The sequence below is a fragment of the Sitophilus oryzae genome, unplaced genomic scaffold (assembly GCF_002938485.1).
Source record: "Sitophilus oryzae breed Bouriz unplaced genomic scaffold, Soryzae_2.0 scaffold_1430_pilon_pilon, whole genome shotgun sequence".
Classification (NCBI taxonomy): Eukaryota; Metazoa; Arthropoda; class Insecta; order Coleoptera; family Curculionidae; genus Sitophilus; species Sitophilus oryzae.
In genome coordinates, this window is record NW_022146094.1 from 1 (window position 1) to 144,179 (window position 144,179).

General features: G+C 31.7%; 4 protein-coding genes and 1 long non-coding RNA gene across 6 annotated transcripts in view; 4 read left to right on the plus strand and 1 right to left on the minus strand.

The window, feature by feature from the left end:
• Positions 1-924: 924 nt before the first annotated feature.
• LOC115876242 (sodium/potassium/calcium exchanger 4-like) lies at positions 925-11,870 on the plus strand. The gene is made up of 10 exons (XM_030891948.1): positions 925-1,210; positions 3,985-4,173; positions 5,214-5,307; positions 5,366-5,597; positions 7,546-7,716; positions 7,965-8,199; positions 8,294-8,467; positions 9,011-9,214; positions 9,293-9,394; positions 10,482-11,870. The coding sequence occupies exons 2-10, from the start codon at positions 4,110-4,112 to the stop codon at positions 10,796-10,798; spliced, it is 1,593 nt and encodes a 530-aa protein (XP_030747808.1). The 5' UTR covers positions 925-1,210; positions 3,985-4,109; the 3' UTR covers positions 10,799-11,870.
• Positions 11,871-13,826: 1,956 nt separating this feature from the next.
• LOC115876243 lies at positions 13,827-16,015 on the minus strand. Its single transcript, XR_004049120.1, has 2 exons — positions 15,799-16,015; positions 13,827-14,185 (listed from the first exon to the last, which is right to left on the minus strand). It is a non-coding gene; the product is annotated as an uncharacterized LOC115876243 (long non-coding RNA).
• A 3,527-nt stretch (positions 16,016-19,542) lies between these two features.
• Positions 19,543-114,820, plus strand: LOC115876245 (calcitonin gene-related peptide type 1 receptor-like). The gene is made up of 10 exons (XM_030891949.1): positions 19,543-19,883; positions 72,380-72,452; positions 73,193-73,401; positions 75,074-75,165; positions 76,643-76,769; positions 82,823-83,043; positions 92,060-92,136; positions 93,461-93,675; positions 111,239-111,484; positions 114,714-114,820. The coding sequence occupies exons 2-9, from the start codon at positions 72,386-72,388 to the stop codon at positions 111,476-111,478; spliced, it is 1,248 nt and encodes a 415-aa protein (XP_030747809.1). The 5' UTR covers positions 19,543-19,883; positions 72,380-72,385; the 3' UTR covers positions 111,479-111,484; positions 114,714-114,820.
• Positions 114,821-123,945: 9,125 nt separating this feature from the next.
• On the plus strand, positions 123,946-138,422 carry LOC115876314. Its single transcript, XM_030892050.1, has 11 exons — positions 123,946-124,140; positions 124,456-124,531; positions 128,624-128,712; positions 128,918-129,017; positions 131,572-131,689; positions 132,508-132,604; positions 133,937-134,012; positions 135,305-135,396; positions 136,739-136,841; positions 137,375-137,439; positions 138,267-138,422. Exons 1-11 carry the CDS (start codon positions 124,087-124,089, stop codon positions 138,282-138,284), a joined length of 888 nt encoding a protein of 295 aa, XP_030747910.1. The 5' UTR covers positions 123,946-124,086; the 3' UTR covers positions 138,285-138,422.
• Positions 138,423-138,880: 458 nt separating this feature from the next.
• Positions 138,881-144,179, plus strand: part of LOC115876246 (probable multidrug resistance-associated protein lethal(2)03659) — a 35,673-nt gene continuing 30,374 nt past the window's right edge. The window contains exon 1 of one of the 2 annotated variants that reach the window (XM_030891950.1): positions 138,881-138,985. The gene's annotated coding sequence lies outside the window, so the exon portion shown is untranslated. Of the gene's footprint in view, positions 138,986-142,722; positions 143,096-144,179 lie in introns of those variants that run through there. The other variant, XM_030891951.1, reaches the window with a different exon arrangement.

Below are 144,179 nucleotides of genomic sequence, written 5' to 3' on the forward strand. Positions count from 1 at the left end.
AGAGTAAACATTTTTCGTTGAATTGACGCGAACAGAGGATCAAGCACCCTCTGAAAAATCAAGCGATAGCAAGCTTAGTCTATTCCTTATTAATATTCAGTCCTTAAGACATAAAACAGATGAATTATATCTTTTTTATTACCATAACTGAGCACTGGTTAAATTTTGATGAGCCTCTGCTTGTTAAAAATTGGACCACTAAAAGTCTACGCATATCTTCTAAAAACATGCGTTCATTATCTCACTTATAAAAATTCTCAGACAGTAAATTACGTAAAACTATACAGAAAAATTTATCATGAGACTATGAGGGCCGCTAAGGACCTTTATTATAAAGGAGAATAGTCATGCTGCTAAAAAAAACATGGTCTATTGTGAATGAATTGAGAAACAAAGCTTCTTCATCTAGCAATATCTCTACCTCACCTGAGAACCTTAACGATTACTTTGTAAATGTGGCGAAAAACTTAGCTAATACCATATGTCCTTAAACTTACACAGTTTCTTTTTTTCGCCAGTAGTTTTAAAAGAGCTTCGCAGTACAATTAATACCATCAAAAATAAATCCTCATCTGGGATCGACGGGCTAACTTTAAAAATGTTTTCGAATCTGCCAGAAAGCACTCTGAATCACCTAACTACTTTAATAAACCTGTCATTCCAAAATGTCTTAAGACGGCAATAATCATTCCTCTGCATAAAGGAGGAAACAAAGATGAAGCTTCTAACTATCGCCCAATTGCACTCCTTCCAACGCTATCTAAGATCATAGAAAGGTTGGTTAAAAGAATATAATGGTGATAAAGTTAGATCATCCTGTAGAAATAGTTTTTTTCGCTACTTACTTTCCGAGATACACTATCACTGTATCGGAAACAATGTCAGATCGTTCATTGTTCATTATTTCGTATAAATAAGAGAAAACTTTTTATTACTACAGTATCGGACTCGTCAGTCGATTACCTCATAAATAAAATATGGAATTCGATTTAGAGAAATCCACCGGTTTTAGTTTAGTAATAATATTTGTTGAGATACACCGGGCAGAACGCGGGCAATCTGATATTGTGACAAGACTTATCTAGAGAACGTGCGTTTGTCTAGATTTAGATATTTTGACTTTGATTGTTTTGGATTTGTTCGGTTTAAAGCTGTTGTTATTTATTTGCTAAAGTTTTGTGTACTTTTAATTTTTTTTTCTTCAAAAAGGGTAAGTTTATTTTTTTGATTTTTTATTTTCTGTTATAAAAATAATGTCTATTTTGCAACGTAATTTACATAAAAAAATATAATACACTAAATTATAACACGATGCAAAAAAGGAACTGAAAAAAATTGATAATTGATCAAAATTCAGTCCCTTCTCAATACAGTAAGTTAGAAATCATAGAATTTGAACGAGAAAAGCAGTTATATGTTACTATAATTAAATAACATAAACAAATGTAAAGAGAGATGAAAAAGAATGAAGAATGTCTATGCTTGCTCAGATAACAATAGTTTCTTTAATTTTAGTTTAAAAATTGACGAACTCAAAGACTTCAGATTGCATTCCAAATTATTATACAGGGTGTTCAAGAAGAAGTAAGTGCGCGTATGAGTTTTTTTTCGCGAAATTCTAAATTTTTTGAAAGTTTTTTTAGTTTTTATTTAAAAAACATAATTTTTTGATAATATGGCAACATAGGTGTTAAATTAAATTTACAAGAAAGAAAATCCAAAAAAAAGATCCAGTGATTCTCAACATTTTAGCAAAAAATATTTTTTTTGGAAATTTTCAAAGTAAAATAATTCCGTTATTTTGGACTTATTTATTTGAAAAACGATAAAGAGAAAATATGTTTCTTTTATCGAGATCTACCACCCCATAAAATACTTGCACTTATTTCTGGGACACTCAGTATAATTTAAATATATTTTAGGTGAAGTTTCTCTTAAATATTGCAGATTTATTATGCCTGTTAAATTTATGATATTTGTGTTGATTCAATTAAACATTAAGCCTTGTCTACACCTAACGTTTTACCTGTCAGTCTTATCTACTATTCAGTCAAAACGTATCGAGTAAACCTTCTGTGTAGATGAAAAAAAATGGACGTTTACTTGAAATTGAATTAGGACAAAAGATCGTCTACAGTACGTCCCCGGATTGTCTTTACAAGAGGAAAAACTTTTTTATTATTGACATTTTGAGAAAAACTAGGATTAAAACAGTTTTAATCATCTGCTGATGATGCTAACATAGTTAGCGAAACGCGAATTAGTGTTTTATTTAACTATTTTTGCTTCAAGCCATCTCCGACTCCTCCTTTTTTATCATAACGATGGGTTATCAACGATCAACTATTAACTCTTTATTCTTTCTATCGATTGAATTGATTTTTTATTGTTATATTTATTAAAAAATATTCACAAGATAATTTTTTGCTCTACGAAACCGTAATGAGTTTGAAACGGTTTATCTTTTTATTCACTAGTGCGAAACAACTACTTTATTATTTATAAATTAAAAAAATCCGTCAATACCGTTTAATATTCTGATTATGTTAAATTAATAAAACAATTAATTGATTAATTGAAATAATCGAACGCTGCTTTTGTAACTATTTTTGAAGCTTGGTTCCAAGATTCACAATAATCTCACTGTTTTTACCATTAAACTCATAAAACCAGTTATAAAATAATCAAGAAACAGAACAAAATAATGCAGAAAAACAAACCTAATTTGAAAAAGGATAAATTGATTTTAGAAAAGCCAGGAAATCTCTTAGAAAGACAGTAATACCAGCCATAAAATTTTGAAAATTTCCTCATTTGTAGAAAATTTTATGCTAATTTTAGATTCAGAACATATACACCTTTAAAGGTTTAGATATCTTGATTTTATAAGAAAATTAATTTTGTTGGTCCTTGTTTTGAGTTATTTTTGATGATGGTTAAAACGTCTCCTATATTCATTACTGTTCTCGTAAGATTACAATAGACTATATTTTCTTATTCTACGCCTTTTAATTAGTAAATAACAGCAGTTCTAACGAAAAACTAAATCGATGACGAAGAAAATCGCCAATTTTCACAATATAGAGCTAAACCGATGATATTTTGTTTAAATATTAATTGAGAGAATGTTCTTATTCTAACAGTCATTTTTATAAGGCTAACTTGCACATAAAATTTTCATTATTCCACAGTCGTTGAATAAGACTGAGATACTGGTCATTAATATTCAGAAAATGTGTGGAAATTTGTACATATATTGACCTAAAATATTAAAGTAGGATAATAATATTTACTGAAGCGAAAAACAGACATGGAGAAAGAGAAATAATGTTGAAAACATCAGTAAAATATAGTAAAATATATATTTTTTAATTTAAAACATTTATATACATGAAATGCTATTTCTAAGCTTACTGTGACGTTTGTTTTTATTTTGGAAATTTGGAAAACACATTATTTTGTTTAAACGTGTATACATTTATTAACATAATTGGGAAATTTTATAAATAATTATAAATGATAATTCTTGTTTTCGAGTATATGAAGAATACCGTATTAAAATTTACAGAATTATTTATTGATTTTGTAAAATTTAAAAAATTTTACCTAGAAAAATTGGCGTCACAGTAGTCTTGGAATGATAATTGAACATTTAAGTTGGAAAAAAGCCTTAAAGTCAAGGTATACAAACTAGAATATGATTGATTTGTTGACATTTTTAGATATGAATAAACGATTTGTCAATTCATTTGTCATTTTTAGACAATCACACTCTATTTTGTAAATACCAGACTTGATATTATTTTTATTTAAACAATTTGATTCATTATAACTATTTAACTGTAATCCTTACCTATTTGTTATAAAATATCTAGAATACTAATTGTCCACTTTAAAATTTATAGAATTTTTGCTAATTGCCAAAGATTATCTTTAAACAAGAGTAATTTTTCATTTATCTTATCTATTTTTCTCTTTTTACAGATTAGAAATGATGATCTCGATACTTATACATGGACGATGACAGCACTACAACAGTACACATCAGAAGAATAGTAGTGTGAACACTCCGAATTTTACAGGAAAAAGTGTAGAAGCTCCCTCTCAAAATGAGGGGTGTATTAGTGTGTACTGTGGTGTTATTTAGTGTCTTATTATCAACCTCTTCCGGACGTAAGTGTTACATAAGACTTTTAGTTTTTTGGAAAGATTTTGCTCATAAGAATGGTATAAGAAATACATTCACCACTTTATAAAACTGGACTATTTCAAATAGAGATTTTTTTATTCATCGTCAAAAACAAAAATAACTTATATGTATGATTTACTAACTTATTATTAATTTAGTTATTTTTTAAATTTATTTTCTATGAAAATGAGATGTAAGTAACAAAGGCGAAATAAGATACAAGGCCCTGGTCGGTCTTGTTCTTGATCTACCATGATTATTTCTCAAAAATTTATTTTTTCTGCAACATCAATCAAAACAGCTTCTCACTTATCACCGTTTGTTTATTGTTAATTAACATTTTTCACGGTATTGAAAAGTCAAATAAATAAGCATTGTTGTTCATATATCGATTCTTATTAAATGTTTACAATGTTTTCTATGTTTACACGGGGGAAATTCTGATTGTATCTCATAAGGTGACAAAGATAATAGCATAAACATAATTAAGAAAACAATCAACTCGAGAAAATAAATCTCAAGAAATGCCATTACTGGATTTAGAGATTTTCAATATTTACTTTATCGTCTACAGGGTGTGTTTTATTACATTTAGCACTACTATTAAGTTTATGAAGCAATAAAATTTTATAACTTTTGATTTTTGACTATATAACTTTTATATTTTTTATTATATCCAGATTTTTATTACATTATAGTGATATTATTTTAAAGAGATTGTTGTTTAGTTTTAAGGAATGATAAATATTGATCTCTAATTGAAAAATTTCAATACATAATTTGAGATCGCCAATTAAATCTTTGACATAAAAATAATCAACTTACAATAGTTATTAATAATTTATTAAGTGCCAGTGTACTTACATAAATAATTATGAGAAAATAATAGATATAGTGTTTCTTTTTGCGATAGATAAGATCAGATTTACGAGTTTTCGAGTGGATATGTCTGCAATCTCAGAGAAATAAGTAAATGTAGAGACGCACTAATGTGTAAAGTAATGTTTTCTGTTCAAATTTTTAGGAGTTCTGGACAAAACAGACAACGATGAAACGAATAGTTCCTTAAACGAACCACTCTCTGTCTATCTAACATCACCACATCATAGACACAGAACGTAAGTATCTATATTTGGTGGTACTCACATTTTATAATCTATTGTATTCGGATTCTAGGTTTATTCCCTTTGCCATGCCCCTGTCAGATGACAATACGACAGATAATAACACTTGTGCCGATGATGAAGACGAGTTTCCGCCATTTTTTACCATAGAACAACAGCGCCACGGAGCTGTTGCTGTTTGTGTTCTCGTTGCTATTTACTGTTTCACTTTGCTGGCTGTGGTGTGTGACAAATACTTTCTGCCCTCTATCGAGAGACTTTGTGAAGTCCTAAACATATCCGCCGTAAGTTTTTTATAATTATTTGAACACGATCAGTTTTGTTAATCAGCTGTTAGTGGCTTTTTACTTCTAAAACAACGGGTTTAGCCGGATTAATATGGGAAATCTCGCGGCTTTTTTGACTCGCACTCAGGGGATCGATTTGGTGGCGAATCAAAATAATTCATCTAAATTTTTAGCTATTTAACTCAAATCGTTTTCGATATTTTCAAACAAAACTGTTTTTCAATTTTATTTTATTTTTATAGTAAAACTAGCGTGTACCAGCGACTTCGTTCGCGTCGAATTAATCTGAGTTTGTGAACATTTGTCGACGATCCGGAATATTTGCACAAAATGGCTCCAATATACCTTTTCCTGGTTCCCATCGAAGCTACCTGCTTTGCTTTTTCTCTTCTAAACGAGGACAACAGAGAATTTATTTTAGCTTTCACAATGTCCACTGTAGTTTCCATTTTTTCTGCTATGTCACACCATGCATCAGGTTTTTTAAATTTGTTGTGGTATAAATTATGGGTTGATTTCCATATTTCGGGTTTTAATCTATATAAATCTATCAATTTCAAGCACTTTTCATTATCCCACTCCATTTTTAATTTTTATCGACACAAAATGACACGTTCAAATTCAAATGGTCCCTGTTTTAAGAAAAAGGTTCGTTTAAACCTGTTTCCACAAAACGCGCACAAACAGAAAATCCCTTTGATGTTCCGACATCGGCCGGAACATCGCCAATCGGTTTGTGACAACCAAACTTTCTAAATAACATCTCGACCTGACAAATAAATGTCTTTGCAAATATTGCTGATCATTCGCGAACATTTGCAAACATTATGCGCGCTTGGTGGAAACGCACCTTTATACTTCGTTACACTCAGGAATTTTTTAGAATTTGTTAAAGTGGTGGAAATATGAAAAAAATTAAAAACTAATCTTTTTTCTAAAATCTTCTGTTTTAACTTAACTTATATTTTTGTATAGTTTAAAAAAGTGAGTAGAAAATATTTTTCATTAAAAATACATCCTTGTCAGAAATAAAGATAAAGATTATTATAAAAAAACGAGTCCGAGAAGATTTTAGAAAAAAAATGAGTTTTCAATTTTTTTCATATTGTTCCACCACTTCAAAAAATTCTAAAAAAATTCCTGAGTGTAAAGAAGTATAAAAGACATTTTCTGGCGATTTTTAGTGAGTGACATATTTTACAAAGTGTAAAAAAATTAAGATTTTAATTTTCTTTCCTCCGCTAAAAATCGGCTTTTCGTTTAAGAATCGTGTTCATGTTATTTTTTCATGTCTTGGACTTCTAAGAATTAAAAAAATCATCATTAATTAATTTTGAATTTTACTATAAAAATGAAATTGAAAAAACAGTTTTTTTTTGAAAATCTTGAAAACCGTTTGAGTTAAAGAGCTAAAAATTTAGGTGAATTATTTTGATTCGACACCAAATCGATCCCCTGAGTGTGAGTCAAAAAAAGCCGCGGGGGCAGATTTCCTATATTAATCCGGCTATATACCCTTTGCCCAACCAACAAAAAAGGCAAAAGTCTGTGAATTTCATCAACTTAGTTATGTACTACAAAAATTAGCACTTATTTTTCGGTAGACAGGCCCTGATAACTAATACTAATAGAAGATAAGTATTACATAACTAATTAATAAAAATTACGTTACAAAATAGAATTTATTTAAGGAATTTTTATTTGGGGAAGCTTAAAAAGCGATTAATTTTTATCTTTAATAGTAGCCAGAAGTACTTTACTTAAAAATATTTTATTGTAGCTATAACTCGACGAAATTGATCCTATTTTAATTTTTTAAGTTTAATTTACTCCATGAATAATGGACATACACTATTTGAACCTGAACCTGAACCTTTATTGTTACCTTAAATTAAATTACCTTTTCATAGATAAATAAAATGTATCTATTTCTGTTTTATTTTAGGATGTTGGAGCTGCAACTTTTATGTCTGTGGCCACTTCATGTCCAGAACTCTTCACCAACATCATAGCCACGTTTGTGACCGGTTCAGAACTAGGTATAGGCACTATCGTCGGATCTTCTATGTTCAATTCTCTTGGAGTTGCTTCTATTGGATCTCTAGCAGCAGCAAAAGTAACTAAAACATTAACAAAGATTTTGTATGATTTTACTTTTTTGCCATTTTAAGGCACTACTGGTTTTTTATTTTGGGCATTATCATCCACGATAATGCTCACCGGGCATTATCATGTACGATAATGCCCATGCGGGCATTATCATTATACGATAATGCCTCTTCGGGCATTATCGTATAAGAAGTAAAAAACGAAGTATTTTATTACTTTCTAAAACGATACTAATTTATTTTTGTTTTTTTTCAGCCAATTAAACTTGATTGGTGGCCTGTGACCAGAGATGTTTGCATATACATGGTTGCCATATCGGTACTGGTCGCGATTGTATGGGACAACGTGATATACTGGTACGAAGGCCTAACTCTGTTCATCATATACTTTTTGTATTTCTTCGTTATGTTCCAAAATCCGAAAATATCCAGATTCGTTAGAAGAACCGTGGACAAGTTCAGGAATAGAAATAAAGTTGCACCAATGAAAAGTAAGTTTTATAAACAGGCAGTCTAGAATATTAAAAATTTTATATTTTTCTTGACATTTTCCGGTATACTAATAAAAATACGAATAATTTACAGATGAAGCAGCTAAAGATGATCTCGAAAAAGAAAAGGAATACAACAGGGATTCTGTCAGAGTGTCTGTACGATCAGCATTCGGATCATACTCAGAAAACGTCAGAAAGTCTGGCTATGAGAACTCAGAAGAATATAGGAGAGCACAGTTAGCCGAAAAGGAATATCAGGAAAAAGGTAATTAATTAATTTGACGCAATTACGCAAGACAGCAAGAGTTTTGCATGCTTGGTTTTGTTTTTGCGGAAGTCTTGACTGGCAGGTCTTGGTCTTGGTCTTGCATATTAAACGCTATTATTATTATTATTGTTTCGCTCATTACTAAATATAATTGACACCTATGGTAATCGCAAAACTATTTCCGATTAGTGATGGGAATACCGGTTCCACATGAGTCGCGTTACAATAGCGACCGGTCCAGAAAAATACCGCCACAAAATATCGCGATTTTGTAATCAGCTTTAATCTAAATAAAATATCTGTTACAATCATTTGCTCTATAAAGTCAAATGAAGAGCTGTTCGGTATCCTAAATTATACAACAAATTTAAACATGGCCAAAATTTCATTTAGTCAGGTTTCTAGACTTTAGTGTCGATGTCGATATGATTGATGACGTGCATCGGAAAATGTTTTGCGATTACTATATGTGTGTTTTTAAATTCTCGTAAATTGTGCCAAAGAAGTGCATATATTAAAAAAGATATTTTCTATTTCTAGAGAACAAAAGTCCGTTTAAAGTACCAGAAGGAGGTTTTTGGGTGAAATTTTTCTTCTTCTACCTGTGGCCCATCAAGATGGCCTTGCGCTGTACCATGCCCAATCCCAAGACCCAACCAAAATTGTTTCCCATCACTTTCATCATGTGTATCGTATGGATCGGTACGAATTCTTATATGGTGTCGTGGATGATTAGTATCATTGGTAAGAAATTTTTCTAAATACTAGTGTATTAAAAATAAAATACATATAAAATTATTTTTTTGTTTTTTATTTTTTTAGGTACTGTCTTGAATATTCCTTCCACTGTACAGGGTATGACATTTGTAGCTTTTGGTGGATCTTTGCCCGAATCTCTTTCAATAGCAATCATGTCAAGAAGAGGTAAATTTTCTTGATATTTTAATACCGTATGATCGAAAAAACGGCGTCAAAAAAAATTAAAATTTTATGATAACTTTTTTTTGAGACACCCCGTGGCATATCCTAAAAATATATTTAGGATATGCCTCTGTATAAACCATGCAAAATCTGTATAAAACTTTTTCCATATACCGGGTGCGTCTCAAAAGTGTCTCACCCCTATAACTTATATATTTTTTCAGATAAAAAAAAGGAGATTTGGTATGTTAGCATATGACATAAATTAGGATTGATTGACGTATTCAATTGTTTTCGGTCACTTCCTGTTTCACCGGAAATGACCGTATTTTTTACTTTATTCGATAGAAAATGACACTCTGAATAGAATTACATTTCATAATATGTCAACTTTTGACATTTTTGCTTAAACAAAAATCCTATTTTAAATTTCAATCTAGAGTACCATGGCTGTGTTAAAAAGACTAATTTTTAATCAAGGAGCTTTGAAAAAATAGATTTGATCGACTAATGTTTTTAGTGTCTTGTCCCGGCCGGTTAAAAGATGCCCAAATCGTATTTTTAATCATTTCTCAATTTTTTCAAATGGAACGAGGGTGGCTCATTAGCATATTTGGAAAAAGCATTTTTTTACAAATAATTTGGTACCACACACTTGGTATTTCGAGTCAAATTGTCATTATGAACTGCATGTTACAATATCAAATAAACCATATGCGAAAATGTCAAAGTTGACATATAAAAATACCGAAGTAAAAAAATACCGAGAGTGCCATTTACAAATCAAAAGTTGTAATCATTTCTGGTGAAACAGGAAGTGTCCGAAAACAATTGAATACATCAATCAATCCTAATTTATGTCATATACTAACATACCAAATCTCGTTTTTTTTTATCTGAAAAAATAAAAAAGTTATATGGGTGGGCCACTTTTGGGACGCACCCGGTATATTGTTGGACTTCTTCGTACTAATGGGCCATCCTGTATGTGAAATAGGAAAATAAACACATTTTCTAATAAAGTTTTTAAAGAAAACCGCTCTCAAAATACGTATTTTTCCGATGATTATATTTTTTTCTTAATTTTCAGGTGAGGGTAAAATGGGTGTCTCAAACTCCTTGGGTGCCAACACCATGAACATCCTCTTCTCCCTAGGAATGCCGTGGTTCTTCAAAACCATCTCCATGGGTGCCAACAACGATGCCTTCATAACCATTCATTCCGGTTCAATAGTCTACACAATCACTGCCCTCATTATTGTAGCTATATTCCTCTATTTTACGTTACTGTTAAACAAATTCACGCTGTCCCGGAGGACAGGCTGTATATTAGTACCTACCTACGTAGTTTGTATAGTACTGGCATGTCTGTCAGAGATGGTATTCTTTCCTAGTAGTAGTTGTTAGCTGTTTTTATATTGAAATTTCTTAGTTCTTACAGAACAAATTTTGTATATATTGTATATAAAAAAATGGACTTAATATTTAAGAGAATGCCAAAAAAGACTGTTTTTTGGACAGTATATAGTGCCATACAGTTAAAAATGTGTTTCTGAAGTATCGTATAATCGAAAAAAAAACGGTGTCAAAGTAGGCTGGAGAATGACAATCGATGATAATTATAAAAATCATTTTACTCAATATAAGAATAAATTACAACCTTCTTAAAATAATAAAGAAGAGTATGGGTCAAGTAAATAACGTCTAGGTCTTGACTTCGCCAAAATTATCATAGATTGTTATTTTCTAGCCCTCTCTGACGTCTTTTTTTTCGATCGTGTGATATGTAGAGAATATATGTATTAAGATAAGCACTTACATTAAGAAAATTTGATAAGCAGATGTTATTATACAATATTTTATACAAACTATTTATTTAAACAAATATTAGTCAGACATATCAAAATACACTGCCAAAATACGCTACAAACTCATAAAATCAGCATTATATATGATCAAATCAAACTAGATGGAGTGTGATGTTTATACAATATGATGGAAAAAAACGGCGTCAGCGGTGGGTATGAAATGAAGATCGCTGTCATTTTATACGCCAACTGGACGCCCTTTTTTTTTCGAGCATATGCTAGAAGTTGGTTTAGCTGATGGTAGTTAAAAAAAATGTAAAAATATCTGTTCTGTGATATATATATATGCAATTTATTGAACAATTTTCTTAAAGTAGTGACATATATAATTTTTTGGTACCATTATCTATATACCAAAGTCTATTATTATATTTTTTTTCTAATTTTACATGTGTTTGATATCTTTGTATATAATGTGGAGTTGTATATAAGGTCAAAAATTAATTTAAAAAAATCATTTATTTTTATACGTAAATATGTTAATTTTTATTTTTATAAAATGGTTGCTGTTACAACCAATCGTGATGATATTATATATGTGTATATAAGGCAATAATTTTATTTGTTAAATATGTAACACTATGTGACAAATAAATATTAGTAGAATTTTATTTTTTATCTTTTTTATTATACAGGGTTTGAGGGTTTAACTTCTATAGGGTGGCTCAAAAAAGTGTGAGTGGATCAGGATGATTTTTTTAAAATAGTACACCCTGTATATTTTTGCATTTTTGGCTTCCTTTCATATCACATACAGGGTGTTCACAATTCTACGCCAAACTTTCTATAAAAAATATATCCAGGGTTCTTAATTTACTTGATAAAAAGCAATGAAATGACGATGTGTGTCAAGGACTGTATATATTCTAAAGGACTGTTCGATCGCGTCAAATCTACGTCATGCTACGTCACGCGCTGACCAGCGCTCCACAGTGCGGCGGATGGTTATTCTAGCGGGACAAAATTGGGACTTAAAATCTAAGAACGTAGCAAATGGTCTAATATATAGCAACTATATGGTTAAATTTATTGATTTATTAACAACTTAATTTGTTAATAAATAAATACAAGATAATAAAACTATGATATTATTCGTAGATGATACACAAAAACCGTATTGCAAACTATTGCCAAATACATAAAATTATGATATCAAAAAACTCTTTAGCAGTTTTTTTTAATTAATTTGTAATCTTGTGCCACCCTCTATAATTTATTTTAAAACAATATATTTTATTTTGAAAATAATAAATAAGATCGATATTTTAATTTTAATTTTAACACTCGGTAATTGTAAATTCATATATAGTAAGTATCTAAGACAATTTTTTAAACTCAGTGCCTTTTGATGGAGTTGTTTTGTTTTTATACTATCCGATTGAAATGAATCTTTTTGGGCATTCACCTGTTAAGCTTGAACTCCCTGTGACTGTGACTACCTGTGTTGGTAACTATTGGTAACTCAAAAGATCTACATCATTCAATATATCGATATTTGAAAAAAAATTAAAGTTTGATATCTGCAGAACAAAGGCACGAAGGATTTTAACAAATAATATACGTACAGTAGAAAAGTACATACGTTTGGCATTCTTCAATATAATTTGGCTTTCTAATAAAATAAGCACTTGTAAATATTTTGTTTTCGTATGATCTCTGTCTTGCTGAGCAGAAAACGACCAAATTTGGTTGATAAAAATGTATCGAAATACAAAGAATATTCATTCATTTTTGTATCAATTGGAATGTCTACTATTTATTCTTATCAGTACACATTTTTTGGCTTATTTCTAACCAAACGCTTTTGTCCCGCTAAATTTATCTTCCAACGCACTGTGCGCTCGTCCGTCAAATGCAAAAATAACTGTCACTGTCTAAAACATAGACTTAGAATAAAATATAGACTGAGCATCTCATTCATAAATAGCTGGAAGATGCGGACAGACAACGTCTTGTTATTGTTGTGTTATTGTTTTTGGCTCTAACGAGTGCGACACGAGCGATAGATAGGCTGTCTCCGTCGTAACGGTCGTTTCCTGACGGCTCTGCCGCCCAACGCAACACTGTCTTTTGTTTCTTCAGTGCACCTGCACTCTCCGTATCATAGGCGGGTATTTTTTTAATTTTAATGAAGCTATAATTCAATTAAAAATATATCGTATTTAAACTTTTTATATTATTAAGATTTAGGATAAAGAAAATAGTTTAATATAAAGCAAAAGTTAGGACTTAGAAAAAAAATACGTCTTAGAGTCTAAAAACGATAAAAATAATAAAGTACGTGTTATAGAAGAAATTTTAATAATCGAAATTATTTAATTTTTGAAATTGATGATAAATTATTAATTTAATAAAATATTAATTTTAGTCAAACATTTACAACTCTAATATTAATCAAAACAGGATCTATTCTATAGATATAATAGAACAGAAAGAGAAAAAACTTTATAATTGTTTAATTTTTTTTTCCGGTAAAAGTGATGTCTTATTATGTAAATTAGAAAAAACAGGAATCTGTTCCATTAAAGCAAGCTTTTAGGAAGTGAATAAAATGAAAACTACATTTATTTAACTCGTTACTGTCTTTATTATAGAGTAAGTATAATAATGGTAATGGTGACTATACTTTATTCAATGGAAATATGCACCAAATTCAAACAAATATAAAAGGCATGAGTATAAACAGTATTACTACAGTAATATTGAACATTGGTTCAAAAATATTACATTAATATAATACAATATTACTGTAGGTATTACTGTCAACGTGCAAGCTTGTTTGAAGCTTGATGTATTTGTATGCGCTTGGTACATCTTGGCGTTGGAAAATGTATAGAAAATTATTAAGAAAAACTAGTACGTAATGGGGGATATCTTGATATACAGAGTGGTCGGAATTGTATTCAGGAAACTTTGGCAGCATAATCTGCAAATAAAATCAGTAAAAAAAATAGTATAAATTTATGTCCTAAAATGCTTCGTTTCAGAGATACAGAGTGTAGAAATTTCATTTTTATTTCGCTTTTTTCCAAATAATTTATGAAGAATGTATTGATTAATTCGTTTCCAAATATCTTGAGAACTATACTTGTGGCGAGTGTCAACAAGAGACCTTATTAAGTAAAAAACGTTGGAAATGTAAATTTTTCTCAGTAGTTTTATATAGATACAGACAAAAAGTATTACTCTTCAAATAACTTAAAAAATATGTAGGTGGCGCCCCCTATTAGTAAAAGTCAAATTGACATCTAAATCTAATTTTTCATGTCAAAAAACTCCCAAACGCCAATTTTCGTCCAAATATTGACGTCACTTCAGAAATTATTTGGAAAAAAATCGAAATAAAAATGAAACTTCTACACCCTGTATCTCCGAAACGAAGCATTTTAAAAACTTACAAGTTCATTTTTTTAGAAAGCCAATGCAACATTTCTGAGTTTCAAATAAAGATAAAAAACAGTAAAACATATAATAATAATATGTAAATTATTTTCTTGGATACATACATATATGGCAAATAATAACAGATTGTTTTATTAAAGATTTACGTTTTGGTTAATTCTAAAACTATCTTCAGATTATATGTGATATTACTTAAGTGATATTACATTATAAAAGAAAAAATGAAAATTATACCTTATAATCGAAAAAAAACGGCGTCAGCGATGGCTATGAAATGAAGATCGCTGTCATTTTATATGTAAAATTATATGGAGTATGTATCGATGGTTTTTTCCAAGCCAACTGGACGCCGTTTTTTTCGATCATACGGTATTACAAATTAATAATAGATTAACAGTCGAGAAAAAAAAAGAAAAAACTCTAGGTAAGTACTGGATAAATTTTAAAATGGCATATTTATTTTATCTTTGTTTAATATAAAAAAAACGAAATATCTACCTGGTTTACATAACCCTGTATAATTTGTGAAATAATAATGGACAAAAATGCAAGCGGTAAGAAAAATATTTACAAAAAATATGTACTTGTTTACATTTCTGGACCATTGTTCGTCATTTTTGTTATCATAATGGTGACCCTATCATAAAAACGTAGTTATTTCTATACCTGATGTGAAACTATAGGGAAAAAGTAATGTTTGTAAAATATTTTAGTCTTGAAAAAAAATAAGGAATGTTTGGTATTTTAAAATGTTTGGTAGCTTGTAATTTTTTCGACTTTCTCGATTGTTTATAGTTTATAATAAGCCTTAAAAATTGTTGTTTCATAATGGAATATCATTCTGGAATTCCTGTATGTTATTTTAGATTCTAAGGATGGTTTTAGAATAAAAAGAAACACATTTTTCATAAAAAAAAGCATTAAATTAACCAATGCCCAAGAAAATAATGTGTCTACTTCTTATGTACTTAATAATGTATCTACTCGTTATATTAATAACGAGGTTAGTAAGAACCTTTACGTAAATGATAAATATAAAAAATACAGATTTTCCAGGGTTTATAATTTACTAAATTATTATCTAAATAAGCGCCTTTCTACAACGCCACTGACGCCAAAATAGTAAATTTGACTTACCTGTGGAATGTTGTTCCAGGACTTAAATAGTCCAATTTCTTACAAATTTGGCACTGACGAACCATGTTTTATAGTTTTTAAATAAAAAGTAATCAAAATAAACACTAAACCGACACTACACACTAAGAAAATCGAATCCAAAAAAATACAAAATCAAAACATCCAATAAAAACAATAAAATAGCCATGGAGAAACTGTGACAAAGGTTTTACGACACGTGCTTTACCTCTACTATGGCTCTACTACGAGAGAATAAAGAATGAACAGGCGACCCGGCGATTGATGGGTGTTGCCAAATTGTAAAGAATTTGTCATTTTTAAATAGTCTCCGACTTATAATTTAGTAGTATAGGGACTATTTAATACATCTTTCTACTATTAAACACTACTTTATTAAAATACAGTTTTAATATCTCAATATATGTGTATAACAACAAAAAAAATATTAATAATATTTTAGACGTGACAACATAGGCTGGAGGCGAAAGACTCAGACGGCCGAGGTCAGCTGCACCCAGGAGTAAACATGTTTACAAAAATTAATATTGGACCGCGCTTAAATGTAAATAGTGTAGTCTATATTTTATTCTAAGTCTATGGTCTAAAATCTTTAGCGCCAACTTCAACTCGGTCAGTAGATGACGTAAAAAAACTGACAGTGCAGGAAGATAGGAATCGAACTATCCTTATCTCTTATAGTATCCTTGGATGTGTGTAACGCTTTTTTTGTCTCCCGGTATAGTAAACTGTATAATAAGTGATTGTAAAATGTATCTATCCTTGAGAAGTGATTTATAATTTTACTTTTTTTGATATTTTACACTATATATTTTAACGCTTAATGTATATGTCCAAATGTTAGTTTGTTTTGGATCTCTTTACAAGAAAAATGTTGTGAGCTCATAACATACTTAAAATACACAAGGCTAGATTTGTTTTCATATTTAAAGGAGTTTTAGGAATATAAACTTTTCTGGATAATATTTCGCCACTTCAAAGCTATTATCACCTCACCTTAACAGAGTCATGTTCAAAAACAGAAATAGACCAAAGGGTATCTTTTAAATTATTTTTTTGTTGATAAATCCCATTAAATCTTGGTGCGATTCGAACCTCCTGAGTCTCAACATTTCTAAAACTAAAGCTTTATCGTATAAAAACTCGTTGCAGCCTTTTGTACTTAACAACACCACCATTGACGTCGTAAAATCTGTAAAATTCTTAAGGCTTGTTGTGGACAATTTTCTGAAATGGGACATATCGAAGCTTTGTCGAAAAAATTGAGCTCTGCCTGTTTTGCATTAAGGTCTGTTTCTAAGGAGCTTAACTTGTCAGTGGCTAGAACTGTTTATTATGCACTTTTTGAGTCGCACCTCAGGTATGCCCTTCCATTCTGGGGTACGTGTTGTGCGACTCAATTTGACCGCATTATCAAGCTCCAGAAGAGAGCTGTTCGATATTCACTGGGACTAAACAGCAGAACTCATTGCCGGGACTTTTAAAGAATTAAAAATATTGACTCTTCCTTCCTTATTTATATTTGAATCCGTTTGCCTAATACGTAAACATGTATCAGCTTCTCAAGAAAGGCCATCTCACACTTATCCACTCAGGAATGCGGAGCAAGATCTTTATCTACCTACCCCTCGCTCAGAGTTAGTTAAAGTTCAATATTATACAACTCAAAAAAATGCACAATCACCTGCCATTTGAAATCAAATCCATAACATCATTTTTTTCATTTCGCAAAGCATTGAACTCTTATTTACTAGACAAGACTTTCTACGCCGTAAATGAATTATATTTTGAAAATCGAATTTGATCTTGTAAACACTGGTCTAATGTTTGCTATTGCTATATTTACTAATGACATCAAAATGAATTTATTTAGAGGTCATTGATATTTGACAATAAACTAGTTAAATATTTTTGAATATTATTTTTTTTTGTTGTTTGACATTGTAAACATTTATAAATGTTTATTTTAACAATAAGACCGACAATATTATTTGTATAATGTTTTGTATTATCTTTTGTTTGTTTGTTTGTGTACCTTGTTTTTTTACTTTGTTTGTTAGTTTACCTTTGTCTACAAATTGAAAAATTTGTTGACAATAAAGGCATTTATTTATTTATAACTATTACCTAATTATAACATTTTCATAATTATTATCTGCAGAATATTTCCTTAGGGTATTTACTTTAGGGTCAGTTAGTAATTTAAAAAAAAACTAAGTCAAATCATCTACAGTATCTACTTATAATTTTTTTACAAGACTGGGTCATCTTATAGTGGAATAATTTTTCGAAATAAAATTCCATAACAAATCAATTTCGAAAAGCGGTGTTATTGATCGTGAATCCAAAAGCTCATTTATTTTTTTAAGAACGCTTCTGACTTTTTAATGAATGTTATTGATCACTTTGGAGCTTGTTTATAATGGTTCTTTGATGTTTGTATTAAAAAATAGGTATAGCATATTTCTGATTAGAAGTGGAAGTGGAAGTGTGTTATATTTTATACGGATTTTTGGTCAAGCTTTGTAGTTTTAATCCAAGAAAATGTTTTTAATAAAATTAAGTTGGAGCCTTTGGTGTTTCAATAGTAAAATAACACTATAATGTAGAATGTTTGGGAGGGTAGTTAGTCACCGCGACCTTACCGCTTTCTTGAGTTATACCGAGCTATAACTCATCATACAGTCTCAGGGCTTTAGCAAAAGCCAGTATCTAAGACGGTTCCACAGAGGTCAGCTCTTCATCCTTGACATCAGCCGTACCAAAGTTCATGGCACGAACGGTCGTCGTCTCGTCGCACTCAGTGATAAGGTGTTCTGTATTAACAAACATATATAACAAAAAAGTTCTAAAAATAATTTTGTTAAACCATTTTAAAAAGTTTGTTAAGCGTTTCTTTATAAACAAGTGTTTTAAACGTGTTTAAGACACCATTACTTGTTTTAAACATTTGATTGAAACTGTTTAAAACTGTATTTTAAACATGTTTGGTTGAAGCTTTGTTCAATAAAAATAAACTCTTTCTTTCAACTATGTAATAAATAAAACAACTTTAAGTCAAAAGGAATAAAAAACAAAGTAATCACTTCAACCTAATATTGTCTAGAAAATATCCAACATTATAAAAGAAAACAGTACCTAGAACTGAACAGAACAAGTGAAAAACATGGTACTTAAATTACTTATACCTATTTTTCTGTGTTCCAACTCAGAGGAGTACCATTAAGTTCTCTAACAATCGAAATACGTTTTACTACCATATTGTTATCCAACATAGTTCTTAATTTTGAATGCCATCTACACTATCTAGTTTAAAACTACATAAACTACATAAATAATCCCAATTTTGGTGTTAATTTTGTTAAAAAAACACGCCTGCGGCGCGTGTCGTGAACTTCATCCGCGTGAATAACAGCCACCATTATATGCTCATTGAATAATATACTAATAAAATCATAAAAAATTAAATATAATAATATATTGATAATGCAATTATTTTGAAATTTTCACTGATAGAGACTTAGAAGACTTTACTTAGGTGCTTTATTACATGTCTCAGGTGTTTTACTTAAAGCACTGATATATTTGACAGATATCGTTGCTTTTTTAGTGAGAAAAATGAATTTTTCGTATGTGAAAAGACGCGCAAGTATCCAAATGATGCTCAAATCCGCGCTGTCGAAAATTTCGCTCAGTTTTCTCGGAAAACGCCGGTCGACGGTCACGCTGAAAGCGCTTTCCCGCCACACGACGCTTTCCACGCATTTCCCAGCGCGGTTCGTTCGCAAACTCGCCGTTTTTCCAATGAAAACAGCAGAGAAAAGCGCGTATACTCCAAAAAATTGGTTAATTTGAATCAAAATAGTTCTAGTGACCGAAAAAATTGACTTAATAAAGTAAAATCTTTGCATTTTCTGTCATATTAAAGATAAAAAAAACTCACAGTAAATATTTGAACAAACTTAAGTGTCGAATGTAGTAACTGTTTTTTGTTCTGTTGTGGGCAGTTTGAGAGAAAAATTGTTATTTGATTACTTTTTACAACTTTTTGGTATAAAGTTTTGCAGGTATGATTTTTTTGACTATACAGGGTGAATCTTAAATAAGTGCACATATTTTTAGGGCTGGTATATCTTGATAAAAGCCACATATTTTCTCTTTACCGTTTTTCAAATAGGTAAAAAATAACTGAGTTATTTTCTTTCAAAATTAAAAACAAATCTAAATTTTTAGAACCACCGGAATTTTACAAGATATTATGTTTTTTTAACTAAAAATTTAAAAAAAAAATTTTTTCGAAAAGTACTATATTCTCAACAGTTTTTTTTCGCTAAAAAATCTTAGATCCTGGGATCGAAATGGGCATGTGATCGAAATATACCTAGTACCCAAAAAATAAGTGCAGTGGGACACCCTATATAAATTATTACTGCCATGTACTTAATAAATAATAAAAATAAAATGACCACAATTATTTTGAAAATCTGGCATTTTAAGAGTAGCAATTCTCTGACAAATTATTAATTATAACTTTATTGTAAAATTATATTACTGAATGATTTAGGACATAATTTTTTGTCTCTAGGTATTGTAAAAATTTGGTATTTAACCATTTTGCGAGATTAAATACCTTTAATCGACTAAGTATATACACTAAATTAAATTCTTGGCATATTATTACTTAGAGGAGTTGTCAACCAACTCCGTGGGCAAAATAATTTTAGGATTTCTTTGTTACGTAGGTTGGTATTTCGGAAACTACAATAGATATACGTATTTGGTTAAATGAGACAAAAGTTGCGTTATTTGAAGCTTGACAAACGCCTGTGTAGAAAACCCCGGTATCTTGATTAGTTTCCGAAGCTTTGCGTGTTAACAAATGATGTTTAAATCATAAATTCAGTTTAGTAGTAAACTTCTATGTTTTTCTTTTCAAATTTGCTAATTGATAAAAAATTGTCCTTTTTTCTCTCTACAATTTCCTGTCTCACAATGTACCGTTTGTGTCCAGGAAGGGTTCATAGTTTCATAGATGTCGATTTTCGAAAGAAATCGGTCCATTTATTTTATTTCGTATATTTTTCATTTTATTGATTTTATGGAAAGCACTGTTCATTAAAATGTTGTATCCTATGTTATAGGGCTTGTTTCTCTCTACAATTTCCTGTCTCACAATGTACCGTTTGTGTACAGGAAGGGTTCATATTTGCATAGATGTCGATTTTCGAAAGAAATCAGAACATGTATATTATTTCGTATATTTTTCATTTTATTGATTTTATGGAAAGCACTGTTCATTAAAATGTTATATCCTATGTTATAGGGCTTGTTTCTCTCTACAATTTCCTGTCTCACAATGTACCGTTTGTGTCCAGGAAGGGTTCATAGTTTCATAGATGTCGATTTTCGAAAGAAATCAGAACATGTATATTATTTCGTATATTTTTCATTTTATTGATTTTATGGAAAGCACTGTTCATTAAAATGTTGCATCCTATGTTATAGGGCTTGTTTCTCTCTACAATTTCCTGTCTCACAATGTACCGTTTGTGTCCAGGAAGGGTTCATAGTTTCATAGATGTCGATTTTCGAAAGAAATCAGAACATGTATATTATTTCGTATATTTTTCATTTTATTGATTTTATGGAAAGCACTGTTCATTAAAATGTTGCATCCTATGTTATAGGGCTTGTTTCTCTCTACAATTTCCTGTCTCACAATGTACCGTTTGTGTCCAGGAAGGGTTCATAGTTTCATAGATGTCGATTTTCGAAAGAAATCATAAAACTTTTTTTAGTAAAATAAATAGATTGGTATGGGACGTCATCTGCATTTCTTCTGTCATCGTCTGTCGAAATACCTGAAAAAAAAAGCAGAGTATACCTTAACTGAGTCATGCTCAAAAACAGAAATAGACCAAATGGTATCTTTTAAACTCATTTTTTTTTGAGAAAAACAATATTAATTATAATTAATTATAAAACAGCCGCCATACTATCCCCGAAACGTTTTAGGAAATATTTCTGGAAATATTTCGTAAAACATTTCGCAAAACATTCCTGGAAATAGGACTATAAATATAAGCCCCTGTTATAAAAATTTGTTCCCACGTTTCCTGAAAAAAAAACTGACAAAAAGCTAGCTTGTATATGGGGACTTTGTTATTTTATTTCACATTATCTTCTAATCAAACTAACTACATACATACATCAAATTTTATTACCTATTACCTACTCGTTTACATCCCTAAAATAGGAAGGATCTACTGCCTATTAAATTGCTACAACAATTAAATGTTGAGTTATTGGTATTCTGTACTCACCAAAATACTATTAATTGACTGACATCAATGATGAATCACAATAAGGCAAAACCATTTTTTGACAACCGTAAAATTCTTAATTTATATTTTTTTATTGTGCCCAAAACATCTTTTTCTGTGTGATTGTTTTATAAAACAGTCAAATTAATCTGTTGACTAAGTAATTTCAGTGCAAATATATTCTAAACAATAATTGAACAAAAATTTATAATATGCATGGTCGAAATTTATTGAGAAATTCATACATTTAATGTACAGAGTTGTAATTAAAATATTATTGTTATTTAGATTTGAACTTAATTGAAAATGTATAAATAATTATTTTTAATGTGAATAATTGTTTATAGATTTAATTTATGAATAAATTGCAGGTATTTTTGTCAAGTTTTATCTTATTTTTTATCCGATTTTCATGATTTATTCTAATTGTTTTTCATCTCGTCATCATTGTCATAGATTTTGTTTCTTGAATTGTGCTCTTATTTCATGCCTTGAAGGAGCTGAAATTACTTTAAATGATACAATGATTTTCAAAGAATATACAGAACTAGCTTATCTTCACTTTAGATCTTTTAAATATTCATTAAGGAGACTATTTTTGAAAAATAGTTTAAAAATAGATAATAGCAAGAAATAATATGCTGCAGCGTAGTGTATGATATTTTATGGTAAAATATGCTAATAGTTTTGTCAATGAAGTATCCAGAAAGAAAACTTATTTTTGTATAAAATGAAGTATTTATTTTTAGCTCCCACTTTAAAAAAAAATTATATAGCAGACTGATTATTATTTTTTCTAATTTTCTAAAAACTGAAACTTATAATAATTAAAATAATATAATTAGACAAAACGAAGAAACTCTTTTTTATATTTTATAATTATTTAGTTATTTTTAGCTTGTTAGCGTTTTTAATATTTCTCTCTCTAAATTAGTAGAATATATAATTAATTTTTTTTTATTTTATGACGTTAGATGAGTTTTTATCCTAATTTAAAAGCTATTAGATTCTAACGTAAGTAATCGATTTCAAACTAAAAGGAGAACTGGAAAGTTCGTTTAAAACTTTGAAGTTCTTTAAAATTCGAAAAAAAAACTAAGTAAAAAGGTACTTAAATGTCTATAATGATCTTGTAACTACTGCATTTTTTTAGATTGGATATCATTAAAAAAAATTTCTTAAATTTTTTGATAGGTTGATTATTTTTTGTCTTCTCCGTTTAATAATAATTAAATGTTTTAATTGTTGCTTCATATTTTTTATTCTATATTTTAACGAGTGCTTTTTATTAACTCGGAAACAATAAGATAGCTTTTAACATTTTTTATCAGAGATAGAGTTTTTAAAAGTTCAAACACAGGGAAAGGTAAAGACATTTTTATCATCAAGTGAACCACTTGATATAAAGTACACTTTTAAAGCAATTGTTAAAGAATTTTATATGATGGAAAGTAAATATACTTAAAGTGGTTATGAAAGTTGTCTGGTTATTTTCAGCTTATTCAACCATTTCCAATTATGGTGTACCTCCCTCATATTTAAAGAAAAAAAGTAAAGATTTCAGTTAACGTCTCCTTTTCGCTGCCACGGCTAATCTGGACGAGGTCTACTTTGTTTAGGCGGAATCCGAACCGCGGTCCTCGGCCATATCATGGTCAATGACCTACCGAGTTGGCAAATGACTAAATCAACTCTTACTCACGAGATATCCGATCTCATCCGGCCTCGAACCGGCGTGAAGGAGCAGTGTTTGTCAATAGATTTTACACTTTTGCCTTTATTGGACTTGTCGGCGCTGGCACGATACAGAGTTTCGAACTGGTCACCCGTCCATCTACTAGTATCGCCTTACGTCGCTTAACTTCGGTGTTCTAATGGGAACCGGTGGACGGTCTTTCTTGGTTATTCCCGGCATACGTGCGACCCGCAGTTTTCTTTGACAGTTTCTGTAAGAGAATAAGAAAATAACAGAATAATTACTGAAATATCGAAAAAATTAACGAAAAAAATTATGTCAAAACATTTTTTTTAAATAAATTTGGTTTCGAACTCATCTATTTTCCGAAATTGACAGCTAAGTAGCTGTCAGTAGCTTAGTAGCTTGACAGATTACATCTTAATAGATATTAAAGTATGTAGAAAATACTTGAATCAAAATGTAAACAAAAATATAGAGAAGAAATGACTTTCAAATCGATCGGTCTTAATCATTCCAGAGGTTCGGTCAATCAGTCGTCCATACAAAAGATTGGCAATGAAAAACTCTCAATTCAGTTCACTGTCAGTCAGTACGAAATCAGAGAGCTTGTTTTTTTCAATAAAATTGTATGAAATTAAATTTTCAGATGGTCGTTATTTGAATAAATAGTAACAACATGTTTATAAACAATACAATCGTAAAAACTGTAAATGTAGCAGTTCCAAATCCAATGGCACCTCGCCAAAGATCGAAAACTCTTAAAATTATGAGTTTTACTGACGAATTTGATAAATTTCGAGACGTCAAAATGCATTAGTTAGCTTTACAGTCATCGAAACCAACATAAATATTCTCTATGTTCGATTTTCTAATGTTTATTGATTCTAGGACCCAGATTGTGACCATACCGTGTTGCTTCCTGAACTGAAAATATACAGGGTGTCGAAATATTCCAAAATCAGTTAATTGAACACAATTTACTTCTACAAGGTGGCCCGAACTGTATTCCGGAAATTTCGGCAGCATATTCTACAGATAAAAATAAGTAAAAAAGTTCGTATAAATGTATGTCCTAAAATGCTTAGTTTTGGAGATACAGGGTGTAGAAATGTCATTTTTATTTCGATTTCTTCCAAATAATTTCTGAAGTAACAAGAATATTTGGATGAAAATTGGTATCTGGGAGTTTTTTGACATTCCGTGACTTTTTACGTAAAAAAAGTTTTTGGTAAAAATTGGAGCAGCAATATTAAATAGAAAGCAGTAAGTATTTTTAAAATATTTAAATACTTTACTCGGAAACGCATAGTTCTCCCGCGCTCATAGTCACGGCTAATTTTTGTGTTTAGAGGATGTTTGGTCATTACAACTTGTCTGACTGATTAAATATAACTTTATAATAGCTGTCTCAATAACATATATGTAAAAATCAGACATGTAAAAATAAGTAAAGTTCATTTATTTCTTTTAGTTACCTTTCTCACCTGGCCAAGGTGTCACAGGGCGAACCCCACAAACACGCCGGTATTCAAAGCACACGAGAGCATTACTGAGAGCCTAAGGTTTCATGCTTGTGAAAAAAAGTTATGCCTGATCGCTCTGGGATTTTACTCTATTTATAAATTGACCGTTGTTGTATTTCATTAAAATGGAGGAAATATTAAAAAAAACGAAGAAGCACGACAAGCGTTCCTTCCACCTAAAAGTGAATCAATTTACCAAAATGAATATAAAAAATGGGGAGGAAGGAAGTGTGCCGCGTAATGGAAGTTCATAAACCAAGTCAAAACCTCAGAAAAACAGACGGCCAAGCTACAATTAATACTAATGAATAAATGGAAGGAATACTACGAAGAACTCTTAACGGCAAATAGGCAGGAATACGCCACAATATCACCCACAGAGATAAATATTTCCGGAGAAGTTATTAACATCGACATACCGCAAACGAAAAAGGCAGTGGCAGCACTGAAAGATAACAGAGCCCCGGGACCGGAGAATATTCCAGGAGAATTGGTAAAATGCGAACAGAAAAACTATTTAAAGCCTTAACCTGGTGTATAAATAGATTCTTGAACGGCGCCCCAATACCAAAAGAGTGGAAAATCGCCTATATATTCTCAATCCACAAAAAGGGAAATAAACAAGTGTGCTCCAACTATAGAGGTATATCAGTAACAAGTACCCTAAGTCGATTATACGGACGGATCCTTAGAGATTTAATAGAACAGGAATACCAACAACAAGAAGAGGAGGAACAATCTGGTTTTCGGACTGGGAAAACCTGTACCGATAATATTTTCTGTCTGAAACAACTAATAGAGAAAAAAAGTAGTATTGATCAGGAGGCACACCTCATGTTTATTGACCTTCACAAAGCATATGATACCGTTCCAGTTAACAGACTATTCAAGGTACTACAGGACACCAACATTAACTACACCTTAATTAGAGCTCTGAAAAACTTGTACGAAGAATCGACATCACAAATTAAAATAGGCAACACATTTTCTGGAAGATTATTTGTCAATAAAGGTCTACGACAAGGATGCTGTGTTTCTCCCACATTATTTAAAATATATGTAGCAAAGGCCTTGAGGCAATGGAAGAGAAAATGTAATGGAATGGGCATTAATCTGGGAGATACCTGTCTATATACCCTGCAGTTCGCAGATGATCAAGTTCTTATGGCCAACGATAAAGATGATTTGGAGTACATGACAAGGAAACTACAAGAGGAATATCAACGATGGGGTTTGGAAATAAATACAGGAAAAACTAAATATCTACCTATTGGTGCAGAACTATCTAGCGTACATCTAGAACATGAAGAGATAGAAGCCTGCAATGACTACACCTATCTAGGAGTGATATTTGATACAACAGCTAAAGATGACAAAGAAATTAAAAAACGAATATCACAAGCTAGAAGAACAATTGGCTGTCTGAATGGAGTATTTTGGAGTAATGAAATAGGGAAGAAACGGAAGATCAATATATACGAGACCCTGGTAAAGAGCAGTCTACTTTATGGTGCAGAGACTTGGCGAATAACGGAAGCCAACCGAAAAAAACTGGAAGCGGTAGAAATGGATGCCTATAGAAGAACCTTTGGAATTTCCCGAAGAGATAGAGTCCGAAACGAAGAAATCCAACAGAGGATAGGAATAGAGGGATCTTTGACAACCGACATCGAACGCCAACAACTTATGTGGTACGGACATGTCCAGAGGATGGATGACACACGACTTCCAAAACAAAGTATGCAATGGATATCCCAATATCGAAGAAAACGTGGAAGACCTAAGAATACTTGGAAGGGGGGTGTCACAAGAGCAATGAGTGCGCCAGAAATCGAAGCGAGGGACAATGGAACGATCGGAAGACGTGGAAAAAAATCTAGGCATCGGACAACGTCGTCAAAATATTGTAGCAGGGGATATCGATAAAACTGTTCTCTATGTGACATTAACGATGTAAATAAAAAATTAGAGTAGTTAGATGAGTGTCCATTTTCATTTTATATTATTACTCAAAATCTCTTTTCTTTTCTTTTTCACGGTTGTTACCTATAAAAGGTAGAAGAATGATGGCATCTTAAACCCTGTTAATTACCGTTCCCAAAGGCGTTATGACCCTATTTATGTTTAGCGTAATCAAGAAATAAATAAAATTTTATGCTGTCCGTTTTTCGATCTGGTCTTTATGTATATTTTACTCTTATAATATAAAATTTTGATAGGTGTAATATTTATTTATGTCAGTTAAACGTAAAAATTCACGAATATGTTTTTTATATATCTACATGCTTCTTCAAGGTTGTAATAGATGTGTGTGTGTGTGGATTTTACCCAAGTATAACTAATATTAATAACGTCGACATCATGCTATTGCATTTGCAAAATCTAATATCATCCTAATTTTCTTCCGTATGGATAGATATGCTTCGGGCTGTGTTTGCTATTTTGGGAACTCAATTCCAGCTCACCTGATAACAGGGGGGATCAAGCTTCTGGGGAGTTTGGAGAATACATTTTAGATGACAAATAGTCGTTCTCGATTGAGATACAAACATGATTACATTAGAGAAAAAATAATCAGAATACTTCCGTAGACATTTCTGAAAAAAAAAATAATTTTCCAGATTTCCTTATTACATTCAGATGCAAAAAAAACACATACCGCTTTTTTAAATAAAATAACTTAAAAGATTTTTTCAGTTTTATACAGTTTTTTTCACAATATTTTGAAGTAATCACTTGTCACTCAAATTTTAAATATATGTGTATTAATTTCCTGCTATGCGTTCCAATTGTATCAACTTATTTCTTTGTAAAATAAAATAAACTACTTTGAAATTAAAATGACAGACACATCTATCACTGTCAAGGATCTTGTCGTTGGACAGACTATATTTTAGTTATGTTTAGTTCGATTTTTATGAATTTTTTAGCAAATTGTATACAGGGTGTCATTGAAAAATGCTCTGCCATAAATTTTGACCCTAAATTAAATGGTGATACTGAAAAATTATTTAGAAAAACGGAAAGGGTAGTTTTTGCAAGGGTAGGGGGGTGTTTTGTGAATAACTTTTTTGAGGTTACTTTTTTTGCAACGTGGGTTCATTTTTTGAAAACTACATACTTATTCCTACAAAAAAGGTACTCTTGTTGCACATCACCCAGAGTGGTGGTTTTCGAGAAAATTGAAGGCAGAGAGTTTGCTGTGATAGGTTGCTAACTCAACATAAACTTATGAAAGTTATGACGGTTCAAAAGTAACCAAGTAGTTAGAGTATAATTAATTGGAAAATCAAAATTTCATGATTTTTAAAATATCTTATTATTATTTTTAGGAGTACTATCACCCCCTGATTTTTTTACACCATTTCAATGACACCCTGTATACAACAATCAATTACACCCTGTATCAATTTTAATTCGTAAACTCTTATAAACTTTAGTATTTCGCATATTATACAGGGTTAAACGAGGGGTTGCTTTTTTACCTTAACTTTAAAACACCCTGTGCAATAATTTCGTGTGTAAATTTTCCTAAAATATAATTTTACGGTCAGAACCGTTTCTCCTGAGCATTTTGTTTTTTGGATCATGTCAATACATGCCTTGGTTAATTTTTAAGAGCGAAATGAACTTGCCACCCACTAGGACTGTATCGTTAGTCTTTATTTTTAGTCAGAGTTAGTTAGTCAGAGCGTTTCTGCTCTTTCTAGCTAAAATATAAGACAGTACAAATTTCACATCCCATTTGCGACATTTTCTGCTCCACAAGTTGATGTAATTAGATTTTCAAATTGACATTTCGTTTCTGAGATGCATAATCAACTTTAGTTTTTAAACAACTGTCAATATGTTTTATTTTGGACCATTCTCTATAATACCAAGCAGTATGCTAGCATATTTTATGAGAAAAGCATATAATATTATCTTTATTTTCCAGAGTTACGATATACATATTCATAAATTCGAGAGTATATTTTTATGGGTATTATAAACAAAAACCGAGAATATATATTTTAAAATATTATAAAATTTTGGCTCTGAGAGAACGGACATCCGCCTTTGCACCAGATGTTTTTTGAATTTTCCAATACATCACACGTCTGTGAAAATGTACGGCATTATAAAACACGCTTTGCATTTCGATTTAGTGCAATAAATCAAAATTTTCCCAGCTGAAAATTTTGTTGTGGGCCGTTTTTTGGGCGTAATGTATTATTTATTGTTCGTTATATAAAAAAGTATTTACATATATTTTGCAATTATTAATTGTGTATGTATGTTAAAACAAACATATTTTTCTTATTTACAACAATATAGTTAATAAATAGAGTCTATGCTTCTGTGGCGGGTTCATCTATACTAATAAGTGACTGACTCACTGATTAATCACGATCCTGCTCAAACCAATCAACGTAAGAAGCTCAATTTTGGCATACAGATTGATTCTAGGGTGTAGAGGTTCGATGAGAAGGGATTTTTCGAAATTCCAGTTCAAAGAGGGTGAAACCACCCCTAAATATTACAATATTTTGTATTTAGAAAACGGTCAAGTTTCCGAAAAAAACGCTGAAACATGTATATTTTATTTTGTTTTTTACATATTTTAAGATTTTTTAAAAATATATACAGGGTGTTTCGAAAAATCTGGTCATTGATTAATCACGATCCTGCTTAAAGCGCTTGACGTAAAAAGCTGATTTTTGGAAAACAGACTTTAGGGTGCAGAAGTTCGATAAGAAGGGATTTTTCGAAACTTGAATTCTAAGGGGGTGAAACCACCCCTCAAATATTAGAATATTTTTTATTTAAAAACCGGTGAGTTTTTCGGAAAAACTCTTAAACACGTATATTTTATTTTGTTGTTTTACATATTTTACGATTTTTTAAAAATTTGTACAGGGTGTTTCATCAAATATGACCATAAAGTAATTACGATTCTGCTTAAACTGCTTGACGTTTAAAGCTGATTTTTATCAAACGGATTGACTGTGGGGTGTAGAGGTTCGATAAGGAGGGGTTTCTTGAAACTCAAATTCCAAGAGGGTGAAAACGCCCCTCAAATATTACAATATTTGTTATTTAAAAAACGGTTAGTCTTTCGGGAAAACGCTTGGACATGCATAATTTATTTTGTTTTTTTACATATTTTGAATTTTTTAAAAAATCATACAGGGTGTAATGAAACTATATACCCCTCAAATATTACCAAGTTATGTAATAACATCGCCATGTTTTTTCTCATGCTGACATAAATGTGAGAAAATTTTATCCAGTTTGTATGCTATGGAAATTCTTGCTTTGTTTTATCATCACCATTACAAATGATTAATTCGACGCGAACGAAGTCACGCTAGTTTCTTGATAAAACTCTGGGTTTTTGCCACTGGTAGAGAAATCTACAAAATCAAATATTATTTTTTGTAACCACCTCTGAGTTGAATCCAAACGGAAATCAGCTTGTCAGTGTTTTTTTTTGCAGTAAAACAAACTTGCCTAATCGACTAAAAATGCTTAAAGTTTTGCTAAGAACTTTGTCTAAACTTTTGCATCTTTAGTTTCATTAAAAAGTAGCAAAATGATGCCGCATCTTTGTATTTCTTCTTATAACCGAGAGACCCGATAAAACACAAGAAAATGGGACAACCAATCCACTTTGGATGAAAGAAAAAATAGAGGCAATCTACAATAATTATTATCACTTTATATGATTCCTCCAAGATGAACATTAAAAGTGAGACACCAAAGTGACATAAGCTTTGTTCGGGTTCTTGTTATTACCGATTCTGAACCGTCCTAGAACTCTGCAGCGCATGCGCAAATAAAATAATGTCTTCATATTTCCTTCTGCGCATACGCATCACAGTTCTAGGACAGTTCAGAATCGGTAATAAGAGAAACCCGAAGTAAGCTATAGTATGTTAAAAATATAAGCCTTTAGATACATATAGTTCATATCAAATAAACTTTTCGTCACGTGATTAAGCTTGACCGGCACAGTGTTGCCTACTTTAACATATTTTCTTTTAATTAAAATATTTTAGGAAACAAAAATAAATTAATTATAAATATGTAAACAGTTATGACTTAATTCAACAAAACCCACCTTCTTAACAGCACTTAAGGTACATAAAGGTCCATTACTACCGCTTTCCCGTTCAAAATATTCTAATAAAGTTGCGATGAGTTTTTTACGGCTATTAAGCTATCTTGTACACTTCGCACTAAAAGAGGTTCTAACAAGAACAATGTTTGACTGCAAAGTGTGTTAGTAAGCATTTTTAAGCTTAAAGTTTCACAATACTATTCATTTAAACCAAAATCTCGTAATACAAAACTAAAGTGTCAAAACGAATGACAATGTCAGGAAATAAATAAAGAAATGTGGCAACTTGACGTTTTTTACAGCAGAGCTATCACCTGAATCCCCAGCGGGAAATTTAAATTCCAGTTAGTCAGCTTGTCGCCGAATATGTCCATGGTTGCCAACAATGACTCTAGTAGTTTTTGTTATGTAATTAATGTCAATATTATTGTTTTTTGTTTTCAAAATATTTTTAAAAACTTTATTGATGAATGTTATTTTATTCGGGGCTAATATTAAAGATTCATGACCTGTCATCTTGGTTTTAAACACACGTTTTCATTAATGGGGCTCCTAATGTATTATTAATATATTTTACTTAAAATTGGTATAATTTTCCGGTTTCTGTCCCGGATATTGGCAATTTGAATACATGAATACCGGGCCACGTGTTCACTTTATGACTCATTAGATTCCCCGTTACATAACAAGAGAAATTATCGAAATTGGGTATGATTGAACGAATCCTGAATTAAGTAGGCATTCCACTTATAACCCTTACGATGTTTTGCATAAAAAAAAACATATATTTTAAATTGAAATCCAGTTAAAAATGTTATATTGCCATTAATGTCTAATTAAAAGGCTTTAAAATTAATCTTCTTTCGTCTAAACTTTTGTTCTGACTTATTTATATTAAAATGATATAGCACACACTGTGTTTAGAGTGGCATCCATCACATATCCCGAACTGTGATGAATGCTTCGAACTTAAATATTTAAACTTATTGGTTTTGTGTGTAAAAGCCGACATTAATAATAGAACTCTTTTTAAATTTAGTACAGTATTTGTTTTATTTGATCTTGTCAAAAAATATTTTTAGAACCAGCTGAAATTCAAACGAATATTAATTATAATCGAGGAGGATGTATAAAGTACGGTTATAGTTTAGAAATATCATCATCATCATCATTTTCAACTTATTCAACCATTTCCAATTATGGTGTAGACTCCATCACATAATTAGATACTCTCTTTGTAGTTGGGTTCATTGTTGACTATTGTTGACCATGCGGGCCCAAGTTATCTCTGCTAATTTCCTAATATCATGGTCCAATCTCAGGTTTGGTCTTCTTCTAGGTCTCTTAATTCCTTCTTCTAGCGTTGCCAACAAACAGCCCGAATGAAAGTTGAAAGTGGCAATTCCAATCCAGTCAATATACAGGGTGAGTCAACGATAGAGTAAAGTCTATTATCTCATTTGTTTCGAGGTTTACAAAAAAAGTTTAAATACAAAAGTTGTAGGGAAGGTTAAGATACACATTTTATAATTATTATAGAGTATACAAGGTGCTTCAAAAAGTATGACGGATATAACATATGTTTTTTTTAAATGCAACACCCTATATTTTATTTTATTTTTAGATTCTGTATAAAATTCCATAACTTTTTTGTATATAATGTTATAACCTAAAATTAATAGTTTTTGTAATATTTCAATTTGTTTTAACAAATGTTAAATTGCAATGTGGTAAAAAATTGACAGTGGTGCCATTGTCTTTTTCTATATCTCTATAAAATTCTCCTACCAAATTTTAGTTCTCCAACTTCAGAAACAATGCCATTACTGACATTTTTTTTATCATATTACAATCTAACATTTGTTTAAACAAATTTAAATATTACAAAAACTATTAATTTTAGGTATATAATATTATATATAAAAAAGTTTTGGAATTTTACGCCGAATCTAAAAATAAAATAAAAAATAGGGTGTGTTCCATTTAAAAAAATATATGTTATATTCGCCACACCTTTTTGAAGCACCCTGTATATTCTATAATAATTTTAAAATGTGTATCTTAACCGTCCCTATAACTTTTATATTTAATATTTTTTTGTAAACCTCGAAACAAATGAGATCATGGACTTTACTCTATCGTTGACTCACCCTGTACAGAGAGGGGTAAAACAAGGATGTGTGCTGTCTCCTTCGTTGTTTAATGTTAATTCTGAGGCGATTTTTCGGGATATGTTTTCGGGAAGCTTTCTCTTAGCGTCATTAACAACATTAGATTTGCCGATGACACAGTTCTGATTGCCGTCTCTGATACTAGACTCCAGAGTTTAGTGGGGCGACTTGAAGGCTCCTGTAAGAAATACGGGATGAAGATCAATTCCTCTAAAACCAAAGTTATGGTGTTTGAAAAGAATCAAAATGTACCAATTCCTATTAAAATAGAGGGCAATACCTTAGAACAAGTCTACAAGTTCAAATATTTGGGGGCCTGGATAGTTAACACCTTGAAGAACGACGTGAAAATAAAAACCAGAATAGAACAAGCGAGAAATGCCTTGTTAAAAATGAAGAACGTTTTCCAGAACCTCAGATTGGATCTTGAGTTGAGAACTAGGCTCGTCAGGTGTTATGTTTGGTCAGTCCTATTATAAGGAGCAGAAACATGGACACTGAAAGTTCAAGAGATGAATCGCCTAGAATCGTTCGAAGCATGGATTTATCGAAGAATGATGAAAATTCCATGGACGGCCCACATAACAAATACCGAAGTTTACAACAGAATAGGCAGAGAAAGAGAATTGCTCAATATAATAAAAATAAGAAAAACATCATACTTGGGGCATATATTGAGAAATGAAAAATACCACGTCTTACAATTAATAGTTAAGGGTGAAATTGAAGGAAAAAGAGGTCTCGGCAGAAAGAAACTATCTTGGTTGAGAAGCATCAGAAATTGGACTCACCTAACTTTTGAAGAACTCATAAGGAAAGCCGAGAATCGTGAAGATTTTGCCAATGTGATCGCCAACTCCACGAAAGAGACGGCACGTATAGAAGAAAAAAGAAGTAGTTGCTCTAAAAAGCTTTGGGGATATCGCGTCTCCCTCTTGAATTCCTTTACCAATTGGAAACTCTGGGGTTGTTTTATATATCATTACTCTTGTTTTGCCTTCTTGGTATATATTGGCGAGAGTTTCTATATAAAGCCTGTCAATACCTTGTTTCGCTAGGGCTTCTATTTTATTGCTTTAGGATATATCCAGTCGAAAGTCATCTCAAAGTCTATAAAGGCTATAGCTAAGTTCGTATTCTTTTAATCAGCTGATAACAACCTATCAGAGATTATTTTAATATTTTTTTTAGAATAATTAAGTAATTTCCTCTTATACTTTTGTGAACAAAAAAATATATTTTTTTATGTATTTTTCAGATTTATGTATTAGTTACAGAATATTATTACTGAAAAATGTGTATATTCTTTGTTTGACTTGCTTGCTCTACAGTAAGGTTAAATTAAATTACGTTAGGGTTGTTCATTATTCAGTAGCTGGCTAGACAGTAATTTAGTGGCCACCCTTTGTAACTGTCATCCACTTCTAAAAGCCTAAAAACAGAATAATAGAGTTTCGACTATACAAAGATTTCTGACGATAATACGGAGGATGATATACGCTAAAATCGTTCTTGCTTTATGTTTAAATAGTAATATTAATACTGAGGGTGTGACTGATTTTTTTTTGGTATTAAAGAAAAAACTTTATACGTGCTTTTAAAACAATTTCAATTATTTTTCGTAGATTTTAATTCCAAAGTTGGGATAATGTTTAAAACTTGTTTAAAACATTTGCTTAAATTCTGTTTTAAACTACATAGTACAGATAGCATTCAAATTTAAGAACTAGGTTGGGTAAAAATTTTGATTGTTAGAGGACTTCATGGCACTTTTCCGAGTTATAGCCCAGAATAATACGTATAAGTAATTAAGTAGGTACCATTTTTTATTAGTTTTTTTTATTACAGTTAGGTACCTTTTTTCTATTATAATGAGTTGAACGATTTTTCTTAAAAACAATATTAAATTCAGATGATTACGTTTGTTAATTTTTTTCTCCGAATTTGTTAGTCAGTTTTAAAGCATATTATGGATAATTGGATAATAATTAATCCAAAGTTTATAAATAATGATCAAAATAAATTGGAGGGATAAAAGTACAAAACGAAATGGCAAATAATAGGATGCGATGTGAACAAAAGGAACTGCGACTGAAATCGTTATCGAAAAACCTCTCAGAGCTAAATTAATTTAGCTTGACTCTTAATAACATCAATTTTGACTAAAAAAAGCTTATCGTTAATACTAATGGCCACGGAATTATAAAACACAAAGAAATAAATCGAAAAAAAAAAAATACAGACTTTTCAGACGATCACCAGTCCATCTACTCGCATCATCTAACGTCGCTTAACTTCGATGATCTATCGGGAACCGGAGTTTGGACATAGTTGTGCCATTTCAACCAATAACCATAGTCAGAAATTATAAAATATATTATACTAGAGTTAGTAACCATAAATAAATATCCTGATTATAAGTACATGAAAACCATTGAAGTTGAACATTTTTTGAAGAACAAGTTTTCTCTTCCTAAACAAATATTGTTGTTATTTAATATAAAAAATTGTTTAAAAGTCGGTATTATATCGTCAATATTTGTATTTTCTCCCTAGATAGCGAGACGTAGTATGCAAATATTATCCTGTTTTACGCGAAGACAAAAGACGTAGAAAAAGTCGACGTTGTTGACACTGTGTCATTTAATTTCCAAGAACATCTACCTCCGCATTTTTTATAAAAGTAGCTATATAAAAAAAAAGAACATTAGAAAAGCGGGCAAAGGTTGACCTTATTTATTTACAAAGAAACGTGTCTCGGACTTATACAAATTATGATGAATATTTTCTAACTTTTAATAGTATAAACAGGATTATATTTACATAAATTAGAATTTTTCAAATTGTAAGACTCGTTGAAGATAAATACTAAAGAGGGACTCAATATAACTATTTTTTTATCTACGCTTTTCAGACGAAGAAAGTGTCATGATTTTTTTGTTAGTTGTTTTTTGACCTTTCTCTTGATAAATTGGTCTTTTTTGCTGTTTTCTTGGTGTTGACTTTGTATTATTTGTTGTTTAGGCAAAGCTAAAATTGCAGTCCCAACTAGCATTTATAGGGGCAGATACGTAACTGCTACTATCAAAGCCACTAGTGGGCGGTGACCATCGGCTTATATGTATATAACTTATTAGTAACCCCTACTGTGAAAAGTTACTATAAAGTTTTTGGTCTTTTATGGTGTCATATTCGAAGATTTGGATAGTTCCAGCCACTTTTTTAAATTACATGTTTGCAACTTGCAATCGGGGTGTTTATTTTCCACTTTTATGGTAGGTTGGCACTAACCGGTCATTCTCGAAATATACTTCAAAGTGACTATTCCTTATAAAGTAACATTTTAAGTGGCAGGGCGGGACTAGGAACTATACTTTAGGGGCAGTGACATTTTAAAAAGGACCGGGAACTATATTTGCTAGTTGGGTGTGGCTAGGATAACAGATGGACGGTGGACAAAGAGACTTATTGTGGAATGGAGACCAAGACACGAGGCCTATAGAAGCAGAGGACGACCTGCTAGTCGATGGGCAGATGATATTAAGAGAGTGACTGGAAACTGGATTCAAGTGATACAAAATAGAAAGAAATGGCTAGAGTTAAGGGAGGCTTTTGTTCAGCAGTGGACGGAATAAGCTAAATGATGATGATGAAAGACTTTTATTTATTTGACACTCCTTTTTTACAAAAAAAAACTTGATTAGAGTTTCTTTAAAAGTATCAATGAAAAATTCCACACCTATATAAACGTGAAAGTTAGAAATTTCAAATTAAATGACACAGAAATACATCGAAACTTAGATCTTCCGGGGATTTATAGTTTCGTGGGAGCGACGCATCTATGTCAATAGTTTGTCTCATATATACGGTAAATTGCCTTTTGTAACGTTTCCGTATAAAAGTTTAGCACCAAGAATGGTCTTTTAATGCTTCAATAACGTAAAATATATGCTTGTAAGTAGGAATTTTATATTTAAAACGTTAGTTTGCCATGAATTTCATTGGGTGGTAGATAGTTTAAAAGGATTTATAGTCTGTTGTGAAATATAACCTATACAAATTAAGCTTTTACTTACGTAATCAAGGGCGCGGTTTTTAAATTCATTGTTGCTAACCATGGACATATTTGGCGCCGGGCTGACTAACTGGAATTTAAATTTCTCGTTGGGAATTCAGGTGATAGCTCTGCTGTATTTAGTTATTTTAGTTATTTGCTGATACTGTCATTCGTTTTGACACTTTAGTTTTGTATTCCGAGTTTTTGGTTTTATCAGTGATAAAAACCAAACTGGAAGAAAAAAATAACTCACCAACTCTTAAAACCTTAAGGAATTTAATATCGAGAATATTGAATATAATATTATACTGAAAGCATATGCAGTTTTATCAATATGCAAGATCTATATTATTAAATCTTTGGGGCAAAATGTAAAACAAAATTTAAATTTAAACTGGAATAAGACTCCCTGTTCCGCCAACCACTTTTGTATTAAATTTTTTATCATACGCCCTCAATCTTGAACACAGACCTGAAATTTTTCTTAAAAAGGTTAGATCGAAGATAGTAGAAAGCTATTTTTTTTGTTTTCATTGCTAAAAAGAGTTGAAAATTTTACCATACAAAGTATGTAACAGAAAAAATAGACGCATTCTTATAACAATTGAATTTTTATACTCACAGATTAATCAAGTTTAAAGTGTTATATTTAGCTCAATTTCCATCAATTTCTTAGCAAACTGTATATAAATCTATCAACTATATTGCCGACTTTAGCCACAGCATTTGCCATAAAATAACGAGCGATTGGTTACAAAACCATACAAATTATATATCACTGTAATCACAAAACTTCAGTCCATTTCCGTATTGTAACGGAATTTTAAATTATCTCTTTATTTTCGAAAAAATTTAGTTCAAACATAAGGAATATTTTGTTGATGTTTGACCATCAAAATCTTAAAAATAAATGAGCTGTCTAAAAATGTGCTACAATCTGGATATAGTATAACTCTGTTTTTTTTTTCAGGTAAGATTTCGACAGACGATGACAGAAGAAAAGCAGATGACGTCCCATACCAATCTATTTATTTTACTAAAAATGTTTCTAATAATTTTTAAGTTATCTATGGATGGGTTTAAATATAAATCCGTCATACGTCGTGTCTTGTTGTTTTTAACCAGTTTTATTGGTTTATTTAAAAAATGACAGATCGTATTTCAATTTTATTGGTTTGACGGAACGATGAACGACAAACGGACGCCGATGCGTTTGAACTCGCCTTTAGATTTTTGTCATTTTTGACGCTTGTCAAAGTCTTGCCAAATTATAGGTTAGAATTTTGTGTCAACTTTTGTTAAATACCCTGCGTTTTGGAAGATGATGCATTTTGATTCGTATTATTACGTGTGTTTTGTGTCTTTTGAAGTCAAGTGGAGGAAAAATCGAGTGAAAATTAACTGTAGACCCAGAGCACAGTTTATGGTTAATACTCGCTGCCCAGGCAGAAAGTCTTATACACCAATGAAGTTGCCATCGATAAAGTTTGTATACCATTTCGTCGTAGATAAGTGCATCTTGTATATGGTAGAAGGATCAAACTAAACACATACTAAAAACTGGAGTAGCTGTAAAATATCGACATCACACGATAGGTAAATGGATATGTAATGGATTTTAGTACTGCAGAAAAATAATGTCAAAAGGTACTGGTTTAAAAAAATTAAGATTAAAGTTAATTAATCAACCTTTAAGGTATAAAATTTGGTAGGTGTTATTATTAATAAAATAGTTTGTTTTATTTACCTATGTTGTTTTATTTATTCCTGTGGAATATTACAAATTTGTATTTGTACATAAGTTATATTGATAAATATAATCATAAATGCGGGTAGTTTCATAAAGCTTGAAAGTAAATAATAGTTCTTTTTATATTTTTTTGGTATGTAGTGTCTTGTTCTTGTTTGTTTTGTATTAACACATACCGTTTTTATTAAATAAAATAACTCGATTACATTTTTCAGTTTTATACAGTTTTTTTCACAATATTTTAAAGTAATCACTTGTCATCTTGTCAATCAAATTTTAAATATATCCTGCTATGCGTTCCAGTTGTACCAACTTATTTCTTTGTAAAATAAAATAAACTACTTTGAAATTAAAATGACAGACACATCTATCACTGTCAAGGATCTTCTCGTTGGACAGACTATATAGTCCTTTATCTTTAATTTCCTTCTTCATTTGTGTAAAAATACCGAACGCTTATTTTGCTACTTCTTCGGGCTAGTGAAATGGATTCTTGAGATATTTTCTTCTTTGAGATAAGATTTTTTTAGTAATCGTTGACCCTATATTTTTTATAAACCTTTATTAAAATTAAAAATTCAGGTTCACTATTTTTTAACGCATTTTCTAACATTTTTAAAATTAAAAATCCGAAGCTAATTAAAAATAATGTATTTTTTCCTGCTAATATTGAATAGCGCCGGAGGCGGCAAAAAGTCAACAGACAATTAGATGAAATTGAAAATCTGTCAATACCAAGTTAGAGTGGTTTTCCACTTGAAAATTAATTAAAAATTCTATTGTAAAGACTCCAATATTTCTAAAGCTTTCTCGAGTTAATATAATAGATGAAGGAAAATCAGGAAAATATAAAAAATCATATTTAGTTCTTTAGAATTTTTTTCAATTGTCGTCAAACAACTTCATATAACACGTGTCATACAGAAGAAGTACAACAATGTACTTACATGTATGTGTTATCTGAATGTCATGAAATATGAAATTTCTTCCTTATTTTCATTTTTTTAATAAAAAATGAAAAAAAATATTAAAAACTCTTATATTTCTCTTTATATTTTTCTGACAATGTTATATTAAAGTACATTTCATGTACAAGAAATGTACTTCTATTATACAAAGCCCATGAAAAATGCTAAACGATGATCATAAAGTTTTTAGGGTGAAATTGAAAAACTACCCCTTACACGAAAAATTAGGTGGACAAATTAGGTTGTCAAACCACCCCGACCCACCCCTAGGTGCCACCCCCTCACTTCTAATCTCAAGATAGGGATACCCCACTTGTGACACATCTTTGGAAAGAGTATAAAAAATACAGAACGACTGTCAAAAAGAACAAAAAAAAATGGAGAATCAATAGAATTAATTATTTTTGTATCCATGTACCATTGCGAGCAAAAAAAAACTGATACAAAGAAATTTATTATAACTCTTAATGAAGACCTCATACACTTTCAGCCAGATGGAGCCCCTCCGCATTATTCTATTGTCACAAGGCGGTAGTTGGATAGATATTATCCAAGGCAATGGATTGGCAGAAGGGGTCTAATCGAGTGGCCGCCAAGGTCACCTGATCTCACTCCTTTAGACTTCTTCTTGTGGGTTTACACTAAATCCATAGTCTAAAAGACAAAACCAGGTTCGTTGCAAGAGAATTGCGGCAGAGGATAACTGAAGCATGTCGAAATATTCCGAGAGAGACTTTCCAAAAAGTGTAGTATTATAACATATCTATTTTTATTAGCATTATATATTTTCATAACAATTTTCATAACTACTAACATTTATTGACAACGTAAAATAGAACAACAACTTATTGAGTCTACCCTACATCATATTTTTACAGGTTTTCAATAAAATTAGAATGGCACTGATAAACCGGAAGTTAAATCGGCCATTTTTGGTCCCCATCGCGCTAGACTCAAGTTTTTTGATATGCTCCTTCCCTAATCTTTTTATCCAAAGGATCTTACTAAAATTATATCCACTGCCTTTCTCTAAAACATTATTTTTTATAAAAAAATGTCATAAATATGAATTTTTCGATTAAGTGCGATACATCATTGGTTTTAAGACCTTGAAAGCTCTTAAACTTCGCAATAAAAAATCCTGATTACGTCACTGGTTGGTTGATATATTGCCGGGGCAAAAAATATTTTCGGCAATAAGAAAACTGGATAATACATAAGAATAAGGAATATATCGTTACATAATATCGTAAAAATCGGATTTTTATGGCATAGTTGTCTTCGTCTATTTTATAATAGGTCTAATCTTGGTAAACAACATCTCCAAATGTGTCGTTAAGTGTTATGGAAATGACCATTTTATGATCTGTTGTTTATTTGATTGCCCAAATTATTAACAGTGTATTTTTTAATAATAATTATAATGATTTGGCGCCCGCATGGCACCATAATAACAAAATAATAATCTACACTTAAGAATGCAGTATTCAGTCTGTCTAAATATACATATATACCAAACCCGCCGAAAAGTACTGCCATAACTAGCCATTTCTTCGTTTACTTATCAACATAATCGAGTCAGTTTTGGTCTAAACAGTGCCGCAGATTGGAGGAACGCGAATCTCCTAAGCAAACCGACAAGGTTTGTGTCACTGTCAGCCTTAACTCCAATCTTATAAATTAATTATACTGTTCGGGATCGGTGGTGACCTTTCGGGGCTACATAAGACAGAGCAAATAGAGCTTGGTGTAGTTTTGTTTAAGTTAAAGCCGACGCTAACGGTAATGGCTGTGATTAATGCAAGAAAGCGTCTATAAAGATCAAAAATAAACTTATATAACTGAACAAATGGGTAATATTATCCACAAAGAACATTATTAAATTGCTATAGACTATGTTGCTGTATACTATAATTTATTAATTAAATAAAAGTTAACTTGTCACTTTTTTATTACTCCAAATTAGCGTTTTAGGCTACTATTACATTATGAAATATATTTGTCAAAGTTTTAGAGAAAATCTTTGAGAAAATTAAGAAAAACATATGAAAATATGGTTGGATTTTTTCCTAAAGTCCTAAAAAACAAAAGGCGTTTCTATGGTAACATCAATTCGATTTGATGATTATTATTAATTTTGATTAACGTCATATAGAAATATAGAAATAATGCACTCGAAATTTCTTATTCAACTATATTGATTCTCAACTAATAAGCAATATTACAAATTACAATAATAATAACAAGCTGGTTTTTAGACAAAGACAAAAACGCCGCTTTTTATATCGTCTGTCAGTAAACTACCAAATACAAGTGTGTATCATGGTACAAAGAATACAAGGTATGATATTGCGCAGGTTGGTCGCTACGTCACAGGTGATAACAGGCGCACACAGTCAGCACGCTCCGCGCGCCAGTTCAAATCGTCAAGATATTGTTATAAACCTGTTTTTTTGTTTATATACCGTCATTGAATTATCGCTAAGCAAGTTACTGTGGAGCAGTGCGTAAGGAGTCGGGCTAGGAAACGAGAGACCGAAGTTCGAATCTCGGCCGGGACATAACTTTTTATTTATTTTTTTAAATACTGTTGTATTCTATAGTTTATTTTTGTAGTATGAAAAAAAGAACTATTTATTCTGTTATTTTTTAATCTCCGTTATTAATATAAATTGATTGTTAGTACAATACCTCATTTAATAAAAAATAATATTCTACTTTTTGAAATGTATCGGGCCCTAATTGTACCTAAAAGTAATATATTTTTAGTGATATACCATATTGTAAACTATTTAATATTTCAGTCACTTAAAAAGTTAATTTGCATTGAATAATTGCCTACCATTAAAGGAAATTTGAGCTATATAATCCTTGATGGGCATATTCTGGGTATGCAAATACTTCCTTTAAATTTTGGGTGTCGTTCAACCGATTTATTCTCAAAACCAGAAACATCTACATATAAAAAGAAGCACAGGTCACTAATTATAATAAACTTCACCCTTGGTATTACTTCCACTAATTATAATAAACTTCACCCTTAGAATTACTTCTATCACAATTACAATACGTTCATCTGCATTGGCATTTTCTACTTTTCGATGGGAAACAATAAACTTCCCAACATTTTTTAAATGATGTAACAATTCCTCTTGTGGTTACTTTTCCATAGATATCCTCAACTCTGTCCTCATGTGAATTCAGAGGCAATGAAAATGAAAATTATTTACCATAAACATCGCAAACTAAAAACCTAATAAACAATTTTATACCGAATATAGAAATAAATTTAGTATTCTTACCTATTATCGTCCAAATCCATGTTAATAGATAATTATTATTTTTAAATATATTTTTGGAACTGCTGGTTTTAGTAATTATTAAATTAAACGAACTAAAAAGTCTTAAAAATAAACAATTCTTAACCATAACCCCAAAAAATACAGATCTCCTGTCAACTTTCTTTATTTTTTATTTATTCATTATTTTCCTAGTGACGTCACAGGTGGTATGCGTGAACTGAACGAAATTGGAGCCGCTATCGATCATACCTTGTATTCTTTGTACCATGAGTGTGTATAAAGTTGCCTACCTTAGAAATCCTTCTATGAATGACGCGGTCAATGGCCAATATAGACTACATCTATCGCACCTTAACCCATTATATTTTCTATACGTAGTATACCCCGCGGCCACTTGGGAGTTTAGTACGTGTAAAACAGCGGAAACGAAGGACAAAATGAATTTTTGGCCGACAATAGGGAAAATGGGTAAAATAAAATGTTTTTTTAAGCGAAAATTGGACAAATTGGGAATAGTTTTGAATATTTTACGATGAAAAAAAGTGATTGACCAAAAGTATAATTTAAATAAGTTTTTCTAATTTTCTCCTATTTTTTTGGGGGGGGGGCATTGACCGTTTGACCTCATGGTTAAGCCGCCACTGGTCCTTGTATCCTTTAGTCATTGGTCATAAGCAAAACAAAAAAACAAACTACTTCGAGAACACTTCTTTTCGATCTAAAATGCGTCACTGTATCAAGCAAACAAAACATTCTCTCTTTTACGATAGACATACAGAAAGCTAATATAACATATATAAAGCACTAGGATGGCCAGAACAAAAGAAATAAAGAAATAGACGTTCTTTTCCAATCTAATTTTATTAAATTTATTTCCTTTTTTCTACCCTTTTCTTTTAATAATGCTCTGTAATAAAATGGCTGTAAAACGTGTTAAGTAGACTAGAATTTTGCCACTAAAATGAAAATAAAATCATTCCAATTCATTTAATGGGGCTATTATAAAAATTGTTTCCCCAATTTTCAGAACATAACACTTTCGAAACAAAGACCAGAGCACCAAAATGTACGTTTTTGAGCTAAGAATCAACGGATCTAATTTCTTAGTGACCCTTTACTAAATTGCTCCTATTATATAGAGAAATAAGTAAACGTAGATTTGTTTTAAAATATGAATTTGTTAGAATGAATGAATCGTTAATCTATCTCTTGCTATCCTCTCCTTAAAAGAGTGCCGACCGTCTGGCTGCCGATGGACGTTGCGTTCACTACTGCGCATCACACCTGTATTCAACACCTGTTCACTATTGCGCATCACAAATTCGTCCTGTATTTCAGGAACTAAGGTGGCTAGGACAAACATATGTGTAGCATATTTAGTTTCATAAAAAAGTAGCACAGTAATGTGAAAATCGCATCATTGTATCTCTACTCACAAATGAGAAATCTCATAAACCATACGAAAATGGGACACAGATGTGATGCGCAGTAATGAAGCGCAGTAGTCTACCGGCCGGCAGCTTTTCCAGTGCCTGCAGTGGCACAGCAGGTGCTCTATGGTTTCTTCTTGCTCTCCGCATTCTCTGCAGTACCGTTCGTTGGAAATCCTCTATTTCACGAGGTTTACACCCGTGGGGCAGTTTCCAGTGACGACGCCTACAATTATGCGTACTAGGTCCTTTTTGTGCTCTAGTAGTTGTTTGGCCTATTTGCTATCTATCACTGGCCACAGTCTTCGATCTGTAGCGCAGTCATCACGGTGTTGCCACGTCTCTTGCTGCTATTGAGTTACCTATAACATAACAACCGACAATGACAAAATTAGGAAATTATGTTAAAGCGTCTCTCTTTCGTTACTTATTTCTCTGATGTATTCTCTTTTAGATTTTAACGGTTAAATTCTGAGACGCCTTTTGTAACACTCTTATGACCTTATATTAATATTCTATATCGTTCATCTAGTTGTCAGGTGACACCTAGTGGCCTTTTTTCCAAGCCCCGTCAAGAGATTAATGATGGCGTTTAGGATGAGTATGCCTGTAAACATGTCATTACTGGTTACACGATATCTTTCGCTTGACAGGCCTTATCGACTTTTTGCAGCCTATTTCGTATATATTTTTATACTGTAAGAGATTTGAATAGATCGTCTCGACGTATGTCTAAACGAAAAAATCTCACGTTAAATATGGCCACGTAAGCGCATAAATGTCTGCTTCGATTTGGCGGAAAATAAGTCAACTGAAATGAGGAAAATTGGGAATTAGAGTATATACTATACCGGGGTCGAACCAAAAATATAGGATTTTTCAGAGTAACAAACATACATACATATTTACTTTTACATACATACATACTGCCTTTACGCGCTGACGAGTATTTGACATGCATCAGAAGACGTTTTCTTTCATGAGCTTTTCTGTGACTGAAAAGCCCGATACGTGATGCTATCTGTCTATCGCACTCCAGACATTCAAAAATCTCATTGCTTTATTGCCTCTTTATTTTTTGGTTGTCGCTGTTAACTGACTTTACAATTCTTCTCCATTCCGTTCTATTGTGAGCTGCTTCTTCCCTTTCATTCTGGGTGTTAATTTCCTTTAAGTTTTTGTGGAAAATATCTTTGTACCTTTTGAGCTGACCACCCGGCCTCCTCTTACAAGCTCACCGTAAAGCTGAGATTTTGGTACGCGGTTTTCTTGCATTCTGCATACGTGACCAGCCCATCCTAAGCGGGACTTTGTAATCATGACTTCAATACTCTCGCAGTTAGCTTTTTCAAGGACCGATACGTTTGAGACATGATGGAACCATTTTATTCTTAAGAGTTGTCTAAGATGTCTCTGTTGCAACTTGTTGAATGTGCTCATGCGTCGGCGGTTGCCCAGCAGTTAAAAGACCATACCATAACTTGGTATACTGATGCTTCCAAAACCAATACGGGAACAGGGATCGGAGTGTTTGGGCCGAGAGCTAATTACTCCGAACCAATGGGCACTTACCCTAGTATCCTACAGGCAGAAATCTACGCTATCGAGAGATGCGTACAACTTATCTTAGATAGGAACTATCGGAAACAAGAAATAGCCATCTTATCTGATAGTCAAGCAGCGTTAAAGGCGATCAACTCAGTATCAATCAATTCGAAATTGGTCAAAGAATGCATAGAGAAGCTGAATAAATTAGGTAAAGAAAACAAAGTCCTCCTACACTGGGTGCCTGCTTACCAAGGGATAGAAGGCAATGAAAAAGCAAATAATCTAGCTAGGAAAGGAGCGAACACTCCACTAACTGGACCAGAACCGTTCTGCTTGCCAAGTGGTAACCAACTCAAGGCGGAACTCAAGAACTTGGAAGATTCCATCCGCAACCTGGAATGGAAATCTTGCAATGGTCTAAGACATTTTTTCAATGAGGGCAGTTTAAATTTTGAAAGATTTTATTATTTTTGAAGATTCTGACTTTGACAGGAGAAAATTATTTCTGTTATGTTTCTGTTCTTACTTATAGCAGCGACTGATCCCGTATAACTAGTTTCCTTTATCTATCAAAATAAAAACACTAAATCACCACAATACACCAAAACACTTTTACTTTTACACTGGACGCGCGTTTCGCTAACCATGTTAGCATCATCAGCAGATGATTATAAACTGGTAAACAGTTTATAATCATCTGCTGATATGATCTGCTATAAACTGTTAACCAGTTTATAATCATCTACTGATGATGCTAACATGGTTAGCGAAACGCGAGTCCAGTGTAAAAGTAAAAGTGTTTTGGTTTACTGTGGTGATTTAGTGTTTTTATTTTGCTGTGTAACACCGAAGGTTCCAACCCTCAACTGTAATCCGTTATCTATGATATAAAATATTGCTTACATTATACAAAAATCATAAATACAATGATTTAAGCACTAAATGCGAAACACCCTGTACAACACTAATAATAAGCCCACAGTAAACAAGTTATATGGTGTCACCATTACGCAAATCGCAATATTAATATTACTTTATCGGGAAATGTTTTAATAACGATGGATCCGAATCAACTTGCAACTAGAATTTATGACACAATAATGTTACCTACTCGTTTATTAATACACCAACTATTCGAGCAACTTGTCACACTACTTGATTTACTACTATTGGAGATATAACATCATCGATTTCATAAAACAGGCATATTTGTATTGTTTTACTGTTGAAATGAGATCAATTTGTTTATGGGAGATAGTAAGATTATTAGTTTCAGGGTAAATTTATAAGTCAGGAGAATTCAGGGAACCAAAATGTCAATTTTTTATAGTTTTTCTGTTTTCTCTTATGTTATCTAATCTATATAGTCTGTCCCACAAGAAGATCCTTGACAGTGATAGATGTGTCTGTCATTTTAATTTCAAAGTAGTTTATTTTATTTTACAAAGAAATAAGTTGGTACAACTGGAACGCATAGCAGGAAATATTTAAAATTTGACTGACAAGTGATTACTTCAAAATATTGTGAAAAAAACTGTATAAAACTGAAAAAATGTAATCGAGTTATTTTATTTAATCAAAACGGTATGTGTTAATACAAAACAAACAAGAACAAGACACCATAATATACCAGAAAAATAGAAAAAAGAACTATTTATTACTTTCAAGCTTTATGAAACTTCCCGCATTTATGATTATATTTATCAATATAACTTATATGTACAAATACAAATTTGTTATATTCCACAGGAATAAATAAAACAAACTATTTTATTAATAATAACACTTACCAAATTTTATACTTTAAAGGTTGATTAATTATTATCTTAATATTTTTAAACCAGTACCTTTTGACATTATTTTTCTGCAGTACTAAAATCCATTATTCACCTATCGTGTGATGTCGATATTTTACAGCTACTCCAGTTTTTAGTATGTGTTTAGTATGGTCCTACCATATTCGAGATGCACTTATCTACGACGAGATCGTATACGAACTTTATTGATGGTACTTGTAACTTTATTGGTGTATAAGATTTTCGGCCTGGGCAGCGAGTATTAACCATACACTGTGCTCTGGGCTACAGTTAATTTTCACTCGATTTTTCCTCCACTTAACTTCAAAAGACACAAAACACAGGTAATAACACAAATCAAAATGCATTATCTTCCAAAACGCAGGGTATTTGACAAAAGTTGACACAAAATTATAACCTATAATTTGGCAAGACTTTGACAAGCGTCAAAAATCTAAAGGCGAGTTCATACGCATCGGCGTCCGTTTGTCGTTCATCGTTCCGTCAAACCAATAAAATTGAAATACGATCTGTCATTTTTGAAATAAACCAATAAAACTGGTTAAAATCAATAAGAGACGACGCATGACGGATTTATATTTAAACCCATCCATAGTTAACTTAAAAATTATTAGAAACTTTTTTTAGTAAAATAAATAGATTGGTATGGGACGTCATCTGTTTTTCTTCTGTCATCGTCTGTCGAAATCTTACCTGAGAAAAAAAACAGAGTATAGTATAGATTATAAAATAAATGATCTCTCTTACAAAGAAATATGACTAATGAACTTATCAAAAAATTGATATTTAGGCAAATTCCTTTTCTTCTAATTTGAATTGTATATGCGCGACATTTCTTTGGGCTGTCCTATTTTTGTCTTATCCTTTTTTTTTCTTTGTTGAGGACTCCCGGTGTTAAATACGACCGTTGCTTCCCACGGGATAAGAAAAAAATTGAAATCCAATTCGTCATGCAAATTAGAGGCCCTGAATGCTTTAGTTAACAAGTTTTGTGCTGTTTTTTTTTTCTTTCTCTCGCCAGAAGATCCTGTAATTCGAATTTCTGGCGCGTTTTTTGCCAGGAATTATAAGTAGGTGTTTGTCGTATTTGGGGCTGTTTGCTTTGGAAATAGAATAATGAACAAGGTTTTTTGTACTACTTGAAAAATGTGTCCCATGAGAAGTTAATGTAGATTGTATGTGAAGAGGTTGTGAAATTAATCACCGCGAGACAACTCTTAAGAATCTAAAGGTTCCACTAGGTCTCAAACGTATAGTTCCTTCAACGTCATCGCTGTCTTCTACTGGTTCACTCGCAACCAACCGACTGACTAACCTCGACTAACTGACTAACCAACTAACTGACTAACCCCCCTTGACTATCTTCAGCATACCCTTTTATATTTGTCCGCTCGTCCCAATCATAAAAAAAAGGTTATAAAAATAGTTTTACACGCATCAAAATTATTTTTCACCGAAAAACTATTTCTTTATTTACATGTAAGCCGGAATGTTTAAATCGATCTGCGATAAATACTTGCGTTAGATTAATGAATAAAGTACCCGTGTACTGTCACTATAGATACTTTAAAGAAGTTCATTATTTATTTTCGGAAAGTTTGTTGAAACTAATTGAGTTGCTGATGTACGGTTTACGATTGCAATAAAGAAAATACACACACGAGTAGTTTAAAGTGTTTTTTTTTATTCAAAGAAAAATATTTTGCTGTTGGTTCTTATACAGGGTCCGGCAATAGTGCGCCGGGCATTTGTAGCTCCTATAATAAAAAAATATGAGGATTTTGTTTAAGTATGTACGAGGATGTATTTTAGGAAAATATTGTAACTTCTATAGAGAGGCTCAAAAAAGGTGATTGGATCAGGATTTTTTTTAAATGGAACACGTTGTATATTATTATTTATTATTTTTGTCTTCCTTTCAGATCACTTTACATAATCCTAAGATATGAGTAAATATATTTGGATAGTTTCAAAAATATTTATAAATATATAAAAAATATATATTTTTCAACTTTCCTGAAAAAGGAAAGGACTTTTAGGACGCTTCTTAGTGTCCATCCATATTTGAAGACAGTTTTTATGTTGTATATATTCTGGCTATTCGTCTGATCTTTTCTGACCTTCTGGACGTTTTGGAATAACAATTATTGTATTGAATAAGTACCTCCTAGCATTAGCTATCGTACATCTAACAATACTGGATGAAACAGAGATTCGATGAGATTGGTGACTAAAAATGTATTTCACCCTGATTCATGTTGGCGGTTGATTTTGAAGCAAGACCCTCGTCGTTGTCATGGTTTCTAAGTGTTATCTCTTATCAGCAAACGCCGAAAATTCAATTGGAACCCTTCTATCGGCAGGCAAACGAAGCCTACTCAAATTAACAGGATCGGAATCTGCGCTGACAAATCTCCAGGATGGTTTTCACAATACCCTCGCAACTGATAAATAAAATTCCATAGGCGTAGTAAGTAGGAAGTCTAAAATCACATCGTTATAGAAACGTTTATGGTAAAATCTAGTTACTACTTAAAATATAGATTTGTTATACACAATTTTTAAAAAAAATCTATATAATTCTGTGGCAGGTTCATTGTCTTCAAAAAAGGTCTATGGTCTACAAAAAATAACTATTTTATTTTGTAAATTTTTTTGCAGTGGCGAAATACCCATATAGTATTTATTTATGTTATGTTCTTTAAGATCAAAGAAGCGATTGCCATACATTACTAACATCTACAGATGCATGAGCAATATATTTATTTTTATTAGATTGCATTAATAAAGCCTCTTTTATTTTTCTTTTAGAGGCTATCGCTTCGTACAATTTTTTATACTTTACTATTAAAAGGCCATTTCTTATAGGTACAGAGTGAGTCTAAAATAAGAGCACATATTTTTAGGTGTGGTATATTTCGATCGAAATAAATCATCTATGAGGTTTTTTTCGAGTTTTTTTGCTAATTATTTTTTAATTTTCAGTTAAGAAACATAATATTTTGAGTACTATATTCTCTGATAAACAAATTCCCATTCAGTTTCATCTAAACCTACGCTCACAATCCAAAAACATAAACTTCCCAAGTTATGGCAATTATTTTCATTAGTAAGGACTTTCTCTTACAAATATTAAAACGTCGAGTTTCACAGCATTAATTAGGATCTCTTTATACTAAAAAACAGCACCTTCTAAACATATTAAAGAAGCTTACAAACTGTTTCTGAAGATACATTATAAGCTCGAAACTACCATCTCAAATTCCGTAATTTCTGAAATGCAAATGATATTTTACACCGCTTCTCTGAAGAGGGTAGACAAATATGAAATAGAATTCTTAAAATGTACCTTTATATATGAGCTTATAATATCCTTCCATTTTCGCTTGTTACTTTAACTTTACTGGTTAACAGTATGTTGTAATCGTCCAACTATACGTTTCTGATATTTTAGTTATTTTTTTATACAAGATAGAATAACTTATGAAAAGGAATACAAAAATTTTCAAAAATGGAAGCAATTAAAAACGTGCGAGAAGAAATAAAGTTTTTAACCTATCCTCGCTGTTAAAGTATCATTTAATCTACCCGTGCAGTTAAAGTACTATTTTATCTACTATTTTTGACAGAGAACGAAAACAGAGACGAAATGCTAAGGGCCATGGGTATGCTCGAAGCTGGAATGCGCCAAATCGAAGTAGCTAGAGCATTAAATACAACGCAAAGTGTAATATCGCGATTAAGTGCACGCTACCGTGAAAGTGGTGATGTTGCTGAAAGGCACACAGGGCAACATCGCATTACTACCCCTTAGCAAGATCATTTTTTACAATCAAATGCTCGACGTCGACCGACTCTTACAGCACCAGAGCTTAGTTTAATTCTCCAGGAAACTCATAATGTAACCGTTAGTCCTGACACTGCTCGCAATAGATTAAGAGAGGTCAACTTAAGAAGCAGACGCCCCTGGAGAGCTCAACCATTAACGAGAAGAAATCGAGAGGTACGATATTTGTGGACTCAAGATCATGTTCAGTGGTCGAATGAACAATGGGCCAATGTTCTCTTCACGGATGAGTCACGCTTTGGAATTCATCCGGATTCGAGAAAGCTTAGGGTATGGAGAAAACCGGGAAATCTTATTCGGTTGGATCATATTCAGGAAGTGCACCTTTATCAAGGTGGAACAGTTATGGTCTGGGGAGGAGTCCCGTTAGGCCGAAAAACCGATCTCGTTTTTCTTGAAAGGTTTCTAACAGGAATCACATATCGTGATTTAATTCTTGAGCCTGTCGTGTTACCATATGCCAATGATTTTGGGAGAAACTTCATTCTCATGCATGACAATGCACGGCCTCATACAGCCAGAGTGGTAAGTGAGTTTATCAATGCTCATCAATTAAACATCTTACCCTGGCCGGCACAATCTCCTGACCTCAACTCCATCGAGCACGTATGGGACGCGGTCCAAAGAAGAATTTTGAGAATGGGTATGCCTCGTGAAATTCGTAGGGATCTGGTTCGGGCCGTGAATGCAGCGTGGCAGGCTGTACCACAAGAAGAGATCGACAACCTGATCAGGAGCATGGAGGGATGTAATGAACAGTAGAGGAGGCCATACCCTTTATTAAGTAAAAATGGTTTTATCTTTTTTAATTCACAGTTTAGAATTAAAAAAAATGTGTGTATTTTTTTGAGTTCAATAAAAATCAAGGTAAATTTGAAAAATTCGGTAAATTTCGCATTTTTATTTCCAATAGGTCCTGTAAACTATTTGTTTATTTTAATTTTATTATATCAGAAATGCAAATAATAAAATTACTGACGATGGCTGGATAAAATTGTAATATCCCTAGACTTTTCCGGTGTGTGTATAAGACAATTTTAACAGTTGCTATGGAAAAAAATAAATAATTGAACGGTACTCAAAATTGCCATTCTGTATTGATTAAAAATTACTTCGCTGATTACGCTCATTTTGTTTTAAACCCCTGGAGGCCTTAATTATGTTAGTATTCCTTTTCCATGTTGAACACCATAGTTGTCTTTGAATGTGGTAAACAAAGATTCTAGTAAGTATTGAAACTAAAAAAAATCGGACTTCCATTGTCTTTATTTTGGATTTACTTCAGAATGGTTACTCTGAGAAGTCCCTAGACAAAATTATATCAACTTGTAAAACTGACTCATTGGTTCATCGACCTGAGGAGGATGCTCTCTCTCTTGACTATTCCATATGTACAAGGAACGTCAAAAAAGATCAGGATCCGGATCGACTCTAATGCCGGGTCCAGACCAAGCAGTCAAAACAACGACAAGACAGAAACATTCTTTACGACAAATCCAATACATTTCTGCGATATTTTTGTTTCATTTGTCGATTTCACAAATAACAAAGTTACAACTTTGTAAATGTTCAAGTATATACAATAAAAGTAAGAAATACGACTTAATAAAACTATTCAGACCACCTATAAACAGTATATCTCACCTGGCAGGCACATTATTTCAATCTACTACCTCTATACTGTATTTTCTCAATAAAATCAAACAGCAGCCGTAAATTTAAGGCCCATAAAATCAAAAATATTGTTATTAATTCGCAAAGTTTTCGTTCAACACCCTTTACATTTATTTTACCGACTAACTACACTAATAAAAATATAGAAACAAAATAAAATTACGAAAAAATAAATAACTTGTATTGGAGGAGGTCCAAAAATGAAAATCCAATGTTCTTCAATTTCCATTTTCCATATTTTTCGATTTTCCCTTTATTGGATCAAGGGAGAAAATTTTACATAATTTTATTGAGTCTCTTGACCCTTCGTCTGACCCTCCGGACCTTCTGTTTGTCTTTTATATGTGTCGAGATGAAATTAGATATTAGGTTAGTTGAGGGTGCTTTAAAGTCATAGGCAGGCATATATTTTTTTTTTTATGTAATGTAGGTCATTTTAAAGGGAGGTCTGTATTTGTTAGGGTACTGTTCAAAAAAAAAATCATTGTGGTATGTATACTGCGTATCTATACAGGATTTCTGTTTTTGTGGAGTGTGATAAATATAATTAGACATTTTTTGGTATTTATATGTGATTTAATGAAACTTTTGAAAAAGAATGATTGAAACAGATTTATTTTAGTCCGATTGAGCAAACAGTGATCGCACAAAATGTTAAATATTAATAGATTATCGAGATGATTGATTGTGTAAGTTCCTGAACACGCATTTTTTACTTTTTATTATGAAAATAGAACATTCAATTTGATTCCTTATTTGCATTTTGTATATTCTCACAAATTTGGGTTTGTAAAACGAATTATCAGAATCAAAAGTTAATTTTTTATACAGGGTTGTTCACCACATACGACACGGAGTATTGTAGCTAAACGATTAGATTTTTACAAATTTTAAGTTTTGGGTTCGTTGAAGGCCTATTAGAGCTACAATTTAAAAATATTTTTACAAGATACAGAGTGTCCCAAATAAGTAAAAAATATCAAAGTTGTATTTTTTTAAATGGAACACCCTGTATATTATTACATTTTTGGATTCTACGATTGAAATAAAGGTAAATTTTATTAAGGTTTATCACACTTATACCTTACCGTTTTTGAAATATTTTCAATTTTATGAAATTGCAGTAAAAATTTTAAGGCTTTATTTCTCCTAGGGCATCAAAGTTTTTAATACTAAATATTTACTGAAGATTATTTATTGGTCATATATTGTGTTGCAATAATAAAAATTTTACTACCTGATACAGAGTGTCCAAAATTTTTTATTAAATAATTACTAGCTTTAAACGGCAATAACTTGTTTAATTTAAATGGAACACCCTATATATTTTGCATGAATCAGATGCATAATGTAATTGTCTATCAAATTGTATTTTTTCATTTTTACCCTGTATAATAAACAGAGTTTTAATGATACAAGAGGTCATCTTCAAAAAACCAAATAAAATCATTTTTAAACATAATTAAAACTTCGTTTACTCGTTTTTTGTTGTTGTCCCATGCCAAATTAGCTGCCAGCCTAGATATTATTTGTCGCGTTTTTCTCGGTTATCCATCGATATAATGGTAAATATTAGACATGTAAATATATCCGAAATCCCTTAATCCGCTCGCAGATTAGCACCACTCTCGCCCGATGCGGAAAATGTCACAGGTCTTTGAGAAAAATCGTCGGGAACGCGTCGACTGGGAAAATTCCGGCGTCAAATTTACGTTGTGCCCCGAGAAAAACGTCAAAATGCTCTTAAATGGGTTTTTCGGTACGTGCCTAGAACACGAAAGTGCGCTAATGTGCGAAAAATGGTGTTGGTTTTCGTTTTAAACGGGGACATTCGTATTTCGAACGTTTAATCTGTCATATACTTTTGAACTTACTGGAAGGGATTATTAAATTCACTTTGAGGTAGGTGTCGAAAAAAAAACGGCGTCGAAGACGGCTGGGGAATGACGAGTGATGATAATTTTGGCGAGGTCGAGCTCTAGACGTCATTTACTTAGCGCGTACTCTTATTTTTTAATGGCGCTCACTGCCATTTGGCCTTAAAATTATTGTAATTCATTTCTATACAGGGTAAGTCTTAAATAAGTGCAAATATTTTTAGTTGAGTTCGAAAAAACCTCACCACTATGAGGTTTTTTCGAACGAAAAAAAAATTGCTTTTTCTTCTTCGGGTTCCATCTTCTAATGGAGGTTGGAAATCATCATGGCAATTCTAACTTTGTTAATGGCTGCTCTGAATAACTGGTTTGAAGTCATTCCAAACCATTCTCTCAAATTCTTGAGCCATGATGTTCTTCTTCCTTGGCTCCTTCTGTCCTTTATCTTCCCTTCTATTATGTTCTGCAGCAGGGCATATTTAGGTCCACTCATTATGTGTCCAAATTACTCAAGTTTTCTCTTTTTAAGGGTGTTAATCACCTCTTCGTCCTCTTTTGAATTCTGCGTCGCAGTTTTATATTTGTAACCTTGTCAGTCCATGCAATCAATGCCTCAAGCTTCTCCATTTCGGTCTTTTTAAGTGTCCAAGCCTCTGAACCATAGAGTAGAGTTGCAAATATGTAACTCCTTAACATTCTTATTCTAATCTAAAAAATTGCAAATTTGGACTTTTTTTAGTTTTTAGTTAAAAAACATAATTTCTTGATAATACGGCAACAGAAGTAGTAGATTAAATTTACAAGAGAGAAAACCCAGGAAAGATCCACTAGTTTTCAGAATTTAAGCAAAAAAAAATTTTTTTTTGGAAATTTTCAAAGTAAAATAGCTGACAGGTATTCTGTATAATAATGTCAACATTACACATGGGTAAATAAATAAGCTTATTGTAAAATTAATAATAATTTAGCGTATCCATATTTTCATTTCCTCTGTGTTTATACAAGTCTACTGTTTATACACCAACTCTACTATTAATTTCCTCTCATAAACTTATCTTCACGACTGAGAGACTCAAACAACCGAAAAGGGGGATCTTGATATCACACTAATTTAATAATAAACAATGGCCAGTGATTTCATTCAATTATTATTGTTTCGTCGTGTTGAGTTGTAAAAAAATCTCATTTAGAGTATGCTTATTTATGTGTTGTGAACAATACAGTGTGAACAAATTATTTTCTTGAACCTAAAATATTTTTAAAATATTTGGTGTTAATGTAGTTAAATGATAAAGTGATTTAAAAGGATGATTCAATGGATATGCACTAAAATTTGGACACTGTAGTCAAGGTATGCTTATATTATTAAAAAAATAAAGAAATAAAATTATCGGCGAGGTTGTAAATAGGTTTTTAGAGGTATGCTGAATACGCATGCCAAATTTGGGCATTTTGGACAAGCCGATTTTAAGTAATTTAAGAAAAAGTGCATCTATTTTTAAATTAAAACTGGACAGGTTTCGAGAAACCCCTCCTTATCGAACCTCTACACTCCACAGTCAATCCGTTTACCAAAAATCAGCTTTAAACGTCAAGGAGTTTAAGCAGAATCGTGATTACTCAATGGTCATATTTTATGAAACACCCTGTTTATTTTTTAAAAAATCTTAAAATATGTAAAACAACAAAATAAAATATACGTGTTTAAGAGTTTTTCCGAAAAACTCACCGGTTTTTAAATAAAAAATATTCTAATATTTGAGGGGTGGTTTCACCCCCTTAGAATTCGTGTTTCGAAAAATCCCTTCGTATCGAACCTCTACACCCTAAAGTCAATCCGTTTTCCAAATAAAGTCAATCCAAACCAAACCAAACCAAACCAAAAATCAGCTTTTTACGTCAAGCGCTTTAAGCAGAATCGTGATTAATCAATGACCAGATTTTTCAAAACACCCTGTTACATTTTTAAAAAATTTTAAAATATGTAAAAAACAAAATAAAATATACGAGTTTAAACGTTTTTTCGGAAACTTGTCGTTTTTAAATAAAAAATATTGTAATATTTGAGGGGTGGTTTCACCCCTTGTAACTGGAATTTCGAAAAATCCGTTCTTATCGAACCTCTAGAATCAATCTGTATGCCAAAATTGAGCTTCTTACGTTGAGTGGTTTTGAGCAGGATCGAGATTTTATATATTAGTATTGATAATTTGGTTTTTTTCTTTGATAGATTGTTATTTTAATTGACGTCATATTTTTTGCTATTTTAAAATGTTAAAGAAGTACAAAATTTACTATTAGTTCAATGCTACGGTAGGGTGATAAGGGTGATAGGGGAGAAAAGGGTGATAATAGTTCGGAAAATGTGACACTTTAACAACAGCGAAAAATATGACGTTAATCAAAATTAATAATAACCATCTGTTCCTTCTGATTTTTAGGAATTCGGAGGAAAAATTCAATCATATTTTTATACTCTTTTTTTTTAATTTTCTCTAAAATCGTATGGAAATTTGGAAAAGTGTAAACAGGATTAACCACTTTAGAAAAAACAAATTTTTTTATGGATAATACATTTTTCTCAAAATGTCAATAGTAAAAAAAGTTTTTCCTCTTGTAAAAAATCGGGGAAACATACTGTAGAAATAACACGTTTCTATTTTTTCTTTAATATCCATTTCGAGTAAACAATTACATTTCTTCCCAATTTTTTTTTCTATTACAATTCCAATCACATAATTTATCATCATTTTTATCCGAAAATAATACACTATTTTTTTTTGTATATACAGACAACAAAATTGTTTTTCTCCAAACCGTTCAAGCTCATAACTCGATTAAAATCGCTGCGCGTGAGATAATTTCGTCTGCCCTCTTTCTATCTCTTATGAATATTAATTATCCAAGCTGTATAACATTTTTCATACACATCCATCACTTCCGAGCCCGAAAGAAAACGAAAAACAAGGAAAAACAATGTTATAACTTTTCTGATAAGAATATCTTGAAGTCGTGGATGAATCTATACTAATATATAAAATCCTTAAGTGACTGATTTACGGATTAATCACGATCCTGCTCAAACCACTTAATGTAAGAAGATCAATTTTGGCAAATAGGTTGATTCTACGGTGTAGAGGTTCGATAAGAAGGGATTTTTCGAAATTCCAGTTCCAAGGGGGTAGTTCTGTAGGCATGTGAAACGTGGACGTTCAATGCAACGGAAAGTTCGAGGCTAGATATTTGAGAAAGAAAAATACTGAGGAAGATTTTTGGAGGAAAGAAAATAGACAATATATGGACCAGAAGAACAAATGAAGAATTAAAGCAACTATATCGGGCTACGAGTAGCAAGAGCACAAAGACTGAGATGGCTGGGACACATTGAAAGAATGGCTGAAGCAAGAATTCCTAGTATGATAATGAAACGTGAAATAGGTGGAAAGAGCAGGAGGAGTAGACCGAGAACCAAATGGAAAAAGGATGTTGTAGAAGACTTGAGAAGGATAATAGTGGATTGGTGAAGAATAAATATAGTTAGTAGACTGAAATCATAAATTTGAAATGTTTTTGTGTGAAAAGTTCAACAGAAGGAGAACAAAAAGAACAGGAAAGAAACAGTTTTATCATCATTTTTTTGAAGAAAAATTTATAGTTAATTTAAAATAATAAAAAGTCCCTAAATTTATCATTTCCTTGGGCCTTGGGTAGGGCCCCTACAAATTAAGAGTTATATTCATGTCATATTGACATCAAAATCAAATTTCTAATGTCAAAAAACTTCCAGACACCAATTTTCATCTAAATATTGACCTTACATTTCTTTTTAACAGAATAAATCTGTAAAAGACGAAATATGAAATTATCGTTATTTGCCATTTTTTTCATGTTTTTTCTAAGTGTACTTGAGAACTTCGAACATAAAGCATTTTCAGAAATATAGTATTACACGAAAGACAAAAGACAAGAAGACCTGACGACATGCAGGAAATGATTTGGAACAAAAGTAATTTCGGCTTTCCAAAATGTGGAAAAAGGAAATAAGCGGCACCTGCCGTTTTATTATCCTATTCTGGTCATTTGCCATTGCCTGGAGAGTTTTTTATGTCTTTGCCAATTTTTCTTTATGTATAGAAACAAGAATAACAAAGAAGATTTACAAAGGATTCTTTTCTGACATATTTTTTGCAAAAGAAAGAACAGCGATTATTAGAAACCTTTAAATCTCAGTAATTATACAAGGTGAGACTTGAATAAGTGAAAATATTTTCAGGGTTGGTAGATTTCGACCAAAAAAAATATGTTCTGCTTAAATCTTGAGAACGACTGAGTATTCTAGTTCAATTAAAATAAATGTGGCTTTTATAAAAAAAATTAAAAGCGAATTATTATTGATCAAAATATATTTATTACGGTATATTTTTTAATTACTCTTAATTGGTATTCTTTAGATGAACTTTTTTTATATAGCCAGCGGATTCTATTTCAAAACCTTTTAGGTTTTTAGCGTATTCTAATTTACCCTTACCAAACACACCCTTTCCTATCAGTGTTGACTTTGTTAATAAGCGAAATGGAAAGTAAAGATTTGTCGAAAAAATAATTAGTGGTTAGTAGAACACGATAACATTATTTAATTGATCTGATTTTGGTCTGGTTAGTGTCAAATTGTATTTGACATTGATTATTGGTCCCAATCTCAAATTTGGGACACCTTGTACAAGTGTCTTTTTACTCATAGTACAAAGAACACAAGGTATGATCGATAGCGGCTCCAATTTCGTTCAGTTCGCACATACCACCTGTGACGTCACTAGGAAAATAATGAATAAATAAAAAATAAAGAAAGTTGACAGATCATTTTATATGATATCTTGCAAGTAGCTGGGATACTGGGCAGGCCTCGTTGCAGACAAGCTGTTTTCTTTTAGTCTTCGTCGGATTGTTCTCTCACTGACTTGAGTTCAACGCACGGCTTATGTCATAGCATCCGTTAAGAAGGAATTAATTTACAATTTATAAAAAAAATCATCAAAATCTAATGAGTGGTTCGCGAAAAATCCTGCTTTGAAATTGGGACTATTTTTTAGCAGCCGGTTTTTTTTTGCCGGTGAGTTTATTAGGATTTCTCTATGGATACAACAGACTACCGCAATCTGTTGCTAGGATATTTTATCAATTTTAAATGTGTATTTTTGTGAATGATCGTAAACTAAAAAGTATAAAGTGTAATTGAAACCACTAATTTATTCCAGTAATTGGGAGGTTCTGAATGAAGCTATACATACATGGCTAGCATGAAAACTGTTATATTGTGCAAATAATTCCTACATTTACAATCTCAAGTTTACATAGTTTCTTTCATCAAATCTGATTGGGAATATTTCAGAACTCAATATATCAATATATTCAAGTTTATTTATACAGTTAATAATTATTATAAACTGACTGAATATCTCTAGAAATCCTTAAACAAATTTTAGTAACGTAGTATCTATCTACGAATAAATATAGCCCGTATAGGAAAATTCCTCTATCCAAATGTGTATAATTAATAAAATAAGTTGAGTACGTGAGGTACTTGAAGAGTTAAGACCCGATCAATTATTCATTCGTTTTCCAAAACAAACTGATTGAGTTGTAGACGATTTTCGGCACTGTATTAGTTTGATATGATGTAGGAAAGTATGTAGGTATGCATAATGGTGAATACATTTGAAGTTAAATAAACAAAATGGGAGATACGTTAAGTTTTTCTGCTTTAAACACAATAATAAACATTTCGGATGGTTTATTAACATATAAAGTTTTACCTGTTCTGTTTGCCTTACCTATTTAGTCAAAACCTTGTATGTAGACGAAAAAATGGACCATTTTACTTAGATTCTTCGGCTATCGGTCTGATCCACTGCGACCTTCCCAGATCTATTGTGGTTTTGTTCTGATCCTTAGGTTACATTCTATTTATCTACTTCTTTATTAAAGAACTTAGAAGATGGGGCATAAGTGGCTATTTGGTGAACATAATAAGAAGCTATCTTGATAATAGATTTATAGTTCTCAATAGAGAAGATGAAAGAGAGGTATTCGGTGGCGTCCCACAGGGCTCGGTGCTGGGGCCAACTCTGTGGAACATATTATACGACAGTGTCATGGAGCTTACTGCAAAAAATTGAGATATGATTAAAAATACGATTTTACTTTACCTTTGTTTAGAAATTGTAAAATTTTTTGACAATAAAGGCATTTATTTATTTATTTATCAAACTGGTCAGGACAAGACACTAAAAACATTAGACGATCAAATCTATTTTTTCAAAAGTCCCTGATTAAGAATTAGTTTTTCTAACATATATATTGCATTTTAAAATACGATTTTTTATTAAACGAGAATGTCAAAAGTTGACATATGATATGCCATTCTATTCAGAATGTCATTTTCTATCGAATAAAGTAAAAAAATACCGAGGGTGCCATTTAAAAATCAAAAGTTGTAGTCATTTCCGGTGAAACAGGAACTGACCAAAAACAATTGAATACCTAAATCAATCATAATTTATGTAATATACTAACATACCAAATCTCATTTTTTTTATCTAAAAAAATAGAAAAGTTATAGGGGTGAGCTACTTTTGAGACGCACCCGGTATAGAGTTTTTCGAAACGTTGGGCCACTCTGTATATGAGAATATCTTATCCGTGTATAAAAAGTCCTTTTATGACAATAAAATGTCATGGCGGAGCGGTTCAGAATAATAATAGAGGCCGAATTACAAATATTTGAGGGCGAAATTTGACGTATATAATTATCATGATTTGGTAAGAAATATCACGCCTATTTGTAGGCCGGGAATATCCAGGAAATTCATTAATTCCACTTCTTCGTTTGCCTCGGGACCTCCTTGGATCATTAATAAAACGATTCGACTACGCGCTTTCCGACCTCATCAGGAAGAATATTCGTTTCTGGCGATGAAAAGTCATAATAAATGTGTAAGGAAAAAAATGAAAAGCTTTCGGGTTGATTGTTGGCTCCAATGATATATATTTTGGGTAAAAACAGTTTGAAAAATAGTTTGAGTTTTTGAAAATCATCCAGAATAATTTTTGAATACGAAAAAATGTTAGTGCCTTCTTCAAAAGCGAATATCTTCAACAAAAATACAGCTATTAAGATGAATGCATGTGTTCATCACCAAAAGAATATTTTAAAACCGAGTTATAACGAGAAAATTTCCTGGAGTGGGTCCTTTCGAACTCGATGGCATGTGTCCATCAGCAGTTTACCATTAGCTGAAGAAGTACGCTTCTTGGATGGGGTGGTAAAAATTAATTTTTAAATAACATTATTATCACCAAAAGAATATATTAAAACCGACTTATAACGAGAAAACTTTCCTGGAGTGGGTCCTTTCGAACTCGATGGCAAGTGTCCATCAGCAGTTTACCATTAGCTGAAGAAGTACGATTCTTGGATTGGGTGGTAAAAATTAATTTTTAAATAACATTATTATCACCAAAAGAATATATTAAAACCGAATTATAACGAGAAAACTTTCCTGGAGTGGGTCCTTTCGAACTCGATGGCATGTGTCCATCAGCAGTTTACCATTAGCTGAAGAAGTACGATTCTTGGATTGGGTGGTAAAAGTTAATTATTAAATAACTTTATTATCACCAAAAGAATATATTAAAACCGAATTATAACGAGAAAACTTTCCTGGAGTGGGTCCTTTCGAACTCGATGGCATGTGTCCATCAGCAGTTTACCATTAGCTGAAGAAGTACGATTCTTGGATTGAGCGGTAAAAATTAATTATTAAATAACTTTGTTATCACCAAAAGAATATATTAAAACCGAATTATAACGAGAAAACTTTCCTGGAGTGGGTCCTTTCGAACTCGATGGCAAGTGTCCATCAGCAGTTTACCATTAGCTGAAGAAGTACGATTCTTGGATTGGGTGGTAAAAATTAATTTTTAAATAACGTTATTATCACTAAAAGAATATATTAAAACCGAATTATAACGAGAAAACTTTCCTGGAGTGGGTCCTTTCGAACTCGATGGCATGTGTCCATCAGCAGTTTACCATTAGCTGAAGAAGTACGATTCTTGGATTGGGTGGTAAAAGTTAATTATTAAATAACTTTATTATCACCAAAAGAATATATTAAAACCGAATTATAACGAGAAAACTTTCCTGGAGTGGGTCCTTTCGAACTCGATGGCATGTGTCCATCAGCAGTTTACCATTAGCTGAAGAAGTACGATTCTTGGATTGGGTGGTAAAAATTAATTTTTAAATAACATTATTATCACCAAAAGAATATATTAAAACCGAATTATAACGAGAAAACTTTCCTGGAGTGGGTCCTTTCGAACTCGATGTCATGTGTTCATCAGCAGTTTACCATTAGCTGAAGAAGTACGATTCTTGGATTGGGTGGTAAAAATTAATTTTTAAATAACATTATTATCACCAAAAGAATATATTAAAACCGAATTATAACGAGAAAACTTTCCTGGAGTGGGTCCTTTCGAACTCGATGGCATGTGTCCATCAGCAGTTTACCATTAGCTGAAGAAGTACGATTCTTGGATTGGGTGGTAAAAGTTAATTATTAAATAACTTTATTATCACCAAAAGAATATATTAAAACCAAATTATAACGAGAAAACTTTCCTGGAGTGGGTCCTTTCGAACTCGATGGCAAGTGTCCATCAGCAGTTTACCATTAGCTGAAGAAGTACGATTCTTGGATTGGGTGGTAAAAATTAATTTTTAAATAACATTATTATCACCAAAAGAATATATTAAAACCGAATTATAACGAGAAAACTTTCCTGGAGTGGGTCCTTTCGAACTCGATGGCATGTGTCCATCAGCAGTTTACCATTAGCTGAAGAAGTACGATTCTTGGAATGGGTGGTAAAAATTAATTTTTAAATAACATTATTATCACCAAAAGAATATATTAAAACCGAATTATAACGAGAAAACTTTCCTGGAGTGAGTCCTTTCGAACTCGATGGCATGTGTCCATCAGCAGTTTACCATTAGCTGAAGAAGTACGATTCTTGGATTGGGTGGTAAAAATTAATTATTAAATAACTTTATTATCACCAAAAGAATATATTAAAACCGAATTATAACGAGAAAACTTTCCTGGAGTGGGCCCTTTCGAACTCGATGGCATGTGTCCATCAGCAGTTTACCATTAGCTGAAGTAGTACGATTCTTGGATTGAGTGGTAAAAATTAATTATTAAATAACTTTATTATCACCAAAAGAATATATTAAAACCGAATTATAACGAGAAAACTTTCCTGGAGTGTGTCCTTTCGAACCCGATGGCATGTGTCCATCAGCAGTTTACCATTAGCTGAAGAAGTACGATTCTTGGATTGGGGGGTAAAAATTAATTATTAAATAACATTATTATCACCAAAAGAATATTTCAAAACCGAGTTATACCGAGAAAACTTTCCTGGAGTGAGTCCTTTCGAACTCGATGGCATGTGTCCATCAGCAGTTTACCATTAACTGAAGAAGTACGATTCTTGGATTGGGGGTATAAATTAATTATTAAATAACATTATTATCACCAAAAGAATATTTTAAAACCGAGTTATAACGAGAAATCTTTCCTGGAGTGGGTCCTTTCGAACTCGATGGCATGTGTCCATCAGCAGTTTACCATTAGCTGAAGAAGTACGATTCTTGGATTGGGTGGTAAAAATTAATTATTAAATAACATTATTATCACCAAAAGAATATTTTAAAACCGAGTTATGACGAGAAAACTTTCCTGGAATGGGTCCTTTCGAACTCGATGGCATATGTCCATCAGCAGTTTACCATTAGCTGAAGAAGTATTAATATTGAGTTGGGTGGTATAAGTTCATTATTAAATGGCATTACTATCATCAAAAGAAGTCGTTAATCGTTAGTTATACCAATAAGAATTATTAAGAATCGTTAGTTATACCAATCCCGCCTAAAATGTTTTGTGCAATCTGACTAGTCTTCATTAGGCATTTCGCAAAGCGACTGAAAACAGATAGGTTCTTTGTACAATATCCTTCTTTTATTAAAAATGCCGGCGTATATATACGCTGCCGTATAATATGCCTAGTCTTTTTGCAAAATGCCGATTTATTCAATACGCCTGCGACATACTATATAAATAATTTAAAATCAGACACTTCTTTCTATGTTTCACTGTATATTACTACTAACAAAAAATATCATGTCATTTTCCTCTCTACAAATACTGTCACTATTTGTCAACCTTTCTCTTCTTTTGTCATCATTAGGCGTTTACGAAAATTGCACCGGTAGGTACCGGGTAACTTTTTTACGTTCGAAATTGATAACGGTATTTTTGTTCCTTGTTCTAATTTTATCACACATTTACCGGTGCATGTATTCGGTTTATAGATTATGGATCGGGGTAAGGTCTCGGTAAATGACCGTTATGAGAGAAAACCGAACCTATAAGAGTTTAAAACGCGTTTAAAAAATCAGAGATCAGAAACCTATTATTGAAAATCGCCATGGACATGGATGTATTTGAAATTGAGCAGGGGAAATGCTCTGTATGTGGTCTTGAGGGAGATTTGACTGAAATTCAAAACCATTTTGAAGAACATATCAGCAGAGATTTAACTTGGAGAATTGGATGAAGAATCTACTTCACTCATCTTTTCATCCATCTTATAGGCTTAGAGGTTGTGGCACAAAGTCTTGTTATTATTATATTAATTGTATGTTATTATTATATTAATTAGTATAATAAATTTAATCTTAAGATATTAACCAGTTCGTTTTAAAAATATTCTACCAGATTCATATTTGACATAAAACATATGTTTACCGCTGGGTAACGGTAAATACCGAAGGTATAATTTTCGTAAACGCCTATTTTTAACATCCATTCACACACCTCCTATCTTTCGTCTTTTTTTTTAACATGACAGGGCTTTTAAAATGCCAAAAAAATAAATTTGGAATGCTTGGAGGGCTTTTGAACCCCAGACAGATCACAAACCATTTAGCTGTATCGTTTTTTCAGCGGTGAAAAATATAAATAGCCGTAATTCTGCCTAAAATGGATGTATATGCTTTTAACTGTATTGTGTTTCAATAAAGCTATACAAAAAAAATATATAATTTTCAATATAGCTCTGTCTGTATTATTAATTCTGAAATTTTGCAAATGCAGAGTTCAGTTAATAGTTATTTTTTTATACAAGACGATAAAATGGTATTTTATCGTCGTGTATATTGTCATGATGTTGTCATTTGGCTGTCATGATGACAAAAACGAAAGGCGATTGTTCTAATTTCTATTTAGAAATTACGTTTTATATGGCTGCTTCTTTCTCTCTTGTTATATTAGAATGAGATAGTGGGCCCAATAGACGCAATGCGCAGATCAACACAAATAGAACGAAATTTTGCGTTCTGAATTGCGCTACGGGAACGTTGTCCCTCTCTTTGCCATTTAATTTGCCAGTCTCTTTTTTATATAAGGCAATTTTAACAGTTGCTATGGAAAAAATGAATATTAAAAAGTATTCCTTTTATTTTTTAAAGCTCACTCACGGTATCGAACCATTTCATCCATGATGTAAATTTCAGTGGTTATGTTATGTTATATCTACTCTTTTTACAGAACTCATATTCTGTCGAATCCAGTGACGCTGAAATTTTCATGATATTTTCTTTTTTCCAGTTAATCCGCGAATTTTTCAACATAAACAGAGCTTAGAGTGGAAATTTAGATTAGGCCGGGCTTAATATAAAAATCCGTTTTTTCTTTTCCGTTTTAAAAATTATAAACACGCCCAAAGAGATTTTGTTTCAGATTTATGTTGCTGTCTGGAACGAACAAAATTATCTAAAATGAAATATTTTTGTAAAGAAAAATATAGAATGTATGAAGAAAAAAAAATATATAGAGCATACAGATTATAAAAAAGTAGCTCTTGATGATTTTTTTCCATAAAATATCGGCATATGTAGTATATTTTATGTAGATTCAGAATATACAGGGTGGTCCGAATTCGTTGTTCGTATAAATGTTTGTCCTAAGCTGCTTAGTTTTAGAGGTACAGGGGGTAGAATTTTCATTTTTATTTCGATTTTTTCTAAATAATTTCTGAAATAACGTCAATATTTGGATGAAAATTGGTGTCTGAGAGAGTTTTTTGACATTACTTCAGAAGTTATTTGGAAAAAATAGAAATAAAAATGAAACTTTTACACCCTTTATCCCGAAATAAGCATGTTAGGACATACATTAATATAAACTTTTTTACTTATTTTTATCTGCAGAATATGCTGCTTAAGTTTCTGGAATACAGTTCGGACCACCCTGTATATTTAAAAAAATAATTTTTGTTTATTTTCAAGAGGAAAAAAGGCATTTTTAACATTAAGACACCTACGCAATTTTAAGATTAAAATAATAAAGCATAAACTAAACTAAAAAAATATATAAATCAATCCGTGAAATAATGTAGTTTTTTCCAGTAAACATCATTCCCACTCACTATTCCTTTAATGAGCTTTCTATTATTGTTTTAGAAATAGAAATAATTAATTATACACATTTATTAGCTTTAAAACTGGGAAAAAATCTTATAAACATACTTTTCTACACTCCAATTAACTGATACTCCTACAGCGTACAATATGGTATAAATAAGTATACTATAAATCGTAAAATCACTATAAACAGTAATTATTAAAGTCAATTTTTATCACACTTCAACGTATGTTCTGGGCATTTGCTAATATACTTTGAAACATACACAAATAAAAAAATATATTTGTGCATGTTCAAAGTTGAAGAGGTAAATATTTTGGCCAACTGTATAACAACTTACACACCGAAAAAAACCGCAACGTGTCTCGAACCGTAGTCTAAAAGCTATTACCTAACACGTTGTCATCTCTGTTCATTGTCTGATTTCCCTCTCCCTTTTAAAAATCAATAATTATTTATGTATACAGAGTGTCTTAAAACTGAATGTTTTGATTGAATGAACATCTCATTTTTGATTTTACTTTATTCTATTTCTCTCCTTGAAATTTACTATTATTCTTAAAATTTTAGAATAAAACAAACCATTACAGTTGAGGGTTGGAACCTTTGGTGTTATACAGCAAAATAAAAACACTAAATCAGCACAATACACCAAAACACTTTTACTTTTACACTGGACGCGCGTTTCGCTAACCATGTTAGCATCATCAGCAGATGATTATAAACTAAAAGTTTTAAACCATTATTAAAAATAAAAACCATTATTAAAAAATTAAAGAAGGAAATAAAATAAAACTGTCTAAACTGACTATCTACTAATTATAAAATTATAACACATAAAATGCTCATGTAACATTTCCGTAGGATTGAAAAGCCACGAAAGAAAAAACAAAAAAAGAAAAAAAAAGAAAAAAATACAAAAAATTATAATACAAGCCAAACAAATCTGGAAAAAGCTTGAAATTTGGAATAACCCAATAAGACAAAAGATAAAATAGAAACCTACTTATAGGACCACCCTCGTACATAGATGTCGCGTCGGTTTAAAACATCTGGAAATAATTGTCTTCCAAACCATTACCCGCAAACATTATTTATGTTAAAGGACCTGGAAAGTTTCCCATTTTCCAGGTCGACGTACTATAACAAGAAAATTTTCGTTTAATCTTCCCCTTGTTACGCATTTTTACGCGAAAAAAAACGAAACACAAGGCTCGCTGATAGGAACGCCTAGAGCCATTAAAGAATTCATAAGGATTTAGCACCGTTCTTATCATATCTTTGGGTTGGTTTGCATCCAGTGGTGGCACGTGATACAATACTTTCTGGTGCAGAATGGCTAGAAAATTAAAATTTCACGCGACAACATTCAAAAATTATTTTTTGGGCTATCAAACTGCTATATTTTCGTAAGCATTTCTTTAAATTCGAAATATTCAATTTTAATACACTCTGTATACATAAATGAGGGGTTCGTAGTTTCATAGTTGTCGATTTCCGAAAGAAATCGGTACATGTATATTATTTCGTATATTTTTCATTTTATTCATTTTATGGAAACCACTGTTCATTAAAATGTTGTATCCTATGTTATAGGGCTTGTTTCTCTCTACAATTTCCTGTCTCACAATGTACCGTTTTTGTCGGGGAAGGGATCATAGATTCATAGTTGTCGATTTTCGAAAGAAATCAGTACAAAAAAAAATATTTTTAGCCCTAAACTTTAGCATGTGTTTTAATATCGCGCACAGGGTTAAATTTTATGGACTTGATCCAGTTCAGTTCTGAAAGAAATCAACAAAATATTCAGAAACCAAACAGAAATAAGTTATAGCTGCTTAAAGTATGACTTGATTCATTTCTATACTGGAAAAAAACAATATTTTATAAAGGGATAAAGACGATTATCTTAAAATAGTTGGAAATTGGACTTTTTAATTCTGACCACTCCAAATAGTTATTGATTTTTAAGATATTATTTACAAATTAGGGAGAGGGAAATTAGACAATGAACAGAGATGATAGGTGTTAGGTAATACCTCCTAGACTACCGTTCGAGACGCACTAGTGTTATTTTGGTTTGTAAACATTTTTAAAGGTAAAGTAAATGTTTTCTTAGTATTTAACTAGTGTTAACTAAAGCATATTATTTTGTTTTTCTGTTGTAATATTCTGTGCTAAAGCTTTTCATTATTTATTTGACTTGACAAAGGTATTCTATAACATGTGTATGTATTTAATGGAATCGATCTATGCTGTTTAGAGCACATCGAGACATAGACATAGAAAGGAGACAAACAGGAGACACGTAGGACCTGCCTTTGAACAATAGCAAAAATACCCTGGTTGGCTTTTTTTTTTTATTTTTCCTATGGCTTTTTAATAAAAAAGGATAGAATTTAAATTACTCTTTTTCTTAAGAATAAAAAAACAATAAATTGAGGGTTTACGTGCCTATGTGCACTTACTGAAGATACGCTACTGGCAGGTTTGGTTCAAGGGAAAACAGCAAGACAGCAGAGGGAAATCACTAAATTGAGAGTAAATGGGGTTACGAAAATGAGGGAAAGTCGGATATGATTCGTAAGTCAACAAGGGAAAGTGTGAAACACGCGAAAACGTGAAAAAAATGGGTCGTTGAGCATGAGCTCTTAATGTTATTACCCTTTTTCCATAAAGGGTTTAAAATTGTTACATAATATACTGAGACAAAACATTCATTTTTAAGACACTCTGTATACATAAATAAAATTATTGATTTTTAAGATATTATTCACAAACTAGAGAGAGGGAAATCAGGCGACGACCAGAGATGATAGTTGTTAAATAATAGCTTTTAGACTAGATTCGAGACGCATTGATATTATTTTGGTTCTTGAGTTTTGTGACAAAGAATGTTATTAAAGGTAAAGTAAATATTTTCTCATTATTTAACTAATGTTAACTAAATCATATTATTTTGTTTTCTTGTCGTAATTCTGTTCTAAAGCTTTTCCTTATTCATGTGATCTGACAAAGACAATATATAACATGTGTATGCGTTTAATGGAATCTATTTATGCTGTAAATAATTTCAGTTTAAAAGTAACCTAAATAAAATCGTTTACTGTTCCTTCGTTCCGATGTTTGTAGTCTGTGAGAATAAGGGCCTTGTTGAGTGTACTAACACTTTTCGATTATCAGCTCGCAAAAGGGCAAACAAAAACAATAAATAGAATAATTTTTAAAGATTCTAATATATATATATATATATAATTTCTAAAGATATTGGCACCAAACCTTCAACTATAGCGTCGATTCCGCAACAAGGGACTTCGTGCCTACGGGTGGGAACCCGTTAAACTAACAAAAAACGCTTCAGTTTTGAATTTGAACGATATAAATGTGGCATGTTTTGAATGTATTAAACTATAAACCTAGGTATGAGGACAGTTTCTATATTATTATTTCTCTTTTATTAAAGTTCAGGACAGCATAGTTAGATTCTCTGAAATAGTGATCATGGTTTTCTCTGACGTGCTCTTTTACATGTGAATACGGCACTCTATTCATTTCATTTAATAAAATAATAGGGCTATTTACAAATTTAGCGATTTATTTACATAACCTATTCTCCTCAAATTTCCCAAAATATTGCTTCTGTCGAGGCGCATCCGAGGTAATTACAATAAAAAAATATTTAACACAACGTAGGTTCCTTTCTTTCATTTAAATTTCTTGTTATACAGTTGGCCAAAATATTACCTCTTCAACTTTGTTGACAAATTTGGGTTGTTACACTACAATACCGATATATTATTGTGTTTAATCTGTGTGTGTCAAACATACAGCCTATAGCCACAAAAAGTATTATTTTTTTAGATTAAGAACAATTTCATTTTTATAAATACTAATTTTTTCATTTCTATCATTTACAGACTAAAATGGGCAACAATTCGGATAAGCAAAATGAAATTAGGGGATGTGGAAAAAACATAAGCGTTATACCAGGTATGTATCAGGTCAAAATATACTTAAAGAAGAAACATTTTCTACAAATTGCTCATATTTAACCGAAAACAAATATTATAGGAAAATAAATTACAATTTAATATAAATTTTATATTAACGAATTTATAATAAAATTGCTGCTAGAAATGCTTAGTATTTACTCTAGTGTTTACCGCTAGAAAATTAAACTGTGCGCGCAAAAACTTGGAAAGCACGTAGCAAAATATTAATGTTTGATTTGATTTTGAAAAAAGCTGATCGATATTTTGCAACGATGGATGCAATTTTTAATGTTTTTGGAGTGTTGTTATACAATATATCTTCTTATCACTCTGACAATTTTTTTAATTTTGAAATAACTGACTGACCGTTATCAAGTCTAGATTATATGGAAAGTGGCAAGTTAATCAAGACGACTAGAGATCTATCGTGTCCACCTTTCTTGAGTTATAACCGGTTTTCTCACAGAGTCTACACTCGCTGTTGTTTCTCAGCTTTCATCTACTGAGGTGTTCATTGTCTTGTTATAAACTTCCTGACAATCCCAAGATCTCTGTTACTTAAATCAATGAAAATCTTCGCTCTTAAAGCTGCTTGATTATCGGATAAGAAATGTTGCTTTGTTTTTTTTTTAGTTTTTTTTTGTTTTTTCTATAAGATCGAAATGTAGGTACCTACTCTTAAAACCTCTCAGTTACTTTTTCAAAGATTTTGTGAGAAAATGGTTGATTTATTTGCAGGTGGATGCCCAGAAATATTCGACGGCGTTCTGTGTTGGCCTGAAACCCCTCCTGGAACTACGGCCAACTCGTCTTGCCCGCCAATCGGCTTCATGAATGTCTCGCAGTTCGCTTACAAGGAGTGCTGGGAAAATGGCAGCTGGTATATCAACGAACAGAACAATAAATGGACGAATTACACGCAGTGTGTTGACATGGAGTCATTGGTAGTAAGTAAATTCACTTAGAAAATGAGTCAAATCAACTAAAATAGTATACAGCAAATAATAAAAATAAAATTTTATGAATTTTGATATTAACACTCTATACCTAACATTAACCGTTTTTGAGAAAAAAAAATATTTAAAATTTTTGGACGAAAAAAACTGTCTGTCAAAAATATGTGTATAGTCTAAACGTCAAATTAAGTGATTAACGATTTGTGTTGTTACTTTATATTAAAGTTTCAGTTAATTCGAACTGTTGTAGAGTAAGATTTTTTTATTTATAATTATTTTATTCAAGAGATTGGCAATTTGAAAAGCAAACCTTATTAAGAAGAATGACCCAAATAAAAATTAATTTGAATACACTCCATTTTCAATCTTTAATTACGGTGTTTTTGTTGCGAATTAACCATTCTTCAGCAAATAGCATCACATTTTTTGTGAAAAGTTATTTTGAGGTATTATACAAGGCCGTTTTCTGTATTTATAGCATTTCCAATATTCCGAATTTTTATGTAAGCCATAAACATTTCACTCTCTATTAAACAGTTTATTTTTTGAAGGAGAAAAAAATATGGAACTCATAATTCGCAGCCATATTTTGGATAATAAACGTACTCCTAATAGTAGGGGACAGTGATGCCAACTCGTGGGAAACTTCCCGATTCGTGGGAAAATTCGAGATCCAGAAGGAAAAGAGAAATTTTAACCCAAAACACCATATTCCTGAGAAATTCAAAAATTCATGTATTATTCGTAAAAAATAGTTATCGAATACGCATTTCTCAGCAATTTGTTTGGAATTTTTTTTAATTTTCTGTTAAAAAACATAATATCTGTATTGTGTTGAAGGCACTGTACAGGGTGAGTCTTTTGAGACGCACCCGGTATATTAATTATGTATTTAAAAACTAAAAAAAAATTCAAAAAATTCCAAATTTTCAAAAAAAAATCGCGAAAAGAAATATAGAACATCATAATAGTGTTTCTGTAATACTACACTTTTACTAAAATTATTTTTAATTTCCCAAAAACGGGAAATTTTGACCGTCTTTATGGAAATTTATATTTTAGAAAGTTGGCAACACTGGTAGGGGTTGGGTTGGATTTACTCAAGTGCAGCGCAATACCATCAGTAGTATAACAACTAAATTCATAAAAAATACCATTTGTTGCGAACTTTTTGGTACGCCCTGTATGATGTATTGTATTATTAAACTCCAATTAGTTCTATATTTTTTTTTATATAATCTTTTAAGAAGTATTTCGTTACTTCTTTGGTAATCAGCCCACTTAATAGGATTGTTAAGTTCCCAACTTTTGACTTTGTCTTCTTTTCCTTATAGAAATAAACTCCATTATAAATATTTTGTTCACTTCGCAACAAGATTTGAGACAAAAAACACTTCAAATTTGATTAAAATTGCCAAGTTGGAGTTTTTTGCTTTATCTCTTTTTATACCGTTTTTTAGAATTTTATCTGTTTGAAAAAAAGTTTTAATCCCAACTCTTTTGATTAAATCAATGTTGAAAATTCGGAGTCATTTTTTTTTTCTTTATTAAGTAATATGTAGGTATAAATTTATTTTTTGTTCCATAGCACCTGTTAAAATTGCTTTATATCTATCAAAAATAGTAGATAAAACAGTACTTTAATACGGATTATTTTTTCCAGTTCTTTGATCACATCAACAACTTGTACGTTATAGGCTATTCCGTATCGCTGGTGGCATTGGTAATATCACTCTGGATATTCCTGTCTTACAGGTAAGATCTGCTTTATAGTATTTTGTTTAGCTAAAGAATATAATATGAGAGTATAGTGCCTGTCTTACAAGTATACAGTGTGAAGGCTCGAATCTGATCTGCCTGAATGTTACGGTTGAGTTCCCAAGGAAGGAACTGCTGACTCTGGACGCTTGGGTTGGCTGGGTCCGCTATGTGTGCTGCTCCCATAAGGATCTGTACTGAACCATCACATAATTCATGTAAATTGTATTTTCTGTCATTTTTTGGATATCGCTTGACGATATTCTTCCCTGACTCATTGAACAGACTTTACTCTAAAGGGAAAATTAAAGGCAGTTGAAAAAGTGTCAAGTATACGATCTTGCCTTTGTGAACAGTACAAAAATTTATACTGCATATATTACAAATGATGTCAGATGTATTGGATTTTTTTAATGGAAGATAACATTTGAGGTCATCCGCATTTCAATAAATCCTCAAGGCATTGACAGTAGAGTTTTGCTTTGAGAAAAAACTGTACGTGTGTGTAAGACCATTTGCTGAAATAATAAATAAATAAATAACGCTTTATTGTGCAAAAAGCCAAAATAGCTTCATCGACAAAGCATTTACAAAACAAACAAAATCATAAAAAAATACACAAATAATAAAAAATATACAATACAAATCATACAATTCAAAGAAATTTAAGTCATTAAAATTACAAATAGAACACACATGGACAATTGCAGAACACAAAAAAAGGCGTATCAATAAAATTTTACAATAGGAAAATTGTAAATGGATATTATAATTTTAAGAGTTATAAAATATTAAATACTCGCTTTTGATCAGTGTGTGAGATGATCAAAATTTTAAAATTCAAAATTGTTCATGATGAAGCATCAACAAAAAAGTTGTTTACCGCATATAGGGCTCTCCCCAGTAAGTACGATTTCAGAGCTTTATGAAATACGGAAAAGAATGAAAGCGACTTGATATTCAAAGGTAGATGATTGTACATTTTTTTGGCATTGTACAGTATTGATCATTTAACTAGTTCTGAGCTCGGAGTTGGCAGATAAAGATCGTGCTCCGCATTCCTAAGTGGATAATTGTGAAATAACCTTTCGGGAATAGCAGATAATATGTGTTTGCGGATTAAGCAAACGGATTCAAAAATGAATAAAGAAGGAAGAGTCAGTATTTTGAAATTTTTCAAGAAATTCTGGCAGTGAGTTCTACTGTTCAGTCCCGATAAATATCGAACTGCTCTCTTTTGAAGTTTGAAAATACGATCAAATTTTCTTGCGCAGCAAGTACCCCAGAATGGAAGGGCATAACGAAGATGTGACTCAAAAAAGGGCATAATAGGCTATTCTAGACGTTGATAAGTTAGGAACTGATCTTAGCGCAAAACAGGCAGCGCTTAGTTTCTTTGATAAAGCTTCGATGTAGTATTAATTAATGAATATTTATTAACATTATTTTTCTAACGAATTTTTTATTTTTACAGAACTTTGAAATGTATACGCATCAGGATCCACATCCAACTGTTTATCACCTTCATTCTAAACAACATAATGTGGATCGTTTGGTACCAAATAGTCATTAAAGATGTAAAATTAACATTCATGAATCCGGTAAGTATCTATATAACCTTCTCTACACTACTCGCAAAGTTCCTCGATGATATAATACTGTTGACTGAAAAAATAAGAAAATGCGCAACTTTATACGTTTCAAGCGTTGGTTGCAGAAATAGTAGAGGCACCACCGTACAGCATTTGAGACGTAATGGGAAATCAAATCAGTCTACTCACGAATTTGCCTATTAGGTTTTTTTTTTCATAACAAAGGGCCGTCCTCTGCCGGAAACACTGCGACCTGTGAGGCCTATTGTGTTTGTCTCCCTTCTATATCTGCACCCATTCTCCTATCCCTGTGCCCTGCACTAGCTTATGCAGGTCCTTGATAGGATGGGATCATAGTTCCTCCGGTTCTAGCCTAGCTTTCCCAAATAAAAAGTGTCGCTTGCGATCCAGAGCCTCGCAATGACATATTATGTGCTCCGCTGTTTCAGGATCTTTATCGCAGAGTCTGCAGCAAAGACTTCCTTGATACAGGTTGCGCTTGTTCAGATAACACTTGACAGCTATATGTCCTGTCAAGAGGCCTGTTGTAATCCGCACTATATTCCTGCTAAGCATTTGCGGTTTTAGAGCTAGGTCCTTGGATAAAAGTCTTGCTGTGCCTCTGTCTGTTTCTCCAGTGGACATTGTGCTTTTCCCTGATCCAGAGTTTTAGTGCACTACGGGCCATAATTTGGGTATTCCCAGTACTGGCTCTGGACCAAGATAGGATGCTGATGATCCCTGCCTAGCTAGCTCATCGGCTTTTTCATTGCCTTGAATGCCGCTGTGGCCCGGCACCCTGAATAATTTAATTCTGTTCCTTCATGCCAGAGCTCCCAGTTCACCCAGGCATTCCCAGACGAGTCTCGACTATACCTTTGGGTACATAAGCGCCCCAAGTGCCGCCTAACTGTCTGATATTATCTGAATAAGCTCTTCTATTGTGTTCTGGAATACGGTTGAGTAGGAAAGGATAAGCTTGCCCTTGGTCTTTCCCCAAATACTCCAGCTCCTGTTCCTTCAGCGGTCTTTGATCCGTCTGTATACCAGGTTAGTCCATCCTGAAGGAATGTTATATCTGTCCACATTCCTCGATCCATTTTGTTCACCTCGAATGGCTTGTGGTAGTGATAAAGAGGGGTCATTTGGTCCGATCTCATTTGGAGTAAAGGTCCTCCGATAGAATCTTCCATCTTTAAGTGTCCTGTTTCTGTTCTATTTCCCGGAGACAAGACACTTTGTTGTCGATAGAGTCCCATTCTTGCCTCCGCCTGCATCACTATGTGAAGAGGCGGAAGGTCCAGAAGCGCCTCCATTGATGCAGTGGGCGTTGATTTCATTGCCCCTGTTATGCTCAGACAAGCAAGTCTTTGCACCTTACTAAGGCTGAGCATTGCATTGAGTAACATATGCACCAAGGATGCATATGTTACTGAAGGCCTCACCACTCCAGTGTACAGCCAGTGCACCATCTGTGGTCTGAGGCCCCAGATTTTTCCATGAAGTCGTCTGACTACCGCTAGTGTAGTCACCGCCCTCCTTGTGACATTTTCCAAATGTCGGTTCCAGGTCAGTTTGGTATCCAGCATGATTCCTAGATACTTGACCTCCCCCGAGAGAGGAATCTCATCACCGCAGAGTCTTAGAGGTCCTAGTCCCTCCAAAATGCTTCGTTTGGTGAAGGGGATTATTATTATGCCTATTAGGTTGCCTATCTTCCCAATTTTTTCAATCAACGATAATAGATAACTCTGGAAGTTAACTTGATTTTCTAAAGTTGTGTATTCTCAAAATATTGAACCATGTGCCTCCTCCCACACTACATAGTAACCTATAGTGTTATTATTTCAAAAATTATGAAATTACGTGTGTATCTGTACTTTTCTGTAATTACTGATATTAATGCTTAACTTTTATGGCTTTATCAGCTGAATTATTGAAAATAATTTTATGAAAACGCCTAAAAGCACAATCAAATTTAATATTACCGTGTTAAAGCATTTTACGACATGACCTTTCAGCTGTCAACTACGCAATTCAATTTTAGGAAGTATATAAAATGAAAATTTAGTATGTGACATGTGTAGCATATAAAGTGACACTTCCTTTTAGTTGTTAGAAAAAACAAGAAAGGCGAATACAGTTCTCTAAAAAATAAATTAAATTATATGTGTGCTGACATTTCTTCAAAATTGATTGACAAACGATTGTCGCTCTCCATAGCTTTTGATAATTTCGGAGCGGTTCGGCTTTTTCCGGAATTATGTCGCCAAATATTGTTTATTCAAATTTATGAGGGCAGTTTATATTTTGAAAGATTTTATAATTTTTGGAGAATCTGACTTTGCCAAGAGAAAATGATTTCTATTATTGTTTGGCGGTTGTTCTTAGCAACCACTATAGCAGCGCCCTACAACGTATGCGCTCCAAAACAATTATATGTTTTGGCTGCAAGCCGAACATTCCAATCCAACTTACCGTTGTTACTAGACTCATCCTATATAATTTATGTATTAAATCCACTAAGAACATTCTCTTCTGTGATATATATCTTCCAGAAAAATACCCACACATCTGATAAAGGATAAACGACCCTTTTACGAGAATATTCTTCAAGGGAAATGCTATTTCTGCTTTGTCTTGAATCAGTCTTTATTGGAATACCTAATTTATGGCTGTGCTTATCTCTCGGACCATACTGTCGGGCTGACTGCTGATTTAAGACAGGGTGAAAGGCCATAATGCGGCAAACAAGGAGTTACGGCCATGTTAACGTTAAATTTTTGTAGCTACAGACTTTAAAAATGGAGCTGTTAATCTTTTTTTAATGAGGGGGTGGTAAAAAACCTTTTATAGAGATCATATAGACGAACTCTAAACAGTGTGGAAGTCGAATTGTTACCCACTAAAAAAGTCCACCTCCGAAGAGTCAGCTCCTCACCCGGAACCGCCGCATGGCATTACTTCGGGTTCGTACGTGATCTTGGGGTTTATATCTTATTTATGTTATTTTAGTATAGAAAATACTTCTGGCCGCACTTATATGGGACCCGTCTTTGAAAAAACGACATGCTCGATGCAGCACGAGTTCAATAACCTGCCTAATCAACTTGTCAACACGTAAGTCGATAGTTTAGCCGGCGTTGATCATCGAATAGAGCAAGGACGTTCGTTATTCCCTCATTTCTATATAAAAAAAAATTAATAATTTTTAACTTTTAATTTTTATTGTGAAAATTGGTGAAAAGTAATTTTTTTGTACGGCGAATTTAAATTTATGGGCCATAAGTTCGCATATTGGTTAAACCTAGGAATACCCAGGTAATAGTCCGAAATATGCAAAAGTAGAAGTGAGTTTAGGTTAGATTAGAATTAGGTTTTAGTTGGTTTTGCATTAATAAAAATATAGACCTAATCTAAACTTAAGCTAAACTGACCCACTTTTGTACATTTTGGGCTCCTGGCACTCGTTACTCATAGGCGTGTTTCTGGGGTTGGACTATACTACCGGTTAAAATACTTACGCTTATTTCTCGGACACCCTGTATACTACCTTTCAAAGCGCGTGTTTTCAAAGAGCGTGTCAAATTATTTTACCTTATCTTCATGTGAAAAGTTCATTCATTCAGAACACGTTTCTGCTTATAAAAACTAAAAGTAAAGTAAGTTTGAAGGTTCCTTACTTTATTTTTCCAAGCGTTTCTTCCATTTTCTTTGACATTATCGTCCATACTTTTCAACTGGAAATTAAATTGAATTTTTTTGTTTGCTTTACGTTTGCTTTCGTTTTAAAAAATAGAAACTTTCAATTAAATTCCAGTTAATGTTTCTTTATATTAGATTTTCTTTTGATAAAACAACCATTCATTTGTACTTGAAGTAATGTTATGTCGCAATATACAGGGTGAGTGTTAAATAAGTGCAACTATTTCCAGGGCTGGTAGATCTCGATAAAAGAAACATAGTTTCTCTCCTTTTTATCGAGAATATCCTAAAATAACCGAGAATCCATCGAATCCAATCGAATAAGGTGGTTAACAAGCTAAACAACATTTAGGTTATAGAGAAATTACTAGTTTCATATTAATTGCAAATTCTCATAGAAAGTAAGGAACTCTAATTAAACTTGGATAAAATCGACGTAAAAGAAGGCCCTATTGACAGCTGTTAATTTCTCTTAAAACTAGTAGAAATGTAAATTGTTCCATCCTTTTGCGTAACTGGAAAGTTTCGCTAATCAAACAGTTTGCGGCTTGATTAAGGAGGGAAACGTTGTAGACAGATCGGCTTTAGGAATTTGTACCTCTGTTAAGCCTTTATCTATTAACAGTATATAAATAACTGGGGAATAGAGATAGAAAATTTAGCCTGATCGGTTTCATTGGGATTTGCACAGTTTCATGACTTTATTATTAAATGTTTACTTTTAATTTAATTTTTTTCCATAGCAACTGTTAAAATTGCTAAATTATTTTAAACTAAAACTAATTTTTTTTAAACATAGAAGCACAGAATATATATTCTGTGCTAGAAGGAATGACCCCATATTATCCTAACCCAAATAAGTCGCCGAATTAGTATTCCGTCCAATCAAAACATTAGAGTAATTTCCGCAATTTCCCAAACCCGCCAAATTAGAGAAATTAATGAGGGACGAAATTAATTAAAGAACAAGACGGCCCGAAAAAAACGGGTCTAATTAAAAAATACGCCGGGAGAATAAAAATCAGTTTTTTGGCGTTAGCCTCGTGTTGATCCTTATTGTTCCCCATTGTTTACCCCCAAAATTGCTATAAATTCAGCCACCCTTTCACGGAGAAGAGGGCAAGTTAAATATTTAAACAATATTTTTCGAAAAAATATGTTTTTCTTTTGTTACGATTCAATATTACTTCCTTTTTTACTTACGATGTTTGTTTTTTTTGCTGGATTTGTTTTTATTCAATAAAAAGTCTTTATTTATTTAGAGCAACAGGAGAACATATTACTGAGTAATCCATTATAAATGAATTTAAAGAAATAATTGAAAGTACTTGAATCATTTATTAAAATGTTATGCAATTATATCTAAAATATACGGAAAGGAATTTAAAGAATTTTTTTATATATAGCTTTGATAATCTGTAATAAACATTTTTTTGTTAAAATGGATATGGTAAACAATGTTTATCGTTCAGACCCAATATTATTACAATACGAAAATGCTCCTCCCCATCGCACTTTAGCGGTTCGCGAATTTTGTATGGAAGAGGGTATAAGGAAAACTGGGTGGCCACCGATGTCTCCAGATATGAATGTGATCGAGCATGCTTGGGACATGCTAAAACGCCATATTGCCAAAAGGAATGATCCCACCGTATCTTAAATGAATTGAAAATTGCTCCGCGCGAAGCATTGGAACCCATTCCTCAATATCTTCTGGACAACTTGCATTGAGGCTCGAGGAGGCAATACAGATTATTAGTTGTGAGAAATAATTAAAATTGTTTGATGATAGGTCTTCTTCTAGGTCTCTTAATTTCCCGTGGATACCATGCTGTAATTTTTGTGGTCCATCTATTGTCCGTCCTTCTTGCCAGGAGTCCTGCCTATTGCCACTTGAATGATTTGACTCTGTTGATGACATCTATTACCTGGGTCTTTTGTCGTATCCACTCTATTTTTTACGGTCTTTTTTGGATATTGCCAGCATATTTCCTTCCATTTAGCGTTGTCCGTTTTAAATGTCTAGGTTTGGCATGCATAGCTAATTTCTTCTTTAGATAAAGTAGCATTATAGATTTGAATATGATTTTGAGTTTCTTCTATAAGTACTCCATGCTAACTTAATGCTTCTGTTGATTTCTGGTAGTAGAGACCCCGAGCTGTATATTCGTTGTCCCAAATATATATTCTTCTACTATTTCCAGTGTTGTGTTATTTAATAGAATACTTTTTATGTCTAACTAGTTCGTTGTACATTACTTTAGTTTTTGCTAATTTCATTTTAAAAGTTAGTTTATTACTAGCTGTATTTAGTTTGTTAAATTATAAGATATTTATTACTTCTTTTTTAATTTCAGTTCTGGTGTCAAGCTCTCCATATCGTCAAAGAGTACTCCATGGTGGCAAACTACATGTGGATGTTCTGTGAAGCCTTGCATCTCCATTTAGCTCTGGTGGTTGTCTTCGTGAGGGAGGAGATAACCATTAAATGGTTCCACGCCATAGGTTGGGGCTTGACTTTTATCATAGTGCTGATACACAGTATGGTTAGAGTGTACGTGACAAGAGACACCCACAGGTAAGTTAAGCTGAATTATTAGCATATTACTTTTCTTGTACATAACTTGGAAGACTCCATCCGTAACTCGGAATCGGAAACTTCAAGTGCCCATCCACATACAGTTCACGGGCAGTCCAGAACTGTCGATTTGTATATTGTCAATTAAAATTAGAGATGGGCAAAAGTAACCGGTTTTTTGAATAACCGGTATTTTCCTCTAAAATAACCGGTTATTTAAAGGTAGTTTTTTTTCATCAGTTAACCTAATAACCTTGCATTACGTTCAATAACCTATAGCCGGTTATTTTTTAAAAAATCGTACTTGTTTAAAACAAGTAACAATTAAATATTAGCTGTTTGAATCGTAAATTTCGAAGAAGCGAACGGCACGGATCTTCCAGATATTACGACGATAACGGGAGATCCCGCTCCCACTCCCAAAACGAAAATATATGACATCAAACATCAAATGTCAAAATTAAATCAGGCATCAGGCGAACCCTGATGATAATAATCAAAACAACGGCCGAATGGCCCTGACAGGTCAGGCCGTAAAACAAAGTACTAATGCCATAGACTACTACTAGCCACCAGCTAGCCAAGTGATACGAACCTAACTTCAAATAGATTCTCTAAATTCTATATTTAAATTTTAACCGATGGATTTTCAACGGTTCTTCAAAAGTTTTCCATGGTTTCGCCCAGTTTCACCCACGTTTCGCCGTAAATATATTTTATTTGTAGTTTGAAGTCTCTCTTGAAGCTTAGACTAAAGAATACAAAATTGAAGTTCAAGTAATGAATGAAGATAATATTTCATTAACTATTCATTCAGTCTCCTTATTTTTCTTTGGTATTTGATTAAAATAACTTGGTTGTAGATTGTAGAACTTGTGAGTTGTGTGGTTTATTTGAACGTTAAGTAATTACTAGTTTTAATATCATATCCATGTCTACTCAAAAAGTGAGGTTAGCATTTTTATTTAAATTCATTTTGTACATATACATACTTACATTGCTACAATCTCTATTTAATCATGCGATTTAACTAAGTTTATTATCTAAATTTGAAGTAACCTATGGAGTGTAGAGGTAAGTAAACCTATAGGAAAACTAAATATTTAGTTTTGCTAGGTTAGGTTATTTGAATAACCGGTTAATTTGTGTCGGTTAATTTTGTCAAGTTGTTATTTTTGAAAGATAATTCCGGTTAACCTATAACCGGTTTTTTACCAATAACCGCCCATCTCTAATTAAAATTTCTCCATACACATGCAGGTTGTCGACAGGTCTGAATCTTCAGATTACTTATATCTCACGGCTGACTGAAGTGTATGGCGAAAAATCGACAGTTCAAATCGTACGTTCCCATCTTTTGGTAAGTTGGAAGTTTTGTACTGTCAAGATGAGTGATTTAAGTAATATTGTTTTTTATCTCCTGAAACATATTTGGAAACCGCTGTTTTAATGAATACCCACACCAGAGATCTCACACAGCGGAATTTGATTTGACAGCACAACAAATTAACTACAATACGATAGGACTTTTATTTAAAATATTTAAAATATTGAAGAGAACACTTACCGCTCTAATGAAACTAAAGCTTCACTGAATAACTCAATCACACAGACGTTATTAAAGTGCCAAAGTAACCTACTAACATGGCGGACATTTAAGCCCTAATATTTTATTCATGATTCATTAATATAATGTAGTGTGTTCGTTGTATTAATAACATTGTTCATTGTCACAATGTACAACTCATTAATCAATGATTTAGTACATTAATGTAATGAATATGTGTTTATTAAAGTTTTAGCACTAAAATAAAGAACGCGTTCATTATATTAATGAAATTCTTACATTAATTTAATAACCAGATTTTCATTAACTGATGAAATTAGATTCATAGTATTAATAAATCGGACATTGATCTATGATTAACAAATCATTATATTAATGAAAAAAATCATTGTCCCAATGAAACAACAGTTAATAATCAATGTTCATTAATATTATGAACAATATTTTTTTCAGTGCCGAGACGAGGAACTCTCGTGTCATAAACTTTGGTACTACTTACTGATATCGGAGATAGAGAATTAATCTCTGTGGACCCGTCTCAGATACTGGCTTTTGTCAAAGCTCTGAGACTGTATGATGAGTTATAATTCAAGAAAAGAGGACACAATAGATCTGTAAGGCCGCAGTGATTAACCTGCTTTTATTTTAATGGATATAGACTTCAAATCAGTATCTATCAAAGTCAAAATCAGACTACCAGTCAAAAGTTCAATAAACCTAATATTTTGTTCTTCAAAAAAGTTCTCTATTTTTAAAATTAGTTCCACAACAAGACTAAACTTAAATCTAAAAAAAGTAGATACTAATACCAGACCAAGCTACGAAAATTTAATAAGAAAATTCTTATGTAGTAAACAACTTATTCAAACGAAGTTCCTTTGACAATATTGATTAAATCAAACAGGCAGGACGGCGGCTTGTAAACTAAACGAAACGCCTTTGAAAAATTTTTCATTCTAACGAACGAGTCTTTCTATTATGATCGGCGAAGAATTTCGTATCAAATAAATTCTATGAGATCGTTGCCATTTGTCGGTTCGTGAAGGAATTTATCTCCTTTGGAGAGTCGGATTGTTTGCATAGCGTCTGGGAGGGTTTTTTTTAGAAAGAAGGAGCGAAATCCTGTTTGATTGCTATATTTGCTAATGGGAATATATCATTCCATGTCTTTTTCTTTGACAAAAGTGACAAATTTATCTTCTTTCTTAGCGTATGTTTAAAAAAAACAGGTACACAATAATAAAATTGGATAAAACCTACAGGATAAAATAAATAAAACGATTTTGAATGATTGTTTGAACTAGCAATTTTAAATTCTTCTGAGTTTTTAACAAAAAACTAGGATAAAATAAGAATTTGAATTGTGGGCGATGCTTGTTCAAACAGATCACGTTGCGAGCTTATTACGTTTTCGATTGAGTTGCAGTTTCCTCATCTGTCGGTTTTCCAAAGCGCACAAAGTGTTAGAAAATGTAGTAAATTACGAAAAAAGGCAGAAAATAACTCGATTTTGAATAACCTAGCTAGAAATGTCGATGAAGATCGAATGAAAATAAATTAAAGAGAAAAGACTCAGTTTGAAAGGGCATTTTGTAATCAATAGAATATTTAATACCTTGTTTATATTTCTGAAATAAGAAAAAATAAGATTTATTTTTCATATCAACATAGGTCCGATTCTGCTTTGTTTCGTAGCTACAGGGTGTTAAAATCTTAAATTTTTTTCGATTTATTATAATTTTCTTCCAAGTACTTAGCGTTTCGAATGAAATTTCGAGGGTAAAAATTACTATAAATACGACATATTTTAAAGCTAAAAAAGTGTCGCCATATTTACCAGGGACGTGCGTATGAGTTATCACTGGAATATTTTAAAAAAAGCATGTAAGCCACTGACCTTTTTCTCTCTTGTTAGCGTAATAGTGTAAGTAGTTTAATGCCGATCAAAAGTTGCCTCTTGATATTTTATTGATTTCGGTCTCCTTGATGAGATAAACGCAATTTTATTAATTTGCTTTTTTTTATCTTCCCCTTCCCCTTCCCCTTCCCCTTCCCCTTCCCCTTCCTTCCCCTTCCTTCCCTTCCCCCCTTCCCCTTCCCCTTCCCCTTCCCCTTCCTTCCCCTTCCCCTTCCCCTTTCCTCCCCTTCCCCTTCCCTTCCCCTTCCCCTTCCCCTTCCCTTCCTTCCCCTTCCCTTCCTTCCCCTTCCCCTTCCCTTCCCCCCCTTCCTTCCCCTTCCCCTTCCCCTTCCCTTCCCCTTCCCTTCCCTTCCCTCCCCTTCCTTCCCCTTCCCCTTCCCCTTCCCTAATAAAATTTTTATAATGAATGTACCCTGATTTTAATACAAAAAAAATAAATATTGTTGTTATATGAATAGAATTAGTTATCACATTTTGAAGGCCAGGATCGTTAGTCCTGATTCCCAAAGCAAGCAACCATTTTGCATATTTATAACTTTACCTCATTTCCAGCAGGATCTGGATCAAGTAAATGATAATGAAGAACAGGACAGTTTACGGAAGTTTTTTTTATGAGAAATACCTCTTTGTTCCATTAAAATCACTTGTCTGTTTTGATTGTTACATTCCTGAAAGCTGGAAACTTAAAAAACTATCTTTACTTCCTTTTTTTAGTCTAACTTTTTCTTATATATTTCTTAGTTATTTTAGAATACTTCGAAGAAAATTGCATCCAAAAATGAAACATTTTGATTTTACGTGCCTATAAAATCTAGGCCAAGGTAAAGTCAAATACAGAAGTTATTACGTTTGTTGTTTATCTTTTTGCAGTTTATTTTACGATGGTAGATAAATTTATATTGAAGTTTGTTTATATTAAATCTGGTGTATGCCAGCAAACCAGGAACTCTGTAATATCGTCGACGTTTCTTGATCCGCCAATAACTTTTATAGCGGTATCGATTTTCGAACTAAATCTTTTTAGTGTTTTCTTTCAGAAAAATAATTCTAGCTAGATAATATTTATAATATTTGTTGATCACATTTTTTTGCAATATCTTGTACGGTTTTAATCTTTTTGTGAAATCTGTACCTGTGTGGATGTTGTAACACGATCTTCATATCAAAGTGAGCTCTATCTTTTATACGTGTCTATGAAAAAAAGGCTCATTCACTAATAAAAATAATACGTAATACGAATCCATTTATTATCATGTTTAATTAATTCAGCAGTTAATAAAAAACCGAGTACGAATATCAATCATTCGGCATGCCAGATGCTGGTTTCAATATTTCAATAAAAAAATTGGATGGAAATGTATATGTGTGGTTTCTATAACGTCTATTTATTTATTTAACTAATCCGGTGATTATAATAAAAAAATAGTTATTAAAAACGTGGTGATATACATATACTGTGTGATAGATTAAGTTGGTATCGCAGGTATTTAGTGTTTTAATAAGATTATTACATTTTGTCGTTAATTTTATTTTTTTTACCAAATTTTTGATAGTTTTAAGGAAAAAATGTTTACTTTTTTTTATTTGTGTGGTTTTATTTATATCGACAATCTTTCAAGAAAAATATCTACAAACATTTTTGATTTGGCCATAGGTATTGAAATGCATGAGAAAAGTTTTGTATTGTTTTTTAAACAGAATAGCAACATAGAAGTCTTCAAATTTGAGTGCTAAAATAAACATTTTCAAGTTATAGTTGTTTTTTTTATTGAAAATGTAAATGGGGAGTAAGAATTTAGTTCTATCTATGAAATTTGGAATGTAATACCATCTTAAGCTTGATTTTATCCGATTATTATACCATATTACTTTTATTGGTTGAACTTAACGACTTCGGTTGGATAGGAAATTATGCAGATTTTAAATTTATTGCATTCTCATACCTCCGTTCATCGGATATACGATTTGTTTGTGATTGGTGTCATTTTATATTTTCATTTCCATAACGATTTCGCTGTTTTACTTATAGTATAAGAGCTAGCAACGTTTTCGAGAGAGAATTGCTATACTCTCGTGAACAGAGTGCGAGTCTGGCTGCCGGTAGACGTTGCGTTTACTATTGCGCATCATATCTGTATTCAACATCTGTCCACTACCGCGCATCACAAATTCGCCCTGTATTTAAGGTAGTGATGTGTCGGTATTTGAGTAACGCAATTTTGGAGCGGTATTTTTTGTAATGTCGTGTCGCGCTCCACAACGAATCAGGAACCTGGTACTGAAGAACGACGATTATAATGACGACAAAATTATAAATTATTAATAATTTGCAAATAAAGTATTTATAATCGCACTTGAAGTTAGCTCGAACCGTAATAACCGCATAGCGACGTGTTTAGCTCCAGCCGTCGCGATTTCGTCGGTCGCCAACAGTAGTATCTGGAACTGGTATGTCCGTAGAGCCGCGCGATCTCGATCGGGACGTGTTCGCTCCAGCCGTCGCGCTCCTAGAGTTGTAGTTCCCTGTCGCGAACAGAAGTAACTGCTGTAACTAGGCATCGACGCTCGACCTCGGCGGCGACCTACCTCGCTCCAGCCGTCGCGCTCCTAGAGTTTTAGTTTTCTGTCGCGAACAGAAGTAACTGCTGTAACTGATTATCGACGCTCGACCTCGGTGGCCACGTACTTCGTTCCAGCAGTCGCTGGAGCTCTTCTAGGGTTTCGGTTTTGCCTGTCGCGATTTGGTCGGTTACTATTGGCCTTGGTGCTCCCGTCGCTACGTTACTTTCGAAATAACGATTTTTGGTATGTACTAGGCATAGCATAAAATAGTGTTGTTTGAAAGATGAAACGCAAAAGCAAATAAAATAAAATAAAAATATTTTATTTGCTTTTATACATTTATATAAGTTTTATTGTTTATATCTATTTTTAAGGTTAGGTTATACTAATAAACAATTCTTTTGACAGTAGTTTGGACTTTGTTCTTCATTTTAACATTAAATATATTATATTGCAATACACATAAATATGAACCGTTCATTTTATTTAAACGAAAATTGTTAAAGAAAAAAAATAACAAGGAATGTCACTGATTTTCTAAAAATGAGATAGATTGGCTATACACAATTATAAACTCGATATTTGGAAAATGAGTGGCGGATAAAAGTTACATTAATCTACAAATATAGATAAGTTAGATATATTTTCAGCGAGGACCGCAACAGTTTGGAAGTGGGAACCTCGGTTACAAAATCGCGGTATTTAGTCGCGGTATTTTTCTGGAACGGTCGCTATTGTAACGCGACTCACGTGGAACCGGTATTCCCATCACTAATTTAAGGAACTAAGGAGGCTAGGACAAACCTATGTCTAGCATAGTCGAAGCAGATTTTAATGCTCTTTCAAACTATATTAGTGTTTCCTATGCCTATCTGGCTCAGATTTTGAATAAAAACCGATTTTTCAATAAATTGGCAATCAAGATGGCTGGTGTCACCATGGCAATTTGCTAGTGACAGTTAGTAGCGATTTTCAAAATCGACATTAGTTTATGGACTTTATTTAAATTTATAACAGTTTACTTTTATTTAATTGGCCTACAATAATTGTTTAATAAGCAAGTATTTATTATTTTATTAAGAAAATTAAAGAAGTAGATTTATATTACGATGACTTGTAGATATATTGGATTTTCTATAAAAGAACCAATTAAGGCAAATTCATTTTCTTCACTTCCAACGACTTGTTTCTGCCTAATAGGTTTTTGCTTGTCAATAGGAACGCTTGTCAAGAAAATTCCTATTTGGATATCTTTGAGCATAAACCTTTCTGGCCAACAAGCAATTGTCCTCAAATAATAAAATCACTAGTAACATATCCATTCCTTCCGCTAGCAGAAACTGCTTTATTTTTCTTGATAAAATAATAAATATTTACCCTTATTGTAGGTAAATTAAATAAAAAATAACCTGGTTATAAATTTAAATAAAGTCCATAAACTGATGTCGATTTTGAAAATAGCTACTAATTGTCACTAGAAAATTGCCATGACGACACCAGCCATCTTGATTACAATTTTATTCAAAATCTGAGCCAGATAGGTATAGGAAACCCTAATATAGTTTGAAAGAGCATTTCAATCTGCTTCGACTTATTTAAAAAAAATACATAGTGTTGCATTTCAAATAACAAAGTTTTTATGTAAAATAAATATTTAAAATAGACCAGCAATTTTTGATGCCCCTGTATACATTTAAAGACGCAATAAATTTTTTTAGGAAAGCTTATTTTTCTGGCTTGAAAGTCAGCACAAGAATTAATTCTGAGAAGTAATGTACAGGGTGTTGACAACCTTTTTAAATATAGCATGCATATTTAAATATCTTTAAATATCTGAAAAACCAAAGCTTTTAAACATATTGAACCCTTATAATAAATGCCTTATTTTATGTCCAAGAATCCAAAAATGCAATAAAATACCGGGTGTTCCATAAGAAAAAAAATATAACTTTGGTATGGATCTTAGTTCTGAGACACCCTGTAGGTACATTTGAAAATAATTTTAAAATGTGCACATTACTTTCCCACGTATACCCATAAAATATTTTGTTTCTACATCTTTCCGTTTTCGTATAATCGACCTAGGCGAATGAGGTGCGCTACCCTGTATTTTAGATGGTCAAGATCGTATACGGTATTTCTAAAAAAAGAAAATGTATCTTGTTTAATATATCATTTCGGGGATATTTAATCTTCTTTTATACCTGTCGCCTCTGATTATAGTTTTTCCAAAGAAATTCCTGCGACTTTAACGTTAACATCTTTCCACCCTTTTTCATATCTCTTCTCTTGTTTTTCTTTCAGGAAATTAGCAGAGTTTTAGGGCCTATTTTCATTTAAGAATTTCCCCCTTTTATTCTTCGGAATAATATCGCAAGTAAATAAAGGGAAAGGCTTCTTGAGTCCTCTCGCCAGATCCGACAATCCTACTTTTGAATTATTAAATGCAATATTGTTACGATCGGGAAAGAACAATATTGATAGAATTAATGCTTATTTTAATCAGTTGTTTAAGAGAATATTGAATAGGTATTTTGTATTTAACGTCTTATTTGTTATTATAATTAAATATTTGTGTTCTGATTCTAAATAATTCGATACAATGAAATTATTTGTGAGAATATTATTTGTTGATTGTAGATTATTGTAAATTATTATTGCGTGTCCTTTTTTTGAGTTATAACTCATCGTACAGTCTCAGGGCTTTGACAAAAGCCAGTATCTGAAACGGTTTTACAGAGGTTAGTTCTCCATCTCCGATATCAGTCGTACCAAAGTTTATTTTAGGCACGAATGGGTGTCGTCTCGGCGCACTCAGTGATGTGGTATTTCCCCATTTTTCCTCACAAGATATGCATTGAATTTGAAATTGTTGGGTATAAAGTTTTTAATTTTTTTTAATTTTAAATTCAACTCTGCTTCTGTTAAAAAAATTAACTGCAAATTAATATTATTCTATTTTATTTCAGTTGTTGGTTGAACGAGAGTACGTTTGCCACATGGTTTCTTACCGTACCCATTGTGATAACTCTGGCTCTATCAATGCGTAAGTAAAACTTTTACAAGATGTTTATACAGAGTGATCAACAATTAAAATAGTTTACAATATTAGAGAATTTTTTTTAATTTTTTTGACTTCATTTTGACCAAACCATACACATGATTTAAATTATTTTGTTTAATTTTGTGATTATGCATAAATGTTATGATATAATTAACTTTAACAATGTTGCTTTAAAACCTATTAACAATGTAGTTGCTGTAACGCATCTCTAAATATCTTCTTCAGTATTTGCATCGCTGTAGGAAGGTAAACATTCAAAATATAATATAACTAGTTATAATTACCATAAAATCACATAGTTGAGGTTGATATACTGTTTACCCTGTAGGTTTTAGCTTGTTACAATTTTGCTGGTTATTAAAATTGATAGTTTATGAAAACAAAGTATGTATTATTCAAGGTATTCAGATCTTTCCCTTTAATTGCAGGATCTAAGCATCTAAATTATACAAGGAAATCAGAAAGTTCTTAATGAAAATACAGTATTTGCAATTGCCAAGACGTTATAATAATTATTACATACTACTACTGACATTACTTACAGTGTTTTATCATTACTAGAAAAATAAATAGAGAGTTTCCGAATTATTAAAACCATTATTATAACCAACTTATTTTCCAAGTTTTACACTTTGGTGCCAGATTGACTGTACTTAATTGCATTGCAAATATTTTTGCATTTTTTTCCATTTCATGTTTTTAATGGGATTTAAAATATTCTCCTAAAATAATACACAAAATTAAAATAATTTCAATATAATTATATAATCTCTACTCAATCTGATTTGCTGATACGGTTCAGAACAATGAAATATTTAGTATACGAGACAAAGTTCCATATCCTGGTATTTTTAAAAATAACCTATAATTAAACTTTTAATCGCTTTTGTTTGTCAAAATCGAATTTGATTTGTTGCGTGGCTTCGCCTGGGGAATATCCTTTTTGGAATAAAAAGAACATCGCGATTTATTCGTTCCCAAAATCCCAAAATTCGTTCTATTTATGTCAGTCAACTTCAAATTGAGTTTGTCAACGATTAAACAAATGTTAAATTTGTAAATTTCACGGTTAAAATAAAATTAATAACCTCAACTCGGCTATATATTTTGAATTTACCTTTGAATAAAATTATTAAGGAAGGAACAATAAATTGACAATAAATCGCAAAAATGTTTCGATTGATAATTTGTTTTAGCAAAATTAAAAAAAAATAAACAAAATACAAGAAGCAAAAAATTAAATCTTTACAAAAAAACTCATTGGCATGCTTCTATTCAACCTGTGTCTTTTTTCTTATTGTTACAGTGTTTCTAATCAACATTCTGCGAGTTATTCTGACGATAATGCACCCCAACTCACCGAACCCTGCACCCATCGGTATCAAGCGAGCCTTAAGGGCAGCCCTTATTTTGACCCCTTTATTTGGACTGCAGTTCATCTTGTTACCGGTGGTGCCAGATAAGGACAATCCCTTGTACTACACCTACGTGTACACTGGAGTAGTCATCATACCATATCAGGTAAACATTTTGTATGACAATTTTTACTTATATTCGATACCAATCAAACTTTAAGTTACGTCATCGAGAACGCGATTTTTAAATTTATTGTTGCCAACCACGGATATATTGGGTAATAATTCTACGCAGTGACGTCATATTGGATTAGCTACACTTGGTTGACTATCGTTCTAGTACTGTATACGCAAATTAACAGTGAAAGGGAAGTCGTGTGTAGCTGGCTTAAGCAGCTTGTACACAAATTCCATGCGGCAAATCGTACGATATTGCCACTGATTTTGACAAGGAAGCGTTTAATTATAAGCTACAGTACGTCTGCCCGTTCTGTAGCTACGGGGTAACCGTGAGAGGGGAAACGATATTCTCTCGATGTTTTTCGTAAAAAATTAGACGACGCGTCCCATCAATAAAAATTCGACAAATTTGCAAGTAGCCAATAAAATGAGTGGGCGGAGCGATTTGCGGTGACGTACTCGTCAAGTCGACGTATAAAATATATTGCTGTTTATTTAAATGTTTTTTGTCCGCATTCCTTTCATAGACACAGATTCAGCAGATGTACTGTAAGTTGTTCAAGAATTAAAAAGAAGAGATAGTGATAAAATTCATTCTTCATAAAAAAATTGTTATTTGCTAAAATTGTTAGCCTCATTTATACTTGTCCAAATTTTCATACCGTTTTAGAGAACATTTAAAAAGAGTGTGAAAATATAAAAGAATTTTTTCCAAGTCTTGTGGTCAAAACACGTTTATATTTTGCTGTTTAATGGTTAAAGGTTCCAACCCTCAACTGTAAGCCTCATTTATACTTGTCACTACAAAGTAATCTACAAAATAAAATAGTTACTTTTTGTAAACACTTCTGCGTTAAACCTAAACGGACGCTGCTTGTGTTTACAAAAAATAACTATTTTATTTTGTAGATTTTCTTGCAGTGCAGTGGCGAAATACCCATAAAGGATTTTTTTGGAGAGATGAATCCGCTACATAGGTATAGACATTTTTTACGTTTCTATAATTTCGTTAAGAAGAGTATAATGCGTTTATAATGTACTGAACAAAGAGAGGACAGTAAACACGTTGCCAAACGTATGAAATAAACCAAGAAACTGTGCACGCGGAAGGGGATATAGCAGATTTGTCGCAGTTGACCGGTCGACCCAATCAACACCTCTGTCAGTACTTAAAGTTCTAGGGAAAGGTGTACGTCATGCGTTCAGCTTCACGATTTAATTACGTCTCGTGATACTTAATTTGTTTATTTATTAACGAATCGTTGTAATTTTTCCTATAGCTTGAATTTTTTTAAGTGTAAGCTAGAAACACTTGCATTTTTGGTAAAAATAAGTGGAATTGAGTGGGTGTTCGATAGTGGTCGCGCTATTAGAACTCGAAAAATCGATATCTCGAAATCTATTAGAAATAATAGATTGTAGTTTTTCAAGAACTTTGTTAATATTTCTGCTGTATTTTCTTTGTAGACAGTATGTGAAAATCTTTATCAATAAAAAAATTACACGATTGCTGAAAATTGCTATGCTCTAAAAGTAAATGGATGGATTGTTTACAATTTTTGAATGGAAAAAACAACCTTATCGAATTTTTCTTATGTAAACATATTGTAAAATATCCGATCTTGAAAATAAAAAAAAGTTTTAATATCTAAAGTGGTTCTTGAGTTATGGCCTGTTATGTGTTAAAAAGTTGAGTCTTAAATTATCGAGATTACTGTCGTTTTCTCGTTATAAAAAAAATGACACCCTAACGATATCCTTATAATTCCATTTCAGATGCTCAGAAACATGTCTAATGATTTTATCTAGTTATCTCTTGAAAAAAAAGCCTTTTCAAAATAAGCGGTTTGCTATCGTGATTTTACTTTACTTGATAGGGAAAGGCGTATCGGCAACGCCGCAACAGCACATTTCTCTCACTCCGACTTAATAAGATCCCGATGCGATTTACTTCCACACATGTTAATGTCGACCCAAAAGTAACAGTTGCCAGCACGGTATGTCAGATAACACACTAGTACTATAAAACATGTTTTTTTTAATTTTCATGTTTTTTTTAATTTTCTCTAAAACGGTATGGAAATTTGGAAAAGCATAACGAGGTTAACCATTTTAGAACAAGTGTTTGTGAAAATTATATTTTTCTCAAAATTTCAATAACAAAAAAGTTTTTCCTGTTGTAAAGACAATCCGGGGACATACTGTATATAAAAACTGAGTTTCTGTATATTTCATCACAAAAGAATTGGATAAATAATAAATGGCTGAGGTTTATAGAAGCGATATATAAAGAAATATATATGTTAAAAGATAATGGAGATGGAGAGGCTGAAATCCTTTTTTTCTAGTCTAGTCAGAGATCTAAAACCCATTTACATAAAAAATAGATTTGGGTTAGTTTCCATTACCGGGGATCGTGGGAAATGGAACGTTTAGTATTGCTATCGAGGTGTGGGGATTTACATTAGACGTTTAATTTGGATTTGGGCTACAGAATTGAGATACAGAAGATAGTACAGGAGATAGTTGGAATGAAATGAAAAAGAAAAAATAGGAAAATAAATGAAAATAAAATTCAACTAGTGTTATGGTAAAATCCTCGTTAAATTTTCACCAAAGGTTCCGTATACAGACTATATTTTTTGTGAATTTCAAATCTCAGCGTGCGATCTAATAATATGCATAATACTAGTCGTAGTTATTATAAATAAATCAACTTTTACAAACTACTTTCTAATGCTCTACATGTTCGAAAGGGTGACCACCGTCCCTATTGCACAATTTTATTTTTCATTTAATTTTATTTATAGCTTTTTGAACTTTCTTCTTAAACTTCAGAATGCATTTTAAACTCTTTATTGTAAATGTTGAGATGTATTGATTTCACTTTTACAAATGACTTCATATAATAAAAGTAAAAAATACAGATCCATATTTAAAAAATATAAGTTGACCTCTGTATCTCACAAATTATCAGCTAATTTGAAAATCTAAAAATTCAGAATGTGTAATTAGTTTTTTGATTTTGTAAAAAGTAGCGACAGGAACGAATAAAATTGATTTTCAGAAAAAAACTTTTTTTCCAAAAAACTCAGCAATCAAAAATAAATAAATATAACGCGCCCGGTATAGATTTACATTAATGTGTGTGCAAGTAGATTTGTAGAAATACGCTCGAGATCAAAGTAATTAGGGGAAAATTTTCAGATATGGGCTTAAAACCCACATTAACCTAATAAATTATCTACAAGCATATTAATGTATCCTGTCGTATCCAATTAGATCGAGAACATGGATTATGAACAGGAATATATAATATACATATGTTTACCGTACTCCTGCATCGACAACATGTACGAATATATGGCGCTCTCAAGGTTTCTCCCTAAACTAGATTTCATCAGAAACATGTAAACATAATAGATAATATATCTGTCTTTTGTTTATGATGATTTTAGGCATAATTTTGTAGTCTCGTCGAAAGCAATTAGGGGGTGACAAGGTGACATGAAGGGAAATATGAGGAGACATTCTTAATTAAATTGGTGAGAATCTTAGAAAAACCTGAGATTTAAAAAAATAACCTGCTATAAATTTAAATAAAGTCCATAAACTAATGTCGATTTTGAAAATAGTTACTAAGTGTCACTAGACAATTTGCCATGACGACACCAGCCATTTTGATTAAAATTTCATTGAAAAATCGCTTTTTATTCAAAATCTGAGCCAGATAGGTATAGGAAACCCTAATATAGTTTGAAAGAGCATTTAAAGCTGCTTCGACTTATTTAAAAAAAATCATAGTGTTGCATTTGAAATAACGAAGATTTTATGTAAAATAAATATTTAAAACAGACCAGCAATTTTTGATACCCCTATATACATTTAAGTGTTAACAAACTTTTTTTTATTATAGCAAATTTTTTATTAAATATCTCAAAAACCAAAGCTTTTAAACATATTAAACCCTTATAATAAATGTCTTATTTTATGCTCAAGAATCCAAAAATGAAATAAAATACCGGGTGTTCCATAAGAAAAAGTATAACTTTGGTATGTATCTTAGTTCTGACACATCCTGTACACTTCAAAATAATTTTAAATTATGCACATTGCCCTCCCACATATACCCATAAAATATTTTGTTTCTACTATCTTTCCGTTTTTGTATAATCAACAGAGGCGAATGAGGTGCGCCATCCTGTATGCGTTAAAATTAAATTTTGATTAACTACACGATGAACGTAATAATCCTGCAGTCCTGGATCTTAGACTAATAGTTTTTGACAGCAAAAAGAACCAATGCTGTAAGTTACATTCCAGGAGTATAAAATGAACTCCTTGGAACGTTGGCTTGGAAATATTACTTGCTGCACTTGACACACTGCAGCGCAAGGGTTTCCGTTCCACTTATAAATAGCGGGGAAAATCGAATTTGCAGTCGATATAAATTCCATTCCGGGACCACGACGTCTGGTCTGTGCCAGAACCGAAATTTCGATGCAAATGAGCACGGACGTTTCGCCCCTAATTACGCAGCCCGATAGCTATCAGAAATTTCGAATTACAAATTGCATAGGCCACGTCAACGCTATGTTTCAAAACGTTTCATGTGACAGAAGGGACAAAAAATGACGTGATTGTGAATTGGGCTTTTCGTCGTTTAGATTTATGATGTATGTCACTAGCATTGTAGTACCAAACAGTTAAAAAATGACCGACAAAAATTTTGGAATAAATACGGATTTTTTTTTGGGGGGGGGGGTAACAAATTATACCCAATACGTTCATTATAGTCTAAGATTAATTTGCAGTATTATTACGCTTATAGTATCAATCATCATCATCATCATCAAGCAGCCTCCTTTCACGTCTATGGTTGAACATAGGCCTCCTCCAAACGTCTCCAGTTCTCGCGGTTTTTAGCTGTTGCAATCCAGTTAGTTGTTATTCGTTTCAGGTCGTCGCACAGTGTTTTGAAGTATAGGGGAAATGGACAAAAATGGAAAACTCGATTTTCACTGCCAGAAAATGTATTTTCTTACGATAACATAATATTTTATATTTTAAAGTAATTTTTATGATATAAAAATAAACTAAAAATATTGTTGGCAAACAAAAAATAATTATAATCCTCCTGCAGCCCAAAGGGTAATTATTTCTCATCTATATCTAGGTATATTAATATATAAAATCTTTAAGTGACTGACATACTGATTAATCACGATCCTGCTCAAACCACTCAACGCAAGAAGCTCAATTTTGGCACACATGTTGATTCTAGGGTGTAGAGGTTCGATAAGAAGGGATTTTTCGAAATACCAGTTCCAAGAGGGTGAAACCACCTCTCAAATATTACAATATTTTGGCAAACAAATTAATTCTAGGGTGTACAAATATGATAAGAAAATTTTTCGAAATGCAGCCCAAAGGGTAATTATTTCTCATCTATATCTATATTAATATATAAAATCCATAAGTGACTGACATACTGATTAATCACGATCCTGCTCCATGATACAGGGTGTTTCGAAAAATCTGGTCATTGATTGATCACGATCCTGCTTAAAGCGCTTGACGTAAAAAACTGATTTTTGGAAAACAGATTGACTTTAGGGTGTAGAGCTTGGATACGAAGGGATTTTTTCGAAACTCGAATTCTAAGTGGGTGAAACTATCCCTCAAATATTTTTTATTTAAAAACCGGTGAGTTTTTCGGAAAAACTCACCGGTTACAGGGTGTTCCAAAAAGTTGGGTAATTTCTTAACCACGATTCTGCTTAAACTGCTTGACGTAAAAAGCTTATTTTTGGCAAACGGATTTTTCGAAAGTCAAATTCCAACGAGATGAAACTACCCCTCAAATATTACCAAGTTATATAATAATATCGCCTTATTGTTTTTTCTCATGCTGACATAAATGTGAGAAAATTTTATCCAGTTTGTATGTTAATGGAAATTCTAGCTTTGCTTTATCATCACCATTACAAATGATTAATTCGACGCGAACGAAGTCGCTGGTACACAAAAATTTCAGCTCTGACCTTGTCTGTCGAACCTCCAAGGAATCTAGAGAATGTTTCTGCAATAATGATCTGACACAGCAACCAATTTGTTCGAACGGTTACTGAAATAACTACTAATAACTAAGCTAACTCATCGAATGATTACTAAAATATATGATTACTTTTTCTCCAGTTAACAGCGTAATTTCTCTACAAAAGGTAACTTCCACTTTATCCGCGTCTAAAGTTAATAGCAAATAGCTGGAGGCTGTGTCCCTTTAAATCGAAATAAAATGCCAGCCACTTATGCTTGCTCCTATCTCCCCATCAACTAAACTGTTTGTTATTCCCCCCTATTTGGAGGGTCGTTGAAAATTTGTTACTTTCCTAGTTCAGTTTGCTTATTTCCTCCGTTCTGTTCAGACCTTTTGGTTGGTTTAATCGATCTCCATGTTTATCTGATCGATAAACCTTTTTGTGGTTACCTTACAGGGTGTACAAGAGCCAGTATCTGAGACGGTTTTACAGAGGTTAGTTCTCCATCTCCGATATCAGTCAAACCTAAGTGTATGGTGGGAATGGTTTTTGTTTCGGCGCACTCAGTGATGAGGCGTTCTGGTATTTTTCCATTTGGAATGCATTGAACCGTAACTTTCACTCTTTTAACTTTACCATTCTACAAAATTTCGATTATCCTATAGCCCTTCATAACAAATTTATTTGTTAATTAAGATCTACCCTATCCCGAGCAGGATTAAATAAGTATAACAAAGTATTTCGAGAAAAAGAATCAATTATACAAGGAAATCGCTAATCGCAGCAGAAAGCTTCACGAATTTAGGGTTTAAAAGGAGAATAATTATTTCTATATTCCTTTCGGATATGAGCGTTTTGTTTCAGAAGCACCGAAATTTAATTAGTTTGGGGATTTTCTGTTTTGCCCAATTTGAGATTTAATCAGAATTCTATGAGACTGTTTTGTAATATTAATTGATACTTAAGAGAGCAAAAAAAAAACGAGTTAAATCAATCGTAAAAAGTCCTCCAGAAGAGAGCTGTTCGATATTTACTGGGACTAAACAGCAGAACTCATTGCCAGGACTAAAAAATTAAAAATATTAATTCTTCCTTCCTTATTTATATTTGAATCCGTTTGCCTAATACGTAAAACCTTTTTTTAATTTGTTTTTAATATTTACTTATATTTATTTATGTTATGTTCATTAAAATCACAGAAGCGATTGCTATACAGAAAATCTGATGACTGTTGTGTAGAAATCACTTCTCTTTCTTGTAAATTTAATCTACTACCTATGTTGCCACATTATCAAGAAATTATTCTTTTTGAAAAAAACATAGAAAACTATATATTGACTAAATTATCTCCCCAATTCAGCCAATCACTTGCATATTCATCAATATTCCAAATACACAAAAATAAAATCGATTTTTGATGTCATAAAATACGTGGGACGTTTATTTTTGCCTATCATTCGCACTCAAAGCAATAAAATTGTGATTGTCTTTTCCTTTATGGAACACTGCTATGTTTGTATCCATATCAAATTTAATACAGCTCCAATTATCACGGATTATATAGAATTATACAAGGCTAGACGACAATAAAATGAATTTATGGCGATAATTTTGCAGAACTTGAGTCGTTAGGTTAATTGGAAAGGGGTTGTTTTACTATCGTCTGAACCTATTAGTCATAATCTCAGCTTTCTAGCAATACAACTTTTATACAGGGTCGGGAAATAGTGCATCGAGCATCTGTAGCTCCTAGAAAAAAAACTTGGGGATTTTGTTCAAGTGCAAATAGTCCTGAAATCAAAACTATATTAGATATTTGCTTTAGATAGTCTGTACTTACTTAACTATAAATATTAGAATCTTAAATCATACAGGGTGCTCAAAATTCTACGCCAAACTTTCTAAGATATAAAATAGTTTTTCTTCATTTTTTTTTAAATGGAACATCCTGTATTTGATTTGTTTAGCAGATGGAGAATTAAAAAATAAACATTTTTTGTATTTAGAGTATTTCAAAATGTTTAACGGTTCCGAAGATATTTGTAGTTTTATATTTCATATTGCATGTTCCACCATAGTAAATTTTTATGAAAACCACCCCATGATTTTTCTCTGGTATTTTACCATTGAAAGAGCATATGAAATATCGCGAGTATCTGCGAAACCGCTAAATATTTTGTAACACTCTAAATACAAAAAATGTTCATTTTAAATTAGTAGCAACGCCAATCATCAAGTTTTTGCAAAAAACTAGAAAATCTATGAATGAAAAATAACCGAAAATGACGAGCCACAAAACCAATTTTCTCTGTCTGGGGATCAAAAGTTGTTATCAGTAGGTATATTTATAATAAAAAACGAAAATAAAGGGGCAATAGACTCTTAATATCTCGACTGTCGTTTTTTTGGAGTTAATATTCATTTAATTCAGGAAAATGCAGCTGTAAAGACGCCCTTTTCAGCTGGAAGGGACTGTTTATTCGAGCGTTAGGGCCTGTAAAAGGGACCGAAAATGAATAAAAAGGGCTTTTATACACGAAGAATTTCCTTTTTATGGAAATGCGAACTTGTTGCAATACGTACGGTGTCGCAGATAAAGTCATTGATTTTTTATTGTTAAGGCTTTTAGGCGAAATTTGACTTTCATGTCAGTGAAATTCTTTTATTTTTAACAACATACAGGGTGAGTCCTAAATGAGTGCAAATATTTTAGGGGTAGTAAAATTTTGACAAAAGCTAGTATCTGAGACGATTTTCCAGAGCTATTTCGGTTTTCTGTTCAATTGAATTTTCAATGTAACCTTCAGCAACCGAGCTTAATCGCCAACCTCCATGTCACTTTAAAACTGTTATGTCCGCTCCTGAATCTGCCAGCATTGTTTCAGAGCTGCGCCGGAAGCAATGAGCTTGGAGAGTCAATGGCGTTGGAGAGTCCAAGAAATTTCGCTATCTTTTTTGGCATACCTCCAATTGTATTGATTCCATCTGGCAGGGTATTGCATTGATTTTTTCGATACGCCAAGAAAAATCGCTTATGTTGCACATTGAGTGGTCGAAGAAGAAAACACTCTTGGAAAATGAGTTTTTGTATTCGGAATCTTCACACTAATAAATGACTGACAATGTTTAATGGCATTTACGGTCAAAAACGTGATTTCTTCCCTCCTACATGCTCCAAATACTTCAACGATTAAGACAACTTTAGCTAACAGGAATTCTTAGTCATCGGCTTCTTTCAAAAAGCGTTCCAATTATAAATACTTTTGATTTGCTGCCTGGTATCCACCAAGCTTTTCTTTTTAAAAATGCAATAAGGTTTGTGAACTTGCTAATATCTACGTTTCTGTTCAGGTAAATCATGGTGCGGAGCATCGAATATTTACTACACAGGGTTGACAGCTGACGGGTAGTTGATAACTTCAGGAAATGGGCTAGCAATACCTTTTCTGTGAAATTCTCAACATGTTTTCTTTGACCTAGGTTTCAAAGTTGTTGTAGGTGGTCTCGTATATAGTTTTCGACTTCTCGGGCACTAACGTGGATAGCGCAGTTTCAGCATCTTGTTAAATATCAAAGACTCGTCATTATCACTCATTTTTCACAAAACTTTGTAGGAAATACGGCGACGTTTGAACCTGACCGAACTTTGTCATTAAACAATGCATAAACGATGCCTTAGAAACCGATTACCAGAAGCGCAGTTTCAGCATCTTGTTGAATATCAAAAAGACTCGTCATTATCACTCATTTTTTCACAAAACTTTGTAGGAAATACTTCTGACGTTTGAACCTGAAAAAGTGTTTCTCAAAGCACTCGACGAATTTGCGTCCCGTGCTTGAGTGCACATTCATTTCGCAACTTGTTAACTCAGTAAATAGCTATTATAAAGAAATATTTACGTGTCTCGAACGCAAACTATCAATGATAAATTGATTTTTGTACACCCTACCGATTCTATAAGGATTTAAATAAATCTTGGCTTGGATTAATCCTTGAGCCCTTTATAATACTTAGACCCTTGTTAGGGTTAAAAAATGTAATTTCGCGTCACCCTTTAACAAATATGTCAATGTCAGAAAGTGTATTAATTTTTTTGTTTAAAATAGAAGTATAAACCATAATGCCTATACAAAGAGTTTATACCGAAATTAAATTTTGAAAGGCATATGTAGGTTAATTGAAAGTATTTTTAAACAAAATACAGTAGCGGAGAAAAGGGTCAAAAAACCCTACATATATGCTTATTCTCTGCATTAAGTTCATCAGACCGAAGGGAACAGCCATTCGACGACCAGTTTCGGAGATTTTCTCCATCGTCAGGCCGACTTTGCTGTAACCACTCTGATCTGACCAAAGTGACCAACGAAAAGCAGAGGAATAGCATTTGATTATAAAACGTACTACTATGGCGAGAGTGCTGAACATCTACGCCATCTAGCGGCAACTGTGACAATCACACACCCAATTTTGGCCCCTTTTTCCAATACTCGTATTTTGTTTATTTATATTTACACTAAGCTAAGCCTTCTTACCTCCATCTACGGTAACGTGGATGAAGCAAGCATGAAAGTATTTTATTAAAATATGTAGGGAGTTCTGGGTAATCCTCAAAAAAAGTTACGCATCAAAGTCAGGTCAGTAAATCTTTATTATTGTTAAAATCTAGGTAGCTGCGAAGTGGGGTATGTCATCTTCTAATTATTTTTTTATTTTTCAGGGGTTTGTGCTGTGCCGTTCTCTTCTGCTTCGCCAACCACGACGTTCATCAAGCTATCAAGAGAGGTTTCCAAAGGAACTTATCCAGACAGAGCACCAGATGGAGCAACTATCACACCGCCGACAGTGCTGCCAAAGCGTTTTTCATGAGGGTCAACGGAAATGGACAGAACGGCAACACCGTTCCTTTGCTCTCTCTTCATCGCAAGTCGACAACGCAAATGTCAGTCAAATCTGTCAGGGTTTAAATATTTGTAAGTATAAAACAGTTTGGAATAAAAAGATTAAGGAAAGTTACAGCCCTTAAAAGGGTAGATAAAAATGATATATATTTATGTCCGGTACACTAATTTCTCAGGGTGACAAATTTTTTTCCGTGCTTTGTATTTTATAAGGGTAGCCAGCATAAATGCAATCGTGGCAGGAATAAAAATAACTAATAAGATGTCTAGTCTCTTAAATTATGTTTTAAAACATTTTGTTTGCGTGTACTGTCATGAGTATCTACTTTTTTTGTGCGTCCCTTCTATAAGTTGTTTAACTGGTAGTATAGTTAGACCTCAGAAATACAAGTTGTTTAACTGGTAGTATAATTGAACCTCAGAGAGAAAATACACCCATGAGGGTTTGCGAACCATTTGAAAATTTTAGATTTTGTTTTGCGCTTTCCGGAAAATATTGAAAAACTTTTGAGTGCCTCTTGTTCAGTTGCCGGAAATTTGTTTATATAGTGCTTCGAGAGAATGCAATGTTGCCAAGTTCACATTTTAAAATCATTGTTTTTAAATATCTACAAAAAAACTTAAATTAATTTATTCACTGTAGATTTTTTAACCACTGTACCGGGTGGCCAACAAAAGAATGGACTTATCGTATAACTTTGGGAAAAAATTCTAATAAGTAAATGGGCCAAGAGAAATTGCTGGAAATTATTTTCAAGTTCGAAAAATGTCCGCTATGGGGCGTTTCTCTCATTACCAATCAGAATAAAACAGTTTTTTTTCTCAAAAATATGCAGGTGAACAGGTATTTTAGATATTACTATTGTAATCATTGAGAAATTTGTAATTTTTTTGATATAGAGTATTTTGCTCTATCTCATAAAATAAAGTGGTGGGGGAAGATTAAACTTGCTTTTTTTTTTGTTTTGTTTTCTATTGTTAAGTAAGTTTTTACTTTTAATCTGAATTTTCCAAGTCATTTTTAAACCTTTCTAGTTGATGTGTCAACTCTGGGCGTCGAACAAGCTCATATTCTGGTAATTTGCTATTATTTTTTTAAAATTTCAAGTTAAATAACTCGGTTATTATAAAATTATTTTAAAAATGGCAAAGAGAAAATAGGTATGTTTTTTTGGCCAGATCTACCACCCCTTCAAATACTTGCACTTATTTCTGGGACACCCTGTATAACCATTTTTTGGAGTAAATTCTCATTTAGCATCTCGGGCCCCTACTAAATAAATTTCTGTAAAAAATAAACAATAACATTAAGAGAAATAAAAATAAGAAGTAACAACTGTAATAAAATGTTCTGAAAATGTTCGTCTCTATCGGAAAAAACAAACCGATTTTTCTGGATGTCTTTGTTACACACAAACATCCTTTTATAAGCCAAGAGAAACAATATTTTCTCAAGGTTTTTGTACCTACTTTATATCATTTTTATAGTATAACTTCTGTTTATCAGGACACTAGACAAAGTCAAATTTTTTTTTCTCATAATATATCATTTTTTTACACAAAAGTAAGTGTATACTTAGTGAAAATTCTTTTTGGCGACAATCTGTTTTTTTTTAAATTACTATAATAACATAAAATTACTTTACTTAAAGCAATTTTAGTTATTTTTTATACAAGACGATTAAATGGTATTTTATCGTGAGCGATAAGATTAATGAATTATTTTCGGGAGCGATAATGCAATTTTATCGTCGTGTATAAAACAATATTTTTTTCCATAACGAGTTACGTTCTAAAACTTACTCAGAAATTATTATTTCAAGGAATTTATTACGAGTATAAAAAATAATATTGTGCTGGGTTGGTGTTGGTTTCTATGTAATTTGACAAATAAATAAAGCTGTCTCTTTAGTTGTCAGTTTTGAGTCAATATTTTTTAATTCTCTTTCGTGTCGATTGCTGATTGAATTGGAGCCAGAAATGGCTCAAAACTAAATAAGTAAATTACCAACAGATATTCTGGCTGAGGTGACAAACGCCATATCCAATCTACTTCCATTTAAATCCCGAATAACTTATGAAAAAGAATAGAAAAATTTTCAAAAATGGAAGCAATTAAAAAACGTGCGAGAAGAAATAAAGTTTTTAACCTATCCTCGCTGTTAAAGTATCATTTAATCTACTCTTGTGGTTAAATATGGCGGTTAAAGTACTATTTTATCTACTATTTTTGATAGAAATAAGACAATTTTAACAGTTGCTATGGAAAAAATTATGAACATTTAAAGACATAATAATGTAATTTGAAAAATGGCGATTTTTTCCTAATAAATTTTTTATTAAAATAAAATAAAAGAAACTTTATTTATGTTTTCTTTTTCGGGGAGACTTGCCCGAAAAAAAAAACGCTGTCAGATATTTTTTAATATTTCCACAGAGTTATTTATCACTTCAAAAATCGATATTTAATAAAGAACATCTTCAGACAGTTTTTTCTTTCAAACACGAACTGAATTTTTTAAAGTTTCGGCATTTACATAATTTACAATGCAGTACCCAGTCTCTTTATTATTATTATTATCGTATTCAAATTTTTATCGATATTGAAATTTTTAGATATTAATAAAAAATCACCCATAACGTAGAGATTTAAATTAGACTTTCAATATATTCTTTTTTTCTACGTATATTTAGAATCAAATTTGTCTGTAAGCAGTTTTAGCCAAGTGATATACCGTATGATCGAAAAAAAAACGGCGTCAAAGACGGCTGGGGAATGATATATATGTTACAGTAAAAGTTGGAAATCAGTGATTGTTAACAATTACTAGTAAAAGCTCGTACCACGAATTAGGGATACGATTTTTATCTGTATTCATACAGTATACCTGTGATAGGAGTGAGTTTGAAAGATTCAGTTAGCGCGGTTGCCACATGTTGTAAAATATAAGGATAAATACGGATAAGTTGAATAATAGGCAATATAAGGATAACATTAAATTGGGATAAACGTTGGCAACGTTTACAGACATCTGGCGTAAACTCGTTTTGTTTTTGTGGTTATGTATAATTGTTTTGTTATCGTTGTAAACAGTGCTGTGCAGTATTTTCCTTATGGAAGAAATTGTCTTTAAAAAATTAAGGTAAACTAGGCACTCGCAAGAATCTAATAGGGCTTGTTTTTGCAATATAATGAAATCATAGCAAAACTACTAATCTATTGAATGTTAACAATAACTGAATTTCCGACTTTCACTGTAACATATATAACCTTCTTAAATCCAACTGGCAGTAAGCACCATTAAAAAATGAAGACGAGTACAGGCCAAGTAATGACGCCTAGGGCTTGACCTCCCCAAAATCCTCATCGATGGTCATTCCCCAGCCGTCTTCGACGCCGTTTTTTTTTTGATTGTATAGTACTTGTCTATAAATCTACACACGGTGTTCCATAAATGTATTATCCATTGTTGCCTCAGAAAAATTCTAGTTTTTATACAATATTTTTTTACATAAAACTATTTGACACTTTATTTTTTCCAGATTTTCATGGATATCTTTGACAGACTATACGAAGAAAGATTTATATTATACCATATAAGGTATTTGATATAAATTATTCATAATTTTATTGTATTTCTTCATGGTAAAGTAATAATTTAAGAAAATTTGTTATAATTTATTTTTTATATAAGGGACTGTTTATTCGAGCGTTAGGGCCTGTAAAATAGGACGAAAATTGAATAAAAAAGGGGCTTTTATACACGAAGAATTTCCTTTTTATGGAAATGCGAACTTGTTGCAATACGTACGGTGTCGCAGATAAAGTCATTGATTTTTTATTGTTAATGCTTTTAGGCGAAATTTGACTTTCATGTCAGTGAAATTCTTTTATTTTTAACAACATACAGGGTGAGTCCTAAATGAGTGCAAATATTTTAGGGGTAGTAAAATTTTGACAAAAGCTAGTATCTGAGACGATTTTCCAGAGGTACGTAGTTCTCCATTTCCGATATCAGTGGTACCAAAGCAAGACCAAAGCTAATGGCACGAATGGTTGTTGTCTCGGCGTTCTCAGTGATGAGATGTTCTGGTGTTTCACTATTTTGCCCACAGAATCTGCATTCGCCCGGTTGTTTCTTAGCTTCAATCTACTTAGATGTTTTTGAGGAGTTCTGAGGATTTCTTCGAGCGTCTCAAACGGTCGTTGGAGAATTCCCATTCCAGGTTACGGATGGAGTCGTCCAGGAGTCTTCCTTTCTGAGATCTGCCTTAAGCTGGTCCAGTTAGTGGAGCGTTCGCTCCTTTTCTAGCTAGATCCTTTGCTATCTAGATCCTTTGCTTTCATTACCTTCTATTCTTTAGTGGACTGGCACCCAGAGTAGGAGGACTTTATTTTGTTTGCCTGTCGTGAACATAAAAATAATAATTCATGTGTCAAAGTATTATTCATGCCCTTTTTAATAACAATAATTATTTTTTGTGAAAGCGTTTCGAAATTGACAGTTTTTGGTATTTATTTGAGATTCGAAATGACATTCTTTTAGGCACTAGTATCTAAAATTGACACTTGTTTAGGCACTAGTGCCGAAAAGTAAAAAATGAAACGTTAGAAACAATGAAAATATTTATTTGTTATAAATCTTAAAGGTACAATTATTTAAATTATTAAAGTGAATACAAGCGGCATACAACTTTTCGTCTCTAAGAGAAATGCAAGTTGTAGGAGTCGGAATAAGTAAATTTCTTGTACTGGCAATGCTGGTAGCTTCTGCTTCTACGTAAACTGCTTTTAATTTCTTATTTGGCGTATCTTTCTGTCCCATGATTATTTTACTATTTCGGTTTTCTGTTCAATTGAATTTTCAATGTAACCTTCAGCAACCGAGCTTTAAAACTGTTATGTCCGCTCCTGAATCTGCCAGCATTGTTTCAGAGCTGCGCCGGAAGCAATGAGCAGTGTATTCAATGGCGTTGGAGAGTCCAAGAAATTTCGCTATCTTTTTTGGCGTACCCCCAATTTTATTGATTCCATCTGGCAGGGTATAGCATTGATTTTTTCGATACGTCAAGAAAAATAGCTGATATTGCACATTCGGTGGTCGAAGAAGAAAACACTCTTGGAAAATGAATTCTTGTAATCGGAATCTTCACACTAATAAATGACTGACAATTTTTAATAGCATCTACGGTCAAAAACGTGATTTCTTCCCTCCTACATGCTCCAAATACTTCAACGATTAAGACAACTTTAGCTAACAGGAATTCTTTGTCATCGGCTTCTTTCAAAAAGCGTTCTATTGTAAATACTTTTGATTTCTTTGCCTGGTATCCTGAAGCTTTTCTTTTTAAAAATGCAATAAGGTTTGTGAACTTGCTAATATCTACGTTTCTGTTCAGGTAAATCATGGTGCGGAGCATCGAATATTTACTACACAGGGTTGACGGCTGACGGGTAGTGGATAACTTCAGGAAATAGGCTAGCACTACCTTTTCTGTGAAAATCTCAACATGTTTTTCTTTGACCTAGGTTTCAAAGTTGTTGTAGGTGGTCTCGTATAAGTTTTTCGACTTCTCGGGCACTAACGTGGATAGCGCAGTTTCAGCAACTTGTTGAATATCCAAAGACTCGTCATTATCACTCATTTTTTCACAAAACTTTGTAGGAAATACTTCGACGTTTGAACCTGAAAAGAGTGTTTTAAGCACTCGACGAATTTTGCGTCCCGTGCTTAAAACACATTCATTTCGCAACTTGTTACATAAATAGCTATTATAAAGAAATATTTACGTGTCTCGAACATAAACTGTCAATGATAAATTGATTTTGTACACCCTACCGATTCTATAAGGATTTAAATAAATCTTGGCTTGGATAAGATTAATCCTTGAGCCCTTTATAATACTTAGACCCTTGTTAGGGTTAAAAATGTAATTTCGCGCCACCCTTTAACAAATATGTCAATGTCAGAAAGTGTATTAATTTATTTTTGTTTAAAAATAGAAGTATAAACCATAATGCCTATACAAGTTTATACCGAAATTAAATTTTGAAGGCATATGTAGGTTAATTGAAAGTATTTTAAACAAAATACGAGTAGCGGAAAAAGGGGCCAAAAAAACCCTACATATATGCTTATTCTCTGCATTCAGTTCATCAGACCGAAGGGAACAGCCATTCGACGACCAGTTTCGGAGATTTTTCTCCATCGTCAGGCCGACTTTGCTGTAACCCTCGATCTGAACAAAGTGACCAACGAAAAGCAGAGAATAGCATTTGAGTATAAAACGTACTACTATGGCGAGAGTGCTAGACGCTCTACGCCATCTAGCGGCAGCTGTGACAATCACAGCCCAATTTTGGCCCCTTTTTCCAATACTCGTATTTTGTTTATTTATATTTACACTACCTAAGCCTTCTTAGCTCCATCTACGGTAACGTGGATGAAGCAAGCATGAAAGTATTTTATTAAAATATGTAGAGTTCTACAGGGCATCCTCAAAAAAAGTTACGCATCAATGTCGAATCAGTAAATCTTTATTATTTGTTAAAATCTAGGTAGCTGCGAAGTGGGGTATGCATCTTCTAATTATTTTTTTTATTTTCAGGGTTTGTGCTGTGCCGTTCTCTTCTGCTTCGCCAACCACGACGTTCATCAAGCTATCAAGAGGAGTTTCCAAAGGAACTTATCCAGACAGAGCACCAGATGGAGCAACTATCACACCGCCGACAGTGCTGCCGGTGTTTTCATGGTCAACGGAAATGGACAGAACGGCAACACCGTTCCTTTGCTCTCTCTTCATCGCAAGTCGACAACGCAAATGTCAGTCAAATCTGTCAGGGTTTAAATATTTGTAAGTATAAAATAGTTTGGAATAAAAAGATTAAGGAAAGTTACAGCCCTTAAAAATGATATATATTTATGTCCGGTACACTAATTTCTCAGGGTGACAAATTTTTTTGCGTGCTTTGTATTTTATAAGGGTAGCCAGCATAAATGCAATCGTGGCAGGAATAAAAATAACTAATAAGATGTCTAGTCTCTTAAATTATGTTTTAAAACATTTTGTTTGCGTGTACTGTCATGAGTATCTACTTTTTTTGTGCGTCCCAGAAATAAGTTGTTTAACTGGTAGTATAATTAGACCTCAGAAATACACCCATGAGGTTTTTTGCGAACAAAAAATGTTGAAAATTTTAGATTGTGTTTTGCGCTTTCCGGAAAATATTGAAAAACTTTGAGTGCCTCTTGTTCAGTTGCCGGAAATTTGTTTATATAGTGCTTCGAGAGAATGCAATGCTGCCAAGTTCACATTTTAAAATCATTGTTTTTAAATATCTACAAAAAAACTTAAATTAATTTATTCACTGTAGATTTTTTAACCACTGTACCGGGTGGTCAAAAAAGAATGGACGCCGGCTGTAGCTCAGAAACTACTTATCGTATAACTTTGGGAAAAAAATTCCAATAAGTAAATGGGCCAAGAAAAATTGCTGGAAATTATTTTCAAGTTCGAAAAATGTCCGCTAGGGGGCGTTTCTCTCATTACCAATCAGAATAAAACAGTTTTTTTTCTCAAAAATATGCAGGTGAACAGGTATTTTAGATATTACTATTGTAATCATTGAGAAATTTGTAATTTTTTTAATATAGAGTATTTTGCTCTATCTCATAAAATAAAGTGGTGGGGGAAGGTTAAACTTGCTTTTTTTTGTTTTGTTTTCTATTGTTAAGTAAGTTTTTACTTTTAATCTGAATTTTCCAAGTCATTTTTAAACCTTTCTAGTTGATGTGTCAACGCTGGGCGTCGAACAAGCTCATATTCTGGTAATTTGCTATTATTTTTTTAAAATTTCAAGTTAAATAACTCGGTTATTATAAAATTATTTTAAAAATGGCAAAGAGAAATAGGTATGTTTTTTGGCCAGATCTACCACCCTTCAAATACTTGCACTTATTTCTGGGACACCCTGTATAACAATTTTTGGAGTAAATTCTCATTTAGCATCTCGGGCCCCTACTAAATAAATTTCTGTAAAAAATAAACAATAACATTAAGAGAAATAAATATAAGAAGTAACAACTGTAATAAAATGTTCTGAAAATGTTCGTCTCTATCGGAAAAAACAAACCGATTTTTCTGGATGTCTTTGTTACATACAAACATCCTTTTATAAGCCAAGAGAAACAATATTTTCTCAAGGTTTTTGTACCTACTTTATATCATTTTTATAGTATAACTTCTGTTTATCAGGACACTAGACAAAGTCAAAGTTTTTTTTTCTCATAATATATCATTTTTTTACACAAAAGTAAGTGTATACTTAATGAAAATTCTTTTTGGCGACAATCTGTTTTTTTTTAAATTACTAGAATAACATGAAATTACTTTACTTAAAGCAATTTTAGTTATTTTTTATACAAGACGATTAAATGGTATTTTATCGTGAGCGATAAGATTAATGAATTAATTTCGGGAGGCGATAATGCAATTTTATCGTCGTGTATAAAACAATATTTTTTTCTATAGCGAGTTACATTTTAAAACATATTCAGAAATTATTATTTCAAGGAATTTATTACGAGTATAAAAAATAATATTGTGCTGGGTTGGTGTTGGTTTCTATGTAATTTGACAAATAAATAAAGCTGTCTCTTTAGTTGTCATTTTGAGTCAATATTTTTTAATTCTCTTTCGTGTCGATTGCTGATTGAATTGGAGCCAGAAATGGCTCAAAAGGAAATAAGTAAATTACCAACAGATATTCAGGCTGAGACGACAAACCCCATATCCAATCTACTTCCATTTAAATCCCGAATAACTTATGAAAAGGAATACAAAATTTTTCAAAAATAGAAGCAATTAAAACAATGTGCGAGGAGAAATAAAGTTTTTAACCTATCCTCGCTGTTAAAGTATCATTTAATCTACTATTGCGGTTTAAGTACTATTTTACCTACTATTTTTGATAGATATTTAGGGCAATTTTAACAGTTGCTATGATGGAAAAAAGTTATGAACATTTAAAGACCTAATAATGTAATTTGAAAAATGCCATTTTTTTTCATAATACTTTTATTATTGAAAAAATAAATGAAACTTTATTTATGTTTTCTTTTTAAGGGAGACTTGCCCGAAAAAAAAAACGCTGTCAGATATTCTTTAATATTTCCACAGAGTTATTTATCACTTCAAAAATCGATATTTAATAAAGAACATCTTCAGACAGTTTTTTCTTTCAAACACGAACTGAATTTTTTAAAGTTTCGGCATTTACATAATTTACAATACCAGTACCCAGTCTCTTTATTATTATTATTATCGTATTCAAATTTTTATCGGTATTGAAATTTTTAGATATTTATAAAAAAATCACCCATAAAGTAGAGATTTAAATTAGAGTTTCAATATATTCTTTTTTTCTACGTATATTTAGAATCAAATTTGTCTGTAAGCAGTTTTAGACAACTGATATACCGTATGATCGAAAAAAACGGCGTCAAAGACGGCTGGGGAATGATATATATGTTACAGTAAAAGTTGGAAATCAGTGATTGTTAACAATTACTAGTAAAAGCTCACCCCATTTACTGATTTGCTAAGAATACGCCAGTAAAAGTTCAACAGATTTTTTTGAAAAAGTTTTCAAAAATTTTTCTTTAGTTTTAAAATACCTAGTAAACAAAACAATTTCAAAGTTTTAAATTCAAAGTTAGGTTAAGTTTAAATAGCGGACATAGCAAAACTACTAATCTATTGAATGTTAACAATAACTGAATTTCCGACTTTCACTGTAACATATATAACCTTCTTAAATCCAACTGGCGGTAAGCACCATTAAAAAATGAAAAAACGAGTACAGGCCAAGTAATGACGCCTAGGGCTTGACCTCCCCAAAATCCTCATCGATGGTCATTCCCCAGCCGTCTTTGACGCCGTTTTTTTTTTTATTGTATAGTACTTGTCTATAAATCTACACATGCTGTTCCATAAATATATTATCCATTGTTGTCTCGGAAAAATTCTAGTTTTTATACAATATTTTTTGATATAAAACTATTTGACACTTTATTTTTTCCAGATTTTCATGGATATCTTTGACAGACTATACGAAGAAAGATTTATATTATACCATATAAGGTATTTGATATAAATTATTCATAATTTTATTGTATTTCTTCATGGTAAAGTAATAATTTAAGAAAATTTGTTATAATTTATTTTTTATATTTATTTATAAACAAATAAAAAATCGAATTCCACATCGAGTTCCAGATAATTGATCATTATTATGTAAATATATACTAGGTGATCAAATGAAAACATCGTCACAATAAGCGCAGAAATAAAATTTGAATTACTATCCATAGTTACTATCTCAGTTGTTGACGTTTTTGACAGTGTCAGTGATAGCTGATTTTGAGTTAATCACAAGCAAATCGGAATTATATTACCATAGAATCGCGTTTTGATTTCAGGACATGGAAAAAATTTCAACCATATTTTAATGTTTTTTTTTTTTATTTTTTTTCTAAAATGGTATGGCAATTTAGAAAAGTATGAACGGGATTAACAATTTTAGAACAAGGAAACATTTTTTTATGAAGAATGCATTGTGCAAAATATCAACAATAAAAAAGTTTTCCTCGTGTAAAGACAAACCGAAGACATACTGTAGATATAATATTTATTAATACTAATTTCTTTTAGAGAGATTAATATTTTATTAATATTGACTGTGTCTATGTGTGATTTCATATTTTTTCTGTAGAAACTCTACTAAATAACATATAGTTGGGGGATTACTTACTTTTTTTAGTTTAATAAACCTAACAGGACATAAACCTAAAAGACTTTTTATGTCATGAATAGAATAAAAGAATAAGTTTGTGCGTCGTGTGTCATCAGAATTGACAGAAATATACAGGGTGTCGTATAATAGTTGGTGTATTATAATTCTGATAATTATCAGTTTGTTAAAAATGCTCTTTGGTAAATGCTGGATATCGGAAAAATAGGAATACAGAGCAACCAGTTCGATTTTGTTCTAACCTTGTTTTGAACGCCGGGATGAAAATAAGCCATTATTATGTAAATTTTTCTTTTCCATGTTGAACACTCACATGGCCAAACTTATTGCATATAGGGATATTTTATTTTGGACCTATTTTCATTTTATATTTTTAGACATACACGACTAACTAATATAAAATTAAAAATCTAAGTGCAAAACTAGGCTGTTATTATAATTTTATTTCATAATGAGTGAAAATCAACAAAAACAAATTTTATTTTAAACAGAAAACATTGAAAACAATTTTAATTATTTCTCACAACTAATAGTCTGTATTGCCTTCTCGAGCCTCAATGCAAGCTGTGAGACGACGTGGCATGCTCTCAATTATGTTGTCCAGAAGATGTTGAGGAATGGTTTCCCAGGTTTCGCGCGCAGCAATTTTCGGTTCATTTAAAGTACGGGGGGAGGGGGTTATGCATGCTCGATCACATTCATATCTGGAAACATCGATGGCCACACCACAGTTTTCTTATACCTTCTTCCTCACAGGATTCGCGAACCGCTAAAGTGCGATGGGTAGGAGCATTATCGTCCATGTAAACAAATTTGTCCCCCACTGCTCCTCGAAATGGACGCACAATAGGCTCTAAAACGTCTTTAAGATATGAGTCACCTGTCATTGTGCCATCAATAAAAACAACACAAGCTTCGTGTATTATACCTGCCCATCCCATAACGCTTCCCTCTTGAAACGGGACACGGGGTTCAGCTGCATTGAAGCGTGCTCGTCTTCCAGATGTCCTCCAGACCAAAGTTCGTCGCGAGTCTGACACTAGGCCTATTTTTGTTTGATCACTAAACATGACGAAATTCCAATTAGGTCCATTTGCTCTCATCTCCCCAGCCCATTGGAGTCGCGTAATTTTGTGCTGTAAACTAAGCTTCCGAACACGTAGAGGCCTCCTTAAATGTAATCCTCTGTTATGAACTCTTCTTGCTATGGTCTTTCTTGAAACATTTACTCCTTCGAGGCGAGCTAACTCATTTTTAATAGCTGTACTAGAAAGCAGGGGATTGCGTCTTGCAATTAGGGATATTTGACGGTCTTGCACAGCAGTAGTAACTCTCTTTCTACCTCTTCCAGGCCGGTCTGTAACCTCGTTTATCTCCCTGAATTTTTTTAAGTATTCGCGAAACATCGCTTTGGTTAACTCTACAATTTCAGCTATTGCAACTTGCCGGTAGCCCTGTTGAGACAGTGTTACTATTCTGACTCTATTAAACTGTAAAATAATGTTTCTAGGCATTTTAAGGCCAAAACAGAGAAATATGCAAGAATTTGTAATAATATTGGGTCTGAACGATAAATATTGTTTACCATATCCATTTGTTTTAGCATCAGTTCAAATCACAAATCAATATGATACTTACTGAGAATTATCAGAATCAAGCACTATATTATCATAGTGCTTTATCTTGCCAATGTCAAAACTAGTCTATAATAGAATTTTATATAATATATCTAGACATAAGGGAGAACTAGACGCTTATAAGAGTCTACATATAAAAATAAATGTTAAAAACCCTATCTGTAAGGAATTCACCAGGGTATTCATTTTGCGCCACATCGAAATTTTGTATATCTTTCATGCCTACATCATAATTTTAAAAATATTAGAATTATTCCATTGGCAGTCTTGTTCAAGACAGTGGTAGCGTATAGAATTCTAAGCAAATATAAATATATAAAAATCACTGTAACAATAAAAATAATATATATTTTAATCAGTATTTGTGTTCGATGTCTTCTATAAGCTTTAAGGTATTGGGCTGTATAACATATTATAGTTAAGAAATGTTATTTATTTATTTATTTGAGCCATACTGTATTTTTTTGTGTATATAATAGAAATTAATAAATTTATACAGGGTAATTTATTTATACTAGTGTAGGATAGTTGTTATTTTTATAGGTTAATCAAATTAAAGGAACATCTAAAATTTTGGACTCTTGTCCAAATTTTCAGATATAGGAAAAAAATATTTTGAAGTATAGGATTAAGTTTTAAGATAATCTACATGACAAATATTTATGTAAATATAATATGTGGTAGAGTATAATGACCAAATAATAGTACTACAAATAAAGTTGTATATTAAATGTTATTGTCATTTTAATCAAAATAACAGTAGAACAAATAATGTATATATTAATTTTAAACTATTTCTGATTTCTGATATAGTTTAAAGTCATAGATGTGATTGAATATAAAATATATATATGTCTTGTTAAGTAAGAAAAAAGTATTTGTAATGTAGGTATTGTCTGGAAAATATATTTATTAGCTTTTAGTATACAGTGTGCGTCTCAAAAGTGGTACACATGTCAAATGTCAAATTTTGACATTTTCGCATATGATTTATTTGAAATTTTAACTTGCGGTTCGTAACGAAAATTTGGCTTGGTTTGGTTTGGTTTGGAATTAAAATACTATTCAAATACGATTTGAGCATTTTCTAACTGGCCAGAACAAGACACTAAAAACATTAGACGATCAAATCTATTTTTCCAAGGCCCCTTGATTAAGAATTAGTGTTTTTAACATAGCCATGACACCCCAGATTGAATTTTAAAATACGATTTTTTATTCAGCGAGATTGTCAAAAGTTGACATATTATATGTCATTTTATTCAAAATGTCATTTTCTATCGAAGAAAAAATACCGAGGGTGCCATCTAAAAATCAAAAGTTGCAGTCATTTCCGGTGAAACAGGAAGTGGCAAAAAACAATTGAATACGTCAATCAATCCTAATTTATGTCATATACCAACATACCAAATCTCGTTTTTTTATCTGAAAAAATAAAAAAGTTATAGGGGGTGAGCCACTTTTGAGACGCGCACCCAGTATAATAATATACTTAGTTATAACAACTTGTTTAGGAAATCAAGACTAAAAAGTATATTTTATATATATGTACTGTGTAGATTTTTACTTGGTAGAATTTTTTAATTTTAAAAAGCCATATTTAATTTTGAAAATTGAAAATTATATACCGTTATAATGGAATAGAATAATTTATTAAAATGAAATTTAAAAAAAGTCTATTCAACATCAAGATGCACCAAACCTAAACAAATACATGAGGCACACGCATGAACAGCGCAATATAGTAATATTATACCATAAGATCGAAAAAAAGCTGGGGATGGCACTTGATGAAAATTTTTGCGAGGTCAATCCCTGAATTTTCTTTATTCTTTTTTAATCTTTCTATAATCAGTGTTAATTTTTGACAAGTTTTATGTCATTTTTAAGTAAATGGCGTCTAGAGATTGTCCTCGCCAAATATATCGTCGATTGTAATTTCCCAGCCGTCTTTGACACCGTTTTTTTTTTCGATCACACGGTATTATATGTAGTATATTACTGTGAAAGTGCATGTCTCATGTATTTTTTTGCATTTGAGGGCATTTGGCGATGAATAAACTCTGTGGTGTATCTAATTATTTATAATTTAATTTTATTTTATATTTAAAAGAAACATAAATTAATAAGAAATAAAAAACAATTTATACCTTAAATTATTACTGTATGTATAGAATACATATTGACCAGTTTTATATATGTATTGATCTAAAAATATTTATTTTGTGTAAATAAATTTATTATCGATGTAATTAGGTTGTCTTTTAATTATCTTTTAACCCTTTTAAATGAGAAAAAAATATTAATTTTTAAAATATTAACAATAAAGGAAGACCCTAGCTGTTTGTTTTATCTATACAGGCTGGCAAGATTTTTTAAAAATTTATACAGTGTGTTTCATAAAATATGACCATTGAGTAATCACGATTCTGCTTAAACTGCTTGACGTTTAAAGCTGATTTTTGGCAAACGGATTGACTGTGGGGTGTAGGGGTTCGTTGAGGAGGGGTTTCTCGAATCTCAAATTCCAAGAGGGTGAAAACGCCCCTCGAATATTACAATAAACGGTTAGTCTTTGGGGAATACTCTTGGACACGCATAATTTATTTTGAAATTTTTTAAAAAATTATACAGGGTATTCCAAAAAGTTGGATAATCGATTAACCACGATTCTGCTTAAACTGCTTGACGTAAAAAGCTTATTTTTGGCAAACGGATTTTTCGAAAGTAAAATTCCAACGAGATGAAACTACCCCTCAAATATCATCAAGTTATATAATAATATCGCCATATTGTTTTTTTCTCATGCTGACATAAATGTGAGAAAATTTTATCCAGTTTGTATGTCAATGGAAATTCTTGCTTTGCTTTATAATCACCGATGCGAACGAAGTCGCGGGTACACGCTAGTAACTTTCATTTTTAAATTTTTGCGGTAACTTTTATACTCGTATTTTACCTAATAATCGAGCGTTCCCATACATATCAGCGACCCTGTATACTACGCCTCTGTTAACAAGGAAACAATTATCTTTATTGGTACCCTCTATACTTAGTTTTTTTTAAATTATATCTAATTTTACATTAAAAATTACAGGCTATAAAGGATGTCAAGTATAAACAGTAAATAAACATTTTGATACAAAAATTTGACGATTCGGTACTCTCTGTATAATTATCTTTAACGTACTAATTAATTGGCAGGATTTCGTTTGCTAATTAGTGAAAAACAATAAACAAACATTCCCTTTAATATACATATAACGAAGTGAGTTTAATTATCTAAATATAATTAACATTTCTTTCAAGAGTTGCTATTCAACAAATGAATGCCATTTAATTATTAAGAAACTAGATATTTTAATAAGCTTGCTAGCTATTTTATGGCAAATGCTGAAGCTTTGCAAACCTTCAGTGGCGTAACAACAGACTCACGGGCCTGTGTGCAAAAATTTTACCGGGCCCCCTATTACACCTACATATTTCAATACTTATACTATACTAATCTGAATAATATGCACTCATATTTTAGGTTAGAAATAACATTATCAAATTAATTTTTATATAGTATTATTTATTACTGCAACAGAGAATGTGTAACACAAAACATATAAAATATCATATAAATAAAAAAATAAATAAAAACAAAACAAAAAACAACAACAAAACTAACTAAATTAAAATAAACAATGTAAATAGGAACATGAACATGTTAAAATTATTTTTCCTTGCTTTAGCATGGGCGAAAGTTGACACAATATTACCAATGTCTATTGAACCGGCAACTTCATTTTCCATTGAAATAATTGCCAAAGCTGATAACCGTTTTTCGCCCAAAGTATTTCTTAAATAATTTTTGACAAGCTTTAATTTGAAAAAAGATCTTTCAGCCGAGGCCACAGAAACAGGTATGGTGAGAAAAAATAACACGCTGTTAAAATCTAGCTGAAACTAGAAGACGATGAAAGGTTTTTAATTAAAATAAATTCGGTGAATTCAAAAATGGGGGCAATTGATTTCATATAAATTATTTCGGAAACGTTGCCTGAAGGAGAGTAATTAAGAAGAAATCGTATAGGCAATATCATCGGGGTATTTAAGGTATAGAACCTGACCCATTTCATATAATATATGAAATGGGTCAGGTTCTATAGGAGGATATAATATATCCTGTCCGTTTATCCGTTATCCTAATTTTTAAAATCATACACCATATTATATCCGGTTCTCTCTATCCATTTTAACGACAATTTCCATAAAAAGCAAGCTTTTCTCCAAAAGCTTCATGCTTAAAGAAAATGATGAAGAATAAAGAAAATCGCTTACAAGCCTCCAAAGAAAATACGTTTTTAGAGTTATTTGGGAAGCTGATCACGAGTTTTTGGCTGACGTTTAAATAAAATGAAATCGAGTGGTTTGGCATGCGCTGCCAACAGTTACATTTGCATTTTTACGTACTCAAAAAACGTATTACCCTAAAGAGTCTATTAGCTTTGAGTTTACGGTTCAGCAACCTAAAAGTAGGTATGGAGCGATCAAAATGATTGAAAAGTGGCAAATAAAAACAGCTATACAGGGTGAGTCTTTAATAGGTGAGTACAAATATTTTCAGTGCTGGTAGATCACAATAAAAGAAACATATTTATTTACAGCCACATATACATATACTCTCGTCCTCCTTGAGTCTATATCCGACCACACCGTAGTATGGCGCTTAAAGATGGTTCTTCTGGAAAAAATTCTAGTAAAAATAACGACTTTTAGTAAGATAGAATCAGTTGCTACCAAAAGCAATAATTTTTAGTAACTCTTAGTAATTTTGGGGAAGTAATAGAGACAATAGAACTAATAATACCCTTCTAATCTCTCTGTATTATTATAAACATCCGTAACAAACATTTATCGAACATTAACAGGTAAATTTGATTAAGATTTATTATACTTAAACCTTACCGTTTTGAAATATTTTCAATTTTGTGAAATTGCAGTAAAAATGTTAAGGCTTCATTTCTCCAAAGGGTATCAAAGTTTTTTAATACTAAATATTTACTGAAGTTTATTTACTGATCAGTTATTGTGTTGCAATAATAAAAATAATACTACCTTATACAGAGTGTCTAAAAATTTATTTTAAATAATTATTAGCTTCAAACGGCAATAACTTGTTTAATTTAAATGGAACACCCTGTATATTTTACGAGAATCAGATGCACAATTTAATTGTCTATCAAATTATATCATACCATTTTTTACCTATCTCTTTAAGTTTCCGTAGAAAATGTATTTTCTTGTAATTTAGAACTTATTTATCAATATACCCATGGACTATTGACATTTTAGATTATTTTTAAAGATGAACCAAATTTTTAAAGAGTACAGATACTAATATTGTCGATATAATTAGTTTATTTCATTAAAAAATAAGAAAAATTGTTTAAATATTTATTAAAGAGGATCAATTAATATGATTCCAGTATTCAAACTACATTAACAGACTATTTGCGTTGATTAATAATAATTGCTCCAAATACTAAAAAACTGAATTTTGTATGGGCATTAGACAGTGTGATAAAAAGTAACACCTTAAAAATGATATTTCATTTTTAATAAATGCTTATTTATAACTACAGAGACTTTAATTTGATAACTTATTATTATATTGATTTCTGACTCAAATCCACATTTATTTATAATAATTTAATAACGAACACAATTAAGTATGTAATTAATTAGTATATGGGCGCAAATAATGGTGTTATATTTAATTAATGGTATACTCTTTTATAAAGATTTAAATAGTTTTCTTTTTGCATACAAATGGGCTAGTAATATTATCGTTTTGCTAAAAACGATAATATTACTAGTCTGTACATTTTGTACATTTGTTGCTTTAAAAACAATCTAAAATGTCAATATTCCATGGATATATTGATAAATGAGGTCTAAATTATAAGAAAATGCATTTTCTACGAAAACTTGAAGGGATAGGTAGAAAATGGTATAATACAATTTGACAGACAATTTAATTGTGCATCTGATTCTCCTAAAATAAATATACAGGGCATTCTATTTAAATTAAAAAAGTTATTGCCGTTTGAAGCTAATAATTATTTAAAATAAATTCTTAGACACTCTGTATAAGGTAGTATTATTTTTATTATTGCAACACAATAACCGATCAATAAATAAACTTCATTAAATATTTAGTATTAAAAACATTGACACCCTTGGAGAAATGAAGCTTTAAAATTTTTACTGCAATTTCACAAAATTGAAAATATTTCAAACGGTAAGGTTTAAGTATAATAAACCTTAATCAAATTAACCTTTATTTTAATCGTAGAAACTAAAAATGTAATAATATACAGGGTGTTCCATTTAAAAAAATACAACTTTGATATTTTTTATTTATTTGGGACACTCTGTATCTTGTAAAAATATTTTTAAATTGTAGCTCTAATAGTCCTTCAACGAACCCCAAACTTACAATTTGTAAAAATCTCACCGTTTAGCTACAATACTCCGTGTCGTATGTGGTAAACAACCCTGTATACTCTCGTCCTCCTTGAGTCTATACCCGACCACATCGTAGTATGGCGCTTAAAGATCTGTTGGTTCTTCTGGAAAAAAATTCTAGTAAAAATAACGACTTTTAGTAAAGTAGAATCAGTTGCTACCAAAAGCAATAATTTTTAGTAACTCTTAGTAATTTTTGGGGAAGTAATAGAGACAATAGAATTAATAATACCCCTTCTAATCTCTCTGTATTATTATAAACATCCGTAACAAACATTTATCGAACATTAACAGGTACTTAAAAGATTTTTCAATGAACATAAAAATGACAAAATTATACACTTCACCGATCGAAAACCATCATGTTCAAAAACGTTTTTTTTCCAAAGTAACTTTAATAGACTATTAAACGGCGGATATATAACAGATTTATTTAGTACATGATTTGATTTATATCAAGAAAAGTCTCTTTAGACATATTCAAAAAAGCCATGTTTAAAGTTTTAACAATATGTCTTGCGATATATTATTTACCTTACGTTTCTGTAAGTATATTAGCCTTAAATAAATACATTAAAAACCAGATTGTTACTTGAGTAAAGGACAAAATAATAGAATAAATAAATAATATTCTAGATAGCAGAACTGGAAGATTCTTGGTACTTGGAGTCGTACTGCTATGCTAGGGTAAGTTAATTGCGCTAGAAATTATACAAAAACATTAAAAAAAATACGGATTTTTTTGGGGGGTGTTCCAATAGTTCCTCTATAGTGTATAATATGGTGTCCTTAATTCAGGTAACAATTTTATGGTTTTGTTTGAGTGATTTGAATAAAGACACTGATATTGTTTGTATTAGTGTATGACTGAAGAAATGCTGGAATTAGCTAAACAATTACATGACACTTGCGTAGGAGAAACTGGTGCAAAAGAGGGTAAGTTTTTTGTATAACTATTTTTCTCTAAATATATCATCAATACCACAGATGCAGTAAGTATATTCTCTCATTAATTACTGTGATGCCATATTCTTTTTTTATTCTCTTCTTTTTATGTGTTGGTTAGAGCCTCTATACCGCGTGTTTTTCAAAATCGACTCACCTCTATAACTTTTTTATTTTTTCAGATAAAAAAACGAAATTTCGTATATTAGTATATGACATAAATTAGGATTGATTGACGTATTCAATTGTTTTCGGTCACTTCCTGTTTCACCGGAAATGACTACAATTTTTGTTTTTTAAACGATGCCGTCGGTATTTTTTACTTTATTTGATAGAAAATGACATTCTGAATGGAATGACATATCATATGTCAACTTTTGATATTTTTAACTAAGAAAAATAGTAATTTAAATTTCAATTCAGAGTGCCATGCCATAAATGTAATGACAATTTGATTCGAAATACCAAGTGTGTGGTACAAAATTATTCGTAAAAAATGTATTTTCCAAATTGAGACTCCTCGTTCCTTTTGAAAAAATTGAATTATGATTAAAAATACGAGTTGGGCATCTTTTAACCGGCCAGAATAAGGTACGAAAAATTACATTAGCCGATCAAATCTATTTTTCCAAAGCTGCTTAATTAGCCTGTTCTAAATTGGGATAATTATAGTAAAAATATTATTTTTATGATTTAGTTAGAGACATATGCCAGATGGCAGTAAAGGAAAACAAAACAAAAGCATTTAAGTGTGGAGGATGTTTGAAGATCATAATTATTGAAACACTTTAACCGACTCTGTAACTCGTTACCCAAGGCAAAAAAGTCAAACGCAAACAACTTTATTGATAAATGTAATGTTTCTACTTTGAAAAATACTAATGGGCCTTAAAATTAAAGAAGTTTTAAAATATTTCTTGAATTTTTTTTAGTAAAATGAGAATAATTTATTCGCTGTCGAAAAAATTGTTTCCGCGTGTTGTTTAGGGTCAAATATTTCAAGTTAATCTATTCAAAAATCAGGAATTGCTATTTTAAGAACGAAACATTTTCTTACTAAACAACATGGCGGCTTTCACTTTGTTGTTTTGGAGATTAAGATGGAGTAGTTCGAGTAGTCGCATACTGGACTAATAAAGTCGCAGTTCAGCCTTAACAGGTAGTATACTAGTCGCAAGATTGCCTAATTTAGTCATCCTAGAGTCTAGCTTGTGCCGCCCTCTATATTCTAAATAAACGAGGAAGTGGATAAAATATCGGTAATATGTCGATGTATATTTAAATTTAGTTTTATAATGTACCTTTCTTATGTCCCATTTTAATTAAGTTTTTTTTTATAAAAACAAAAACTGTACTGAACTGTCTGACTGAACAGAACAATGAAGTGAAAATTTAAGATTTAAGGTTATGGTTCAATACAGTTGCAAAAAGGTAGTGACTCGATGTCCTACCAACGTAAGAATAAGGAAATCTAAACAACGTTGGAATTAGTAAAACAGACGACGTTTGCATAACGTTGGAATATGTCCTGAAAGTGACGTCGGAAAACTCTGTATTGCCCAACATTGTAACTACGTTGTCCGAATCACTTACAGATCACTTAAACAAAAAAGGTTACAAGACAACGTTTATTCGACGTCGCAGAAACTTTTACTTTGTTGTAGTACTAGTTCAACGTCGGCACAACGTTACAACAACGTTTATATTTATTTTAATACCCAAGGTATGGAGCTAACTATTTTTTGTAACTAATCCAACGTTGTGATTAGTAAACATGTGGTCGCAAGTCGTGAAAATGCTACTTGGGAAGGGCAAGCCACTTTTGAAGAACACCCGGTATACATTAATATATTTTTTATGTTTCTCTTGTCTTTCAAGCATCTTCTAAGAATAAACATTTATAAAAAAAAACCTTATGATTTATTTAAGTATCTCTAAGTAAGATCAAATTAGCTGTAGCTGTATCCAAAATAAGAAACTGTCGTTTGACATTTCGGACAAGTCTAACATCATATTAATGAAGTTTGTGACCCAGATTCTCTAAAAACATCCACAGAGAGAGACAAACTTTTTCTCCCCAAGGAGGAGAAGTTACATTCTCTTTCATCACAGGCCTAAGAAGTTTTTCTATTAAAAAAAATGTAATTACCCAGTTAATTCATGATAAAATAATCCTGTACAAGAAAATTTATGTTTTTTACTGATATTTTTATATTTTCAATGAAAGTTTTCCTTCATTTTGACAGTATAATATTAAATTATAACAAGGAAAAATGTATTTTCAAAGTTTAATATATTCTTTTGATGTGTATGGGGTAAAAAAATAAGAGGTTTATAATTTTAAATTCTCACGAATTTCTTCCTGGTTATTTCATGACTATGGGGGGTTTGATAATTATATTTTCGTACAGTGGTGTAGACAGAATTTATTATCCAGGGGGTTTAACACAATTGTGTTAATATAATAATTGTAAAAAACACTAAGACTCCCTTTTTGTGGAAAATATTGCAAAATAAAACACTAAATCACCATAAAACACCAAAACACTTTTACTTTTACACTGGACGCCCGTTTCGCTAACCATGTTAGCATCATCAGCAGATGACTATAAACTAAAATACAATCTACAAGTTGAGCGTTTATATACTCGCTCAGTGGGCACCGAGTGGGCGTGGCCAGATCTAGCCAACCGAGTCAGAGCCCACCGAGCGAAACAGTTAAATTTCCGCCACTAGAGTAGTAGGAACAAAGAACTTAAAGGAATTGGACCGTTGTCTCTGTTCATACTATCTTTACATTTATTAATTCGGATGCTTTCATATGCATCTAATTGCCTGTAATTTGAGACTTGTTTAATTAATTTTAAATTATTAAGATCTATACAATGTTCTTTATCAACAATATGTTCGGCAACGCAAGATTTATGAGGTCTACCATATCTTATCTGAGCTAAATGTTCTTTAAATCTAGTTAATATTGATCTTCTAGTTTGCCCAATATATTTCTGATTACAATCTTTACAAGAAATTTCATAAATACCTTTCCAGTGGAGGTGTTTTATCCTTTGGATTACCTAATAATTGTTGTAATTTATTATTAGCACTATACACAAGTTTATAATTGACATTCTTAAAAATTCCTTTTAGACCACGGGATAATTCTCTATCAAACAGTATCGAAAAATATTTTGACGTATCTTTCTCCACTTGAAAAGTCGAATTTTCAGAAATCATTAACCTATACCTACGTTTTCTAATTATTTTATCAACTAGTGAAGGAGAATATCCATTACACTCAGCTACATTCCTAATGTAATCTCTTTCTATTTCATATCTTTCGATGGTAAGTGGAAAACTAAGTAATCTATGAACTAAGAAATTTAAACTAGCCGTTTTATGTTCAATACTATGATATGATTCATTAGGAATATATCTGCGTGTAGTGGTATTTTTCCTATAGATATCAAATTCCAGGCAATTATTAGTATTTCTAATAACTAATACATCTAGAAATGGTAATTTGTCGTTGCTCTCAATTTCATGTGTAAATTTAATGGAAGGAAAACGATTATTTAACTTAGAAATAAAATTATCTATGGTGTCTGAATGTCTGTCAAAATGATAATCAAAGACTAAAAACAGCAAAAATATCATCCACATACCTAAACCATACTCTTGGAAAATACTCAAACGAGAGTGATAAGATTCTTAGCCTCCACTTCAAACCTGCTCATGAATAAATTAGCCAAAAATGGAGACAATGGATTAACTTAACTGTAACATAAATATATAATATTTGTCTATTTTTTTGGGGAAAATTACATTCTCCAAACATGACTTTCTTAGATACGCCAGTGTTTTGATAAATTCCCCAACTCTTTTAGCCAAAAATAAACATTTATCTCCCAGAATACAAATCGACTTTTAAATAAAACATTTTTTCTTTACGGAGTTTGGTTTATTTTTAGTCTTTAATGTTACAAAAATACTCGAAGTTTACCTAACAATTCTAAAAGCAGCTATGGCCGCAATTATTCTTATAAATTTCGAAGTTTGTTTATATAAAAAAATACAAATTTTTAGATGCCATTACCAATGCAAAGTCTGGCACGTTTTCCGAAGATCCAAACTTCAAATGTTACATTAAATGTCTGCTGGACCAGATGGCCATTGTAAGTATTTTTTTTAAGGAATTTGCACCTTTATACATTATTTCATAGTTGTTTATATGTTATACAGGGTGAGACAAAACTAGTATTGAACATTGGTCACATTTAAAAACAACATTTAAAAACAAGAAACATATTGAAATAAAAAGAAAATACTTGAAACGAAATATTAAACAAAAATATAATGGATTTCATTAACTTTTTTCAGGTAGACGAAGAAGGTACTATAGACGTAGAAGCTATGATTGCGGTTTTACCTGAGGAGTTCCAAGATTCAGCGCCAGCAATCAGAAAATGTGATACACAAAGTAAGTATTACTGATTTATAAAAAGCAGTGGCGGGTCCTCAATAAGTACCCTCTTTAATGTCTACCAATGTACCGGGTGTCCCCCTAAGAATCGCTCTCGGCTGTATCTCGGAAAGTATTAGCCGTAGGGTTTACGGAAAAAAATATTTATAATTAAAGGGGCTATGAGAAATTGCTGGAAATTATTTTTAAATTTGTAGAACGACCGCTAGGGGGCGCAACTGCAACAAAAAATATGAAAATGGAGTTTTTACACCATTTTGCCTAGATAAGGTGTACTATAAGTAATATCTTCATAACCTTCAGTAAATTTTGAATATTTTTTGTTAGAGCCATTTTCCCCTATCTACCAAAATAAAGTGGTGGAGGAAGGGGTAGATCTGTTTTTATTTAAATATTAATAACTCTGGACTGGATGATCGGAATCAATAAGCGAGGCTCGTTTAAAAGGCGTTTCTTACTCTATATTGTACCATATAAACAATAATAATAAGCTTTTGAACGTAGACGCTAGCGGGCGTTGTCTTACAATTTAACAAACATTGCGCGTTTTTCCAAAAAAATTATATGCAATAATATATGTAATTTGATTGTAAAGAGTAGTAAAAGCTTAAAAAGTCAGCGAAAACCGCTTCTTTCAAACCGAAGACATTAGCAAAATTATAATAACTACCAAAAAATAAGTCCTTAATTACCTTATTTTTACAACACGGTATCAGTAGCCCTCTTAATTATGTCCATTCTAACAAAAAAATAAGATAGAAACAGTTAGTTTATTTTAAAATCGACGAAATACCAGAATACCATAATATCTAATAATTAAGATATTAATAACAGTGAACAAGAAACGATGTTTCGGTGAAGTCATGGTAGGCTTTGGAAAAAAGTTACTTTTGTCGTAATAGTATAAACGTCAAATTGTTATTAGATCAACATTTTGATAGTCTCATCAGCGTTTTTTATTTTTTAATTTCTTTTTCAAAATGCCAACAACTTCAACTATTTCAAATAATAAAGGCATTTTCAAAAAGCAATTAAAAGATAAAAAACGCTGATAAAACTATCAAAATGTTGATAATTTTTTTGGTATTTATTCTAATTTTGCTAATATCTTCGGTTTGAAAGAAGATATCAAGATGCGGTTTTCGCTGACTTTTTAAGCTTTTACTACTCTTTACTATCAGCTAAAATTACATATATTTAATTTTTTTGAAAAAACGCGCAATGTTTGTTAAATTGTAAGACAACGCCTCCTAGCGCCTACGTTCAAAAGCTTATTATTATGGTACAATATAGAGTAAGAAACGCTCTTTTAAACGAGCTCTCGCTTGTTGGATTCCGATCATCCAGTCCAGAGTTATTAATATTTAAATAAAAACAGATCTACCCTTCCTCCATCACTTTATTTTGGTAGATAGGGGAAAATGGCTTTAACAAAAAATATTCAAAATTTACTGAAGATTATGAAGCTATTACTTATAGTACACCTTATCTAGGCAAAATTGGGTAAAAACTCCATTTTCTTATTTTTTGTTACAGTTGCGCCCCCTAGCGGTTGTTCTACAAGCTTTAAAATAATGTCCAGCAATTTCCCATAGCCTCTTTAGTTATACATGTTTTTTTCCGTAAGCCCTACGTGGGACACCCGGTACATAGCTAGTACATCATACCTAGAGAGAAATAAAAAACAAGATATATAATAAATTGATAGCAAAATGCCAAGATATATACTCTCGGTCACACAAGGATAAGTAGTCAACTTTTGTAACATTTTTCTCTATTTCCTTTTTGGAGTTTCGTTTTTACTGCAAAATTAGTACTGCCACTACTACCAAATTTTTTCTCAAATCTAGGTATATAAAATAAACTGGGCAGAATAAGACAGTGTGTGGAGCTTAACTACACGATTAAAAACGAGCAATATAACCTAAGTGTATGGGGGCCTTGATTCTGCATCCCAAAATATTGACCTACGTACCGCCACTGCCTTCTTCCTTTTTTTCTTAACAATAGGTCCTTTAACAATCTAAAATTTAGATTTTTATTTATAACAATAGCACATAAATACCGAAAAAGAGGATATATTATATAATATGGAAATATACGTATAAAAGTTTTTTGATATAACTGACAACTTTGACACTATGAAATGTTTTATTATGAATTGGAACGTTCTCACTGAGAGCGAAGCTTTTGATACGTAAAACGGTCTCATAGAAAATATAAAATTTTCCGATATTTTATACATTTTTATATATTATCTTTTCAAAAGCATTCCATAAACTGAAACAATAGAAACTTTGGGCAATAAATTTTCAAAATGAAATATAACTCTCTTAGGATTTTTGTCTTGTTCTATATTTTCGTTTTTTTAATATTATTGTATCATAGATATAAGTCGCAGAATATTAAAACATAAATAAAATAGAATACGTAGAAAGATCTGAAGTTCTGTCTGGTAAATAAATATACAGGGTGTATAATCAGAACAGCCAAGTGTTTTAGTTATACAACTTAGTTTGCTTTGGATATTAATTATTTTTCTTTTTTTTAGGAGGTGCAGATGCTTGTGACACGGTTTGGTTGACACACAAATGTTATTACAGAGAAGATCCAGAAGTATGTATTGTTAAACCCAGATACCGTGTGATTGAAAAAAAAAACGCGTCACAGTAGAAATAATATTTTAGTTCAAACTTTACTATGACTCATTCTAAATTCCACAGACAGTTATAAGGAAAACTCATCGTAAAATATTTGAGATTTGAAACTGAAGTGAAATATTATTTCTATGCTTAATATGACATCGTTTTCTTTCACATACTATACAAGGTGTCCTAGAAGTAAGTGCAAGTATTTTAAATAACTTCGGCAAAAAAAAAATTTGAAAATTGGGAATTTTTTTAGTTTTTTAGTTAAAAAAACATAATTTCTTGATAATATGGCAACATAGGTAGTAGATTAAATTTACAAGAAAGAAAATCCAGAAAAGATTAAGTGGTTCTCAAAATTTGAGCAAAAAATCATTTTTTTGGAAAGAAGAAGTAAAGTAACTCCGTAATTTTGGACTTATATGAAAAACGGTAAAGAGAAAATATATTTCTTTTATCGAAATCTACCACCTCTTAAAATACTTGCACTTATTTCTGGGACACCCTGTATATGTAAAACTTTTAGGATATATTTACTAATTTATTTACATATTTCAGGCTTACTTTTTGATCTAAAGCCCAACTCCGACTATAATTACCAGTGATTTCTGTTACTACTTATATTAAAATAAAAATATAAATAAAAAAACATCAAAAATGTTGTTTTCTTTTTATTGATTTTTCCCAACCTTGCTGTATAATTTTTTAGTTTTGTTATTGTGCTTATTAAACTTTTATAATCGGTTTCATTCGCTTAAAGATTATTGGTTATCGTTAATTAATTACACACTGTAGGTAAAAATGAACTGATATAAAGCACGGTAACAATTAAAAATTAGTGTTGATTTGATTTTTGCATCGTTCCTAAAAGACATGTTAGTGTATTTTGTATTACTGTGTCAAATATTATTAAATATTTCTATAAATAATGTTTCTGTAAGTATTTGTTACACTCGAATATAAAATATTCAGTATTTGTATTTTTTAGCTTTTTTAAGATTTAGATTAAGTCAATATTCTACTTCCTAGCTGAAGGAATATGATGCCCATATTATTTGTAATATAGTGAAATATAACAGCTGATAACAGTGAATTATCGTACTTTGCATTTACTTTACATTTGTTGCTATGCCAACGTGACACAACATCCCGATGTGCGGCGTGGATGATTTGACGTTTTTCTTATCTTTTCTTTTTCAAGCAAAGAACTTGAAATAATATCAATGAAATGCAAATACATATATAACTTTAAATAAAACACAAATTATCAACTTTAATTACACAAAACAACAAAAAGTCAGATGCTGGTACTCCAATTTATCGTTCTCCAACAACTGTACTCAACTAAAGTTGGTAGAAGTATGTTTTATTGCAAAAACTTGAAGCAGCATCAATAAAATTCAAATACATATATAACGATAAATAAAGCACAAATTACCAACTTTAGTTACACAAAACAAAAAAAGTCAGCTGCTGGTGGTCCGATCTATCATTTTTCAACAAATTTATTTTACTAAAGGTGGTAGAAAAAAGCACATCTAATAATAAACTTTCCAAATATTTGAAAATAGAATAGTTCGAGATGACTGCGACCCTCGATGCATAGCAACTGATGATATTGACGTTTTTATTATCTTTTAGTTAATTTTGACGTTTGAAAGGTAGTGATATTTTCCTCTAAAACATGAATACAATAATTAATAGTAAGATTAACATTAAAAATACAAATTCAAACACTCCTCATAATTATTATAATGGCCGTGGACAAAGTATAGTATTCAACTCGCAATTTATAGCCATTATTCACTCGGGTGACTCGCGCCCCTCGCCTACGGCTCTTGACGCAAACGTCACCCTGCGTGGATATGGCTAGCATAAATTGCTCGTTCAATAATATACTATTTATTCTAAGATTTAAGAAAATAACTGTTCTTATTCTCTGTAATTAAACAATAATAAAGCTATATTTATCTAATACGCTCTCTCAGTCAAGCAACATTTCTACTATTATTATTTGACTTATAAATAATAATAAGATCAAGAGATTTTTTATATCACAGCTTATGAACCAACAGCTGATTCTCATCACTTGCTTTTGAGTATTTTCAGACTTGTAACATAACATAAGATAGGCGTATTTCTAAGTAGATACCTATAGTTCCATACAAATGATTTTAAGTCGACAGACTGGTTATGAATAGGCTGTGATCTATACGAATAACATTTTAAGTATTATTTTTGATTAACAAGAAATTAATTAATTTTTAGGCGATGTCTGAAGAAATGAAAGAACTAGCTCAAATGTTGCATAACACCTGTGTTGCTGAAACTGGAGTATCTGAAGGTAAATAACGGAGTGTCCCAGAAATAAGTGCAAGTATTTTAAGCAGTAGTAGATCTGGCCAAAAGAATCATATGTTCCCTTTACCATTTTTATAATAAATTAATAATAACCGAGTAATTTAAGTTTGAAAATTTGAAAAAAATAATGGAAACATTTTGAGAGCCGCCGCAAATACCAAGCAATTACCAGAATCTCAGCTTGTTCGACGCCCAGTGTTGACAGACTGTCTAGAAAGATTTAAAAACGACGAAAATTCAGATTAAAAGTAAAAAACTTCCGAACATTAGAAAACGGGACTCCGATAGATAGCAGATCGATGTAATTAGGTTAGAGCATCGTCACTTTACCTAAAACCACAACTTAGCACTTAACAAGGCTTCATTTTACTGCGATTCTTGACAACACTACACTTACACGTGTATTTGGCACAAAATACATTCATATGCCATCTGAATTATTCAGGATTAGTTTTTGGAGAATTAAAAAAAGTATTTTTTTCCATAGCAGCTGTTAGAATTGCCTTATATCTATCAAAAATAGTAGATAAAATAGTATTTTAACCGCAAAGGTAGATTAAATGATACTTTAACAGCGAGTATAGGTTAAAAACTTTATTTCTTCTCGCACGTTTCTTAATTGCTTCCATTTTTGAAAATTTTTGTATTCCTTTTCATAAGTTATTCGGGATTTAAATGGAAGTAGTTTGGATATGGCATTTGTCGCTTCAGCTTGAATATCTGTTGGTAATTTACTTTTGTGAGCCATTTCTGGCTCCAATTCAATCAGCAATCGACACGAAAGAGAATTAAAAAATATTGACTCAAAACTGACAACTAAAGAGACAGCTTTATTTATTTGTCAAATTACATAGAATCCAACGCCAACCCAGCACAATATTTTTTCTACTGGTAATAAATTCCTTGAAATAATAATTTCTGAATATTTTTTAAAAAGTAACTCGCTATGGAAAAATATTGTTTTATATAGGACGATAAATTAATTAATCTTTTTGGTCGACGATAAAATTCCTATTTTTTTATCATCTTGTATAAAAAAATAACAATTGTTGTAGAAATTTAAAAATGTGAACTTAAAGACATAGGAGGTGGCAACATTGAATACTCTCAAAACACTATAAACCAATTTTTGGAAACTGAACAGGCGGCACTCAAAAGTTTTTCAATATTTTTCGGAAAATGTCAAGAAAAAATATTAAAATTTCAACATTTTTTTCGCAAAATACTTGCACTTATTTCTGGGACACCCTGAATAGTAAAATCCGTTCGTTACAGATTTGATCGACAAAGTCAACAATGAAAAAGTGTTCGCAGATGACGAAAACCTCAAATGCTACATTAAGTGTCTCATGGCCCAAATGGCTTGCGTAAGTACATCTCAATATCTATTCTAAGAACCTTATTTATTAAGGTAATAGTACCGATATTGCATTAATAATACGATTTTCATGGTGTAGTACCTTTTTTTTCAATCATCTATTAGTCGTTCAATGAAATTCGATTGCATAGGTAGGTACCATTAACCGTAAAGGTTTTGCCAAGCAAAGCGTTTAGTCGCTTTTTTGTTGGGTCTTTCTTAATGTTATGTGGTGTAAGGTAAAATTAAATAACATTGATACAGCTGGGTTTTTTCATAATTTATTTTCAATAATTCAGTTCAGATTTTAACAGATAATAATTTAGTTTGGATTCACATAAATTAGGAAGTTTAATACAAGCATAAAAAAGTTTGGGGCTTTTTGGTTTTACCTTATTAAGTAATTGTTATCAGGTAGTAATTGTTGACGTATCTGTTTTAAAAAAAGTAAAGTGTTCTCGAATAGTTGAATTTAAATAATTTAAATAGTTTTTTCTTTATTCTTAAGAAAAGAGATAAACATTCCGAAACGTTAAGCATTTTTTTCTTTGTTAGGCAAATTTGTATAACTGTAAACATAACTTCTGACAAACAGTGTCCGTTTAGGTTTAACGCAGAAGTGTTTACAAAAAATAACTATTTTATTTTGTAGATTTTCTTGCAGTGCAGTGGCGAAATACCCATAATTGATTTTTTTGTATCTATTAATACTTTCTTTCAAAATATGTTCTTAATGTCAGAACTAAGAAAAGAACTGATGTCTCTAATCTTCTTTACTTTTTCCTTTTTAGCAATATTGCCCTTTTTTCGCATCCCTATAATGTTTGTTTTTGCTAAAGCGTTTAGATGTTTCTTTTGCTTTTATCAATAAAGGAAATCTGTCTCAGACAGAAAGGTATTATTTTTTTCATCCCAATAGATTCCAATAATAAAACTCCTAAAATAACATTTTGATAGTAAAAAAACATATTTTTAGATATTACGGGTTAAAGGGGTATGTTTTACTCTAGTTAGTTATTTATTATGGGAATACTGAAATAGACAAAGTAATCATATGACACAACTAGTATTTCTGCACTTTATAATACAGGGTATTTTGTTTACACCTTTTCCGAAATTTTTATCCGTTTTCAGCAATTTTTGCTTGTTAATTGCATTTTTTCCCTTTTAATGCCATAACCATGGTAATATCAGAGATTAAGAAATTAGACGTGAGAAAATTTGCGGTGAACAGGCAAAGTTTTTGAAAAATATACAGAGAAATTTAATCATTAAATAAAATTATTTTTTTTTAATGAATTTGGTTTTTCATAATAAATGTAAAAAATTTTATACCATTTATATTTTTAAAGATTGATGATGATGGTATGGTCGATGTTGAAGCTACCATTGCGGTGTTGCCGGAGGAAATGCAGGAAGAGGCTACGCCTGTTATTAGAACTTGCGGTACAAAAGGTATTATTTATTTATATAAAAAACAATAGTTAATACAACAGAAGGAAGCTTGTGAGGATTGGTACGCCTATGTCGTCTTGCAGCCTATAGAATATTACATGTTTTCATAGAAATACAAAATTTTCCATAGCAAAAAAGTTACAGCGATTTGTTAAAAATGCACGTTTTTGAAAAACACCCCGTAACTCCGAAACAGTAACAGATATTGATGTGCGGTTTTCACCATCATGTTTTTGATGAAAATTGAGCTCCAGACACCGATATTAGTTTTCGTCTATCTCCTATAGAAAAGGGTGTTTCCATTTAAAAGCGTCGAATTTGACCCACCCTGTACAATGCCAAATAAATGTACAACCATCTGGTTTTGGATATCAAGTCGCTTTCATTCTTTCCCGCATTTCGCAAAGCTCTGAAATCATACTTACTGGAGAGAGCCCTATATGCGGTAAACGACTTTTTTGTTGGTATTTAATCTTGAACAATTTTGAATTTTAAAATTTTGCTTATTTTGATTGTTAATAATTCTGTTGCAGTTGGCAAGAGTCCATGTGAAAACGCCTGGTTAACGCATAAATGTTACGCAGATATGAAACCCAAGGTAATCATATAAAATATGCTTTATTTTACGTAATTTTCCTCTTATTTTTATTTTTCTTTTACTCTAAAAAGACGCCTAAAAATATTTTGATTTATTTCTTTACATCAGATAAAGAAATATTTTAAATAGACAAGTCTTACTGGTTCATAACATATGTACCCAGATATATAACCCAGATGTAAACATAAAAATGCTAGGTAGAGCATTTTTTTTTATTTATTAAAAAAGATTTAAAAATATTATTACAATATTTTTTGATATTTCATCAAATTATAAATATCTGTTTATTTGCAAGTTAATACCCTTTAGTTTTTTTTTCTCTTCGTTTACATTTTTTAGTTTCATGTTACGTGTTTTTTTTGTAAAAAAGCTGTGATTGGACGTTGTAACTATCTTTTTTTCAAAGGAACACAAAAATTCTGGGCTATACAGTGCATGATTTGTAGAACTTATAAATGAAAAAAAAATGGAAACATAACCTTTCACAAGTTAGTATTTTGAGCAGTAGCTTTGCATGCAATAAGAGAAACCGTGTGTTTACATTTTGATTGTACCTATATGCTGAGTAATAACAAAACAATATTTAAGGTTATTTTATTTATATAATGACTTAATAATGAAAAATCCGTTTGTCTAATATTCTAATATGTAGGTATTAAGGTGGGAATTGTATGTTATTTCATTTGTAACTCCTCTAGATTTACTTATTTTTCTTTCAGTTCAGACAGTTTTGAGGCTTTTTAAGGACGCATATTTTTTTTTAAACTCCATATAACAATATTGTTTGATCCAGCTTAACGTTAATAATGCTTTTGCTTTTCTTTTAGGCTTATATGCTTATATAGCAGACGAAGACGAATATTCTCATTAGGGATCTTTGGACTGGAAGACGGTAAAAATATTATTATTATGTCAACAAGTTTATTTCGTTTTTTACGATTTCGGCTAAGTAAAATTGTATGTATTCGTTCGCCATAAAATATTCAGGCTTAATAAAATTATTAAAAGTTTTATCTTTGTTTTTCTTCTTATACTTATATTTCCATATTTTTATTCCCTATCTTGTTATATACTTAAGTCTGAAAGTAAATATCGCAAGTTTTAAGTATCTTGAAAAAATCCTGGATATTCACCAGAACACAAAATTTTACAGAAAAATGTACAGAAAATTCCACCACAAGAATATTTTGTGCAAACAAATGCAATACTGCATTTTATTGAGCATCAAATTGCGCTACTTTGCCTCCATTTAACCGATCCTGTATCTCTTACGGTTTCCGAAATCCCAATGATGAGCGTTGAATTCGAGCCACCCTGTACATAAACCTACCACACTATACGTAGAGGATGCAAAAACAATTTCTAAGATAAATTTAAAACAATTTTTTGTGCATGGGTATATCGGTTTTATCGAAACATCACGTCCAGCCATGCAGTATTTGTTTAAACAATCTTCAGTTTGGTTCAGTCCTCTTTTAGTGGTCGTATAAAGAATTTATATAGGATTTTTTATTAATTTTTATTGTGTCGTGTTACCCGATTATCGGTAAGTTGATATTTGTGTGTTTATTGTTAACCAATTCGTTGACCTACCCTGAACCCTGGTATTTGTTTATGTAAATTCACTAATTGTTTATTATTATTATATAGAAACAATTTGTTATATTGAGATTTATTTTTTTAAATTTAAAAAAATGTTAAATATAGTTTTATTATTAAACACTCTGTAAAAAAATGCCAGGATTTGTCACTAATGACATTAATATACCACAGGATCGAAAAAAAAACGGCGTCATAGACGGCTGGGAAATGACAATCGATGATAATTTTGGGGAGGTCAAGCCCTAGACGATTTTTTAGATTTTTTAATCTTTCTATAATTTTAGTGTTAATTTATAGGAAGTTTTATATCAATTTTTAGTTAATGACGTCTAGAGACTGACCGCGACAAAATTATCATCGATTGTCATTACACAGCCGTCTTTGACGCCGTTTTTTTTCTCGATCATATGATATATCAATGCCATTAGTGACAAATCCATCAAACTATGCCTCATATTTTGGAAAAAAATGTACAGAAAATGTCAACACAATTATCAGTATTTCAATATTTCCTAAAATGGTATATCATTGTAAAACCAGCTTACCATTTTTTCTAGTGCTTATTTTAATATTGAAAAACGCTTCGTTTTTTAGTACTTTAATATGGACTTCTAGTAGGATTACCAATAACAAAAAAAAAATGGTTTTTCCTATTAACCACTGTACTAAAAGTTGATAAATAATTGACTGTGTAGGAAAGTTCTATATCAAAAATGTTTCCCAATGCTGTTCTTCCTATACAAGAAAATTTTGAAATCTCATGTGTTTTTTGCGCGAAAAAAGCATTGAAAAATATATTTCGAAATTTGTTTAGAAAAATTTTAAATTTTCAGTTAAAAAACATAATATTTCTCTGCAAATATCTGTATTATGCTGACGACACTATAATATGGTATTTGTGAACTCTTCGTGGGAAATTTTTTTTCAGAAAGTTGGCAACAACGGTAGTGACTATAGAGTATTTTTTTCACGGATGTTTCAAAATAATATCATTTAAGTAAATCAATAAGTAAAAGAGTTTTTCTAATTTTTTTTTCTTTCCTTATAGGCTAGACACTGACTAAAATTCAAATTTTGAAATATTTATTAGATTTTTAAAAGTACTTTGATGATTGATGAATGTATCACTGTTGGAATTAAATAACTTTGACTAGCGATAATTCATAAACTATAAGGTATCATTATTAGACATATTATCAGTATAGTCAGTTATAGTATGTCCTCTTGATCACTAAAATCACATGCTTCAAGAAAAAGATGGTAGGGCTGTGCTGGACTTGCCAGATATTTTCAATAATAATATTAAATTTTAGATAACAAAACATTATTCTACAATTATTGTCTTAATAAGAAAAGAAATAGACTTGTAATAAAAAACAGTTAAAAAATAACTGAGAAATACGAATGTTATGGAAATTATATGAATGACTATGCTCTTTATATGAATTCATGGCAAATTTTGTAATTCATGGTATAATTTATACGTGCTGTTCAAAATGCACCAGTTACTTGTGATTTTCAATTAATTTACAGTACTTTCTTTGTACCACAACCAAAACAGCTAACCTTTAAACAATTCTAAATCATTAATTTGTTAATTTTTATTTATTATTAAAATACTTTCATTCTGAATTAAAAGTCGTGAATATAACTTTAGTTTTAGAAAAGGTGTAAATTAGAAAAAATATAATTGTTGAGCATTTGCATTTTTTGTGACATCAGTGATTTATTTTACACCTGTTTAAGATAATTACAGATTTTTAATAGTATATTACATACTGAGGAAGGAATTGTTTCATTACTGTCGCGAGATTGATATTGTTAACTAAATCTCGAGACAGTAATGAAAACTTTCCTCCGAGGTTTGTATACTATTTTATTTACAACCACAGCATTAAATAAAAATAGGGATAGAATTCTCTCAAAATTTTATTCGAATCGTTAAAAGCACTTGGAAGAAAATTATAATAAATCGAAAAAAAAATGAAGACTTTAACTCTCTTGTAGCATGTTTTTTAAACTTGCTACCTTTTTGATAATAGCCCTTTCTCTTTTTATTAATTATAGTTTATAAATTTCTCTTAATTAATTATAATATTTAAATATGTCTTTATAATTATTTTATATTTGTTTAACAGCAGCGAGTGAGCTACGCAGTGTTGACAGTTTCGTTTCAATTTATCTTTCTAATATTTTCCCCAAAATACCTGTTTATTTGGTCAGTACGGCAACGCCGCCAACTTTCGTTTTCTGATGTCATTTCTGGATTGTCAAATCTTTGGAGGTCCATTTTGGTCGATGATTGTTCTTTTCCCTCCGATCGCCATATTGGCGTGGCGATCGGGAGGAGATTGTCTTTTTTGGTGAAATCCTGTACTGTTGGTTCATGTGGGGATTACCAGTTTAATTTTTGGATGCTATATAATAATTTTATAAATTTTTGCAAGATTTGCCTGAACCAAAATAGTAGAGATTTTTTTTGTGTGCCATGTGGCCAGATATTGGGTAAGTTCACTTATTCACGTCTTTTACCTTTTCAATTCTGATTCTTAATGATTTTCATTAGATTTGGACAATTTTGGAATGGATTCACTAATTTTGATCATTAAATGGTTGATGGTAGCTGGATGACTTGTTAGTTACGCTTTGGAGTAAGGTATCATAACCTAAAATCTACAAATATTAATTTAAATATTGTCCACAGGGTTTTGCTTATTTCTTTCTGGTTTTTACTTTTCCTGGTTTTCCTTTCTTGCTTTGGATAGTTTTATTTTAACATTCACTTGCACGTGATTACATGGTGTCGAGACATCCACCCTGTTTTTCAACTCAACAAAGATTTGTAGCCTTGCTGATGCAACTGTAGTTCCTGGAGTTCACCCTGTTCAAACCTGTTCAACATTGCCGTACTCAGCTGCTGTTGTCGGATAAGTTACCCAGGCTTATGTACTTTTATTTTGGGGTACACTATAAAAAGGTATAGATAGTAAAATCTGATATAATTTTATTAATTTTTTTTTATAAGTAGTTTTGAACATCTGTAATATTTCACCTAATTATATACTTTTCAATTTAATTATATACTTTAATTGCAAATTTAAATAACATTTTAACCTCTTTTTCAAAATTTAAACATATTTCATTACTTTCCGGTTGTTATAAAACAAACGTATTTTATAACCAAACATTAATTTTAATTAATATATTTAGATTTAGTAGAGTAAAAATTTATTTGTTTTATTGCATGAATGAGGTTCCATCTTGGCAAATATCTTTTCCTAATAACAGTTTTCTGAATCTTTAATGTTATTTAACTATTAGGTAGATTCAGTGGCGCTCATTTGAGCACAAACCTGACTCACCCTATAATGCTCTCCAGGCGAACAGCACCGTCGCTGTAATGTATTAATAAAATTTTATTTTATTATTACGTTGCGTTACGCTCTGTATCTACGAAACAATGCAGAACCTCTATGTTGATATAAAAAATAAATCATATTTTTACGTGAGGAATCTCCCTACGCGAGATGGCACACACGTTTTTTGAAACACCCTGTAAATAAACAAACAATAAATCTTAATTCTAACTATGTATATCTGACCTTTCATACTTTTATGTGCTCTTAATCGCTTCACAGAAGCCCGATAGCACCGTGGATGCAAAAAACCTCTTCGAATTTCCAATGACACAACCACTGGCAGAAAAACTCGGTTGGGTCTGTGGCAACCAAGCCGCAGAACCTTTGGCAACTGAAATTATTGAAATTTTACTAAATCTGACCTGGATACAGAACTGTATCGGGCGACAATAGAACGATTTTTCGTTTTTGCACTTGGTGTTGTCTATTCGGTCGGTACGGACAAAACTAAAGTAGTAACCAAGTAGTTAGTTATTACAAATAATATAGTTTTCGTTTATTTTCGTGTGAAGAAATGTCAGTCAGTCAGTGTACTCGGTAGATTTTTACTCTTAGTATATTGACTTCGAAATTTTGTTGCAGTTGAAGTGTATTTAAGTGAAGTTTTTAATGTGCTTAACAAGTAATATATTAAGGTAATTTTTTTTGGAATGCCATTTAGTTTTTGTGTTATATAAAAAAAGGTTTTGAAAACCAAAAATGTTTATTCTTAGTTATTATCAGTCATACAGTTGCACATAACTTAATAACGGTTTTCTGTAAATTTATAAATTGAAAGTATAATATTTTCTCAAAAACAAATTGAACATAAAGGCACTTAAATATGGAATAGGTACTCAAATATACAAGGTGGTCCGAACTGTATTCCGGAAACTTCGGCAGCATATTCTGTTTTTTGTCAAAAGTTCTGTAGAAACTGTTTTACCATAATTTTTTCGCAGAAAAATTTATGATTAATTTAAAAACATAAAAATTTCTGAAATTATAATTCAGTCAAATAACTATCTACTCAACGTGTATCTTATTTTTGTCAATAACCCGCCATAGCTAACTTGCCTGAGTATCACAACTTTGCTAACGTAGGTCTGTGAGACCGATAACATGAAAAACTGATAATTTAAAGGTTTTTTTGTCAACTTGTATTTTTTGCTAGAAGGACATAATAAAATAACAATTATTTTAGAGAAAATATTTTTATTTATCAGTTTTAATCAAAAAGACAATAATAAAAAAACCATGTCATTAAAACACAAAAGAAAAATTAACATGAACATTATACGCTAAAAATAAACTGAGATTCCTAAAGGACAACCAAATAAAAGTTTGTCTTCGTAAAAAACAGAATTCATTAAAATGCTGATATCTTGATATTCTACTTCATCATTAGATAAACTATCATCATTGTCCTCAATTTCTGAGTCAGCCCCTATTTCTTCTAACAATTTTTGTAAATACACTTCCGTTTTTTCATAATCTCCCGCCATTAGAAATCTTAGTTTTTAATTCGATAAACGCAGAAAGGCGAGAGAACTTCCCGCACTACGACAAAATATAGTAACACGATTACTAACGTCGGTCTGGCACACCGAAATTCCTAATAGATACAAAACAACCTGGGTTGTTCGGCTGTCGCTTACACACTGAATAATTGGCGTCAGATTAGGAAGGTACCTAGGTGCATAAAAATTTCCCCGTGAAGTTTGCCGAATTATCGGACTT

Bases quoted from the DNA above. Each gene is read 5' to 3' on its own strand.
- LOC115876242 (XM_030891948.1), top strand. From the start codon at position 4,110: ATGAGGGGTGTATTAGTGTGTACTGTGGTGTTATTTAGTGTCTTATTA. The intron at 8,468-9,010 runs GTAATTAATTAA...TTCTATTTCTAG, and splicing joins AAAGGAATATCAGGAAAAAG to AGAACAAAAGTCCGTTTAAA. The intron at 9,215-9,292 runs GTAAGAAATTTT...TTATTTTTTTAG, and splicing joins GTGGATGATTAGTATCATTG to GTACTGTCTTGAATATTCCT.
- LOC115876314 (XM_030892050.1), top strand. From the start codon at position 124,087: ATGTTTAAAGTTTTAACAATATGTCTTGCGATATATTATTTACCTTAC. The intron at 124,532-128,623 runs GTAAGTTTTTTG...ACAAATTTTTAG, and splicing joins AGAAACTGGTGCAAAAGAGG to ATGCCATTACCAATGCAAAG. The intron at 129,018-131,571 runs GTAAGTATTACT...TCTTTTTTTTAG, and splicing joins CAGAAAATGTGATACACAAA to GAGGTGCAGATGCTTGTGAC.
- LOC115876245 (XM_030891949.1), top strand. From the start codon at position 72,386: ATGGGCAACAATTCGGATAAGCAAAATGAAATTAGGGGATGTGGAAAA. The intron at 73,402-75,073 runs GTAAGTAAATTC...TATTTTTTCCAG, and splicing joins TTGACATGGAGTCATTGGTA to TTCTTTGATCACATCAACAA. The intron at 76,770-82,822 runs GTAAGTATCTAT...TTTTAATTTCAG, and splicing joins AATTAACATTCATGAATCCG to TTCTGGTGTCAAGCTCTCCA.